Source organism: Styela clava, chromosome 11 (genome assembly GCF_964204865.1).
Source record: "Styela clava chromosome 11, kaStyClav1.hap1.2, whole genome shotgun sequence".
NCBI classification, from domain to species: domain Eukaryota; kingdom Metazoa; phylum Chordata; class Ascidiacea; order Stolidobranchia; family Styelidae; genus Styela; species Styela clava.
This window is the reverse complement of record NC_135260.1, coordinates 12,882,440-13,004,335: the sequence shown is the minus strand read 5'-3', so window position 1 is coordinate 13,004,335 and position 121,896 is coordinate 12,882,440. Positions and strand designations below refer to the sequence as shown.

Here is a 121,896-nt window from a genome sequence, read left to right as displayed (position 1 = left end):
CTCCAAAATATTAACAAAGCGTGTACCCAAACAACAATAATTTTTTAAAAATGAATAATTTTGAATCAGTTACTGTACGGTTGAGCAAATTTCTGTGGGCCCTATAGGATACGTTTTTTATGTGCCATGACCTTATCAAAAATTGCGCACCTTTTGGCGGTTCCGCTTTTGCATTAGCCGTGAAGATTGCCGTATCGGTAGTCTACAGCGACAGATTGCATACCTGTACTACTTTGTTTTAGGCTCCGTGTTCATTCGTTTAAGAATCGCTCTTTTGTTGAATGGTCAAGAGGCAGCCGAGATGCGCGGTCCGGGAGGCGCCATCACACTCGGCAGCGCTCTCAGGTGTTCGAGTACCTCAGCATTTCTGACTAGAATTTTTGGTCGACTACCGATTTATTCGAGTATCGAATCGTTCGACTGTTGAGGTATCATTTTATATATATACTATATAATTTTGTGGTAATTTGAAAATTACATTTGAAAATGACCCAGTTTGTATGTTGTGAATTCTTGATTGTTGTAGAAGTAGTTTGAATATTTCTATTTATCCATTGCGATATGCTTTGAAATATGAATTCATTTTAATACGATGAGCCATTGTACAAACCAAAAGTGAACGCATGATACGCATTCTTAATTATTGTTTTTTCCAGTAATGCCGCTTATTTTATCTGTTTTAAATATCACTTATTAGGCAACTCATTTTTGAGAGTACATATACAGAACCAACAGGTCGTGTTCCAATTATATGAACAAGCGCTATCGCCCAATTTTGTAAATTTTAAGGCTGTGGATTGTTACTTACATGAAAGGTGGGAATTTCAGAGAAAACACTTTACCCGCCTAAAATAGTTAACCGCAGCGTGGCCTCGAGTGAAATGCGTCTTTGTTTAGTCCTAATTCTATATGCCGTGTTTCCCCGCACGAAAATAAGACCTAGCTTGAATTTTAAGAATGATCTTAAAATATAAGCCCTCTCCTGTTAAAATAAGACCTAGTCAATAGCGCGAAATTTCTTTTGACCTATAGTCGATAGCAAGAAAATTCAGTTAAATGAAATCTTTATTGAAATTTATGAATCTAATGACTTGCAAGACATTCATTCCAGAAAGTGATAATATGGTTATTTTTGAATAATCTGTGCATAGCAATTTTAAAATAAAAACGTGTTATTTATAAATAAATGGATATCGGTTTTCATATTTTGTATACTTGAAAATCTAGTGATTCTCTACTTTGTAATTTTGTTTTTAATAAATGAAAATAAAAGGAATACCCCGAAAAAAAGTCATGGTGTCAATTTTTGAAAATAAATTGAAATAAAACCCTCTCTTATTCTCGGGGAAACACGGTATGTGTATGTTTTGACTAGAAATATCAAATCGTGGATTGGAAATCCAATCGAGTGCTGTCACAGTCCTTTGGGAAAAAATTTAAATTGAAACATTACTGTTATTGCCCTTCTCTTTGGAAGGTTGTGTACGTGTCATCATTATTATCATATGAATGCCCTTACCCAGTCACAAAATAGTTATTTATTTCACTTTTACTTGTGTAGGCATTCAATTTGATTAATCTGTTTTTAACTGGTTTTGAATATTTCGTCCATGTACCCCAAGAAATCTTTTAAACTATTTTATTGCTTGTAGTAACAGATATGTATCACATCATCGGAATATGTTCGCTGCAGCAGAAAAAAATTCAAATTTGTTGTTTTTCATTTCATTTCTATTCTTTTGGAAGTGTCACATTGATGGCATGAAAATATTGAGTCGGCAAAATAAACGTTTCTTCACAGACAATGCTTTCTATTGCGTTTGATTAAACGGGTTTAATCAACCATATTGACCTGTGGCTATTGCACCAGCAGCTTCCATTGAGCAGTCAGCATCGTAACTGCATCGATACAAAACATTCCGTTTGACATGAACGAGCGAAATTTGATCTAAGCGAGTTGGATGGAATCTTGAAAATAAGTGCGTTGCTTCAACAAATTGAAAGAATGTCGTATTTTTGATTTACATCAAAAATCCAATACACTCATTTCGAAGAAACTTGATCTATGTCGCAATATAAAAACCGTGCCGTGCAAAATCGTGCCAGGTTATGACCTCAAATTCAGCAGGCATACAGTTCTCGAATCTTTCATATAGCTTACCATATGTTGGTGAGCAATACAAATGACTTAAATCGTTAATATTCGGTATATTGTCATTGCTATTAGTAAACCGAAAAACATCATCGAATTCTAAAACCTGATTCAGTTTAAAGATTTGAATCACATACAAAACATTTTCCAATAGAATATTTCAATAGATTGAATGAATCACTGGGTACATTACACTCTACTTAAAATGGGCATGTTTGTGTAGGGTCGTTTGTTTAGGTGACCGTATATTTGAACCCATGTACATTTGAACCCATGCGTATATCCACGGGTTCAATCTATATGCGGGTGCTAAAACCCATGGGTTAGGGTTAGTATGGGTTTAACTATCCGGGAAACAAAAAAAATTCCATAGGTGCAATAGCATACAGGTGCAATTGTCATGGGTTCAAATGTACGTGGGTTCAAATGTAATGGAACCTTTGTTTAGAGTAATTTATTTGGTAGCTCGCAAATCATCACATTTTAAACGTATCCATTCCCTTTTTTCAATTCCTTCCAGGACCCAAATCATTTTTATGCACTCTACTCTACGCTTCGTTGGTTCTATTTCCCTATGTCATACCGCGGAAATGATGCGGTTTCTCGTTGGACTTTGGACCGTTCGACGAGCTATTCGACTATTGTAAGCTAATTTTCGTCATTGACAGAACGACTGATCAATTGACTGACAGCCTGACAGGGTAATATAACTACAATAACTTGTACTTATCTGCGTTATGATTTCAACTAAGCCTTAGCAACATGCGACGATTCATGTCATGTAGTAAAGCGAAATGTTGTTTTCCGAATTGCGTCACATACTCGCACAGCTGATTGAAGACAAAGCGTAGAGAATATCTCTCAGTCATTTGTTAGCATTACCCGAGGGGACGTAGACGAAGCCGGTTAGTCACGAGCTTGTTGATTTCAGTTCTTGCTGTGAAATCGTGTGCTTATTATTGATCAGAGCTTACTGAACTATACGCTTAAGGATATGTAATGAGATTTGTTGTCGAGAAATTCCAGGCTCCATGTCGATTTGCCAATTCCAAGCAGTTGGCACGATCAATATTGATTATGCTGCGGCGTTCTGCGTTTTTGTGCTTGGTCAGTAAACAAAAATAAAATGGTTTTACAGTTTTATGAGTTTGTATTGCAACATCAGCGCGAAAAAAGGATAGAAGTATTGCTGTTACTTGATATTTCGCGATATTTTGAAACGCAATAAACCAGTATAAAAAGTAGACTGAGGCTAAATGATAACATAGTTGCTTAAATAACAGTCTTGAAACGCTAAACAGGAAGAAGCTTTGACGTTGTTTATGGTGACACCTTACTTAATTTTCGTAATAATACTTATGAAAATATAGTATTGCGTAAGGAGGGTGAACGGCTTATTTATTAATTTGTCAGTCACAGTCAATTATTGAAGGCAAAAGGCGTTCGGTAGCTGTGGAAGACGGTGTTTGGGCTATCAGAGACAAAACAACTTTTCTTTGTCGCGTAATCACATTTTAGTATTTTCGCACGACTGGAGCTTTATAGTTTCATCATGATACGTATGGTATGTAGCTATCCATATATACCAGTATACCCTAGTTATCCGCCCCTGTGAGATAGAATTATGTTTTTGTATAATTTAATTTTATCATGTGACATAGATATTTGCGATCCATATTCCTGTAACCTTTCTATTCATTCCAGAATATTGTATTCGTAATTTCATAATTATCACAGTTGAAAAACATCAACATTAAAGATTGCCTGGGGCGCCTCGGAGGGTGTTACCAAGGATGGGAAAAATACACGATTTTTCAGTGGAACCTGATTTTAATTGTTAGCTATAAAAACATAAATTCTCAATGAGAACGGGGAATTCAAACCCAAAACAAACCAAGTTTGTGCCAAAACCAGCAACATGCGCGTTGACAAGTCAAAGCCATCAGACTGTGTCGTCGATCTCACTTACGAGAACATGGTGCAACACGAAGCTCGTTACGAAAGCCATGTCATCTTTTACCGGACAAATGCTTTTGTAAACCAAGCGATGCATGCAGATGGTCTTCTTTTAATGGGTAAATTATCTTGATTATTTAGCCTTGGCCGTGTGATGATTCACGCATTATTTCAGTGCCATTGTTAATTTCTGTAGTGCATGTATTGAGATCACGACCTTCTTGAGCTTAGCGGATCTCTCGGTGGTAAACACTGCAAAAATTCATTAGTCGTAATTTCAAGCGGAGGGTTTGACATTTCATTTCGGCTAGTTTTCGTTTATTCAAACAAAGATTTGCATTTCTTCGTGAGGTCCTAGTGCCATGCTAATGAGATGTATCCAAATTACGTTCTATCACGTTTCTATTGCAAACGTTTTGCTATTTTGATATTTTTCAATCAATATTTGAGTAACGCGTGTGGGCATGGCAGTGGTTCGCCTTATAATTAGACTATCGAATGAGACCCTTTTATTGTGCAAAAATACACCGCATTTCATTAGTACGCGATCACACATTCAAGTATATTAACAATATTTTAACAGGTGGTGTGACGCCGTCATCTGCTTCTAGACCGAAGACATGCGGATTAGCATTGGCAATGGTCGCTATATTTTGTTACTTTCCGGGCATTTCAATGGTAATATCAATTGGCAGGGTTGGTATCACAAACCAGACTGTAATTGGTATTATTTTTACTTCTGTGGCAGTAATTTTGACCGTTACATCTACGGTTTTATGTTTGCGTAGTCGATACCAAGCGAGAAAAATGCGTGAACCTGACAGAACAAATCCTCCCATAGATTTGAACTGTGTCAATACAGAGCAAAATAGTCATTTAAAGAAGTTATTATCGAGTCGGGAAGACTATTGCAGTGAAAAGAAAATCACCAATTCGCATCCTATCCCTAATGATGTATTATGCGAATGCGATAAGGTTGAACTCGCAAATCGGATTGCCAAGTCGTTCTCGCTCAGGCGATATTTTGCCAATTTAGAAACGGCGACAGGTCCTTTCGATTTTGATAAAGAGGCGATGGATAGGGCCACTGAACGCTGTATATGGGAGGGAAATCGCACCCTTCAGGAGCATACCTTTTCTCGGCCAACACTGCAAAAGGGAAATTCTTCGTCGATAGATTCAGCAATTGATGTCGGATATGACGATTATTCTATGAATGGCGTTACCGTTGTATGAGCCTCTATTGTGAAAACCCAGTTTTACATTTTTATTTAGTCTTGTCTGCTTTGATTCGCGCTTGAAATAAATTTAGCCCGCCTCGGGTTGTTGAAGCCCGTTGGTGGAATGAATGTATTAATAAGATGGATTGAATGAGAGAAAAAAAGACTTGCTCTGTAATATCTGTAAATACACTTGTTTTTATTTTTTATTAACTCTGTTTTATGACGATTTCCTATTTTGTATTGAAATTGGTATCATCAAGGTGTTATTGCGTCAACTCTGAATCATAACCCAGACGCATAAGTAGGACATTACAATGCTTGAATGAATCATACATCCCATAAACAATCAGCCATGACCAATATCGAAAGACAGTTGTTGACAGTGCGATCACGTCCCGATCGTCTGGAAATAATATGGACCAAACATGATATGTATGTTTATTATCATCCATTGTACAATATAGTATTTGCCATGCTAGATACAGGGTTATCAATATGACGCGCGTGTTTATCCCCACTGTGGATGCCTTTCATAAAATAATCATACCCAGGACATTTCTCATTACTGCAGCGTAAATTTTGTTTTTCGACATGTTGATTGTTGACAACATTATTTCGCCACGCTCCCAACTGTCTTCTTAATATTAATCTAACGACGTACTATGGAATTCCATTAACAAGCAATCAAATCAAATAAACATGTCCATTTGATAATTTTCAAATATCCCTTACATCTCAGTCGAAGGTTAGGAAAGCATTTGTGTGTCTGTCTCATGACTGTGTCTGACATATGTAAACGTTATTGATCGAACGTCTCGTGGGATCATCGAAAACCGAGCTTTGGCATTTTTTTAAACATAAGCGAGGAATAAACTTTGCTTTTTACACATCATAAAACTACTCGACGGTCTAAAGTAAACAAATCGCTGTCGCATTCTCCATTCTAGATCAGAACGGAGTACTTTTGAATTTTTGCAAATTGTATTGTGCATGATATCAAGTATCGACGAGTAGAAAATAACAGTTTATTTATGTGTCATACATGAACGCACAATAATAACAATGGGAAGTATGATAATTAAAATCCTTCCTGTGGCCCATTTCCAATTGTCCGTTTGTCAAAATTTGGCTCAATATGTTATATATATGAAATAACTCGACAAAGGCCTAGATTACGGCCGGCGAGTTTTCGTTACTTCAACACCGGTTTTACTTTTATTACAAATGTTACCAGTCTAATATTCTATTAAACTTATGACAAATGTATGTTTTGTTCCCAAGGTATCTTATGGATTATTTATGCCAGACTTCAAGCTGATTTTGTTTTTTTTTGTTCAGTGATGACTCGGCTCAATGTAGCATCACTTTATCTACATATTAACTCAATATTTTGTATGACGTGTACTTGGGTGGGCCTATTCAAAGATTTATATCATTCGGCTTGTTTTTAAAATTCGTGTCGCTCGTGTCACATTTTTCTGTTTTGCACGATTTTTTATTTTATACAGATTAATAGAACGAACCCTCTGGAAATATAATTTTGGAAGTTTTAGTTTATTTGCACAATATTTGTCTATTCTGTGAATACAAATCCCCCCCGCATAGAACACAAGCTAGTGGGTTCAACTCGTTTCAACAAAACACCCGATCATTATTTGCTAGATTCTAGCAGAATCATACACTTCGCAAAATTTGTATTATTGTTGTATTATTTTGGTATAGGTTGCATTCAAAAACTTCGCAAATTACTATAAAAATGGACTCGGGAAAAAGAGGACTCAGTGGGTTAATAGAACCCTTGATTACTGCCTCGTCCCAGTATGAAACATTAGATAAAAATCAAATAATTTGTTTCGTTGATTATATCTCGCATAGCCTTTTACTTGTACACCATTTAATCTTGAAACTGACGTACTTTCATTTACTTTTATGTTAGCCCAACAACTGGGGCGTTTGTCTAACTATTCCAGAAATCCGACCATGGATATAATTCCACGAAAATGTGGTTGTTCAGTATTATTTCGTACTTAATATTTTATCTGTGTGTTGCTTCGTTTTTTTTTTCTATTTCATTGTCTTGCAGTATCAGGTCTGTATATTTTTAGACGGTTATTGAGTTGTATAAAATAGCTCGTCTTACTAGAAATATTGTTAGCTTGTCGGACTAAGTTTTCAGTATAGTGCAATTTTAATGCTGCTTTTCTTTGCCTGTTGTTGCTATTATATTGTGACGGCTTGTTATCCCTACGCCTACACAGGGAACTGTAATTCTGCTTCACTTTTTCTTTTACATTGAAAAAAGTATTTTCTGCAAACCGACATCATTATTTGGAAATGAAATTGTAAGTTGGGGATGTCCAGATTGCATCTTGATAGGCACGATTGTACTCAGCCACTATACCAAACATTTGGTACTAACCGTGGGGTGATGATTTTGAAGTTAAAGAAATCATGACATCTCTTTGATAATCGAGCCGATTTTTTTACTATATGGGGGATTAGCTTTCGTTCCGGACGAGGCCCCAAACAAGCAGCCATTGATATGTAAGGAGATACATTTTTATATGGTATGAGTTAAATAATGAGTTAAAACGCATAAATTGTTTAGAACAATAATTCAAATATATTGTCACACCCAATTTAAACAAATTCAGTGAGAAATTTGCTGCTGGATTCTTTTCCCAACTACTTTTATCCAAATTTGCTTAAATGGAAGTGCTATCAATTCGATATAACGTCCATTTTAGTAAAAAATATGTAACCCAAAAGTGCCATGTCTTTTTTCAAATGTGGAAAGTTATCTTGGTTGAAATGTTTTTGGTATAATACGCCAAGATTCATTTCCAAATACTTTGCTGTCAAATCTTATTCTAGATTAGATTTAAACAAAATCAACTGATAGGCTGGAACCAAAACTCATTTAGCTTTTGTATCTCTTTTTTCTCTTAATAGTGAATATTTTCAAACTGCTTTCCAGGTGCCTAATCTGCAATTGCCCGTTCTAACAAATTCATTAGCGTCTGCTCCGTATTTTCATTTAAATGTTCGCTTCTCGGCAAGTGACATAGGCATAGCTAATAAATTGGACTCGAATACAAGCTTTGTTCCGCGGGCCGCACAATTTTCCCCTCGCGGGCCGCATTTGGCCCGCGGGCCGCACTTTGCACACCCCTGTGGTAGGACATTACGGCGCCCACTCTAACAACAACACTAGGAAATGGAAAATACAATTTATTTCGGCATTCTAAAAACTTAACACTCAATAAATGAACAAATCCTAACAGAGGAGAGATTGTTTGCTGAATAATGGAAGATCGATCCTGATATCACATCGCCTGGAAACATTTTCATTTAATCCAAATTCTCCATTTGTTTGTCTTTTTCCAGACAATTTTATATGGAGGTTGTGACTTTGTATCTTTGAACCAGCCACCTTCCCATCTTTTCTTGTCTGCCCCTTATTATTTATAAGTGTCAGTTGTCCGAAAAACTCCTTGGGTACTTCTGCTTGATAGACCAGGTTTAGTTTTCAATTCTTCTGTTATTTCTTCTAACAATGAACCAATGTTTTGTTGCTGTACCTGGGCATGTCCAAGCTCGCCCTCAACGCAGCTTTGAAATGCCTGACACTGCGTCAGCGAAACGCGGACTTTGGTACTTGCATCAGTACTCTATGTGAGCATCGCTGGTCTGCGAAATTGGAAAGCAAATTGGCAGAATAGTCCCATGTTAACCAAATTCTTATCATTACGCCATCTTAGTTGTATTAGAACGCTAAGGTTGCGAGTTGTCATGGAAAATACTTCGACCTTCACTGTCAAAAGCTTTCGAAATGTCCGGGCCTACCTGGGATGGTTTACCGCTTTTTCTGCAATAAACGCGTAACTTTCTTTTAGTTAAAGATTTATATCAATGGACGGACAGGCGGCATTATGCTGGGAAGCGTTTTAAAAACGAAGCCAAATGGGAAGGCGCCGAAATTAAAAAATTGTAGCCGGCATAAATGCGGCGTATTTGGAATTGAGTAAAAATGCGATGCACATTACACGCAAAATCTTGACTGCTTCTCATATTTATTGTGCTCGATTTGTATTTGTGCTTTGATTTGTACGGGTGAGTTGGGGTTACGAAAAAGCGTTCCCGTCTGCTCTGACTTGATGAACTGGTTACCTATTCACATAAGCGAACAAGATGGCGCGGTTAGCCATATGATTAAACCGCGTCGGGATTTCTCTCTGAACGCCGAAGGCTTGGCTACCCAATTACAGAATTAACCTTTCCATCGATTTTTTGGTATACTCCTGACACCCCTTGTCTATAATATAATAAAATCTCACACCAACTATCATACTGTCATATAGACTCCATATTATAGTTGGTGTAGGATTTTATGGCGACCTGTGATTAAGGATGCCAAGTATGAGTACTTACAAGTATTCGATTCTTATCCGATTCCTAATTTTTCTATTCCGATACTCGATTCCGAATCTCGATTCCTCGACATATATTACCGAATAAACCTACCCACCTAAGCAATATCATATGAAATCAAACAAGGGCACGATGTTCAAATTCTGGACGGACAAGAAGGCCAAAACTAAGTAGTATGGGTATCCAATCTGTCACAGCCACAGGAGACAAAATCGCACAAAAAGATCCTTCAGAACCCACAGAGATTTTCAAAATAAATAAACGTTAAAGCCTTCCAGCGAAATATATATATATATATATTATATATAGTGAAGTTTGCGGCGTCGTAGCAACTCAACATATCAGTGAAGCAGTTTATACATATATGTGAAGGAATTGCCACAAAACGTTACACATTGTTTGCAATCAAAGTTTTAAACTCGAGAATCGATTCCAGTGCATCGAAATCGATTCTAGTCGATTCCGCGAATAACCAATTCTGTAATCGAATCCGGACTCGATTCCGCCATTCCTACCTGTGATATAAAAAAATGGTGCTCCTGAAGTATGCGTACCAAGATGGCGGACACCGGAACGTAGTATGTGTACCAGGTCAGGGTTAGGCCATAATTTTAGGTACAAATACTACGGGAGTCACTTGGCTAGTCCCCGAACTCGTAATATAACTAAAATTGGAATAAAATTATGGCCTAACCCTAACCTGGTACAAAAGAAAGAGTCACCCTAAAGAACACTTCAGTGTTTACAAAAAAAACGCAAAGTACACGAAGAAGTTTGCTGCAAAAAAATGGGAGTTGCAATATTCCTGCATTTCTCAAAATTCTACTGCACACTGTTTGATTTTCTACCTTTCCATCAGTTTAAATTTGTGGAAAACTCAGAAAACAGAACAAAAATTTGACACATTTTCCATTTTTAAAAGATGCAAAAGACAAACTTCAAATGGCAGTGAATTGGACATTGAAAAATTTGTAAACAATATTGATTTACCTCTCAAGACTTTTCTTCGTTTGGATGCAAATTTTCACTATTCTCGGCACCATTTACATTTGATGCTAGCTTAGCAGATGAAAATATCAAATAAACTTTCAGAAATGCAATCTGACTCTATTGTAAAGGTATGATGCTGTTGGAGTTCCTGAATTCTCCTCTTATCTCTCAAGAAGAGATATATTAAGATCAAGGAATTTGCATGCTACATCCTAGCAATGTTTGGAAGCACATATATATAGACGTGAACAGCTGTTTTCATTTCTGAAGTTATCAAACATTCTCAACGAGTTGTATATAAAAATTTGGGATTTTTCGTAATAAATACAGTAAATTTCAATAATAGTGCAAGAAAGAAACTAGTTAACTAAATGCCGTCAGGTACTTCTGGTTGGCGTGGCATAACCATTTTCGCATTTGTCATTTCTAACCCCCATCGGACTACGTCATTCAAAAATTACGTCACAGTGACGAAATGAAGCCCGTTAAAGGATACGGATTGTCGTCTAATCCAGGGCTACTCAACTGGCGGACCGCGGTCCGAATCCGGGTCTTTCGAGTATTTGATTCGGACCGCACCTAATTCTTTATTTCATCATTAGACCCACTTTTAAAGTTTCATTTTATAAAATGACTTTTCTAAGTTTTTGAATATATACGAAAAGAACTATAACACCATAATAAACAATTTTGATTACCTAATAATCATTAGTCGGGCGAGGAAGTGCGCGTTTTAGGGATGCCGAAATTTAATTTTGAAAACACCGGACTCAATAAATTTGAATTTCTGTATGCGGATCTCCGGTAAAAATAGTTGAGCAACCCTGGAATCTAAAACGCGCAGATGAATTCAAGCAAGCTATTTCTCTCGTTTTCTCGTCGTAACGATCCCCGTATGAGAGAGATCGTCGGCGGAGAAGCTTTTCTATGGCAAGCTCTATGGCGTGGTTGTGACGTAATTTTTGGCTGGCGTAGTCAGATGGGAGTTAGGAAAGACATATGCAAAAATGTTTGTGCAACGCCAACTAAAAGTACTTACGGCGTTTAGCGGAATTAATATGTAAATGACATTTGAAACTTAAGAAAATAAACTTCATTCGGCTGTTTAATTATTTAATCACAATATATATGTCACAAGCTACACCTATCTAAAATATGCTTTAAGTATACATTATCAAAATATATATTTAAAGAACTGTTTGCGGCCCTTGGCACAATTCCCAAAATGCAATGTTGCCCTCGAAAACCCACGAGTTTTACACCCCTGTTATAGACCTCTAGATAATACAGATTTTGCAAATTCCAATGTAAATCAAAACAAATTTCTTTATCTTTATATTAATTTATTGCATGTGATAAAATTGTTACTACTGCAATTCTCTAGCTAAATAAAGAGTACAAAATCTACATTTCATAAGGCCTCGTCTTGAGACAAAAAACATATCAGACAGAAAATTGAGATTAAAAATTCACCATCGAAAATAACTTTTGAAATTTTGTTGACCTTAATATACAAGACTACTAGAAAATTTCTGTTCAAAGAAAAATTGTGTTTACTTAAATGTGTGAACTGAACCCTAATTTTAGGAGATATTTGGTATAAGTCAACCTTTTGTAGCATGATGGCTCAAATTAAATTCATGATTGCCAGACAACATAATTTTCAACTACTGGGCGTGATACAGTGGAAACAAACAAAAAGCTCAGCTTTTCTCAGCTAATTTTAATGTGATCCCCTCAACAACTTTCAAATATTCTGGGACTAGCAAACCATCAAATTGTCAATGTCCAGAATGATCAAAGGGCAGTGTCACCCGCACATAAATTTTGATTAAAATGTTTTCCAACTTAGGGAATGTGTCACATGAGGTGTAGTAAAGGACTCCACGAGTTTCATTTATGATTTAAGTTTGAAAAGTCAGCTAATTACGGTAATTATACATTTACACTGAAGGACAGATTTAATTTTTTATTCTCAAAGTTGTTCTAAATTTCTAGGAACTACAATCTCATCTCAAGCCATACACCCAATATATCTCATATATGTTTTTAGGTATAAAAAATCAAACGATGTAAAATCCTGATCAATCGAATATTATTAATACCAAAATAATAACCTCATTTGCTCAATAATTATGATTGCTTCGTTGCAAATATCTCAATGCAGAAAAATTTATTTTCTAAAAACACAATCCATACTATGTGAAGAAAATATTAACATTAATCATAGAAAAATGTGCTAATATGATACCTTATGAAAAAAGCAATACAAGTGCAAAATATTTGAAACAATAAAAGTAGAACAGTCAGAGTTCGCTCATGCATCGGTCCCAAAAATTTTAGAAAAAAATTGACAAGTGTCAGGTTATTGCATTCTATATAAGAACCGTCTTCTCCTGTATTACGTACAACTCGAACTAATCCAAAAGTTTCACAGATATTTAAGAATAAACTTCCTAATGGTTTTATCTCTGTTGGCTTGAACTTTGCATAACTCATGTTGACTTTTCCCAGTTCTGCATCATACCTGTCAAAATGAAGATCAGTATCAGGCAGGATGCTCAGTTTAATAAGAGAGCAATTTTATTCTCACAAACAATATTAAAGTTGACGAATACCGGTAATTAAAGTCGAGTAATGGATAATAAAAAGGTTTTTGTGTAAAAAAATTTGCTCTAATCAATACTGTACTCAATTTACCCGATAAATCTAAATAATAAAATGCACTGTAAACAGGAATTAGGGACCTATAACTACAATGAAAGGAAACCAAACACAATGAGTATAGCAGGAAACACCAGCCCAAGCAAAAGTGTTAATCTATAAAACATCCAACATAGCTTTGAATGCCAGCCTTTACCAAACTTGCTTACCTTGGTAATCTATGTCGAGGACAAGGTATGAATCCAAATATTTGCGGGACAGAATACAAGAAATTAAGAACTTGTGGAATGAAAAATAAAATCATGGTTTTACTGAAATGTCCAAGGATTCCAACAACTGCAAATGTCATCCCAGCAAAGTAGCAAAAAGTATCACCCACAAAAACTTTTGAAGGATACCTGCAAAATGAAATAATAAAACACCACTAAATGAAACATTGCTGTAATGATTCTATCACACGACATTTTTACTATTAATTTGATTCAATAACTAACTATTATGGGCACTGGTATTCTCATTTTCTCTTCTTCTATGGAATCTTTAATATATTTGTACAGTTTGAAATGAAAGACAAGTAATATGTCTAAACAGGCGATATATCTAACATATTGTTAAATATGAAAAAAAAAATTAGTTAAATATTGGATTATTTATTATCAAAGTTTGATATAATCTTCATTCAATTATTTCCAATTGCATAGAAAATAAGTGGCAACTTACCAATTGTAATATAGCAGTGCTAGTGTTGTGCCAAGGAAAGGCAGCATAAAATACAACGAGAACACATGGTTTGCTGCCACAACTCCATCAAGTTCAAGTAAATTATGAATGATTATGGAGATTGCAATAACCACAGACTGACCAGCTTCCAACCCATTTATACCACTTAATATATTGATTGCATTTGTACAGAACACTGCGAGCATCCCCATATAGACATAGTAGAGAAGACCTGATAAAAATGTAAACATCATTAACTCTCACTCTTTTTTTGTCTGGCAAGTAAATCTTAAAATGACGAGGACAATGGCAAGAAATTTTCACTATTCCGGTAATCACAGAGACCCACTTATTTCTGCAGATGTTTTAGCCGAAAAATAGTTTCAGTGTGAATATCGTAATATTGCTTTTTTAAATTTATTAATCAAATTTAGAAATAAATCTATATAATGAATTGAAAACTGATTCGTAACTATAATTCCATAATATAATTTCAATATATATATACTAGTTTTAAACATGAACAATGCCACATTTTATCGTATTTTTTGATAAAGCCCATTTAGTGTCACTCCTTGTGTTACACAGTTATTTAAATATAATAAAAAAATAGCATACTCAAATCAAGTTCTCTTCCTATTGCAAATCGAAGTGGTTTCGGCACAATAATGATAGTGTTGCCAATATTGGTGTAATAAACCATTAATAACGGCAATGATGCCATAGTAGGTAAAGTGAGTTTGTGTCGCCATTTCAAGTTCAATACATCATCTGCAAATCCAAGAAATACCATACAACAAATTGCAAGCAATGCTCCAATAAACTGGATGAAATCCCTGAAAAGAGCAAAAATATTAATACTACATGTCATCGAACTTCAGCCTTTTTTGAAAGACACACACAACACTTCTTAATGAGGTATGAGGTGAAAAATAAAAATTGACGCAAGTTTGTTCATGATAAGTGAATAAGGAGATAATTTTAAACAAAAGCAATGTTAAACGAAGTTATTAATTCAGTCATATTTCTATATGACGCTTAAGCACGCCTTTCACTTTGAACAAGGTCATACTGTACATATTCAAAAAATGACTGAATGCCAGATGTAGGCTACATGTTTAAAGAAGCAATTTACTGAAATATTAATACTGTTCTCTATTTAATATATATAAGAATTCACTTTACACCTGTTTACCTGATAAGGTCTCACGATCAACTAATAACGAATTCCTTTCGTGACAAACGAGCACAAATAAAACTAGGGTTCATGCGGAAAATTAAGCGAGCATGGAAAACTTTTGAGTAAGTTTCTTTGACAAAATTTTACAATTTCAGTTCAGTTTTTTAAAAAAAAAACTTGTTGTTAAGAGACCACTAATCATACAAGAATTATCATACCTGTGATTAAAATCCAGTTCAGATAAAGTTTTTGATTGATTCACGAAAGGAATTGGAATAAATAAGAACATAGTTATAAGAAATATAGCACCACAAATCACACCCAGTGCTTCAGGAACCTTTTCTTTTGAAGTTTTGTTCATATCACGTCCAAACAGGTTTGCATCGACGAATAAACTCATAAATGACGGAATGGCTTTGAGTGTCACAAGAAAGCAAACGACAGAATATGCTCCATTTATTATTAATGGATTCATTATTCAGTTTTTATACTGTATGACTGTATGGTAAAGATGATTAGATATTCACATGGCCTGTCAAATCAGAATGCAACAACCCATTAACAATTAGTATTACTGTGTTAGCATGTTGATTATGAATCAATCTGTACAATTCAGTGCACAAGCAGGTATAACTTTCTTTTCCCAAGAAGGTACCGTACGTTACGGTATGTTACTGTAACGGTACTATCACACAGCCATATTCCAGTACCGGTATTCTATCTCTGGTCTGTACCCTACCTACCGTAGCATAGGTCCTACTAAAAACGGCCGCCTCGATCACGCAATACCTTACTCAGAGCCGTCTGGAGTCGAATTGTCTTTGGTGACAGTTGTGCCAGCAATTTGCATGCACATACAGACTGCCAGCTGGATCTAAATGGTACCTGTATACATCATTTTATTTGAAAAAAAAAATTTACAGCTGAAAAGTCGACAATAACGTACAGTGATTAGTGAATGGCCAAACTTACCGGTACCTATAGCGACACGCAATTTATTCCAGCGACGTGGAGAATGTTCAATCGAATATACGAAACAAACCACAATGCGGCAATGTTGTGTGGTGTTGGGCAAAGCCCACGGTACTAATCATAATCAAATGAAGTTCTGAAGTTTATACCGGTATTGGCAGGCTACGGTATTGAATACGACAATCCCAATAAGTAAGCTTTATTACTATATAATATAATCCTTTTTGGACTCAACTTTGTTTTCATACATAATTTTTTTTTATTTGTGATTATTCATCTTGGGGTCATTGATTGCCCATCATTTCTACATGGGTGTGGAGTTTGCAGCCTTGAGCAATTTTTTCACGGCGTGATATTTGTATTAGTGTTTTTCGTCAAATCTGTGCATCATAATGGCGCATAACCCGAACCCTAACCTGGTACACATACTATGTTCAGGTTGTGCGCCATCTCAGGCACATACTACGGAAGCCCCAAATTTACCCGGAAATAAAATCAATAATTTTTAGGTATTTGTTGGAAAAAATCGTACCGAAAATATTTTCAGGCGACCCAGCTTTGGGTCGCGACCCATAGATAAGAAAACACTATTGAAACATACGCGTGAAATAAGGAGTACTATTTCGAAATACACCCGCTGTTGTTGCAATTTAACAATACAAGCCTGCTAATGCAGTCGGCAGTGGTTCAAGTGGATTGCGCACAGTTTGTGCGCAAATATACACCCGGTGGAGAACAGTCAATTATTTGTTAGCAAGGATTGCTAGGCAGCGGGATTATCACAACGATGCAGTGAAAGATAATACTATCACGAGAACACGAATGATAAAATTGCTAAATTTTATAGTATATCCCTGGGAAAGAATGTAATTCATGTTTATGTTCCATGTCAATGCTTTTCAAATTACCAAAGACTCTCAACACGTTTGCTTCTTCTCTTCTATAAAAATACATAGATATTATATATTTCCATCTGTTTGTTCGTGCTCCCAGACAGCCGATCCGTGGCCTCCAAGGAGGTCGGAGTCCCTCTTCAAGAAACGCTGTCACAAACTAAGAAGAGGCGACTGTGCGTTGAAAAACTATGTCAGATGAGCGTCATATTATCGAATATCAAGTAAAGAAATAGTGCAATGGGAAAAAACATATAAGGCGTAACTTTCAGTAATATGCTATCAAATATTCTTATTGTAGCATATATATTTAAAAACCTTTCGTCACGCCAACCGCAGTCCAAAACTTTTTGTCTCAAAATTATGTCGTACATAACAACAGAATAAGTGGTATGCGACAAGCAAATGGTTGGGAACCACTGATATGATGAAATGAATGATTATCCAAAAATTGCGAAAATGTTATTGTTCCAAGCGATACTTGTACTGTCGCTAGCAAGACCTTAGTAGAGGGGTCGATGAAGTAAACATTTATTAAAATGGACACGTCATTATACAAAAAGCAACGTCATAATGCAAAATATAGTATGTCATAGTACTTTTTAATGGCGTAAGTAGACGATGGCGAAACCATCATAATTGCGAATGTGTCTCATCCTTGCGGAATCGAAATCGCTTTTCTCATCAACTACTGGACCAATTTTTTTTGTTACTTTTTAAATGAAAATAATAAAAAAAATCGTGACAATGGTAAAATATTAATGCTATAAAGGAGGCGATTCTGCTGATATACAATCATCGTTGTCAAGATACGATGAAAAGGAAGGATTATTTTTATGAATATTTGATGACCGCGTTTAAATTTCAACTTTTTTGTAATACTTTTCTAAGGAATTCAATAACGAGTTTTGAGACGTCGGTTACACCTCAACATACCTGCATATTTTCCAGCAGTTCTGAGTATTATTACGCTGTACCATTTAACTTGGGGACATGGCGGATAAAGCTGACAAGAAAGATGGAGTAGCTAAAATATGGGATACTTTTCTGTCCACAACTTCAGGTTTGTTGAAATAATGTGTTCGCATTTATCACTCTACTGTTTGTGTTTCCACTGTTTCTGTCAATATGTCATCGGCATGTATTATCACCATGCTCATCTGCTTGATTAGACAGTATCTAATTGTATTCACTCATTTCTCAGCTCACAGTTTGAGCCACGTACCAATAGCAGCGGGATTCGGAGGCCGCATGTACTGGTACGTACTCTTTCTTGGAGTGTTGGCTGTCGCTTGCTATCAGATATCTCTCCTGGTTTCGGATTACCTGGACTATCCAGTACTTATGAATATCAGGTATACAATATATATATATATCCGTACTTTATATTCTGTAACATTCTGTTGTATTCTATCAGATATAGCTTTAAAAAATCTTAGTTTAACGTTTAGCTGAGCGACATATATATATGCCTGTTTTTGCATTGCATTTAGGGTTGTGAATGAACCTAATTTGGTATTTCCATCTGTCACCGTATGCAACCAGAATCGTCTTATGTCATCGAAAGTTAAGAACACAAGATTTCAAGACATCCCTGACATAGACAAAGTAAGGCTGAGTTTGAAATACGGTTAACAATTTGTCAGTTCTTGCAATGGGTGTATATTTAGGCACAATAAAAGTAAATATATATATATTTATATATTTTCTGGGCTTCAATGCCTTGCTAATTCAATTCTTTTTGAGATTATTTGGTCACACGATATTGAATATATATAAAGTGAAATGGCTAGCATTCGACGCGAGCAATCGACGTAAATTATACTTGAATGTTCATATCGAAAATCATATATATATATCAAACTTGGTAATCTGGGATTTCATAACAAATTTTATTGCCACTGTATTTTAGGTATTTCGTTAGTTTGATGTCACTGTGTCAAACTAATTTCGAAATACTGGGCTAAAAAATCGAACCTGGGAATGACCTAAAGTGCAGTATGTGTTTGTATAATTTGGGCAATATTTTTAATAGAACGCTGAAAGACGTTGAAGCTTTGCTTAATACAAGTAGTAGCCTACTCACTACCCTACCTTACTCTTAGTGGTCAATGTTAATGTAGGTCTACATGCTACTATATACTGACATAAATCACATACACCAATATATTACTTGGCAGGCTTTCTGTGCGTGTAGATACGTGGGTGGTTTGTCCGCTCAGTCCGATGGAAAAAGCAGAAGAAAAAGAAGCACTGCTGAATCATGCGTTGATGTCCAGGAATCGGGAATCGAGTAGGAAAAACTATATTTAACACTTGTACTTAAAATATTTGTAAATAAGGGTTTTATACTAAGCATTGTCATGGTAACCCACGGTCATTACTCTATAGAATTTTTTTAATGTTTGAAACCAATGGATCTTACCCCGATCAGTTATTTCCTTGTTTTTTTCCTAACGATGACCTACCATCCAAGTGGCCCACAACGACGTAACAATTGCAGTTGGTGAAGTTGCTCAGACACTTGTCTTGGACACTTCTTACGCTCAGACAGATATTAAACAGTTGCAAAATCAACTAATCTAATTGTGATTATGATCGAAAATTAGTTCCTAAGAAGATGCGATGGACTAGGTCAAAATTAGCTGTCTGTACCTGTAAGCGACAGGTCGTTGAATATTTTAATAGAAACTGATGATTTTGAAAATGTAAACGAGGTCTTAAGCGCCAACTCTCCAAAACACTCCTAAAATAAGTATATATCAAAAGTTTTGCAATAGTAATGTATAGGGGAAATTTTCCTGGGGTCAAGGGTCGGGGAAACATCCTTGACGTACAGCAGTTGCCGTAAAAAGGTAATAAAATTAAGAATACGTTCATGCAATCTACTTTCATATTCGATAGTATTTAGATTGAATTCAGCCATAATTTAACAATAATTCACCGCGTAGGCTACTATCTGATTTCGATACTTGCAAAATCTCATAAATATCGCCTGTTCTTTTTCACTATAATAATTTGAAAATATTTAAAAACTATATATATATTTACAGCTGGTCACGAATTCACCAGCTGAATAAGAAAACATACATCGAAAGATTTCAAAAGGAGTATGATGATATGCGAAAAGAAATGCCTGATCACAGTGAACATGAAGTATTGGATAAGCTCCATGCACGGTAGATTTAATTCATATTATATCAGAAGAAGCATGAAATACCGACCAACTGTGATAACAGCATTTCTTATGAGTCAACGTATCCCAATCGGGCAAGAATTTAGTCGTCCCTGTGGAGGGAATTTGCTGTGGTATTACTAATATACTTTAGTCATTTATTATTACTCTATAATACTTACTTATGCACACGTTATAAACTACTTGTACAAAAGCGGGAGTGCAACTTGTTCATAACACTAGCTAAGGATTCAGTGAAGATTGAATAAATAAAGTAGTCTTTATGTACAGTGAGGGAGGAATAAGAGGTTCCGAAGTAGGCGAAAAGAGGAATTTAACGAAAAAGACTGGGAACCACTGGCATAAATAGACCTAATACGTAATAACTTTTGTTGAGATTATTACGCGTCCAATAATTGATATTTATATATATATATATATATAGCCAAAATCGACATTTTGCATATCGCCATTGGAAACGCTCGCAACGGTGTTGCTTATTATTGCGCCTGGCGTTAAAATTTTATTAGTTTTTAATGTCCTGCGATATGATTGTCTAACTCTAATACCTTACAGTCGCGGGGTGATTCACCAGAATGTTGGTGACCATACCGGAATTCTCTTAACCGGCTTGGACTGCTAACTGCGAGAGAAGAGGTCCTAATACGTTTTTATAATAAAGCTGCCTTATCGAACTCTTGACCTCCAAGTTATATTTGAAGATCTTCCTTTGACATATCACTATCGTATCTGCCAATCGTCTGCTCATTTTGGGATCTGAAATTGAGATTCGGAATTAAAACAGATTACTAATACGTTTTACAACGAGTTTGTCCACGTTTTTAAAGTTCTTCCATTATTTGTAGTCTTTTAGAACCAATGAAAAAAAGAGTGAAAAGGAGTCACGTTATGGACACAACGCCTCCAAATTCTGGATGGATTGATTACAGCAAGGTGTTTATATATTGGATTATTAGAACTTTTAAAAGTCCTGATTAGATTTATCGCTTTCAGTATTTAGGGTTTTATCTGTGTTAGCGTGAGAATGTAGAAATATAAAAGATTTAAAAGCCATTAAATATTAGTACTTCGACGTACTTTTTTACATATCTATATGTTTTTCGAGTGCACAATCATATATATGGGATTATAGCAGAAACATGTCGCGACTTTATGGAGGTAAATTCCAGTGAAATGAAAAATCGACTTCGTTGGATATATTTTTTTGTTTATCTTTGCAGAAATATCATCATCCTCGCAAATTTACGGCTGGTATAGCGAGGAATACGATTGTCTTTTTTTTAAACGTTTCAAACTATTTAACTTGCTTCTCATTATAGATTATGGGCTTTATAAATTAAACTAATGGACCTGAGGCAATGAATACGCTATATAGCTGTGGTGTGGTCCATTATATGTTTTTGCAATACTTCAATTTTTACAATTTTTTTTCATTTATGGTACAGGTCAAAGGAGTAAATGACTGGTGGGGATTACTGAACTCAACATCGGCCGATAACTTGGCTTTGATAGGACGTTTAGTTCGGGCAACAGCAAATGAAACTAAACATCTTGGACATCAACCTGAAGATTTTATTGTCCAATGTAGTTTTGATAATAGTCCATGCTCTTACAGGTATCAAACGAACTCTACCGAATTGAGCTCTTTGAATGGCTTATTAATAGCACTGATTTGCTAATTAATCAACTAGTTAATTAGTTATTTAATAGTCAATAATTTTGCCGATCGCACACTGCCAAAGTTGATTAACCCATTCGATTCTGTGGGTTATGGTAAAAACACTTCCGTAATCGTTCCATATATTTTTTGTGTACACGTCTGCAGCCTATATTTTCGGTTATGTAAGCAACTGCCCTTTTTGACCACTTTATTCCGAAATGAATAAAACAGGTTCATACTATATACATTCTGTATTTGAGTTGTTCGTTTACTTTACAGGGATTTTCGAATGTTCCAGCATAAGAGATATGGGAATTGCTTTACATTCAATCATGGTACATTGGGTGATCAATTGAGATTTACAAGTCGTTCAGGAACTTCATATGGATTGAAGATGACCCTTTTTATTGACCAAGAAGAGTACATTGGCCTCCTAACACCAGTTAGTATACAACCGTTTCATTCATACTAATATGTTTGAACTCATTTAGGACTTTTTTATTGGACAAACCAACAGAATATTGCTGAAAACGCGAATACGCCACGGCTACGTGATATACCAAGTTTCATATACAAACCATATATATATGAAATGCGTTTCCTGTTCGCCGTTCTAAACATGAGTATATTTCTTGCAGGAGGCAGGCGTACGTACTATAGTTCATCGTCCGTTCACTGTACCTTTTCCGGAAGATGATGGATTCGATTGTAGACCTGGAACATCGACTACATTTGGCATAAGACAGGTAGTATTTCTCTATTTTTTATTTCAGAAAAATTGAGCGCCCTACGTTGCTTTCCTTTGTCAGACGATTACAATCTTGTATTTTTGGCCTGAATATGCATACCTATTGCACATTTTGATATTTTGCAAGGCATATTGAAGTAACAACTTTCAAGTCTGAAACTCTTGTCTGTTATTTATTTTTTAAAAGGTAGCGTCTAGGTCTCTAGGATAACCTATACTTAAATTGGAATATGTTTTCAAAAATCTTTAAGTTATATGTAATGCCACACAAACTGCTGTTTCTTACTAGCACCTGCGATGCACTCAATCGGGTGCATTTTATTTTTTGATTCCAATGTCGGCATAACTTATCAAAGCTTTAACTTTAGATCTGTAATTGACATCAATCATATTCTGTTTTGATCCCTTCAAATGAATGAATACTGTATATTCACATTCTCCATACATCATGTATACAACACTGAACAACAGCATATATATATATATTCCACATTTATACTTGTACACAGCCTACGAAATAATCCACTGTACGGTGATATACTGAGAATATCTAAATATTTAAAACTAATCTACAGCATGAAATTCATCGCACTAAACTACCTTACGGAGGAGAAGATTGTACCGACGGCATTTATGAAGATCGTCCAGTCTACGATGGAGCTTATTCTTTTTTGGTACGCACACTACCTTGCCGTGACACGTTTCTTTATTTCGTTATCTCATTGTTCTTGTATTTTATAGGCATGTACTAAATCCTGCATCCAACGTGAACTCTTGAGAAATTGTGGATGTGTTGATGATATCAACACTATTCTGACGGATGTTAAAATTTGCGACATTATGATTGAAAGCGAATGTATGTCAGATTCATAGAACTATAGAACTTGATTTTCGCTTTTTTATACTATTCAAAACAGTAACTTCAAATAAAGCATATATATTTTACATAACTATGAATGCTAAATAACGCCATTACTGCCATCAAAATGAGTTACAACTATCCTGCATGTAAATGGAGCTAGAAGAGTCAGAATTACTCACCGAATACTGGGTTATGTTTGCTTTCATTGCGGGACGTTAGGTTTGAGATTCAATCTCATAAATCTGATGTAAAGAGTTGTATCTTGTTGTATGCAACCATTAAACCCTATGATTTCATTTTAATTTCAGCTAACTGCGTCAATTCGGTGTATAAAAGATTCGAAAATGATGACTTGAAATGTATCTGTAATCAACTGTGCAAGTAAGAAAGCAATCACGTAACAGGCGTCTTTACCTACTTCCTTGTCTTTATACTCCACTATTGTTTTATTGCTTTAGCGAAACATACTACTCCAGTCAATACAGTGCAACTTTGTGGCCGTCCGATCAACATGAAGGTTACCTCTTTGCCGACATAGCAACAAAAAGCTCTAAAGTAGCTTCCGTATTGAAAGAAGCTCATAAGACGCCGTGAGTATTATTGCTTGAAGACTCGCGTCAGTCAGCTTTTGCTGGTGGGTAATGCACAACTATAAATCTATATGAAGTGAGATTTCTTTAAACAAATTTCATTAAAAAATAGGCTTGATTATGGCAGAATATTGAATCAGACGGTGGCGCCATGAAACCAGTACTCAATTTCAAATTTTTAGCATGAATTTCTTTTGTGAGTTATAAAAATTGTGTTTGAACGGTTGTCAATTAAATATTGTTTATTTTTGTATTGTTTGATTAGGAAAAATGTTGTTCGGGTGAACATCAATTACATGGAATTGAACAAAGAAATATTTACCGAAGTGGAGAAATACGGAGTAAGTATTCATCGTAAACACGTTTTACAATGGCTTGTGCTTAATGCAGTGACAAGGGATCAGTGCAATATTCAGGAAATTTCATAACGGATTTTATATTTAAAGATATCAAAATTATCAACAAAAAATTCTTCATCGGCTTTTTCAAATCAACCCGTTTTTTTATTTAGGTTATGTCATCGAGTAAAGTCCAGTTTTTATATGAAGTTCTATACATTTAATTGACTATTTGATAATTTAGTGAACACAAGAATTTTTCTTATTTGTCAAACTGAGTTTAAATAGTCGTCCTCTGATACTAATATGGCCATTGTGATATTAGCATTTGAACTGATTTCAGAATAATTAAGTAATTTTGTAATTTTAAATCGTACAAACAGTCTGCAAATTTGTTTTAGTATTTTATTTTCGATTTTAGATTTGGGATCTTCTGAGTAGTTTGGGAGGTTCCATGGGTTTGTATGTCGGAATGTCTGTCGTAACATTTGTGGAATTTTTTGGAGTGTTGTTCTTTATGTTGACGTACTGCTTGACAGCCTTAGCGCGAAAGGATAGGGGAATGTAAGTATATTATAAACGAATAAATTCGGTATTAAAATGTCATAATAGTATGAACTTTAAACCGATATTGTTGCTTATATTCAGTACCCTTGTGAGGTCGATATCTCACGCAAGAGGAAAAGATGGTTACGAAAACATGAACAATCCCGGAGATCTGATAAAAATGCGGTAAGTTGTAGTACAAAAGTACAAAACATATTCAAAGTCAAGTTTACCATTTCCAATCAGTAAAATTCAATCACAAAATTATGGGAAAAAATTAAACACAATGTTTTACTGGGAAAGGGAAGCCGTCGGGAACCAAATCTGGTTATTGTAGCGTTATCTAATTTCCTAATATCTTAATAAAATTTACTATCTCGAGGTTTTGATTTTCGGAGTATTAGTATCGGAGTTATCAACGGTGAGTTAGCTTTCGCAAACCTTTCAAGTAGCTCAACCACTAGGTGGCCGGGGTGTTCTCCGCCTCAGCTGGATTACTTGAAGAAAAAATGCTCGAGTTATTAACTAATAGTGCCCAATATCATTGAAGACGGTATAAAATCTTATATTATTTATCTACAACGGTATGGAATTTGACATATCACATATTCTGGTCTAAAGTTTACTGACACCCTTGACTTCTTTGCCCGAAGTTACAAATAGCGCCCTTGAATTGTTAGTGATCAACTTTTACTTGAATAGCATAATCCTGGTCATTAATACAAAAACAAATATTTTTGTCTCGAAATATATTTATTGCGAACGGATGCCACATACCGACGTCTACCTCCTCGAATTGAATTGGGCAATAGGCCATTGAAACGACATCGCATTGCTGGTCGAAACTTCGAAAGTTATTCATTTCATGACAAGAACTAAGATACAATATAATATCGAGAATATCGGTCAGAGACCGAAGACTTATCGATCGAAAGTTTTTACTCCATAGCGACACCGTGTGTCCCATCCCTAATTAATTGATAACTCGCTAATTATGCAACCAAATTCATCCAAAATCAATAGGCTTCTAACCTCGCTTTCGTGAGATATCGTCGGTATCTAACAGACAAACAAACAAACAGACAAAAGCCTAACAACATACTTACCGATCAAGATCGATAAGTAATAACCAAATGCCACATCTCTATTTCCAATTGCAGAGCAAGGCCTCTCAGGGCCGTTGATCTACTGTCAATGAAACGTCAATGCCGATCAACTAGTGTTGGATCATCTGAAAAAAATCTGCCAGCATATGAAAACGAGGGTTGGGATACCAGATACGGAACGGATAATGACTTCAGTCTTAGTGACGAAAAAATGTAAAATGACATGAAAAGAGATTTTTTTGCTTATTATTATTTCTCTATCTTTCACTCACTTGTTGCATCTTCTAATTTTAGTCCTAATCACAGTAGTCACATTTCAATATTATCAAATTTCACTTTTGATCTTTTATTCTCTTGAATGTGAAAGAATATAACATACAGATGATTTCTCTAAAATTGATTACTGACAAAAACAATGCAGATATGGTGGAGTAGCTCAAATTTACGTCTGTGGCTTGGATAAGTATTCAAGAATTTGCAATTCTACGTTGTTATTCAAAGATATTTCAAAAAAATATTCCTAGTACTCCCACTTTAGCTAAAATGTTCATTAAAAAGCAGAAATACATGACCATAACAGGTATGACATTGGATTTGTCCACAACCTTGACCTCCAAAAAATTCTTCCTATACTTTACTATGGCAGCATTTTGTATTCATATTTTGAGAGTATTTTGGAGAGTTGGCGCTCTCTTATAAACTGGTGTACATGTTCAAAATCATTATTTTTATTAAAAGTGATTAACCGCGTGCCACTTGCAGGTACAGACAGCCAATTTTTAGCCAACTCTATCGCAGTATTTGCAGGGCCAATTTTTGATTATTGCAACTAAACTAAAGCTCCCCGAAAAACATAATAACAATTAACTTTAAATTTAATTTACAACTTCTTTCCGAAAACACAACTGAAAGCTGGCAAACAACACACAAAACAATGAGTACGAGGCAATGTTTACAACTTTACAACGATGCTTGAATATCTGTCTGAGCGCCCGCATAAATTCCAGTTGTTACGACATTATTGACTTATTGCTGATTGGCCATTGCTACGGAAATAAACAAGGAAATCGAGTCTTTGGAAAACATCCATTTTGTCACACTTTTCGAATTAGATGATATTTTTTGTTTACTGAAATGGGTAGGCGCTTATATTCCAAAAATGTGAATGAAACACAAAAAATACCCGCGACAAAGTCATATATATATACTATATAGCCTAGTCGAATGTTTAGTATAAGCGCAGAACCAGCGTAACATAATTGCACCCACTCGAATTTGAGCTATTGGAGCTCTGATATTCGGCCCGGCGGTGTGGCGCATCGTGCTAACTCGCCGACGCACCTCTGATTACCCTGCGCGGGTTCGCAGGCGCGCATCCCGTAGAGATAAATATGCGCGAGAGTATTGCTGGACTCTTCCTCGCCGTAGATTGGTTCACGGCGCTGGTCGGTTACGACTTCCTCTACCATCAAGTCCTGCACCTGAAACAAATAACTGGCTAACTGATCCTATATATTATTTATAAATAATCAGTGAAACATGTATTTTTCATCTGTGGTGCATATATTTTCAACGTCTGATTGTATATATATTATTGGTGACGTACTATTGTAATTTATTGGTTATAAAGGGTGTGTGCAAGAATAAAGGAATTGAGGATGTTTTTTCATAGGATTCTTTGAGAACAAAAACGGAAGAATAAAATCCCTCAACTTTGATCATATCACACTATCTACACTTTGGTCAACAAGTAATCTCCACAACAATAGCTTACATAAACATGAAGTGCATGCTTACAATAAGAGGTAGAAAACCACATCAAATTAAAATCACCAACACAAAATTAAAAATTTAAAGGAGAGAACCCAATAAACCTTTCCCCGAGCATCGACTTCCTTGTTTACTTCGTGACTTGGCCAATCAGCAAGATGCAAAAAGTGACGTAACAATGATTTCTTTTCGCATCCGCTCAGACGCTTTTCTCACGCTTTTCTTCGCACAGAAATATTTGAAATAAATAAAAGTAATAGCTTTCTGGAAAAAAATTTCATCTTTAACCAGTAAAAATTTCGAAGCAATCGGTCCAGTAATGAAAAAGAAAAGCGGTTTTTTAGATTTTCCACTAGATGTCCAAAAATTGTCAAAGAACAACAACAACAACAAGACCAACATAATATTGAAACGATCGTTATGTCCACTACGTGTCAAAAAATTAGTGTAGAAATAGCTGTGATAGATTGGGCTAAAATTCTTTACCGGTACTTTTAAAAAACAGATTGTTGTATGCGATGAATCGTAATGATGGTTTGAAACACATACCCCATTTTACAGGCGCCAACTCGCAAAAGCACTATTAAAATAGCCATTAAAATTTTGCAATGGTGAAGTATAAGAATTTTTCAGGGGTCAAAGGTCGGGGAAAGGTCCATATAGTTCGACTGCTTGCCAAGTTACAATAATCGGTATCTATAATAAGAATAAGATTTACATATTTATCCCGGGGGAGAGGAAAGCCGATAAAACGGCTTATCCATATGGCGAACCACGGCCTCTCGTCCGGTTACCATTCCAAGTCGGGTATGGGATTAGTTATATTGTTTGTTTCCGGAAGCATGGACTTGGTGGTGGAGGAAGCCGTAACCGACCAGCGGTTACGTGAACCACCCAACGACGGCGAGGAGTCCAGCAATCCTCTCGCACATAACCATCCGTGCATGGGATTCGAACCTGCGAACCCACGCAGAGTAATTGGGGGTGCGGTGGCGAGCGTATTCCTAACGCTTAGCCCGTTGAGCCAACCGCCGCGCCTTGCAGGAAATAGGCTATATCATGCTGTTTACAACCCTCATCAGGATATATCATTGCTCAGGCAGAAAACAAAAGTCATACACGTGTAATAAGAAAGCATGATAATACAATTGTCAGAATGTGAACAGATATTCATAATGTATTCTTATTGCCACATTGTTCATTAATTTTCTATACGGATGAGATTTTGTTTTGTTGAATAAAAGAATAACAAACTATATATGTCCACGACTATTCGATTTTGTGGCGTACGGTCATAAAAAAGAGATTACAGCAATAATAAAACCATTTCTGGCGACTGAAACATTCCCTTCCCAAGCTTGGAATCATTTGATTTGAACGCCAGTGACGTAGGCATGTTTTCAAACTGCGACGAATGACTTTTGTTATTAGTTCTGATTGTTGCCAAGTTTTTGTCCAGACGAGGTATGAAAACTGTCTGATTGTTGTAGTAGGTTCAGAAGTTAGTTTATTTTAACATCGGGATCTGATTAGGCACACTAATATACGGTAGGCACTGAACTTCCGTACGTTAACAGTATGAAATTGGTTTGAGGGTCGTGAGAGGGAAAAGAGTAGACTATTTTGACGTTCTGGCGTTACAGCTTTCAGGCTACTGCTGTACTATGCACTTCTCCACTTTGCTAATTGTTGTGTAATAATAAGAATGACAGCTATGCTTAACTAACTAGGCCTACATAGATGTTGCAGATATTAGGACGGTTTCTGTGGTTGTTGTCATACCGGTATAATTACGGAATTTCAGTAATTTAGAGTAATTTAAATGCATATTTATATTTCTGTATTTTGGATTATTAAATGTCTGAATACTTGTAGGTCTACCAAGAATTGTGTTTTCTCAAGTATTGTCAACTGGTCAAAGCGTAGTAGTATATATTTACGGTCAAAGCAATGAACTAATGAATTTATGTACAACTGCAAAAGATAACACTACACGTCAGCACGTAATCCAACATCCAAGGACTGAATGATCAGCTTCACAAGTTGAAGCAGTGTGCATGACATGATGCCAAACTTTCGTACCGTCAGACTAGTTCGAGGTAGAGGAGGATATGGATTTACACTGTCTGGACAGGTAAATACAGAAATATTGAAATACAACTTGCAGACTTGGGAACTTAAATATGCACTGATCTGAATCTGAATATATAGATATAAATTACAATTGTATGATTTCACACCCGTACTTTGAACACGAACATGCCATAAACTGACGATTGTACATATCGTCATTGTGCCGTGCCTCTTTGTCTTGTGTATTGTACTAGAGTGTTATTTGTTTATTGCTATAATACAGCAGTCTTAAACTGCAGTTATACTAGTTCGGGGTGCATGCCGCACATCCGTGTCTTAGGCCGGTATGGTTGTGAATATGTATCCCGTCTCTGTTACACTGTCTAATTATTATTCAGATATTGTTACATTTTTGAGGCAAATATACATACATACATATCTACATTATGGTCACGTAAACCACAAAGAATGTCGGAATGTAATATCATTTTGTGTAATTTAAATTTAAAGAAGAAAATATACAGTGATGATAATGCAGTAATGATAAGTTTCTAAGAATGCACAACCTCCTTCAATTTCAAATATCGAAACTATTTATGTTTTACATACAAGATACCGATAAATGATAAGCATATATACAATGTAATTGGAATTTTAAAATGAAAATCATTTCCTAGAATGCATCCTTACAACAAAAAGGAGTTTGTACAAGTTGATGCACTTATAGAATATCACTTTATTAATAGTATTGATATCAGTGGTAATATAAATACCTTTATTATTTGGAAGACATTTCTTCTTGTTACATGGTTACATGCTCGTCATATTGATAAATGCCTTTGTTTCATTAGGCTCCCTGTTGTATAAGTTGGATTGCAGAAGAAAGTTCGGCAGAAGATGTTGGAATCAGAAAGGGAGATTATATTGTTGCTGTTAATGGACACAATGTATATGATGCCAGCCATGAACATGTTGTTAAACTTATAGGTATAATATTAAATTTTGTTTTATGTAGATATTGGTCTGTGCTGAACAATTCGCTATTTCAAATATAGTTACTATACTGTTGTTTTCTTGTCTATTTCTTTAGTTCTGTTTATCATAGGGTAGGTTAAGATCAGAATAAGATTGGGTGGTAATCTGATCAAATAAAACAGATCAGAAAATAGAGTAGGGCCTACTTCCTCAATATATTTTGTGGGAAAATTTTTGAATCTGCAGTATAGTATTGTATACTATTACCGGTAATTATTCCACATTTGGGGGATGAAAAATCATTATTGAGTTTACTGAATGAAAGCATCTTAAAATTTGTATGTTTGCACTCCCAGATATCTTACAAAAAAATTACTATTTCAGGAATGTCAACTGATGCTCTTAGTCTTGAAATACAAGAAAGTAAATCTACAGATTTGTCTTCATCTGATGATGAAAACTTGAGAGCTGCAGCAGCACAATTTGCATCCGAACCTCATATTAACAAAAGGCGAATCATGGCCAAACCTCCACATTCTGGTCAGTCCAGATCAACAGAACTTTCTTACTATGATTTTAATAGAACTGAACAGGTGCTGAGTGAATTAAAGTCTGGTGCTTTATTTCAAAGTGTGTTATCTGCTATTGATGCTAATTCATATGACGTCGATTCATCTACCTCAAGCAAATCGAGCCACGGATCGAGGACAAAATCAAAGCACTCGAGTAGAAACAGAGAATCAAATATGAACATGTCTAATGTGCCAAATGCTAAATTGCATTCTAATTCTAATTCAATGCAACGTGCCAAATTTAAAGATTCACGTCCTTCACATAAACGAAATTTATCGATGCCAATTGAAAATGTTAATTTTCAAGCTAATTATAGTGCCAACTCTTCAAATAATGTTTTTGTACAATCTATTGTCGCGTATCTTGGAACTGTGGAAATGATGATATTGCATCATGAAGATATACCCAACTCTAGTCTAGCAGCCATTGAAAGTTGTGTTCAACAGCTTAGAAGAGAACAACATATTCACCAAAGAGTGTTGTTAAAGGTATGATTCCAACTTCATTATGTGTCGGATTATGTAATTTTTGACGGTTATTATTTCCAGATGGGAAAACATTCCTTGGAATGAATACCAGACGTTTTTGACAATAATTTCCTTTTTGTATATTAGGAAGGAAATTGCGGTTTTTATAGTTTCCTTTACTGAACATTTGTTCTCTTTTTCAGGTTATGCAAACGTCTGTGAAATTATACAGCGCAGATGCAGATATTATCGCAGTGTATGATGGGCACCATATCTGTTACTCTTCTGCTTGTCCTGAAGACAATCGATTCTTCTGTATCGTAACATTGCATGTAAGATTTATTATAGCTTGTTTCATTTTTATTTCATTTGAAATTTCACTTGTGGTATTAGAAGGTTTATATAAAGGGTGACCCAAGAAACATAACCCATCAATTTCTTAATTATGCTTTTGAAATTGGAGAAAATAATCTAACATTTGAACTTATGTTTGTGTATGAATATAAAGTTTCAGTAATCTGGAACGCTTCTCATGAAAGTTATGTTCTTGTTAGAATATGTTTCTGGATTCTGTTTGTTTGGGTCACCCTGTATTTTGTATAATTTGTTTGGTGGTTGGACATTTTGACAACCATTGTATTGTTGTTATGATTGCCTTCAAGGGGGTGGTTTTTTGTTCAATGTATCCTTAGTGCAGGATGTTCAAATATAGTTGCATGTGAGAGTGATTTAATTCTGATGTTTCCTGATTGTCGTTTAAATTGTTCTGTTTTGGGATCAAATAAGGTTTCAAAATTTTCGTTACCTGTATATAAGTGAGGTTCGTATGTCTCTTTTAAATTTCACTTTCATAAACATTCATATCTTTAATTTTTATTATTAATATTGCACTACAAAATTGCTTTTTTGGTTTTTGACCCATAATTAGTGGGGCCTGAATGTCCCTTCTTTAATATTCAAGACACTACATCTAGAAGTTATTTATACTCACGCTTTCAGCTTGGGGCATTTAAATCTGTTCCCTTTAAATCCTTGTGTAATTATTTGATTATTTGGAATGTAAATAAGTTATATATGTTTACCTATTATAGCAAGGTTATTCCAAGGATAGATTTGCTTCTCAGACTTCTTAATTACCAGTGAGTGCTTCTCAAGTGAGATTTAAGTGCTTGCTTAAGTAACTTCATACCATGTGTTTTACATTGTCGCTGAAGAAGTTTGTTTACCAAACATGAGCCACTCATGAAGTAGGGATGTTATTCAATATAGAGTTTAAATAGAAGCTTGAGTATTCAGTGGTTGGTATATTTATTCTAGGTGTTCCTAAAACTGGTTAATATTGGAAAAATTAAAAATAAGTGTAGCAAATCAATTCAAAACATTTGAAAATTATAATGTTTTAATTAAAGTTTTTTCATAAATACCCTACCGTAAGTAAGTTTGTATACAGTCAGGCAATGTCTCACAGCCAACCATAAATTGTTACTAAATTCAAAACATTTAATAATGTATGGTATTTTGAAGTTTTTTAAAATTTTCAAATAGGCTTTTCCGAATAAGTTTCTATACAAGCAGGCAATTTCGCATGTCCTACCCGAATATTCTACAATTTGTGTTAAATTGAAAATTTTCCAATTATCTATTGACCTGTGTCAGAGATGAAAATATGATGTCAAAAATTTTTCTACTAATTATTTTATCTGTTTAAAAGTTTTTGACTGAAGTATATAGTCTGCCTGGCACCAGTAATGATGTTCTTGCTAATGAACATTTATGGCACTAAGCACTCTTCTCAAAATTTAATCAGTCACGGACGTTTTAAGTGGTATCGTTAATTTTAATTGCCCTGTAATTAAGATTCAATTCTGGAATTCTAGTTTTTACTTGACGTTTTTATTTTTGTTATTTTTTTTTTATCGTACGTGACACGCAACTCGATTTTTGCTTTCTCGGAAATCAGATTTCATTTTTTTGTGAATTTCGTAGAAAAGTAATGAGGAATTTCAAACGTCACCATCATATTGCTTCTTTGAAGATTGTTTAATACTTCTAATATCTCTCTTCAAGTTTTGCCACTTATTTTTACGAAAATAATTGAAGTGAATAAAATTTCAATTTTTTCATATTTTTATTTTAACAGAGAAACAATCAAGTTCGTTGTCATCAGTTTATGGTTGATCCAGACATTTGTTCTCATCGAAATCATTTGGAAAAAGCGAAAAGGTGAAATATTTTATAAAGTAAATGAATTTATTGAACATAAATAACCATTAATTAAATTGTTCTTTATTAATTTTCTTGCATTTTTTCATCAGCAACCATTTAGTACAGGGTGACATTATTAATAAAACACAACTCAGGTCATTTGGAACATATTTTAGACATAACTTTTTTGCAGTCATCCTAGATTGCTGTAACTTTTAGTAACTTTACAATCATACACAAACAGAAGTTCAAGTGCTCCAATGTTAAATATATTTCCACGTTTTCATAGGAGTAATTATGAAGTTTATAAATTCTGTTTTTTTATTCACCCTGGCCCTGTTATATATAACACATCACTTACTCTCGCCAATTGCATCACAGCATGTTTGTTAGTCTCCATTAGGCCACACAAAAGAATTAGGATATAATATAATTTTCATTTGTGTAACCTACAGGCTTGCAATATTAAAATATATATAAATATTGTGAAATCTTTATTCCAGCAAAAGTATATTTATCACCAAAGATATAAATATAACATTTTATAAGGGTATTCATGAGTAAGTCCCCTGTTTAAATTAGGTAAAAGTACTTTGGTGTGCTTGGTGCAATTAATGGTGGTAATATAAAGGTGTATTATAATGAAGTATTATACTCTGATTAAAATAAAGCAAACCAGGTTAAGATGTATTAAAAACTTCATAACAAAATTTCGAAATGGTGATAGGACAGGCCTTCATGAGGTCTTATAATAGTTAATGGCTCTTCCGGTTGTAACTTATTTCGAAAAGCTGCAGCTGGATTGCTTACATTGTGATTCAATATAGTCTTTGTGTATTTGCTCCGCAAGTTCAACTCATATTCGAATGGTAATAATCCCTAATTACATGACATGCTTCACTTAGTTTGAGCGGTAATTTCAAATCAATTACTTTTATCTGGTTGTTATGAAACGTCACCACATATAATTTGAATAGAATAATTTAAAACGGTTGTAGGTATTTATTGAGTTGGATATATATGTAGAGGTTTTATTTTGTCGCTGTCAGGTTAGTTCGAGGGTGGTCAACGTTTTTTGCAAGTGCTGCATTCTGAAAATCTTTTGTTTCAAAGGGCCCTGTTAAGAAAAGTACTTATAACTATATCATATAGTTAGTTACCTTCAGATTTAATGGTGGCTGACATTACTGAACTGGGAATAAAAAACAAACAGTAATGTTATTTCAACAATTGGTAGATATCTGAAAATCAAACTGACCGTATGTAGTTGTGAGAAATTTTCACAACCCTCTCCAAGAGCAGGGGGCGCACAAACAGCTTCAGTGGGCCGAAGATGATGATTTGAAAATTCTGTTATATATTCATACCAGAATTGTTGTTTGCATCTTAGTCTAAAAATGTTGCCATTAGAGATTGTGCTACCACATAAATATTGTGTTAGAGGTTTATGTGGGATTCGGCAGACTTTCGACCTTTCAGTATACAATGGAATGAGGGAAGGAAGCCCACCTGCAAATTATAGTTTCAATTGCGAAGGTTTCAGGAAGTAATGCAAGCAATTCACAATGAGTTAGTCGTGGTGCATTCTTGTGGGGGTGTCTGACTGGCGAATGACAAATTTTATTATTTTATTGCACCTGCATAATCTGTTGTCTTCAAGACTGCATTGGATTTTTTTGATTTGATTGATACGGTTTATAGAAATTATATATTTTTTTTCGAAATTTAAATTAGGTTTTAAAAATAGCATTTTATATTTCATAAATGTCAATTTTTTTAAGAAATCTCCTTATAAAGTAGTCTTATGTGCCATCTCGTTTAATAGACTATATAATTCTTATTGATTAATAATATATAATAATTGATTTTTAGAATATCAACGTATTAAGTTATAAACGTCTTATTCAGATAGACATCCATCAATGTAAAATGCTTGTTTGAAATAGATAAACAGAACTTATGTAGGTTCAGGATGGTTTTCACGTTTTATGGTAAGCTGAAGGGAAATTGATAGAGGTTTAAGCATTTAGAAGTCGGGAATTCTGATTTGGTCTACAAAATATAAATGGCTTTTAGTTCATATAAAATATACATACAGCTTACCCTGTATGGAAATATATCTGCAGTTTGGTCATTTCAAATTTATGTTTTTTTTTAATCTGTGTACTGTCTTTTTCACTTCAAATGCCCAAAAAATAATCTCAGGTTGACCACTTTTGGCATCTCTGATTTCAGATAGTTTTTTGTGGCACACATAGATGATTAGATGATATAATATTTTGCAGTCTACTACCTCCTGCTTCGCTGGTAAATGTAATTTGTAATTTTATGACAATCATCGTAAAACCCTCTGTATTGCCTCAAGGCCTTTTTGTGTAGAGTTACACTAGATTATGTTGATTGTTGTGTAACGATATTGAGTGATATCCACTTTTAAAATAATTGTATTGTTAATAAAATTTTAATGTCATTCAAATCTTATTTTGTATATTGAGCATATTAATAATAAACTCTGAATTCACCAAAATTTTTTTCAAACTTGAATGTTTTATGTTTTGAATTATTGCAACTATACTATACATTACAATCTGAAATGAACAAAAATAAATGAATATTGGATACATTCGAAATTGATTTTTGGTATCTTCAATAAGGTCAAATATTTATTTTTAAAATATATTATTTGAAATTTGAAAGGATAGTTTTTTTTTATTGCGAGCGTTTGGCATCTGATTGTTATTATTACCAGATAAACCTTCGGAAAAAGAAATACTCCAATCAGTATTGAAATAAAATTGAGTAACTGCAAATATCACTGCATCAAATCAGTAGAAATCGAAATAATTGCCAAAGTAATTAACAGCATTTTAATAGTCTGTAATTGTATTATGGGCAACATCATTTAATCTCTAAGCAATTTTAATAAATCTGTCACCGCCCATGTTTATAGATACATTTCATATCAAACCATCGTAAATGTTATAATTACAAAATAAAAGCAGCCGAAATGTTCAAATTTAAAAACGATTTTCGGTGTAAAAGAAATAATAAGTAAGCTGATAACAGAATCTGGATTTGTACTTTGAAAGTGGCCTCATCTTTTTTAAAATATTCCATCTTTAGTTGATCATTGCATACAATATCATGTTGTAATAATGTTGTCATACTAGATTTTTATTGTCACCACATAGATTTATAGCCAGTTATTTCAACTGTGGCAGAGTGGCAATTTTTGCTTCTATGGCAATGTTTGGAATTGGCCATTGTCCATTATGTTTTTATTTTTCAAATCAAATTGTTTAGACTTCATTGGTATGACTATTCGCTTCCCATAAAAAAGTTTACAATAAGTTTCTGGTTTTGTTTACAATGTTATTAAAATACTACGAAGTATCTAATCTATTTCTGATTATCATTTCTTAGATAAGATCAATATAGGTGAAATCAGTAGATAAATATTTCATCTCTATTTATTTCATCCATATTTGAGAAATTGCCCCAATGTTACATTAATAATCTTTCAACTTTGCCTCACCCAAAAAATGGTCAATTTAAACCACATTAGGAAACTTTTGTTTGTATTTTGTAGAATCGTTGACGCTAATCACAATCAAGTTCAAGTTTTTTATGGTTGGTTTTTATCTTTTACTTTTTTTTATATGATCCTAGATCAATGGAACGATGATAAATCGATGGTAATGCTCGAAATAGTCATGATCCTTGTGAATGAGTCTTTGATTACTGAAGAATTTTTAACATAATAGCTCGGCAAACAAATAATCTTTGCGAGCTTGAAGTTATCTTTTTCTCTTTCACAGTTTGGTGCGAACCTCTTGATTGCCATCAGAGTGCAGTTTACTTTTCATTGGCTTTTTAGTTTCACTTAGATTAGGAAGTCACACACAACCTTGTTTTAATTAAGGTACATAACATAGCGTTAGCTTGACTTTACAATGAAAGAAATTAATGAGCTTCTTTATTTTTGTGATGCCAGTTTGTATCATGTTTTATGATCAAATGTCTGTTTTTCAGAAGTAGAAAACGTGAATTAGTAATGCTTGTTTGTCATTAATAAAATTGTATATGTCAGTGTCAGTCATATACAGAAATATGATGGATGACAAAATAGAAACTTAGTTTTAGATTTTTAAAGAAATGTGATGTAAAAAACAATCATTTTCATAATTTTTTTTTAATTGCAACAGCATATGTTACTTGGGTGGAACATGTCTTTTCGACAATTAATATATTTTATATAAACTTGGGTTGATTTGATTCTCCATGTTACAGTGTCAGACTCAGAAGTGAATTGAAGTCTATTTTTTTTTCTACCATTATCAGATATTATGTACTTGATATGACAAGTTTGCAGTCTGATACATACCGTCTATCTAATTATCCTGTTTCAAATGTTTCAAAGCATTCTGGAATAGGTTCAACTGCTTGGCTATATACATCCCTGGCTTATATTTTTATCATACTGTGATAATTGTTTGCTTTTTTGTCAACCCATCCTATGCCATCATTGTTTTGCAAATGAAAAATTGAGCTGACAAGATCACCGGCTAAGAAAAGTCATTGCCTATGTCCATTACTCATCATTTATAGGAAAGATTTAAAATGATGTAATACAATATGTTTTTGAAAGCTTTGTGAGTGTTTCTGATTCATAAATTATATTTAGGGGAATTATCTCAACGCAATTTTGATATCGTTGCTTAATCCTCGATTTGTAACGTTACAATGAGGGAAGCGGGAGAAATAGGCGTCTTATTACAAGAGTGTTAAGTTACAAAATAACAAATCTAACCTGAGTCATTTATCATACTATATATTGGTGTCCTGCCATGGCGTCTTTCTTCTGAGATGCACTATTTTGTTAATGTTTTTTGGATGAAAAAGGCAGAGATCTCTCTGGTGCTTTTGTTAAGTGCAAAATACATGTTGTGTAATAGACTTTGTCATTAAAATCTCTTTAAATTTCCTTGGTACATACGATATATTTATTAGATATTTATAAATTCAAGGATATGTACAGTATTTTATTATGAGGTCTTATAGAACTGCAATATTGATTTTTGAGTTTTCAAGCAAAGTGAATATTTTTTTAAATGCGATTCGATTGTCAGGTATTTTGATGAATGCAATAATTTCCTTATACATTAGAGTCTACAGCCTACTATCAAATGTAAATCCCGCAAATTACTGTTACTATTAATAATAAAACTTTTATTTGTACTTCATCTACTTATTTATGCGACTTTATCTACTATTTTCTTCATTTGTGAATTAGGTCTTGCAACCTTAACAAAAGCGAAATCAGATAAAATGAACATGCCCATATCTGGATTTGAATCAATTTGTTAAATTTAAAGTCCAAAATACAACGAGACAGTTACAAATTAGTAGATAACAGGCCTACAGTAACACTTGTATTTTTTTCAACTTCAGGTAATGAGTACCCACAGTGAAGTTTGGCCTCCTAAAAACTGAAATTAATTTTATGAATTATTTTTCACTTTGGTGATATTCTAAAATTCTCTGTAACACCAACCTCAGTTCTCAGTATATTAACTTTCTAGTTGCTATCGAATTTCTGAAATAATATGCACAAATTAGGGACTAATGGCTGCTTTAAGTTATTTGAGAGTAAATGTCCCTAATTCTGTAATTACACTCTTTCAGAGTGCCGAAATCTAACCCGCTGCCACTTTGATATACTTGCGACTGAAGTAACCACGTTTCAGTGACAATACCTTGTTTTTTTTGTTATTTAATAAGAGAGGATGTAAAATCAGTTGCTATTGGGTGTTTTTCACCCGATTTTTTAGTTTATTCTAGATTAAAAAAACCTTGGTTTCCTATTCATATTGTTTGTCGTTTTAATACCTATCATATGTGTAATGTAGATAAATTGAAAATTAGAAATTCAGTTATCCTTGTTCAGTGCTTGATCGACAATAATACTTTACAGTCAGTGAAAACAGTGACTCAAAAATACTTCCAATCTGGGTTCAGTGACATTGAAGGATGTGGTAATTGTCTGGCTAGGGATCAAATCATAATCCATAAAAATAAACAATTGGATTCAGGTAATTGTTATCTACAGCTTATCGGAGAGGATATGAAAATTTATTGCAGTAATAAATTCGAAGATGTAAAAATTTAGGAGAAATTGTTGTTCGTTGGCCTGTTTTTCTGTACTTGGAAGAATGGAAGGTTTATAGTAACGAAGAATAGAGGGTTTAGTTTTGTCAGATATGAGGCCACCGTCATTCAAATTTAGATTTAGTAATTAGGAAGACTAGAAAATATTTTTTTGGAATCTTGATAATAGAAAAGGCTTTTTTTGTAAAGCTTATAGAATTTTTTTTTTATTGAAGACAAATTTCAATTCAAATTTAAAACTGTTATTAGGTAATATAGATTGTTAGCCATATTATAGGATCTGTTATTGCGTATAGAATTATTTGATATTTTAAAAATTGCAGTGCCTTGAGTCAAAAACAGTTGCAACTAAATATGATAAAGGGTGAAAGATCTATGTTTTTGCGCCAAAATTGAATAACATTTATCAGTAGCAGATATTTGAATTTATATACATACAAACATATTTTGCACTCAAAAAAGAAAATGATGTTGTACTAATATTATTCAGGTGTTGAAATTGTTTTTGATTCCCTTTTATTTTCAGAGTCATTTCTCAGAAAATATTTAAGAAAAATAAGTTGTTAACAATTGGGTATGATAAGGATACTTATAAAGGAATGAGTTACAGTGTTTGTACCATAATGAAAAATTGTTTGAGTGGGGAATGGGTACTCCTGCAGTGTGTGTACCAGGTTAGGGTTAGGCCATAATTTTATTCCGATTTTTTTTTATTTTAGTTCTATTACAAGTTCGGGGACTGTCTGTGTTAGCCAAATGAATATACCCATGAATATGCCCATAGGTTTCAGTCCTTTTACACAACTTGATGTAAAGTAGGCAAACCAAGTTACCTCCATATTGGTACACACACTTCTGGAGCGCCAGAAATGGATATCTCTGATTTTCAACTCATATCAAATAGGTACCGTAGTTCTTTACATTTTTTTACTCCACTATAGCATATGCTTGAATATAAGTAAATGAATTTGAGTTGAATTTCTAAATACACATCAATAATTTCATTTATTAAGAGGGATGCCACACACTCCTAATATTGTCCGTATCCCTTCATAATATCAATGATAATGTAATTTTGTTTCATTCTTAGGTTAAGCATTCTCTAATTTTATTTAACAGTATTATTAATCAATAAGCTTAATAGTGAAAATTCTGTAGTCTTTTGAGGTACTAACTTTCCATCATGCAGTTTGACAGAACATAGCATTAAATTTGAGGACTTTTTGACTTTATATTTGATGAAACAGATTTTCTTCATTCCTAGGTTAAGCATTTTCTAATTTTATTTAACAGTATTATTAATCAATAAACCTAATAGTGAAAATTCTGTAGTGTTTTGAGGTACTAACTTTTCACTATGCAGTTTGAGAGAACGTAGCATTAAATTTGAGGACTTTTTGTCTTTATGTTTGATGAACAGGAAAAGGAAGAAACTATGCCTCTAGCGATGTTATTAAAACCATATCATCAAATCATTTGTTTAATTATAGTCTCACAACTACTTGATCAGAGCTGAGGATCGATAATTACTACGATATTCTGAGAATATGGAAGGATTTGTCCAATTAGCCATGCTATTTTTTGAGGTTTTCGTCCTGTTAGTTAGGACATTTATCCTATTGTTATTTAGCTGTAATACTCTATTCATTTTAACATTATTGACGAGCAGAGGATAGTTAAGACTGATGGAATTTGGATTCTTCAGTATGTTGTTGTTCTGTATTTAGAGTAGACATCCAGGCATGTCTATTAATATTACCAAGGGACATATTAATTTAATCAGTGATGTGTAACTTGCCTTCTTTATTCGTAAAGCAAATAAAATCACGTTGTCAATAGTCAGATTTATCATGTATGCTTTAGAAAGTTTAGAAAGTGAATAGGACGATCTTCTTGATCATGATAAAATTTGAATTTATTGTATAATCAAATAGTATGAACTATTGTACACTGAATCAATGTTGAAAAAAGAACTTCAGTATACTTCTGCCTCACAGTTTTCGCAAAAAAGTGCGCTAATAGTGAACACTGGTATGGACTATTGTACACTGAATTAATGTTGAAGAAGGGGCTGTCTTGATTTATTAAAAACCTACATATAGATTATTTCGATATGTTATATGTTGCTGACTTATCACCACCAAAGTTCGCAACAGTTTAATGTATGTTATATTCAAACCATTTTACTATTAAGATAACGCAAGTTTTTGTAGAGGCCTTTTTATGTTGGGGAGAGTGCCTATAAGTCTTTTCGGGTGCTCATGAAGTGTGTGTACCAAGATAGCGCACAACCTGATAACCCTAATCTGCTACACATACTATGTTCAGGTTGTGCGCAGTTCAGGTTGGCATGTGATCTTGGTGCACATACTTGGGAGCACCTTTTTTCTGCAATTAAAACTTCAATAGATCTATTCTTCCAACTTAATTAACGCCATATTGGGTATTCATTTTTATATTTGAATTATTGTTTATTAATAACGGATAAATATAAATCTGTTTCGGCAGAGCAATGATTTTGGTTATTAAAATAGGGAGATTGCTGATAAATATAGATTGTTTGTTTATTAATACCCAATACCACTTTGAATATTATGGTTGATAGTTTCCTATTGTATCTATTGTAATTTAAGCTTTCCTACTTGACAGCACATTGTTATTTATTATGCCATTAAAACGTCAATGCAATGCCAAAAACAGGAAATTGGGGCTTTTCTCAGCGCTGTGTGAATACTGTAGATAGAGTTTAGCTTATCCATAGATTCATTATAGTAAGGCATGGAATAGATAGTTAATGAAGAGGAATTAATTCAGTAAGGTTGGTTATCAGAGCAATATCCAGTTTTTGTAATTTTTACTGGTAATAATAGTTGATTTTACCTGCTTTTTTTATTTGTTTGAATACAAATTGATTGGGTACTCAAAACATCCCTTAATTTGCATATAACAAGTGTCGTTCTGGCTTTAATACAGGATGATCTACAACAAACAGTACCCATAAATTTCCTTATTATTTTTACGAAAGTAATAATTTATTTAGCACTTGAATTTTTGTTTGTGTGTGATTGCACCCAATAGTTTCAGTGATCTAAGATGCTTTACAAAGAAGTGATATTCTCTATAGAATATGTTTCAAATGACATGGATTCCGTTTTTTTGGTGTCACCCTGTAAAATTAAAAACTTCCGGCCACCACCTATTGGTTATTAATTGAAGAGAGAAGGAGCAAATTCATGTTTTTTTGTATGCGTCTTAATTTTGTAAAGTTGTTGTTCTTTTGTTTAAACGGTTTACCTTGAATCTCAACTAACTTTATTTTCTCCTAGGAATACATAAATTTTGACAATACATTACCCGAGTAAACTGACTGGTCACATGCAATGTACTTTTGTATAATTTGATACAAAATTGAACAAATAAATTAAATTCTGATGTTTGATTTTCTGAATTTTATATTTATAATTGAATGTGGAAAACATAAAAACAGTAAAAAAAAATTTGGAGGTAAAATTTTTTTTTTAGATAATGTAGATAATTAAATAATAGACTAGCACAGGTAGATGTACCATAGGATCATTTTTTGTCCATGGTCTCTAGAATTCATTGATTTGATATATCTTTAACCAAGCATGGACTAAGAAAAAATTGTGTTAAAGGCACTCAACATAATTGTCTAACATGAGTATGCTATATATTTACTGTTGAATAACAGTTAATACACATCAATTTTTTATGTGGATAGTCGAAATGTGTTGGATTGTGAGATACTTACAGATTATTTGAAACGATAGTTGGCTTAGCTTTTAGAAAGTAATTTACATTAACCTAAATTATAAATTAAAACTCCACATTATAATATTATCAAAGAATGTTGTTTCTCTAAAAGTAATTTTATTAGCAATTAGCAATTTTTAATATTTCTCATGTCGGACTAAAAGGGAAGGATTTTACAAATTCATTCTTTCATGTCATTAATTGTCTAAAACATTCTTATAATTTTTTTTCAATTGCTTACATTACGTAAAGGTCTGACGTCTGGAGTGAGTATTTATCTTGTTATATCTTTGTTGACGATAAGCGATAGCAGATAATTATTATGATATTATGTAGTTCCAACTTATTTTTAACCCGGCTTATCGTGGTTTGTAATCTCTACTTTTATTATACACGGCCAAGTGTGTATCATGGAATTATATTACAAAAATTCGATAAATCATATATATATAACTATAATATTATTCCAATTGTATAAAGCATGGTCCAATGTTAATTAAGTTTGTCAACTTCGTAAATGTATGGTCCAGGCTTGATCAAACACTTGACTGTATAGAGATTTTATCAGGTAATTTTCTGCATATTAGGTTTCGATCTTTGTTCTTTCGAAGAAAATTTCGCTTTTCCTATTGCAAAATATTATCAGCCATTTTTATTTTGAAAATTATCAATAGACTAAAATATATGTGAAAGTTATTTCGTCTTTTTTGTTTCACAAATTATGACCAAACTTATTAATAAATATATGAAATTATCTGAAAAAATAATTTATCTTCACTTTGATATGTTAAATTAAAATCAAATATATTTGATAGCCCTCAAAGCACTTAACCTTCTTTATAAAAGGTCGCCACTTATGAATACAGTATGTCTGAATGATTATTAATTACATTCATCTGTCAGATTGCGATATTTTCAAACAAATTCTATTTTGAAAAAAGCTCTTTATTCCCAATAAGTTGTTTTGAATTTGATTCACGAGAGCTACTCCTTTTTCTGATATTGTAATAATATACCAGTCAATATTTATTATTTTAATCACTTACCCCTCATCTGAATGTCATACTAAGTTGTTAACACATTATCTAATCAATCACATCACTTATCACGAAACTTGTGTTTTGATGTTTGCTAAATGTTGACATGTTTGTATTGAGAAGCTGTTGAATTGGTTCTCCCGAAGTATGTGAACCAAGATGGCGGACACCGGAATGCAGTATGTGTACCAGGTTGGGGTTAGACCATAATTTCAAGTACAGATCCTACTATCTAGGCCCTGAACTCGTTATAGAAATAAAAAAAGGAAAATTGGAATAAAATTATGACTAAACCCTATCCTGGGACACATATTACGTTCCGGTGTTAGGCAACTTGGTTCACGTACATAGGGACTACCCAAAAAAAGCAGTTTGGGATAATACCGTGGTTTTACACTGTTTTTTCGCCAGTATGGTGAGTTTCCATTCGAATATGACAGTCTCTATTATATTGATACATGTATATTGTTCAGATATTATTATTCATTATTTTCAACACTGGATCATTTTGTTTTGCCAGTATTAGGTTTGCTTATTGCTTTTATATATATTTATAGTTTATTCAATTCAGACGATAAAAGACACACAGGGATTTCATAAGCCCCTAGAATGTTTCATTGGGGATTTTCTACACCAAAAATACCACTGGTACCTAGAAATAGTTTTCATAGTACGGGGGGTCAGTTTAGATTTAAATTGACTTTTACCTAAAAATGATTAGCCTACTGCAGTGAAAAACCGTCCAAAACCACCAAAAGCCTTGCAAATCAAATGCAAAAATCGCTAAAAATCTTGCGAAAACAGTAAAAAACCACCAAAAATCTTGTTAATCAAAAACTTGCTTTGTATTTATTTATTGTGCTGAAGATCGATGATTATCAGTAAAAACTTGATTGAAGCCTTGTTTGGAGTGAAGCGTGTCATGGGAAAAAAATACAAAAAAGGTTGAGAATATCGAGAAAATAACAACCAAACAAACGGTACATTATTCTATATTGTGTTATTGATTTAGTTCAAGAGCTCTGTTGGTTATTCTATATATGTGATCAAGTCGACATATCTATTTGCATACTCTTCTCTTCATCGGAATTTTATTTTAGGAAATGAAATTCTAAATTTTGATTACTGATACCCGATCCCATCTTATATAATTTAATTTCTTGTTTGTTAGACATTACCACAGATATGTAGACACTAGACATGCCAATTTGATATAGTATTAATATAGTCTTGCCAATAGTAAGGTGAATTTGATAGATTGAGATGCTATTGGCATTGATGAAAAGACATTGTTATTTTGTAAAGTAAAGATGGAAATATGGTAAATATTGAGGACATTTGAATATCATTGACAAAGGTGAACACTAGTTTTGAATATATTTAAAGTTTAGATATACAATAAAATTTTTAAGCATATTTAGAAACTACTTTTTGCTGCCGTTAGATAATTAAATTGTTAGTTTGCGATTTCGCAATTGAACATGAAAATCACCAACAATTTCACTGAATAATATATTTGACATTCTCATGATGAAGTATTACCAAATTACTTTAAAATTACACGAGACAGATTTTGTCTATCTTAAAATAGTAAGTACTATTTATTAGAAATTGAATGTTTTTGTACTATTAAATACAAATATACTTATATATACACATTCGTATACATGATCTTATTATGACGTCGGCCATAACTTCCATCGACAGATATAACTTATTTGGTAAGTTTAAAGACTTGAAGAATGGTACATGGAATCGGGATGTTATCATAATAGAATATCAAGGTTTAAGTATTAGCAACAGACACATTCTATGTATCCTTAATCCTTCATTAATAAGATTAAGAATTAAGATTTAAACCAAAATGTGCAAATAGCTGTTTATATCGTTTATATCACTGGGAGGCATTTTAAATATTGTGAGTGTAATTAAATTAATCTCCTATTGGTGATTAAGGTGATTAATTTTATCATGTATGGGATTGGGATAATGTATACCTAACTTGCTCTTTTTATCTCTATCCCATACTTGGTTAAGCATGACTTGATTTCACTCTGCTAATCTCTAATCTAAACAATAGTATCCTGCTAAGCCTTTCATGTCTCTCTTTGCTTAGAGCTTAATTGAAAGTGTGAAAAAATTAAGGTGGATACTTTTTCAACGAATTCAAAGTTTGTTTTCACTTAGTGGAAAGACATGTAACAGAAGTTATTAAACTTATTTATGGCATACTTGAACAACATGCCTTGGAGGATTAGTTAGTTATGTATAGAATCACTGGTATTCATAGTTACCGTAATACTAATCTAGAGGGAATTTATGATACCAAAAGTTTGGCAGTTATAGAATTGTTTTTTCAGTTTCAACTTTATTTCCACCTCGTCAACCAGAGTGTAATGTGCTTAGGAAGATGCTTATTCTTTTAAAAATATAACTTCCTTACATAGTCAGTGTCTGTTTGTTCGAAGCCTTGTTTGAAGGGAAGAAAACCACTCATAGAAATATTAGCAGACTCAAAAAGAGAAACGATTTGGATGGAGTGTGTGATAGGATGTTAAAGAAATAAGGGACCATGCAAAAATTACTATCTCAGAATTTATTCAATATGAGTTATTGAGTCAAAAATTGAAAAATAGAAACGGTTTGAATATAGTGTGTGATAAGAATTGAAATAAAAAAAAAGGGTATGTAAAAATGACCATCTCAAAATTTATTTACTATGAGTTATTGAGGTTATTTTAACATGTAAGTATCCACAATGAATAAAAAAGGCCAAATTAATGGTTGTATGTTGCAAAAGGGTAGTCTAGTCTTACAAAATCCTTTATATAAGTGTCATTAGTAGAATTACTGTGGTATGCTTAATTTAATCTCATCCTCTCTAATTTCCTGTATTAGTTGCTTTGCTAGTTATCAAGTTACTTAACTTGATATGGTAATAGTAAATTTAAATCAATTTTTTGTGTATTTTTTCATCAGATTTGTATTCTTTCCATGCTCAAATAATTCAACATATTATATGAATATAACACGGAGTTAAAATTCCTCAAAATTTAGAAAAAAACTTTGAAGCTGAGGATATTCAAAATTCATGTGTTCTTAAATTTATATTAAAGTTACTGTTTCTTTTTTGGTAACAAATTTAGCTTCCAAAGGTAAAACTTTAACTTAATAATGATTTTATGGCTGAATAAAAATCCATTCAAAATATTGAAATCATAGAATCTAATAGGAATAATTTTTTGATAAAAAAAGTTTATATATTTTTTTTAAATCGGTGTTATTACCGTAATAATCATATCATTTATCATTTATTTTCTTACTCAATCTTCTATAATCCCTCTGTTACATTCATCTTGGTATTTAAATAACAACTGGCAGTTAATTGACCACATACAGTTCTATAATTCATTATCCTGAAGAAAACTAGTTACATATTACATATTTAAAATGTTTATTATTTTGTAATAATAGGATTAAGTAGGATTATGTAGCATATTGTGTGGGCGTTGCCATTTTCTAGTTTTTTGTTCCAATGTTGATTTGTTATTGTAGAAAGGTTTTGAACGCTCTTAAATGAAGATTATATATGATGATTATTGTATAATTATAATATAGTGGCAACAGGCAACTAACAAAGTATAGTTGAAAATTATTTTCTGTTTACATTTGTGGTAGCTTGCGCATATTTAATTTCGGGCTAAAATTTGGTGGTTTTTTCATCTTTTGAAGAGGGATTGTGAACTTGACTAAAAATCCTATTTTTTTATAAAATGAGATTAAAAAAATATTTGTGATTCATTTTAAATTGGAAATTTTTTTACGATTTATATTATGGTTATCCCCAGTTTAAAATTGGTCATACTCGGTTCAATATAAATTAACAGTTTTAGTATGGCAATGGGGCTTTTACAATCAGTCTGTGCCGCAAACGTTAGTCTCAAGGGTGATGATGCATGCATTCTTAATCTGTGGGAAATTATCACGGAATCAGTGACGTCATTTCTGTATGTATAATACAATAATCTCTTGATAATATTTATATATACATGGTTAAGTTCGGCCAAAGATGAATTTTGCTACTGCATAGTAATAAGTTTGATCTAATCCCATTGAGTGTTATATAATTGTATTGAAATTAAACATCTTCACAGGTAGAGTTATGGTAAAATGCTTAAGAAATACAAAATTTGCTGTGTTGTGATAAACAAAATTTTTTTTATGCTATTTGAAAACATGATAAATAGTGTATCCAATGAGTGACAGTCTCAGTAGATGACTCGAGTCTGCGATGCTTGTTTGTTAGGCTAAAATTTATACCTGAATATAATTGATTTATTGTTTGTGATGAGATTTTAATGGAACTAATATTTGTGGTTTAATATTATGTAACAAATTTTTTGTAAATGTATTTTTTTCCTTTCGTGAATCTTTTTATAATTATATTTCACTTCAAGATTTTTTTTTAAAAATCAGATGAATTTTGTTGTTTTCAAGACATTTTGTGTTTATCGTCTCGTCAAGTCTATTATTTCGTCTGGTAGAAATTTTCCCAAGGAATAGTGTTTCATTTTCGTGTAGATTTCCTGTAGTGTATACCAGTAGAATGAATCTTATTTTCCCGTTTTTTCTCTCTCAATTTAGTAACCTTTAGTTTACCCTTTATTTTGGTACCATCTAAGTCTATTTACGGTTACTCGCTTTCTGCTTGTGGCCTTAAGGGAAGCTCAAATACCACAAAGCCGCGATCATATTATTAATCCCGGATGTCCATACTTATAATTATCAGAATTTCTCAGCAGTCTTCGCTTTTGCTACAGAAATTATAGCCCTGATTAGGCGACGTGTAGGAATTTAAGAAATAGCAATAACAAATAATATTATACTATAGACATTGGTGTAATATGTGAATCTGAAAATAAATTTTATTTTTTCTGAAAATTTATCTATTTAGAATTTAGATACATATTATACTTAGCAGGAATTTTGTTATTTTGGGAAAAAATTAATCAAAACAAAATTAAAACTACCATATATTGAAAAGATTGCTAATTTTTAATTTTCTCGTCTGAATGCAAAATTTTATAATATTGGATGTTGGATTATATGAACCGAATTAGACATGTAGTAAATCATGTTTTCGGTTCAAAATTACGGTAAGTGCTCAAATGGAGCAAAATTATAAATATGATTTATATTAACCAAAGTTATAAAATATCTTTCATCAACTTTGTAGCTTTGATCTTATTTATATTTATAATTATATTTGAAATCATTATAATATTTATAATGGGGATATGGCGGGCGTAAATTATGTACACGTAGTAGAAAAAAGTGAAATAGAAAACTATGATTTGTGATTTATTTTACGATATCGCCATCATGTATTAATTTATCTGTAACATCATCTGTACATGGAAATATCATGTTATATTATTTTTGAATCACGTTATTCTATGTTACCTTTTTGCTTCATACGCAAAATGATATGCAACACTTTATAGTTTTTGAGAGATTGGAAACACATACGATATTCTTTTTAAAAAAAGTATTTCTCTTTTTGATCCAATATTCAAGCTGATTTAATTTTTATTTTATTAGCAAGATATTGAATAGCCTCGGTTAGTGTTTACTTTTAAATGCATGTTAAATTTTGGCGTGAAATCTGTCTGTACATTACAAGTACACCATGTAATGGGTGTGTTTCCGTGTTGTTAGCATACATACACCAATATAAAGCTTCCACTAATAGTCAGAAGGTCAGATAAAGTAAGCTGTGAGATGTTTCTGAATGCAGCAGTGTTAGAGATTTTTAAAATTTTACGTTTCATATAGATAACAGTATGATAATTTGTATAATAATTTCGTAACATGATGAATAATGGGTTCTCCCGATCCCGAAGTATGTGAACCATGATGGCAGACACCGGAACAAAGTATGTGTACCAGGTTAGGGTTAGGTCATAATTTTATTCCAATTTTCCTTATTTTAGTTCTATTATGAGTTCGGGTATTAGCCAAGTGACTCCTGTAGTCTTTGTACCTGAAATTATGGCCTAACCCTCCCCTGGTTCCGATGTCCACCATCTTGGTTCACATACTTCGTGAGCACCGAATAATGTATGTGATTTAAGCAGATTTTTTTGCTTTTCAGAAATCTGACTTTGGTCAAACAGAATGGTACAGAAATACTTTTGTGTTAGTGAGCAATAACTATTGCATAGTAGCCTATAGTTTATTATGACATGAGGAAGGTAGGAGGCATTGGATTCGGACTCCGGTGCAATCTACAATGTCGACCCAGTTAAGTCTTACCGAAGTCTTACAACTTTGTCCCGTTTTAGATAGTTCTTGTAGATAAGAATATAGTTTCTACCCAGTTGCATATTCATTTCCTTGATAAAATGTTTAATACCTTTGCCTATTTTTACAGTAGTGCTGACGCATAATATTTTCATTGTTCAACTTACTATTACAAGCCCTAACCTAAACTGTGCCCCTTTCTTTTATTGTGTGCATCACTTTAGATTTGGTATTCAATGTTCTATGGACACTGAAACTGGTAATTGTATAGAGTTTCCACGGTCACCGAGAATCATACTCAAGATGGTGGAGGCTTTGTTTAATACGCAGGAAGATAAATCTGTCTCCGGATCTGAAGCGTCACAGAATAATTTGATTCATACTGATGAAAATAGCGAAATAATCACAACTGCGGACAGTGGGATTGGTAAGTCGATATATTTTATTAATAAGCATTCATTAAAATTTTATTTAATAATTTTTCTCATAAATTGGACTGTGCATGCTATACCAATGTGGGTGCATTTGTTTTACTGGTAAGCAATTGTAGTACATTAGAAAAATATGCTATGTGGACATTAGCTTTAGGTTAAGATGCACTGGCAGGGATGGCCAAAACCGAATAATTTTCCTATTTTAAATACATTCTGAAATAATATTTTTAAATATGAATATTGAATATGTTTTAAATTGAACTGTCTTCAACAAAGAAATTGGCAGAAATCATGTGCATTGAAAAAACTGAATTTATTTTCGACAATTTTTTGTATATAAAAAAAAAGTTGGACTTGAATTATGTCTGCATGTCGTCTCGTGTTAAATCTTGTGCACACCAATGCCACTATCTCACTGGAGGAGCCATGAATTTGACAAGTAATGCCGAACCTGAAAGATTCCAAGCTTTCAAAAATATATCAAGCTTCCAACATACCAGTAGCTGACTGTACAGGCCTTTATTTGGAGTGAAAGGCACGTAAAACGTTACAGAATGTCTCAAATTTGTCATATTTGTCATCTCATGCCCCGTAGTTGCAAATTTGCATATATCAAATTCTGACTTGTTTCGATTTGTAACATACATGTGACATTGTTTAATTTGAGTCATTGAGGGATATTGATTCATTTTTTTTCCATTTTAGCATTATTGCTAATACCCGAATTGTATCATCTAAATATCAATCAATCATATGTTAATCATTGTTCTCATTAACGTTTTCAATTCTAATGTCATGGTATTCAACTTCACTGAATTTTGTAATTTGAATAATTTGTATGTTGATCACTTAGCATGTCCAATTTTTCACAGTAGTATACTAATGTGATTCCGCTAATGATGAAACAGGGTAACAATTTGCTGATCATAAATTTCAAACGTCCTATTTTGTCATCCATCTGTTGGAATACGCAGTGTTATGGTAGAAGTCCCTAAACTTCAAGTCAAATCGTGGGTCACCAAGGTCTCAAGTCCAAAAGCGAATCACTCCCATTGGTGGCTACTTGAATACAAGTCCGAGTCAATATATTTACATGAGTCACTTTGAGTCTTTGATAAATGGGGACTTGAGGTGAGTCTCTAAGCATCTCAATACCGGAAGAAGACACGAAAATTTTGCCACAAATTGATAATTCTTTCATCAGACGTCAGATTTTAGTAATTTTACTGTAATTATCTAATATACAGAAATTTTATGATAAATGTTGTAAAAAGAAATGTAAATTGTAAACATGGCAGGTACAGGTCAAACTGAATTTTTAAGCAAGCACTTTTCTGATTACCTTGAGTTTCACGTTCAGTTTTACTTATTTTTTTCAGCTAATTAGTAGGTTTTACTGCAATTATTTATCCTATTTGTTTTCATAAATATCAATTTTAAGAGGCTAGAACTAGACATCGACAACGAATACGCTTGCATTTTAATTAAAAATCCAATTCCTTCATCTTCGATAAAATATAACCAATGAGAATTCGAATCAAAAAGACTTAACAAAGGGTCAACATGTCATGATTGTGTTTCCTGTCTTTCAGTTGATTTATCCAATGGATTTTAAATAATCACTACACGATTTAATTGCTCGCTTCTCATATTGCTCAATTTCCTGCCATCTTTTGTTACTGACGATGAGCGTTTCATCATGTTGCATGTCCTGGTTTTGTTTTATTGTAGTGATAAACACAACGAATTCAGTTAGAGGGATTTATCAGTATTTGTATAGGGTTTTCGATAGTACCTTCTCATATTTTTTTGAGTAGGTATTTTATTCAGGCAGTATTCTTTGTTAGATGGAGTATCTAATTTAGGTGTGAAATTATGATTCGAAATTCATAAGTGTTAAATATATTACAACTTACAAGATTTTATTTGGTATTAGAAAGGTATTAACAAAAGATTATTTAATAGAATGTGGGGTATCAACAGGTCTGCCATAATGACTCGCATCCTGCGATTTGGAAAAAATTGCAATGTATTGATAAATGGTGTTAAAATGTTGAAGCATTGTCGATAATAAACTTATAACATGGTGAAGATAGTGGTATTATTTTCATGCCACACCATTTTGCTAAGAATGATGTATTGTATTTGGTACATATTCTTAGAAAAATTAGAAAAATCGATGGAAGGCTAGCAGCAGAAATAAATTTAAATTGATTGAGATAACCAGAGCTAAACGAAATCTCATATTTTTAGCTCAAAATTGTATTTATGATTCATACAGGATGATCTGAAAAACAGAACCCAGGTCCTTGGGAAATATACTCCAGAGAAAACATAACTTTTATGCAAATCGTCCCAGATTTAAACTTTAGGGTATAATCATTTACAAGCACAAATTCTATCGTTCAAGTGTTCGAAAAAGTTTCTTTATTTTCATAGAAGTAATTGCAAAATTTAAATGGATCACCCTGTACGTAAATATTTAGAAATATTTTATTTTTACATTTTTTTGCATTTGTGCTTTGTATAGTAGTATCCTAGCTGAGAAATAAGTTTTTATAATCATAACAGATGGGATTAATGGTCCAGCAGTGAGATCACAGAATCCAATTCAACAGTTTCTCGGTAAATCAAAGAAAAAGGAGGTGAGTCATTATTTACATGTTCCGTTCTCTAAACTGTGAGAATATTATGTTAGTATTTGTTGAAATTGTGGAAATTATATAGATGTGGCCAGTTTTATCGCATATCTTGGAGAATTCTTGTTAATGAATACTGTAATATCATCCAAGACAAGACCACTGTCGCTTATTTCTTGCTTAAGAACGGCTACATTATACACGAAGAATAAAAATGACAGAACCTAAGTCATTTGGAACGTATTCTAGAGGGATAATAACTTTTGTACAAAGCGTGCTAGTTTATTAAAACTTTTGGGGGCAATCAAACACAAATAGGAATTCGAGAGTTAAATAAATTTCTCAATTTTTGTACTAGCAATCAAGAAATTTATGGTTTCTGGTTTTCTGTCACCCCCTATATTGGTGCTACTCAGACTTTTTGAACCTATAAATATGTAATGTGACTTTAAATTTGTGGGGAGAAAATGTAATAATTTTGTTACAAAATGAGAAATTATATCTATATTTGTAGTATTCGTTTGGTTTCTTTACATTTGGGTTGTGTTATTTTTCAGACTTCGAGCAAGTTGAGCCAGCAGAATCTCAAAAAACATGATATGAAAAGCAGTAACGGTGCTACACCACAAGTCGATAGATACATGGCGGCTACTGCTGGTTTACCACCGCCAATGAATAAGCTGGGAATCGGGAAATATAAAAATGGTGGTAAGATCATTTTCTGCCATTGATATTTAAAAAAATTTTAATTTTAAATTGAAATTTGCTATGAGAATGATTTACAAATTTATACACGGCCGAGTATGGGTTAATGATGGAACATGCCACAGAAAAAGGATCCATGTAGAGCCGGTTATCAGCTGCTTATCGGTGCATGTAGTATTTGGATTATGTTTTATGTGAGTGCCCAAAACCATAAGAAAGATAAGTAAAATCAATGGCATTTTTGAGTAATACAATTGAAAATGAGTCTTGATTGTTTTTCTGTTGCCTTCTGGCAAATAGTGTGAATGGGTCATATAGCCTACTGCTGTTGTATGTACAATTGTACTGGCATTGCCCTGTTCCTATTGAACCCAAAGAATTTCATTTCACAGGAATGCACCTTTCTAAAGTATCTTTTCTGGTGCAATGGTGATGTACTGTTATTGCTTGCGCTACAAATTTAATACTGCTAGTTGGCAGTATTGAGTAGCTTATTTTTACTTTACGCATTCGCAAATCAACTTCATTTCCAAAAATTCTCAAAGTTGCATTGAATTTCCCATAATTAAAACGTCATTAACTATTCATGGGAGTTTTTCCAACATAAATGAAAGCATACTTCAATAGAAGTATCCACATTACTTCGGCCATACATATTCCATTGATAAATCAATTCAGAATTATATTTTATTAACTGATCGAACTTGTTCTTGGTATAAAACGGGAACAATTTTTGTAATGATTGACTTAAGAAAGCAATCCCCTTCATTCTTTATTCATTAGTTTATAATCTTTCGCACGTTTCCTTGCCACGAGTGATTTTTACCTGCGATTGTACCTTGCGTAATGTCACAACGTTAGGTTTCTCGTGTCCAGCGTTTTACATATATCAAATATCGCCCTAGGTAGTCAGTGTCGTCATGATAGTTATTTTAGTTTTCTTTCTCCTAAAAGAGATTTAAAATAATTTGATTGTGTGTAGAAATATTACTAATATTAGAAGCTTTGCATATTGAGAGAAATTTTAGGAAGTTCCGATTTAAATTAGGTTTAATTGGGATAAGGGTAATGATGCCAAAATGAACCTAAATTGAATGAATCAAATTTTATATGGCTGTAGTGATTTTTAAAAGTTTGTAATTTTTTTTGTGTAATTCATCATCATGTTGTAAAATAGACTCAGTTTATTTTCTAAATTTTTTTTTTTTTGCTCAGATAATTTTTTTTTATAGAAATTCTAGAATACTACATTATTTGAATAAGGCGAATATTTTGAAGGAAGTCGATAATTTTTTTTTAAATAATAAAAATGGAGAATTTTGGACAACTAAATTGATTGAATAAGGGCTTGCTTACCTATGTAGCTATGTCTATCAATTTTTAATCAATCAGTGGGTTATGTTACAAAAATTGATTGAAAATTGGGTAATTTTGTGCGTTTTGTGTATCTAAATGTACTCAGTCTAAATTCTATTTCTATCTAAGTAACAAGTGTGGGTAGGGTTAAAAAAAGATTTTTAGAGCGAATTACCATCATTCAAATTAAAAATGATTTGTTTCATTGTGCTTTTTTTTTAGCTTTTAGAAAATTTTAAAATCTTCAATTATTATAGCTGGTACTCTTCCGTTGCAAAGAAGTTCGATATCAGCAGGAAGTGGGAGCCACCTTGGTTCTCAAACACACGAAGTGAGACAAAGTAAAAGAGGAAGAAAGGTAACTTTATATTTGATTTATCATTCTAATCGTTTCTCATTAAATTTTTAACAATTCTTATTCAAAAGTAATAACGAAAAAAACACTCCTCAAAACGGTTTTAGGCTTTTTTCACCAAAAAATTTCAATAAAATTTACAGTAGTTCCAAAATCAAAATTAATTTTTTTAATTTTCTAAAATCGTTTTTTTCGAGTTTCAGCCTTTTGGTTTACTAATTTACATTTGTATAACTTTAGTCTGACCAAAAAATTTTTATTTTTTATTATAAGACCCAACTATTAGTTAGTTTAATAACGATTAGGAATTGATCGATTTTTGTTCATGATATCATTTTTACTGACACATGTCATGTACTGTATATCAAAATCTAAGCATTACCAGCTGGCAAATAAATTTGAAGCCTATTGAACTTACTTGTTGAACCACCATTTTGAAATTATCATACATTTTTAATATTTTTTTTTTTAATTTGTCAAGATATCACAAGTGCTGACTCATATTTTTTATCTCATATTTCATACTGGCACTGTTGGAATGTTTTAGGTCTTTTAATATTTTCGATATTTTCATAAATATTGAAATGCCCATATTTCTATAATATACATCCTATACGTTATACGGGTACACAATTCAAAAAATACATTACGAAATCGAAGGACAAATTTTTAAATTACAAAGAGACTTTATAAACACAGTAGGTTTATACTTACATAGGCTACCTAACTCTTGTTCTATTAAATAGTATAAGATAATTTATTTTGAATTTTGCCATGGTACAAGAATAATACAATACACAGAACAAGCACACGGGACGTAAATTTAAGAATGTTCCTAAAACTACAAACAAGACATGAATGTACATCGCCAAACTCACTCTGTTAAATAGAATAAAAGTGGAAAACACGATTACATGTTCACTAATTGGGGCTTTAAGATTGTGATAATGCATTCATATAATAAAACAACATAATAAGATACTTTCTATCCGAGCTTTGTGATAATAGATACCGGTGACATACATGCAGGTGCAATAATAAGGTAATTGGTAGTTATAATAGACTATGAAAGTCAACAACAAAATATATTTTGTCGAGGTGTTGTATTCATGTTGTTGGTATTTGGACATTGACGTAAAAGATTCTAAATTTGATATTCTTGAAATACAAATGTGAGAATTTTTCTATTTATGTCATGTATACAATGAAAACATAAACGGGTATATATTTCTGTATCACGGTTCGACTTTAATTAATTAGCGAGAGCTTCATGTGATGTAGTAAGACATTGAAAGAAATTTGGTTTTAACGGATCTAGGGCTTAGACTTAGAAATGTTAAAGTTCAAAAACGTAGATACTGGTGGATTGTTTATTGGTTCGATTTTCTTTATGCAAACTCATAATTTGGAATTCTGTTATAAAATGATATTTCTGAGCGAATTGAGTAAAATATCAGTTTGGAATAAGCAAAATTTCCAATCAGATATGTTCTTGCTTCCTTTTTACCGGTACAGCTGACGAATAGATAATCAGACTTAATGAATACATTGTCAAATTGATATATTTGTGTTAGTTTCATTGCATTATATAAATGGTTTTTATTTTTGGTAATATCGTCATTACGTGACTTAAATACCGTACGTTATACTAAACGAGAGTCATTGCCGATGTTCCGTTGCTCATTTCTCTGTACGAGTACTTCCATCTTTGCAATGACATTATACGTCGTTTTTCCCTTCATGCAAATCATCGATGATGCACAGCATACTTTGTGGTATGCGCTGAGCTAAAAGGAAATGACGGCACGATATCCTCAAAATTGGTTACCTCGCTGAACGTGTGATCACTTTTATTTTGTTAGTTATTTATTTGCAACGCGTAGCAAGCAATTTGCTTTGTCACCTGTTTGTTTGCGAGTAATTATATGTGTTATAATATATCGCGGAAGTTGTTTGCTGTACCAGCGTCCAATAATACAGATCGTGTATATTTGTCAAATGATATGTTTTTTGCATATCGGGCCACTGCTGTATACCTGACTTTAGTGAAACACCAGAAAGCTTGTATTTTATAACCAGGGACTATCCTGGATAAATTTTCTGAATATCAAGGAATTATGCTGGATGAAATTTCGAATAAGTTTCTGAATATCGAATATATACGGCTATGCTAAATAAACTACTGTAGGTCGTGTTCACCAATTAGAATGTAATCGTAAAAATTTTCTTTTTGTTAAAAAGAATAAATTAAGATAGGTGCTATGTTATTTAGTTTACTACAGTACATTTCTACAGTAATTAGAAGATAATAAATGAGTCCGAACATCAGATGGTAGCTACATATAATAGCGTATTTTTAATTCAAAATGTTTTCAATTATTTCTCAAAATAAGAGTTATATAGATTGAAATATATAGTGTTACAGTCATATCATCTTATAGTTTATAAACGAGTGATTTATATTTGAAGAGCATATCAAATGGGGAAAAAGGTAAATTATAAATAATATTATATAAATAAATCCTTGCATTACAATGTATTCAGACTTACCTTAATAGGTAATTGATGTTGACAGGAAATCGTTAACAATATATTTATATATATATATAACGAGAATGGCGAATTGGCTTGGCGGCGTAGCGCATTGTGCTGAGTGTGAGGAATACTCGTACCTCTGATTACCCTGCGTGGGTTCGCAGGTTTGGATCCTGTGATTATTATGGGGATAATTATTTGCAAGAGGATTGCTGGACTCGTCGTCGTCGTAGGGTGGTTCACGTATCCGCTGATCAATTATGGCTTTCTCCACCATCAAGCCCATGCATTTGAAACAAATAAGTAGCTCGAAAATTCCATACATGACATGGACTGGTAACTGGATGAAATGCCAGAGTTCGCCAAATGATCAAGCCATCTTATTGGCTTCCTTCCCCCCAAGATCAATATGTGAATTGTATTCTATTTTAGGGTTCATGATAACATACAGGATATGTAGTTATATAAAACCTGATCTACCACAAGATAATATATGCTTTGATATTTTGGATGATTGGCCGTCATTGTCATTATTAAGTATGTTAGCAGGGTTGAATTTTTAGTGCAATCAGAGTTATGCGCATAAGAGTAATTTTTTTTTTAGTTTTAAACTCGGCATATACGGTATGTCAAATTCTCTACCTCATACTTATTTTCCGGATCATATTCACCTAATTGAACTGTTTCAAATTTCAAGTGAATAGCTAATTGCCGGTTTATAGTCCACCATCATGAGTTTATATACGGTAGTCTCTGTAGCTCTTACGATTTCAGTGGTCAACATAATTTTCCCCCAATGAGTCTCCCTTTTTTTTGAGAAGACCTTGCTTTGAGCAAGTTTCCTCGTCCGGTGAAGTGAGTTATTTCCGATGTGAAATCATGGCGTAATAAAAGCGATACAATTTGAAATATGACATTCATCATGGTCATGTTGCGCATTTGGTTCTTATAAAGTAAAATGAAATTGTGTTTCGATACAAACCAAAAAATTTAGAATATTTAGCCATCAGGATATGTTCAGCATGAATGGGAATTCAATGTTTGGTTTACCAAATTAGTTAAGATTTTTAACATAGAAGATACATGATGAATATTTGATTTATTTAGCATCTGTGTGATAAATAATCTCAATATGTACATCATGTGAAACTGTATCAATAAGCATTCTTTCAGTACAAAATAAAGCAATAGGAAATAGCCCATAATAATCTTTGCACCCCTTTTCATTTAAAGCCGTGTTCATGTCGATTGCAATACAACTACTGGTAGTTTATTATATTGTGAAAAATAATAGGTTTTTTAAGCTTTACATAATGTACAATCCAACACAATTATCGATTTAGACATAATGAGTAAATTTGAAATATAGTAGCCAGGATTAGTAGCCTAATCTTAGTTTTTTTAATTGACTCTATTTAATGAAATCGGGCAAGAATTTTTTCAAATTTTATAATTTTTGTTATGTTTGAATTCTCGGTTCCAGTTACAAATTTGTACTCATTAATAACTTCCTGGCGTTATCATTAGCGTAATATGAGTTGATATTAAATAAGCAATATCCAATATACTTGGAATAATCAATCATTTAAACCATTTAACAGCGACCATGCAGTGGGTTAGTACTCTTATCGAGTCAAAATACTCTGGGATGGACTGTTTACTAAGAACCGCTTCTCAACAATCAATGACTAAATGAAAAAATTTTGACCAATATACGATTTTTCAGTAAAAAAATGTAACGTCTACCTTATTGTCTATGTTTCAGCCGTGTCGTAATTGTGCACGTTTTATTTCGCCGCGCTTCACCTTCTACTAGCTATAAATAGATTTTTAAATTGATCTAACTTGGCTGGTTCCATTTTTCTTGTTTCTCGTCTTCACTATTTTTACTTATCGGTATATTACATTGTCGCTTTACTATCACGTTTCTTATGTATAAGATCATTCTATCTTTCAGGGCAATAAAAGTGGAGACGGATTGTTTTTTCGAGTACCAAAACGTTCATCAAGCAGACAACTCAGATTAAACATGAAGAATGTAATGAGCAAGTCTTCAGAGGTGAGTTAATCTACTATGAATGGTTTGGATTTGTATCCATGGACCTAATAATCCTATTATTCTAAATTATAATTTATTATTTTATAAATTATTTTAATATTATGAGTATTCTTAATATAATTAGCCTAATATAAAGTATATATTCTTAATATAATAGGTGTGACACACAAAAACGGAACATAGCAAGTCATTTAGAACATATTGCCGGATGAAAACAGGAGGGGCCATTTTTTAAATTTCATCTTTTCCAATATTTTGGGGATATTTTGAACCATGCTCTACAATATTGGTGGTCTTGAAATCCTGAATTTCTTAATACTAAAAATATTAGCTGGACTCAGGACTATAATATTTCGTAGAAGTTAAGAAAACTATAAGTTCCATTATGATGGACAGGGACATCAGAAATAAAATGTCTGAAACTTACATCCCTAAGAATTTGTTCAGTGCAACTTAGGCCTAAGTCACCTTGTTTTACATTTCAGAAGTTGTTGAAAACAGAATGGGCCAAAGACCTTTATGGGGTAAAAAAACAGAAAGGAAGTTCCAAAAAATATTGATTACAAAGATATTCTCACCCACATTGAAATAACCAGAGCTCATGTCTTTACTAAGTGTTAATAATATCTAGAAATTCAGAAATAATGAAATTCAAAATTGTTTTTTGCATTTTTCTCAAAACTTAAAATTGTGACTTAGGTCTGTTCTGTTCTCATCCGGCGATATTATAGAAAGATTATAACCTTCAAACAAGGCGTCTCAGATTACATTTGATCATACACAAACAGAAGTTCAAGTGTATTTTTCATTGCGTAGAATTCATTATTTATAGCTCGTTTTCTTGTTTACCCTGTATATCATGTAATTATGTTTCATGTATCATTAGATAAATTATTTTTAAAAATCAGCATTTTCAAATTTGACTACAGTAAATATTCTCAATGATAATATTTTTATATTTAATCCCAAAATAGGTAGGGTTTTTATATTTATCATTTTGTGTTTGTTACAAATATTATTTGCATATTAAATGTATGTAAATTTGTAAAGGAAATAATTAGACTTTTTTTTTTCTAACAGAGCATTCCGCTTTCTGAAACTGGTGAGTGTTTTCTGCTGTTTTTTTGGATTATTTGTCTGAACAATTTATTGTTAGTTTTCAATTGCCAATCGGCAATCTGTTTGTACTGCAATTCGAGAAAATGTTGAAATTTTGAAGAAATTTTATTAGAAATAAATACAAAAAATGAATGCTTTATAACGCTGGTTTTTCCAATCAAAGTATTTCAATAAATATTTAAAGCGGTTTAAAAATTGAAAATATTTATTGGATTGAAGCCCTCAAACTGTTGCTTGCTCTTAAAAGAATAATTAGTATAGTTCTTTTTTTTCTTTATTTTTAAATTCACATTGAATTTCAAGGTAATCTGAGTGGAGCTTCTAGCATTGAGAGTCTCAACAGTAACGCTAGCTTGCCTAGTTGCTTCAATGGACTTGGGTCAGTGTTGCATAATACGGAAGGTGGAGGAAGAGTAGCTAACTGGGCAATTTCGTTTGATCGTATGTTAGATGACAAAATGGGATTGAAATATTTTACGGTGAGTTTTGTTATAGGTATAACACTAACTTATTATATCTTATTAATCAATCGTTTTTTTTTCAAATTTTATTTTATAGCAAAACAAGGATATATGCACAAAATTTTTCATGTAATCTGTAAATTTCGTGATATTTAATATTTTAGAAATATTTTTCTGATCAGAATGAACGTGTGAGAAAAAATTATGTCATGAGGACTTTCTATAATAGTATTCTTCCAAATTTTTTTATAACAGATGGCTGCTTTTTAAACTGGATGTGAAATCCTTGGTATTTGTTTCTCATTTGATTAGTGTTTTTGCCCAACTTTACGGTTCTTTGGAATAAAACAGGAAATTGTAAATTTTGCTTATATTTTACAGGAATTTCTGAGGAAAGAATTCTCTCAAGAGAACATTTTATTTTGGTTAGAGTGCGAAAAGTTGCAGAAATTAGCACCAGACGACGAACACACTTTAAAAGAAGCTTCAGGGAACATTTATCATAGGTATTGATTAGTTTCGACAGTTATGGTTCTCGTACTCAAGTTATATGTCTTTAGGAAGTCACGTTTGGTTAAGATTTGACTCACTGCCCGAAATTATTATGGGGTCAGTTGCATTTGCATAACACTTTGAAACCAATTAGAGTATTTAATAATTAATAAAAGTTACGAAAATATGGTAGTTTCCATATTGAATTATTGAAAAAAATATGATATCATCACTGTTATTATGCAGTAAATTGATTGAGATTTCTTCATACATTACAAGCAGAATTATGTGCATGGAAAAAGACATTTTCGACTGAGTTTCACATAAATCATAATTTCCGTGCAAATAAAGTAAACTTTACTGGAAGTTCAGCGATTCATAATAGTTGTATTAAACTCTCATCATGTATACTACCTTGATATTTTTATCTCAAATTTTCAAGGTCAAAACAAATCAATATATCTATCTTATCAATTCTTGGCTTATATAACACAGGAGTTATCTCTATTACATTTACCTTACATGGGAAAATATGTGGATTGTTATCCATTACAAAATATTCTCATGACTCCCTTGTCTGTCTTTTATATTTATTTTTTATTCTGTGGGCAGTTTGAATATAAATGGGGATTTTTTGAATTCTTTTTAAATGAATATAGTTTTTAGTTTTCCTTGTAATGCATGATTGAAACCATCATTCATGTATGACCATGGTTTAAATTCCCTAAAATTGTCTCATGAACTTTTCGTTTTATCAAATTTGCGTATTTAATATATTTGGTATATTTCATTCTGTTTTGATGTTTTTTTTGATGGAATATGCCTCAGTCTACTTAGTTATGAAAAAGCCATTTATGATAGAATGCATCTTAAGCAAAATTAGAATTACTCCATAAAACTGTATTAATCAGAATTAAGCAGTTGGATGTATATCTTGTCAGATTGTTATGAATCTCAAACGTTTTAGGTTTTTGTCTCCGCAAGCCACCTCTCCAGTGAATATCGATAGCAAGGGACAAAGACTTTCAGAAGAAGCTATCTCAAAACCTCCTCATCCTAATATGTTTGACCAACAGCAAAATCAGGTTAGAATTGGGACGGTTATTTATTCTCAACGTTTATTTTTCAAATATTTTTTGACGAGTTTTTTTGGTTCTGCAGCATGGCCACATAAATTATTAAGGGTTTCACGACAAAAGGCTGATTGTTGAAATTTTAAGAAAATTGAATTTGAAAATATTACAAAGAAATAGGTGCTCTTTATGCTGGTATCCATTTATAGTTTGAAGCCATAGTCACCAAAGTATTTCAATAATATTTGAAAATCAAAAATATACGTTTTCCCTTATTTTCTCGAAAGAGCTTTTTCAGGTGTCACAATTTCACCCTCCTTATGACATATATTATGACAAAATCATGATTACTTCCAAACACCATTAAATTTACTGAATTTTTCAAAATTCTTTCTCCGATTAAAAATTACCTTTCAAATGGTAGATCTATGCTCCCAACCTGTATTATAGACTTTAAATCAAATTGGAACGTAATTTGGTATTACTTTGTGAAATTATTTATCCATAGATTTCATCACCTACAATGCCAAAGTCGAATTAAATATCTTGTTAAATCTATTTTTTCACTCTGTCACATGATAACAATTCTTTTCTCTCTTATTCAGATCTATAAATTGATGAAACTTGATAGTTACAGCAGGTTTTTGAAGTCATCTCTTTATAGACAATGTATCATGTGTGATATTGAAGGATTGCCTCTGCCTCTCGAACCAGAAGCTAAGGAGACTTCGGTAAGAGACTAAATTAGAAATTTGTATTTCATCAATGCGTAACATTAATGGCTGCTTTTGCTTTTATAAACCTTTACAGAGAAATTGATAAAAATTTACATTTATTTTTATTCAACATATTTTGTGTTCCGTAAAAAACAATCTAAAATCATTTATTTCCATTGTATTGTTTGTTTGTTATTGACATTATTTTCATAATGTTGATGGGTATCGAACTCTATTGTTAGCGAATTTGCATATTATATTACACAGTGACTGAACGGCTGTTTCAAAGGAAATGGCTACCAGGGTGTACAGAGGTCGGAATCGTGAAAAAATTGTGATATCATATTTATATATATTTATAAACGGATCTCTTAATTCTATGTTTGAATTAAAGTAGACCATGGAAATATGTGAAATATGTCTTTCATAACCTCGTCCTAAATTGAAATTATGATGAAAATTGTTTATCAGAACATCCTTCTCTCATACATTCTATGCTTTTATTCATCTCAGTAGCTCTTGAAATTTTAGTGGTCTCTCACAATTTCCTTCAAAAATAAAATCAACATCCCCAATTTCTCAATAAGTACCTGTGACCTTGCTTTAAACAAATTTCTGTAAATAATTAATTATTGTACCTGTCAGTCAAATAACTTTAGCCCAATATGAGTTAGATTCAACAGTTTTACAATCTTTATTATTTTACTTTTATAATAAATGTTTAATGACATCGAGTCAATTAACCTCAGCCTAATAGGAGTTAAATTCAACAGTTTCGTGGCCTTTTTTGTTTTATTTTTATATTAAATATTTAATGACATCATGTATACTTACTAAAAATTTTGCTTTGCTGTCAAAAAATTTGAACCTTCTATGTGGTGTTATTAGTACCTATTTGTAATAGATTATCTGAAACTATGGTACTCAGTAAAAATCGTGAAGGTTGAGTTTATCACATGAGAATGGATATGCGTCAGTTACTACGACGTATTTTCTATTGTTATCAGAACCCAGCGAGACTGAATTTTTTTTTATTAAAAATCTGATTAGCAGCTAATGGGTTGAGTCATTGTTCACTGTAGGGAATTTTATCTCGGATGTGATTAGTCATTCTAATTACTGTGATAAGATGCACTTTGAACCATTTTTTTTTTCAATGTTATTGGGGATATGGTAAATGATGATTGTGTTTGCGATATATAGAGTTGATATTAATCGCAATAGAATCAAGTTGTTCATATGTGCCAAGTCCTAGCCTTCATTATAATTGCTCAATAATGTCAATTCTTTTTATTTACAGAATGAAACACATATCGAAAGCAGACATAGTTTTTCATTGAAACGTAAGTATAAACAGAGATTCTTCTTATTTGTTTGTGAGTGGTGTTTGATTAATAACCCATAGACAGAGGTGGGAATCAAAATTTAGGAATAGGTTCCCTCACCAACAACAGGTTCTCTTATTTCAGAAAATTTAAAAAAAGTTTGTCGCAGCGTAGTTTAACATGGCACGATTTACTTAAATCTAATACATAACATTCAAAATGCCAAATATATAGCTAGTTGTCAGCTGTATGGTTTGCATAATTTATTACATAACTTTTGAGACATCAAATGTAGTCAGCTGCGGTGTTTATTCCAATATTTTGATATTCCGAATACATTCTGAGAAAATTGGCTTCCCTTTTCAATTTCACCAACACCGATAAAGTTTGTTTGTAATAATAAAGTATTTGAATTATTTTGTCCAAATTATTTGATTAAGTAAAATCTGTATAGGCCTAGTAATTGGAATTGCTGACTGAAATCTCCGATGTTTTTCAGATCGAAGATTTTTCCAAAGATCGAACAAGAGTCAGAAAAGCCAAGGCAGCAATGATTCTATTCACAGGGTAATTTTTTATTTTCTAAAAATTCATTTATGTGCTATTTTCCAAGTAATAAGCCCTTATACGCACTAAACCCATTATTCACTTTATATTATGACTGACGCTGTTTCAATGTACTTCCTCAATGAATTCATAGGAATTTATTACAATATCATTTCATCATTCAACCATCAGTCGCTTATGTAACCTACCTGCGTGAATTCAGTTCATAGAATTTACTGTTAAGCTTAATATTGAATAGTGCAAATGCAAAATTGAAAATTTTGCTCCAATTCCCCTGATGACTGGAATTCCTCGTTGCTGGATAAGCACTCAGTATTTTGTTATTCAAACAAGAGTTTCCTAATATCGTCGCAGCAATTTTGGGGGATTTGAGACTATCGCATTTTAGAAGTTCTAACAGCCAAACCTAAGGCGTCCTAACTTTCTAACCTTATTACATATTGTATTCAGGATTCGTCAGATTCAGAATCTGGATTCCTAGAACTGGCAAGCACGACTCGTGGTGAGGATCTCTCTACGATGCAACAAGTTGGCGTCGATGCGTCTTTGATTTGTCGATTGGTTTTATGGGACGGTTCATCCACTGTCTTATATGCCGAAGCCGGGAAAGCCACAATTCGGGAAGCTCTCACAGCTTTGTGCGAAAGACGAGGCGTCCCTCTTTCCGCCGTAGACATCTACTATCAGAATGAAGATAGAGCACTAGCTCTCGATCAAGATATCTCTGTGTTAGGTAAGAGAATTGAGATTGTAAAATGTATTGCTTTATTGATATTCTCCTGTAATAAATAAATCATTGTTTTGTACCTATTAATATAAAAATAGGTCTCCGATGTGATATCAATTGTACTATCTTAATGTTCGCAGGTTAATATTTTGAGTTTGAGTTATTTCACCTTAAGCCTGCCACCTCACCCATGGTGTAATAAATTAGTTAGGCAATGCCAAACCATAAAGATTCTGGTCTTTCTGTAGCACCATAAGTAGCAGTCACTGCTTATTGTTTGTAGCGAAAGGCATATAAACGAAATTAAAAAAAAAACCATCAAGCATACCGTAATTTATTTTGAAATAAAGCATTCCAACAAATTTTTGTCATATGTTTGAGGAGTGAATATGCAGCTGATGCGCTCTTTTTGCGAATTTCATTAGGAAATTATAGATTTTTCTAATTTGTTATTTTACCATAAACAAGCATACCAAGTGATTCAATGTGTTTGCTATTGTTTAGGTTCCTGAAAATCGTGTAGTTCATCAGGATTTGTAACAAAATATGGACTGTACCAATCAATATTTTATAATGTTAGGAAATATGATATCACCTACCCTGTTCACTAGGTACACTCCCATATGGTACTCATTTCCAAATTCAATCTCAAGTTCCCAAAACAGTGAGCTTGCTTTATTTCCAACATAATTTATTTATAACTATCGGCAGTATTGTTTATTTTTACTCTGACATTAAAAACCCAAAGTGGTTTTGGACTGTGCAATGACAGCGATTTTCTATTTCGATAGAAACACTTTGAAATACGAGGTTTGTTTTTGTAACCTCGTCACTTCGATAACTATGGGATACTGACATTTTGACCGAGGGGCCTCGCTGTTAGCAGTAATAACAATATCTGATTCCAAATTTTCAGTAGTTTCGTATTCAGCATTATTAATAAAGCATTCAATATTTTATTAACGAAGATATAAAGAAGAACTGTGACAGATTCACCATTAAGACAAATTTAGAAAAAAAAATTGCATTTTCATTTCAAGTTACCATATCAGGAAATATGATGTATGGTATTGTTCTTGTATCAAAACGTCGATTTTACAGTCAGCACATTTCTGGTCAAATAGGTGTAGAATAGAATCATAGAATAGATTTTCCTCTCAGCAGTCACATCATGATTTTAAATGAGGAAAATCAATTTGCAAATTTTCAGGGTTGGTTATATCCGTACATGAACTTTTCACATTCTCAATTAAACAATAATAGATTTATTGAGACAATAGGACAGATTCTTATCATATTCAAAATATGTTAGGGGAATTTGAATATGACTTCAATTTTTCAGTATATCTTACTATTTATTTTTTACAGCGGGTCAAGAAGTTCGTGTCGAGCGTAGAACATTGTTCAGATTGGATATGTTGCCGATAGGAAGATCTGTCGGCGTGAAAGCAAAACCTACAAAAGCGATAGAAGAAGTATTAAAACCTGTCGTATCAAAATATGGATTAGAATTTGATGATCTACAAACTACCCTTGTAAGTTTTATAATATTTTCTAACAAGAAATGAAAACCAAAACATCCAAATTTACATTATCTAGTCTTATATAGATTTATGTATAAAATAAACTGGGACTTGCAAATTTTGTTTTTCATTCCATGAGCTTTTTGAATAAATGCTGCATTTAAAATTTTTTAATAATAAAATCATATCGGTTTTCAGAGTGGCGAATCTTCTTTACTAGACATTTCCCAATCGGTGAATATTCTCGATGGATTAAGAGTTTGTATTGATCATATCAACAGTAAATCAGGTATAATATCGAACATGTTCTAGTTTAAATTCTTATCTGTTATGTTATTGTATTCTCAAACTTGGAAAATTGCCAATATGGAATCTCATAGAAAAACTGAAAATTTCTCACTGTAGTACAGAGGGAAGTTCTGAAATTTTTTATTGCCAAGTTAGACTGTATTAACTAGCTATTAAGCTACGAAAAATTGCCATGTATCAAATGTATGATACCAAAATTTTTTTTTTACATTACGCCTCTGTATGGGTACATACTATGCCTTTGAAACTTGTAGTTGGTTTTTGATTGGAGAAACATGATTGTCTTAATGACTATTTATGTTAAAATTATGATTTGCACCAAATTTCATTGGTTAGATGTAGTCAAATAGCAGTTTTACTGCATAATCCATTATTGTAGAGAATGAGTTTTGAAGATAATTATGAAATACCAAACAGTTGTCCATTTATGTGGAATCATCTCTTGCTGTTATCTGAATTTCTTGAATTTTTGCTTTTCCAATTGAAATCTCTTATGTTTTTTTTTTAAATTATTTTATATTTAAAATTTTGAATTGTCTGATTTTCAGGTTCAGCTATCGAAAGCAAAGACAAAACATCTAAAAAGATGCGAAATAATCAAAAGATGAAAAACAATATGCCTGCCATTAGTGATACAGAGGGTAAGAAGCACAAGCTTTTGACAATTGACGAAATATTATTCATGACTCAGAATAACATAAGCAAGGAAGTTATGAGTATGCGTGGATAAACTGGTTCTCGATGATTTTCTATAATTTTTTCATCAAATGATATTTTTTAAACTTTTATTTGTGGTAAACATTTCCAAATTCTGAGCTGAGTTTATATAAAAAGGCGTTGAGTATCATTAAATCCAATTTCTTTTTGAACTAAATTGCTTTAAAACTCTATAATGAGTCCCTGTTATAATTTTGGTACCATTGTCTGTGAAATGACCATAACGGCACAGATATGTTATTTCATATTTCTTATTGTTATTTCAGAATTGATCAACATCATGTCAGCATCACAGAACAGCAAGATGCACGATCAGCGCGGACTTCTGTCTGAAATGAATTTAGAGTTGCCAGATTTTCTGAAAACGCCTGTTCCTTCACCATCCAAGACGCCTATTCCAGTTTCTGTCAATTCAAACAATAACAACCATCAGAAAGAAGATTTGGATCTCGTACTTCACACAAACTCAAATGGTTACCCTCTCGATGTACCTAAGCCAAAAGGGGGCAAATTATCCCCCAATCCAGTCAGTACCGGTAATGCAAAAGCGAGAATACAAAAATTAAAATGTCTGGGAGATGGTAAGCAATCTATTATGGATACACCTGGGGATACAAGGCATATGAGACGCAAGACACCTAGTTTGGACACAGACGTTTCTAACGTAGAGGCTTATGAAACAGACTCTATATCCGCACTTGATGACGATCCGTATGTCATAACCAAATGGATGCAATCTGTATCTTATACACCTAAATATCCATATGCCCCCGATCTTGATACAACAGTAACAGACTCTACTACTTCTACTGATAACGGAGTTTTAGATTCTGTTTTTGAGTCCGAGTTACAATTGGAGCAAACGTCTTCATCGATGATTCATCAGTCCGTTATACACGATCATCGGTACACAAAAAGAAAAATTAAGGTTCGTGAGTGAACTCACATTGCGCTTTTGCACAATATAAATTGCACAAATGTAGAACACGTTGATTTGCAACCTCGAACTGCTGCACGTCACTACTTTGCACGAATTAAAAAGAATATTCTTCAAAAAATAGAAAACGGTGTTGTGAAGTTAGTCTTGCAACTCAGGATGGGTCTATGTAATGACACAAAAGTCTAACAGATATACTTCAAGCGCTTACGCTATTGCATGCTATACATTGACCTCTAGAAGTGAACGCTTTAGAAACCTGTAACAATAATGACATAGCCTTTTTGAAATTGTAAAACCATTATTCCCAAAATGTTTATACATAATCTATTTGCACCCAATCGTAATATACTATGTAACAACCTTTTCAGTTTGTCTCTTTTATAACGGTAATCGAAATATCTAATTATACTGATGTTTTAAAAGTAGACACCAACGATGACTTAAATTTGTAGAATACAGCATGATTTAGTATCTAATCTTAGCATTCTGCATGTGATGGTTGTGTTGAAGTTCTGTAGTTGCTTTACACATGCATGAAATAGAATTATAGACTATTCTGGTAGTTTTTGGTCATCAAATTCACTGATTCACACATATAAAAAAATGGTAGAGCAATGTATCATATTCTTAGTGTCAAATAAATAAATTGCAATAGGATTCCTGGAATATTTAATATAATGAACTTCATTTACATATAATTTTCTATTATGAATTGGCTGGAATGAATTATTGTGGGCGAAGCTACCTAATACCAGTCATTTTTATACACAATGCAACTTTCGATATAGATTGAATAGAATTATTTTGGTTTCACATACATTAGTTTCTTGTGGATTCATGAACATTTTATTTCAGGGTATTGTTGTTTGAATTGCAAATCTGTGGGATTTCATCTCGAAAGATAAAGACAGACTCTGCTCTAATGCTTTCATAATGGTGGTAGATTCGTATTCTATCTTGCTTCCATTTTCGCTACGACTCTATCTGTTAACATGGGATGTCAGATGAAATGGTCAAAACAAACATGTTTTAATGCCCTTATAATGGTTGTAGATTTGTATACTTTCTTGTGCTTTCGTCTGCTCTCTCTCTCTGACCCTTTCTGTTATCTTATGTTCACATGTTTTGGAATTTTATTTTCAAAATTTGTTCAATTTCTAAAACTTTGTTTACTGTCCAGTAGTGCTTTTCCCATTAAATTTTTATTTTTCTTAAATTCACCAAACTTTACAATTCAAAAAAATGACATTCACCTAATTTTGATGCGAAATGGATTAGTTCAAATTATTAAAAGTAAAAGAAATTTCATGTGAAATCATGAAAAACTACACTATTTTTATGTGGATATCCGGTATAAATATATATACAGATATATATTTATTTTTCAAAGTTGAATGTAGTTTCCTCCTTGGAGGTAACCAAGTTAAATTTTTTACAATCATTGTTAGTTTCCTCATTGCAACGTTTTTGCATATGATGAGAGAGAAGGGTGTATGACTAACTATACCTTAAATCCTGGTGATATCATCCCCTTTTTTTTCTATTGCTACTACTATATTTCCTGCTATTGCAATTCTTTATATTTTTATATTGCATTTTTTTTCTTGGATAATAATTTTTTTTAATAATATTAACAATGTGCATTGATCAAGTTTGTTGCTACTTTTCTTATTAATAAATGCAGTCATAGTCCTTGTTTTCTTTCGAACAAATTTTAACTATTAATCATGTTCAAAAAGTTGGCTTATGTCTATCGTAAATTTTTCTTATAAATACATGACAATAAATATATAGACTTTGTGGAAAAAAGGTTTTTGGCAATAAATAATGTTTTAAATAAAATTATTGGTTCTAAGCATTTTTTTTTTTTTTTTATGAAAAACAAATTCGTAAAGTTTTTACTTAACTTTGTTAGGATTTAAAGATTCTCGTTTGTACTTTAGTAATAACTGAAGTTTTGGTTGATAGGCATTTATTTTTGGTTGACCAATTAGTATGTGCTGTACTTGATATGACCCAAGTTTTCTCTGAATGTATATCTCTACAATACACAATGTCTTACACACCATACACAAATAAAGCAAGATACAGACATTAGTTCGATAAAGAAACAATCACGATATTCATTATATCATTATTCTGTTTTATATATGCTTTCAGTACTTTTTATAAACTATCCTTGGCCATATATATTTCTTGCATAGATTTTATTGAGAAGCTATTATGTGTGTATATATATATAAATGTTAATGTTCCTCGCTTTGACTTCAATGTGTATAGGCTTATGTCTGTCAAAGCATGTGTTGTCCCATTTTATAAATATGAAGAGTAATGCACCGATCGGGCACCCCTGTGGTGGTCTATCCAACGAAAACCGCTTTGGGTTTTTCAATGTACTTTGCTGTTATCTGCTGGTCATACTTTTTACGTCAAGTTGAAACTTGTCAATTTTTTTTTTCCTTGAGCGATAATGAAGCTTTCGGTTTGGGTAAAACCCAATTAAAGATTACGTTTTCTACTTTGAATTTACTACATTGTGGATTGCACTTTTTGTGGAAGATTTCTTAGCTGCTTTGATGCTCTGTCCTATTGTTTTGTTTTTTTATTTTTACTTTCTATTAAAAGTAATCAACTTCAAATGATTTTTGTTTTGTAAATTTTGACTTTGGAAAAGCTGGTTGGTTATCCGTTCGTAAGATCTCCAAATAACACATCCGAAGATTGTGAAAAGCAGTTCTGACTACTAATTAGTTGAACTGTCAATCAGGATGCGTGTTCGCAGAGGCTCAGGTTAGCATGGAATTTTCATTGTTCGTAAGATCAGCCTTCAAATAAATAACACATCCGTGGATTGTGAAAAGCAGTTTTGACAACTATTTAGTTGAACTGTCGAATCAGGATGAGGTATATTCGCAGAGGCTTAGGATAGCACGGGATTTTATGTTAATCCCGGGGCAGAGGGGATGAGGAGACTGTACAATCATATGGTGTATCACGCCCCCTCATTTGGTTACCAGTCCATGTCGGGCATGGGTTTAGTCAGATATTTGTTTCAGATGGACTTGGTGGTAGATGTCCTGTGCTACTGTGAACCGCGTTGAGTAATTCTACCACACTTAATTGTCGCCGGTATTCGAATCCGTCAAGGCTATTCCTAAGGCTTAGCACGGTGCGCCCAACTCCGCCGCGCCTGTTCGTAGTGTTGGCTTTATGAGGCAACCTAGACTATTTATGTATATGGCTATTAAGCACCCATCGGTTTTATTCTTGACATAAAATAGTTGTGTTCTGGTAAGCATGTGTACGATATATGAGGCTATCTTCGTTCGTTTTTGAGCTTGAACTTTTCGATACCAACGAAATGGCTAATAATTTAGTAAACGCTCGAGGGCGACATAGAAACATTTATAAAACACGTCTCTGCTTCATATTGAATACCTGACATAGGATTAATCCTTTATAATTAGTTAACTAACCTCCAACTATATCCGTATCGTGAATAAATTCAAAGAGAGCAATGCTCAAATGTATGGACAAGAAAATTGCGAATTCGTACCGGTTCCGTATGGCCTGAGAACACCAAATTGGCGCGAATGCAATAAGGAAGTGTCTCCGTTTATTTGAAATGAAACAGCAAAATTAGGTAAAATACGACACTGGAGGAAATATGCTCAACAGCCTTCTTCTGTCCAAAAGTACTGAAAATTTCAAATCGACTGGGCCAATATTTGTGGAGAAAACGGTTTTCTCAATAGCAACTGGAAAATCTCTGACAAAAACAATATTAATTTAACAAAGTGATCATTATGTACTCACCATGCAATGCAATCATTATGATCATTATGTACATTAATTTTAAGATTGCTTCCATCGATTGTTGATCAAAATAACAGCTAGAGCGCTAGACTTTCTCTGTCACATTGTCGCTCATTGGGATAGTTTGCAATAACATGATTTCGAAATGGAGAAGGATCGAAGATTTGGATTGAGAAAATAAGCTTACTTATCACTTGAAATCTTAATTCAAACATTTGAAATATGAAACTAAATTTATACATAACACATGATAATTTGCATTTTCGACAAACTGGTAACATGAACTCGTATTTCTTTTAAACTGGAAGATTTTGAACATAATAAAGATAAAAGTCTTCCATCTTAAAGTAAAAAAAATTTCAAATTCATTAGTTACGAAGAAAAGCGATTTCCTGGCAACAACAAGAAAGGCCACGTCAGCAATAATTTATAAAGATGCACTTTCTATATTTCTACATTTCTATATATATATATATACACTCCGTGTAAAATATTAAAGTTTTCTTATGATTCTGTTATGAAGAGGGGTCAAAGGTTTGGATTGAGAACATGAGCTTAATGATAATTTGAATCATATTCATTTTTGGAAATTGAAAATATTGATGTAAATTTATACATAACATAGGACCAAAGCTTTTTCAAATAAAAGAAACGATTATTGAAAAATAAACTATCAGTAACAATAATTACAATTCAGCGACCTGACGAAGAAATAGGTAGCCTATAGATTATGACATTATACTGATTTGTATTTCCATATTTTGGCAAACTAGTAACATGCCCTCAGCTTTTAATTGACTTGGGTAGTGCAAAGACAAAACTTTGAAAACAGTCATATCATATGATATAAACGATATATATATGTTTTTGTTCCCTTGTATTAATGCTAGTGTAACACATGTCACATGCATTGCCACGGGATAAAATAGCAAGCTGATCACACTTTTTAAAACTGCTATTTCAAAGCTTCTGTTGTTGGACTCGAAGTGGATCTATGGATCGTTTTGTTATTATGTTGTTGTACTTGTTGATATTTTTTTTCTTGTTGTAACCATTCGAAAAAAATCGTTTTCCTCATTAACTACTGAATCAATTGCTTGAAAAGAAATTTTCAGTTGGTAAAGGTTGGTATATCAATATTACAGTATTCTAGAATCTAGATCAGGGGTAGGCAAATTACGGCCCGCGGGCCAAATCCGGCCCGTTGGGTACTTCAATTTGGCCCGCCCGATGCTGCCACACCCAAGGTAAAACCAAATTTTGATGCTTCAGCTAAAAATTAGCTCAAGGAATTTGTTGAGATTGCAACTTAGTTTTAGCACGAGGCTTATTGTTTTCCTCTTTTGTAACACTGTAAATCTTTTTCATCAAATTTAACTTTAACGTCACACTGACATGGCCCGCCAGTTTAGGTGGGCAAAATTTTTGGCCCGCGGTGCAACTTTGCCCACCCCTGATCTAGATAAAGTGGTTGGCTTGGACCGATGCGATATTTCTTTTTGCGATTCCAACAAATTTCTTAGTGTGCTAATCGCTAGCTAGACCTTTTTTTTTAAATGGCTCCTCGGGTCTCTGGGGGCCACGGAACGGTTTTCTGGGCTACAAACGAAAGCATTTAATATGAATTTCATCAAATCATGCAGCATCAAGTACTCTCGTTATAGTACCATATTTTGGATGGATGTTTTTTCTGTATATATAACTATACCATCACACTATTGTCGGAGAAGTTTAATCTATTATTATAATAGGCGAAGCGCAAGGTAGTGCTCGGGGAAATGTCCTTATCTGCGTGTTCGCACTCCCGTATTATTTAGCACTCGTTAAAAGAGTGTAACATCGATCTGCACTCCATCAGAGGTCAATAAGCACACAATGTATTGTAATGCCAAATGTTCGTATATTGTAAAGTTGCACAATCAAATTGAATCCAAACAGATATATAGAACCACGTGACAAATTGCTCGATACATAGAATATTGTTTGGGCTTGTCGCTCGTCCCGATAAATCATTACCAGGCAAATAAGACACTGATCTATTCATTGAATTCACATACCGGTACTATTAATACAGAGGGGTTAAATAAGATTAAAATCCATGGTTACAATCCACATTCGCTACAGTAGAATTTTAAAAACTCCCCCACATCTTATAATTACATAACAAAATATTGATCATAGGTAAATATGGAGGTGGGCGTTCGGCCCCCGTGTTTGTCATAATTGCCCCCGTGTTTGTCATAAGAGATTCAACACACATTGATTGATTGTTTGACTTTCATAATTCACATGCTTTAACTACGAATAACCCGACAATATTTGTCCGCAAACATACATTGTACGACGAATTACAATGCGCATGACTTCAATTGGATTTTGATAAAACTTTATAAATAAACAAGCAAGCGATTCTAAAATATATGGACACAAAATGGTACAGGTATGCAATCTGTCACCGTAGCCTGTCGGTACCGTATCGCACCTAAAGAGCAGATTTGAACTTACGCGAAAGTGAAACGGCCACAAGGAGCGCAATTTTTAATTTTAATGACGTCACCGCACACACAATTTTTGGAATAAAATGACCTTCTAGCGAAAAATACATTTTTTAACTTCTGAAAATTGAAAGCAATTGGTCAGGTAGTTTAATGAAAACAGCGGTTTTCCGTAACAATGATAACTTGAATGAGAACATGAAAAAATAACTCAAACAAAAACATAATAACAAAACGGCGTATATGTCCAATAAAAAGAAAAGGAGGCATTTCCTTGCCACTGGACACTATACCTTGCACGATCGCGATTGTGTTGATATTGAAATATCAACGAATTATTATTATCAACTTCCATTATCTGAACATAACCGGGTGGGAGCACAACTGTAGAAAAAATTATAGAGAAGAGACGCTGTCGGCTTTAATTTATAATGACGGATTGTGTCGGAAGACTATCTCGCTTTTCAAGCGAGCAACTTCGACGTCATAACTTTATAATTCATCTATGGATTCCCATTTTGTAAAAGCATATTTGTTACGAGGGGGCCCCCGAAGTATGCGAACCAAGATGGCGGACATCGGAATGTAATATGTGTACTAGGTTAGGGTTAGGCCATAATTTTAGGTATAAATACTACGGGAGGCTCTTGGCTAGTCTTCGAACTGATAATAGGACTAAAATAAGGAAAATTGGAAAAAAATTATCTAACCCTAACCTGTTACCCATATTACGTTCCGATGTCCGCCATCTTGGTTCGCATACTTCGGGAGCACCGTTACGAGTGTACGTATCAGAAGGATTCTGCGGCAAAAATGTAGGATATTAACGGTTTTGAGATCAAGCTGATGTCATAGCCTTTTTTAACACTCTGCTTCATTCCAGTTAATAAAAATTGCTCCTATACAAGGACCACCGGCAGGATTATATTGAGGCAACCGCAGCAAGCAATCTCGGATCAAAAATATCAAATGAAAATTCTTATAGTTCGTTTGTGGGTATGCAGCCACTTGTGCACCGTTATTGCAAATTGGGTTGATATGATTATGTTTACTTCAGGCGTAGTTTCACATCTTATGTGGGATCAAGTTTTGATCAAGCTCGCCGTTGTTTGTGAAAGAAACCGAGGTATCAGCAAAGGCCAATAAAAAAAACGGAATGAATCAAGCTCGCCGTTATTTATGATACTGATCAGAACTATGCGGTCAAAATGTACATTCAATTCAGTTTTGGACCCAAATCCGAACCTATGTTGACAAGATTTCGACTCTAGCGCTGTCGCAAAATTCAGCCCTGGTAAACCTTTCTTTGTTTTAAATGAAAAACTCACAATGTTTGTAAATTTGATTCTGTTACTAATATTCTGTCAGCATAACGTCAGTCTCGCCAACATTCGAAATATGCCGCTGTGAAACTACAATCAAAAGTGAAACGCATTTCGACCGCTAAGCAATAAACATTGCTCAACCAAAAGCAGTTCTATCTACCGCTCGACCACTGTACTTATACAACCAATTTACTTTGTATATAATCCGTAATCCAATGATATGTGATTTTCACTTTTGAGTGAAGTTGAGTGTTTTCACTAGTGCTGGAAACAAACAATGTAAGCTTCAATATTTTATTTATAACGGATTTTGATCAAATCCTTAGTATCAACGCGAAAGGAATGCAAATTACTGACGAAATGGGAGAATTTCGATGCGGAAACGTTACCGCATTCATTTCGACTTCTATCTTGGTTATCCCTTTAGGGCATATGCATATATGTAGCTATATTTAGAGTTGCGTAAGTTATTTTCCGGAAACCCGAATCAAGACCAAGGATTGTTTTTCTTATTTATGTTAACATATATGAATACACAATGGATTTTTACCATTACGGCTTGGTGAAGTCGCAACGGCGTACCAAAATGAAGAGCGACACGAGTTTTATAAAGTTTCACAACGCCGTATTGAAGATTATTTCTATGATTATATGTTGCTCGATCGAAACTGCTGTCGATAGTTATCATGTAATCATAACCTAATTTACCAAATCTTCTAAATATAGTATACAAGCCAATTCGGAGCTTATCGGGGATTCCCTTCTGTGTGACATCGCAATGAACTGGCTTTGAAACATGATTTTGACAACTTGTTACAAGGATTGGTATATGATATATTGCTAAATACATCATTGACAGATGTAACTTTATATTATTTACACTAAAGATAGACTAAAATAGTATGTTCAATATTTACACTATATATTACATATATTCCCCGAATAAAACGAATCTATCTATCGGGAAATTTCATTACGTATGAGTGGTGTTCATTTATACATTTACACAACCTGAGTTACACTTATCAATTGCATTTGTAAAGAACTAATTTTTCGGTCTGTCGGAAATTAAATTTCAATCAACCCAAAAAATAAACAAGTTATTACTGACATAAAAAGATTTTAATGAGAGTGAATGTAAACCAGAAGCGTGAATTTCACCAATTAACGATTTGAGTTTGCTTGTAGAAAAATTGTGGGAATTTGGATCCAGGGAGGTCTTCCTTTTTAGATAGGCCCGAACTCAAGTAAGTATCAGAAAAAGATTAATCTATTTTAGGCGTTCATTATAATTCTTGGATTGTGACAAATGTGTATTCAGATATCGTTATTTTTTATTATTTTGTACTCAACCCGGCATCAGTCTTCTGAATCACTGCATAACAACTAATTTTAAGAAGAATTAGGCATAAAAATATTGTGCGTACCAGCTACTGCCCGGAATAAGCTCGTCATTGTCAAATAATATACAGTCATATAAAACAAAATCGTTTATGGAGCATGATTTTATCAATCCAATCTATTTTGAAACATGTCCTCAGTTCGTGTCCTAAGAATCTCCCGATGAGAAATCGCACCTTCATGAACAGAATGAATCATATACCGATATGTTTACATTTCCGGACCACATATCACAAAGTTTGTGCGGACATAATTTTGAAAGAGCGGTTCTGAAAATATTAAAACCACGAAAAAATGATGAGTATTGTCTTTTTAAACAACGAAAACCTTGCATACACACACGATGTATTTAAATGTGTTACTACCGTGACCTACCCTGAAAACAGGGCGTAGCATGAATTTTGTAAATGATTTTAATATAAGCCCTCCCCTTAAAATAAGACCTAGTAATATAGAAAACATTTTTTTGACGTAGTCGATAACAAGAAATTTTTCCTACTCGTTTTAAATGATTAATAATCTATGTCTAGCAGTGATTTTAAATAGAGACGTGATATTTACAAGTAAATGGATATCGGTTTTCATATCGTCAGGCTAATAACCGAATTGCGTAAGTCATTTTTGGCGACTTTGAGTTTTTTTTTTTATAAAATAGGTATTCATGTAATGCTGCGCACCTGTCTGTTAACTCAGATTTTATTTTAAGAATTCCGAAACCCATAAAATTGGAGATTTTGTATGACATGCATTTTTTGCGTTTGTTTCGTCATAATGAATTAGCATTGTTACCGTATGACTATTGTGACGTCACAAAGGCAAAATAACCCGTGAAGTATTTTCGAGTTTTTGCATCTCAGATTCTAGCTTAGCGCTTACAAATTTGAATTTATATCTTAGTATAGGAAGGGGTGCACTTGTGATATTCACTGTCCGAGTCCAATTCACTTTCGTTGGCTTTTATATTGGGTACATTGCTGTTTTATTCTTTCTATTTAATCTTAGTCTTATTTCGGTGGGTGTGCAGAGCGTGTTATATATATTGATAAAATATATTTTTTTGAACATAAAAAATGATGTAATTGAAACAGATCAGCTATTTTGGGGATTAGACATTGTAGATACTGAGAATTACATTCGTTTTTGGCATGTTTGATTTTCAGGACTGGTGCATATAGTCAAGTTGCAAAATTGCGTATGTCCCCAAGTCATAGACACATTTCTGCCCAAGTCACAGTGCGCCATTATGACGTCACATATTTGCGTCATACAAATTAACTTAAATCCGGCTACGATCAAAAAATTGAACCATGGCAAATTATTGACTCCCAATGGCATAACATTATCATTAGGAAGTTTTTTACGTTTTTTCTCAAACTGCTAAAATGACTTACGCGATTCGGTTATTAGCATGACGATATGTTGTATATTTAAATAAAAGACATTCCCCCAAAATAAGCCTTAGTGTTATTTTTGAAACACGGTAGCTGTTTTACAATTTATTGCGGAGCTATTTTTAATACAATTAAAAAAGAGTCATATTTGCCTCCCATTGCAATAAATTCAAGCGTTGTGTGAAAAAAATCTGAAATAGTAAAGAATTAAAATTTATGCCGATACCAAATTAAAACCAATATCTTTTAAGACGAGTATTTCTTACGTAATGTAAACGTGATTCCGGATTAATCGTTAAGTAATCATGTTGCGTTGAAAGCATGATAATTCGTGTTATTTTTTCATCAATTTAATTTGCATGTCGATTAAAATGGTTCCACCCAAATTCGTATAGTAAAACATTAAAGTAAACGTGTATCATAGTCATGTTTAATTGCCAGTGCACTGTCTACGTTTGGTCAAAATGAAAATGATCATTCTATGTAAATTTTAGATAAGAACGATTAAATTTGACGTTGCTGAAATAATGGGGTAAATCGTGCATAGTCTGGTCTGTCTAGAATTTGTGGTTTTTCTTCCGAGCACGCGTGTGCAGTTAAGGTTTGACGAGAGTTGTAGAATGTGATTATGAGCATTCGAACCATATTTTTTAGAATTATCTAAATATTTACCCTTTATTTAGGTATGTCAAATATAAGTAAATATAAGCCTCATCTAAAAATGCTTCGTAATCTAAAATTACTGATAAGCATTGCAAACGACCACACGCTGGGAGGTATTTGTAGCGTTTCGTTGATGGTAGAAAAAGTCAATACTGATTGGTATGTTGGGGCTCACATTTCGTCAGAACAGTCACAACTGAACATAGGAAGCTCAACATTTGTAAAACGCATCATCTGCAAACTTGTAAAATTCGTCATATTATTAAACCAATGTTGTATATATACATTAATATTAAAAGTAATAACATAATATCGCCTACGTAGTAGTAGTCCTACGCCCAATACATTACACACCCGCTATTAGGTAGGATAATCGTAATTGGTAGGGGTTAAGCCTGCACAAGGCAGTTCGAAATCACAGCGTCGAAATCTATGGCGTGTTATTTATGACGTTTTCACCACATATTACTAATTCCGGTCTAAATTCGGATTTCGCAAAGATCATTTTATTTGATAAAAATGTAAGTAGGAATTCGTTAGGTCGTTTCAATTTTAGGTCTCCAATGTAACAATGCAACGTTATTCTAAAAATAATTTTGCTTTTCGTGGGGTTTGTTGATGTCTCGTGAATCGAACGTGATGTTATCTGAACGTGTGTTTATACTGGCGCACCAGTTATGCAGCGTGGTTACGCAGCGTCTATACTTAGTTATGATGTTTAATTAAGTATCGTATGGAAGTATCTTTCACGAAATAGTACGAACGTACGTAATGAGTATCATAAACCATATATGCTAAACAATAAATATGCCTTATACGATTCTAAAAATTGGTGGGAAATCTGAATAGTCGATCTTTGATATTGCTAGTCCATCCACCATATCATTTTATTTTAATTCAAGCTACGAATTGAAATCAAATCCACAAAATGCAGAGTGCTATTTATCAAAATGACTCTTCGAGATACACAGGATGGACCAAAAAAGCAGAACCCATAAATTTCCTAATGACGTCTTCGTAAATGAAGAAAATTTAGGTAATACTGGAACTTCTGTTTGTGTATAATTGTATGTTTCAGTAAGCTAGGACGCCTTGTACAAAAGTTATGTTCTCTTTAGAATATATTTCAAATGACATGGGTACAGTTTTATGAGTCCCATGTGTATAGAAACGGGGTGAAAAAAACAATCATTGTGATTTAACTAAATTTTAAAGTGTAAATTATGCATACTCATTTTACATCTCGGTTATTTAATTTTATCTATCATGAGTTTTTGTATACATGAAAATAGACAGAGAATACTGGGCGTTTATATTTATAGCGTATATAACAATACATAAAACACTTGACCCGCAAGGTATATTTTAAAAATCTATTAATAGAATCGCATACTCGGCTCAAATTAACAATAATTTTATGCGATATCATATGATATCACAATGAAGAAGCAAAGATACCGGTATTATTTGTATCACAGTATCTTTTAAATCTACTGATGTATGATGTATTACCATTTATCTGTGTTTATGTATTTTGCATCGCTAAAGTATTATGGACTCCCCGCGTTTGAAAGACACTGACACGTGGTATTTGAAGCAACAAATTATTTTAATTATTATAGGTACTTGTATTTTCATTTCTATGAAAAAGACAAACGCTAAATTGTAAGAGCAATTTACAATCTGGATGAGAGTTCCAACGACAGACAAATGAAATTGTTTTTACAAAGAATGTGTTATCATATTGTTAATGTACAATCTTAATAAACGTGTTTTATTACGTTGTTTTGATATAATAATGCAATTTCCGTGTGAATGGGAAATTACACGGATGGTATACTTTCATAAGTAAAGTGACGTCAAGCAACAGGTCATTGTCTCTAAATTATGACTCAAAAGTTTGCAGTGGGATGCTATATGGTGGCAAGATCGTAGCCAGCCCAATTTTTTTGAGGGGGGGGGGGGGGGGGGGGGGGGGTCAGGAACATCAAGAGTCAGTGAAATACCAGAATGAGAGAGAAACATCCCAAACTTTTCGAGATTTTATTTTAATGTTATCTTCTTACTATTCGCTGTTTGAATAAGATTGTTTTCACGGAAAAGCTCGCTATTATACCTACTATTTCGCGGTAATATATTATGTTATTCTCATTTTTTTCGTTTACTTAACGTAATACGCATTTCAAAAAATATCTATATTCATAAAAGTATGGCTTAACTGCCTTTTTTTGAGAATACTTTTTACCAATTATAAAAACTACTTCGATGTAATTTTTAATATCGATTTACACATATTGTTATAAATAATTTTTTTTTATCCGAGAGTGTTTCTTTCTTCTGGCATTGGGACGTGATCCTCACGTTTGGAAGAATGACACTCGGCACTATAATCGGAATCGTTTTCCACATCTCGCTTCCAGTATGAACGTATTGGATTTGTAAAAGACTAAAATTGTTTTCAAAACCATTTGTATGGTTTGAACTAAGACAAAACGACTGCAGATGTTGAAGCCGATATAAAAGCAACCGATGACGTAAATGTTGCTTTGGATCCGACGAATTCATTCCTATACAGAAAAACGTAACGTTATTCCGTACCATATGAACTATGCTTCCAGGAAAGATAAATGTTCAGGCGCAAATCTGGTTCAATTCAAATCAGTAACCCGAATCTCGAATTAACCTGATCAACCCGGTTCAAACAAGTCGAATCCGGTATAAATGAAGTCTTGATTTGAACTTCTAAATTAGTTGCGCCTATACGATGTAAATTCGCGGATGGATGTTTATCAATATGTTCCAGTTCGTTACATGATACTTCAGCGTACACACAATACCACAAATAATACAATATACTTGAAAATTATTGGAAAATTTTATTAGCAAAATATTTCGCAAGAAAAGCATTACAACTCACAAGCAAAGTGTGACAAGATGGACGGCTTTTATCGGCTCCATTATTAACGCCTCGTCACACTGAATAAGACAAACAATAAAAAAAAATACTAACAGATTAAAATGAACTTAATATTAAGCTGAAGAAGGTATAAATAAGTTATAAATATAGAAATAAAAAGAAGGCCACGGATTTAAAGGCAACAGGGTAAAAAGATTATATTGTGCATATGGCGCTGGGCCATTTATCAATTGAAACACAGCAGCACAAATTCAACAGACCATAAATTCGTATACAAATGCAGTTCGATTTTCGATTGTGCATCTTATATACTATTCTGAGTGTCTTTTCTCAAGTTCATTGACTAGCGTATCCTCCATACATTGAAGTTGAAAGGTGATGTTGTGTAGTAGTCGATACAGTAGTAAAACTAGCACTTAGATTGTCATTGTATTGTGTACTCGCTGTTGCCATATTGTCATAAGTATAAGTCGGAGATGCTGTGGACAACGCATCGTATTGGATATCATCGAAAAAGTTTGCGGAAGGGGACGCAATTGACTTTTCATTTGAAGAAATCCATTGCAAAGGCGATGTTGCCGATGTAGGAGAGCTTGACGACGACAGAAGAGTAGATGCCGAAGGAAGTATCGATTCGTGCTGGGGTGATGACATCCATTCTGAAGATGTGTTATCTGCTGATTGGTTTTCTAAATTGAAACAAATATAAAATTTAGTACGTAGGTAGAGGACGGGATACACCATACCATATTTGTACACGGAATCAATTTTTGGAAAGATTTGTCGCGTTTCTTTTAGTTTACGACCCAAATATTGAACAATTATGATTGGCGTACATAAAGAATATATATTTGATTACATTTCTGGTTTCATTTGATGGCAGATGCTGAACACAGGCAAATAGCAAATAATATACGGCGGATATAATAAATGATAGACTGTTAAACAAAGATGTCATGTACAATGGCATTTGGGAATATTCAATTCGTTTGTGATGGATTTTTCCCTAACGGAAGCGAGAATGCAAATTGGTTTCCAAAAATGGTCAACCATCTGTCCGCGCTTAGGAATTATACCCCATGTTTTAAATCGGGATAACTTCAATATTGAAGTGAATATACTACATATTTTTACAAGCACTATATTTTTAGTATTGTCACTTCCAGTATCCTAACGTTTCATTTTTATCATGAAATATAGCAAAGGAAATAGGCCAAATATAGTTGGAATCCCCCATGCATACAAAACAATTTGATTAATCAGTTTTAAAAAGCACCACTCCGATACCAAGGCTTACTATCGTTACCTATAAACAAAAACGTGCATATTCATAATATTATTGAGTTATGTTTTTGAACCAAATGTCGCTTATCAGCTTTAAATAAGCTCTACCATGCATTTTTTGAACTGTATGTTCAATGATAAGCAATGCCTTTACTAGAAAAGGTAAATGACCTCAATAAACAAACATACAAACCTGTTATAAATTGACCCGTCGGATCGCAACCTTCAATATATTCGCTTTGGTGAGGGGAAAGTCCACCTTGTGCTACGCCATTCAGCATCTGTTGGTTGCCAGACTGGTCGATCATAAATGTGGTCGGTTGACACATCTGAAAAGTGAAAGAAATCTAGAAATCCGTATAAAGGATTTTGGTTTTTAATCTACACCAAAAATCTTTTGAACTGAGTGAAGAAATTGCATATTTCCGACAATGCTGTCACCATTCCATTTAGAAACTAGAAAGCGAAATTAATCATTTTTTTTTGCTCAGTATGTTCCAAGGATGAAGATGACAACAATTAAACGTACTCATAGATGATTTTGTGTAAATAAACATAAATTTAATTGTGACGAAGAAGAAAACTGATTTTATAAAAATATCAAAAAATTTATTGGCGGACGTTGTGAAACAAAGCCGGATTTTTTTTTATTCATTTGATTTCGAAATTACTCCAAACTTACCCCGGCAATCTGGTTTTCCAATGAAGAAATCTTGTTAGGCGTTTGTTGATATTCTAAAAACAAAAAACAACAAATAATTAGTAAATCAATTTCGCTTATATATATGTATTCATGGAAATACCCAAAGTAATCACAAAAATCATGTTAGCATAAGCAGGGTTTTTTGAGGCATTGACGTCAAGGGTTCGGGATGATATACTGGATTTTGAATACCCTGATACGCAAAAAGAAATTAGGATGGAATCTTTTTTAAAATTTATTTCATTACGCACAGCTGAGTTACAATGCGTGTATTTGCCCCTTCTTTTGATTAAAAATGTGGCAACCGTGATTTTGAGTTTCCAGTCCATAGTAATTACTAATTAACCGGTTTCTTAGGAATGAAGCTATAAACCAGGACATAACCGCTTTGTATAATCAAGAATACTTAATAGTTGTGCGTTGTTGGTATTGCGGATACCGAGTAATATAGCTTTACATTTAAATCTGGTGGAACGTTAAACCAAATTCAATATTAGACTTCGGATACCTTGGACCATGGGGGTTTGCAAATATACATTTTATGTTTGTCAAATATTGTTCTATGGTCGTACGAAGAATCAGGCGAAAAGAATACAAAACAGATTTACTTTGCAGCCTCGAAGGAATGTGGACTTGCCTCCTTATACATTATAATGTATTAGTGATTGAAATTTAACGAACTTTATTATATAATGCACATTTCAAACGTCTTTTTGACGAATTGACGCAGTTATTTCTTGGTTACATGTAACGATACTTTCTAAATATTTATTTTACACCATCAAATCTCCCGGAAATAATTTACTTTAATGATCCGTGTATAAATGGCAACAATTTGCTGTAATATCCCTTCCCCGATTCGTATTTTGCAAATTAAATGCGTGATTTGATATTGTATGTCCGTTATGCAAACAGCAATAACATCGAAATTATGCTTTCAAAAATGAATGCATTTGAAGTCGTACCTTTGAAACTCAAATTGATTTCAGACATCATTGTGGTCGGTAAATTAGAGACGGCTTGATGAGAGGTTCTTAGTATCTCAGTCGGTCTGTCTTCAGAAACTCGAACCGCCCCTGACGCCAATATTGCGTCCACAGGGTTGATGAGTCGTTCTTCTCTAAACATATTGGGTGTAGGGTATGACGGACAATTGGAAAACTGATTTGGGGCTTGGTAACTTTCAATTACTGCGGAGGCCGATGCCACAGCTTGGGCTATCGTGTCTGACCCACGATTTGGTGATGACATACTGTGAATTCCAACGGCTTGGACAGAGGAAAACGAAGTTGGTGAGGAGACCATTGGGGTGTAAGAAGAAGTTGATATCACTCCTGGTGACATCGGTCCCATATTTGTGCTTTGGTAATAAGAAATTTCATTTTGCCCAGAAATTTCATTTTTTGGATTGGAATGCTGATATACTTGTAATGGACTAGAACACACAGGTAATGTTTGCATTCCACGCATGTTCTGACAACCTGAAAAGTGTGTCTGTTGTGATATTTCAGGTACGGATTGAGAGTGCTGCATTTGAGACATGACTGAGATATCATATGAAGGTTGGAAATCGTGGCTCACTTCAATTTGTGGTGGTAATAACCCACGTGTAGTGATATCTGGGTTGCTCTGCGTCGTCCAACGCCTGGGTGAAACAGAAAAATGGTCAGGGCTTCTGAATGCAATAGTGTCTCCGTTTTCTGATTCGGGGTATAGAAAATTATTATTGTAGTTGCATGTCTGATATTCGCCAGGCAGGTAGGGAGATTCATTCCAAGTCGAAAACGGCATTGAATTTGGTTGCATATGCACTGGGAGGTGATATTGTTCAAAACATTCCCCTTTTTGCTGTTGTTGTTTGATATTCGATTTTCTTTCTTTGTGATTTCGTATCCTGATATGTCCTTTGAAAGTAAAATCAAGTAGAATTCTTAGTATGATGACTGATAATTACAACAGTTAAAAGAAGGTGTTAGTGCAAATGTGCTTGTACATTACACTTATGTTGCACAATGCCCATTAAAATATATACTTACTTCGTTTATTATTGGTCACATAAGATGTTGGTTCCATCTTAAAAACTCGACATGCGTCATCTCCTCTTTTTTTCGCCAAGTTTCGTTCTTCGTGAACATCTGGTAATGAATGTAAAGCACAGCGGAAGGTTGCTTTCAGTTGCTTCGGATGTGTGTTTTTATTGCAGGCACCTGAAATAAACAATCCATTCACGTATTATTAACACAGAATTATCTTGTTTTTATATTATCTCGTTTTACACCCTAACAAAAGCTGCTGTATATCTTTTGTAGATTATTTGTTAAAGCGAAAGAGCTTGTTTTGCGTCAAACGCTTGGGATAATCAGTATTTTGTTTGTATCTTAAGAGCTGAAAAACACCTTTGATAAACTTCGTTTAACATTTTTGTTTCACATATGACGTTTATAGAAATCAATGCTGTTTACATACTTCTCAAACAATAATATTAATCGGCGGGGCGTCAAAACTGGTATTTTATTACATCCGTTTATTCGTAAATATTGAATTTTCTGATTTTGAACAACTAACAATTGGGCAAATGTATGCTTGGTCCGGTTTCTGGCGGTGATATTAGAGGTCGCTGAATTTTTTCAAAAATTAAAGATAAGAATTCAAAGACGAATAAGTTCACTGCAAATTACCAGATGGAAACGCTGACAAAACGTTGTAGTCTACTATGACAAAACATTTTAGATTAAGGCTCGATAATGTAGATTGATGTTACTGTCTCATTCAGAGCATGGTAAATTGTGACCCGGTAGGCTATGTTTCGGCCAATACTCTATTAGCTTTAAAGGCAATTGGCTAGTGTCTATAGCCTTGCGAATTTTGAATAAACATTCCTTATTTAAAAACAGATAAACTTAAGAAATTGAGCCTTTTAAGCATCATCAACTACCTGTATGTTCTGCCCAGTCACGGAAAAGAGCTCCATCGCAGTTTTGATCCCACCCATGTAGTGCTGCATGTTTCCATGGTATACGAAATATTTTTTTCTCCTCATCTAACCAAACTAATCCGGGGTATCTTGGATTTCCAATACGACTTTTAAGCCAGTCCTTCATTCTGAAAAATGAAAGGAGATTCAGTTTGATGTAGGACAGAATTCAATTTAAATCTAAAGCAAGACATAATTTATATTAAGTAACATTTGAAATAGTTCAATTTCTAGTTTCTTGTTGAAATGGTTTATAGAGACTTAAATTTCGCTTTCATTCAAAAAATTTAGCATTACAAATTTCAAATTACATTTTTTTCAAATCTATCCGTATAGTTTTGTGTGAAAAAATATTCTCATTTATGATTTCAATGTAATTTTACGCATTGTTGAGATCATTGCATGTAGTTGAACGTTTCATGTTGCAACATAAGATATTTTGAACGTTTTCGGACCAATGAACGGAATAAGAGACAGATCGTAACTAAGTTTTCAAACAATATGGCGTCGAGCGTTTCAAACGATGGTAACAAATTTGTAGACAAAATTTATTTAAATTATGTGTGTAAAATATTGGTAAGTATGAAATTTAAAACTAAAATATTTACTTTAATGATTTCAAGTGAATTTTGATGAATAACCATTCTCGTAATTTTCACAAGACGGTTTTTACACGAAAAATATTTTGTGGTGAAAGAACCTAAACAAAATGAACGACATATCTATCAGGAAGAACCATATTTGAACCTAAGCCGGGATTAAGTCATTTGGTCAACACTTAAACTAGTGTGTATGCTAGTGGTAAGAACTGTATATATGTGCATCTCCTGAAGAAACTAGTTAGATTTTTACAACGAAAACACAGCATAAATCATAAAAAAATTATATCCAAAGTAAATACCTCAGACGCCTTCCCTCTGGGACAACTTCTTCAACGTAAGGATGATTCGTTCGTCCAATCGTCATCTTGTTGAATTTTTCTTCGACAGGATCCAGGACAAATTATTTCATATGATCAAGTATTTTCAAGCTCAATAACTATACTTCACTTAGAAATTTGTTAATTTGCTTAACTGTAGATTAAGAAATATTAGAATATCATTTAGATTGTTATTGCAAAGGTATGTGTATTTTTAACTGATATACTCCTTTCAACAAAACTTTTGAGGTATAGTTATTATACCTTTTGTAAGACTAATTGTCTAACTGATGTAAAATTTGATACACATTATATACCCTGGATATCATTGCTATTGGGTGATATTATTACAGTAATTCTCATTTCTTGCTATTTTAATAAAGTAGTTCATACTGAATACGAGTTCTTACTACCCAACTGGATCCGTTACTTTTTGACAAAAATGAGACCGAGAGAGCTTTAAATATACGATGGTTTTGAGAAAAAAATCGAGCTATGGATAAAAATGCATTAAAGATTGTTGGATAAAAAGGGAGATGTAAAAATAGTTTTCGTCTCTATTTTTACGCTGTTGATTATATTTCATTCTCTTTTTAGTGAAAACTTTGCTATATTTAGTAATATATAGCCTACGGTGCTAGCGCTTTCTCCTTCAGTCCAAAACGAGAGAGTTGACTGATTTGGATTTGGAACGCCGACCTTATTATGCATGGAATTCTCTCGTTATATATTCGAACAGAGACTGGTTATGAAAACTACAATAAATTATGGTTTACACGTTCACGCAAAAATATCTCTTATGGATAACGAATTGAGTTAGCCGTTTTGAAATAAGGCCGCAACTATCAGAGAATACGGGTCACGATCCAGACAGAGATTGCCACTAAAAACTACAGTTTTTTGCTTTCAACAATCAGTCAGAATGCATTAATTACCAAACCTGAATTACCGATATGCGCTGGTGATAGAAGAATTCTACGCCTCAAAAAACCCATGATATGATTACATCATGCGTATTGGAAAATTCCATAGACTGTGTTTCAATTCCAATTCGCATTTCATTACTTTTCTTTCAACAAATTTTATTGAGAAAATATTACGGTGCAAAAAGTATAAAAATTGAGAAGTTATTCCGGGGGTGTATCCCCGTCCCCCCAAAATTACTTCATCCCCGGATATGTCCTAACTGAGGTGCATTTCTTCCGTGCTGATGTAACCCCAGGAAAATACTCGGCTATCGTATTACCCATCTCCCCCGTCGTTCCCTAGAATTTCACGTATGAGTGATTTTTTATAAAGACGCAACAAATTCCTTTTTGCGTCAGTCACGTGCTTCTTCTTGTCACTTAACGCTGTATGCATGAAAAAGACAAAGGGGCATGACATGCATTTAGAGGCTGTTCGAAGAACACCGGACTTGCTAAATGAACCGATTTCCAAAATAGTCTACAAATTTTAATCCGAATATACTGGGACAATAAAAGTCACTGACATGTATGACCACTAAACATACGGATTTGAAAAAAGGCGTTTGTACAGTATACACTTCAGTTTTCACGGCAAATAAATAAGTGGTACACGATTGCGTACTCGACCACTTTTGAAATGCTGCATTCTGAGAACTCGCTTAGCTTTGCGGTAACTGTAACGTCCTTTTCTTATTTTTGGCCAGCATTTCTTGCGCTTTCATTGTAAACAGAAAATAAAAAATGAATTAGCCTTTAATTTTGAGTTTGGCATCCGGTCCGGTAGTTTTTACCTCTGTCTAGCAGGCACAATTCATTGCCAGAATTCACCAGTTGGAATAACTCGACCGACGATATATTGTATATATTGTTACCGGTACATTTTCTTCTATTTTATGTTATGCAAGTTACCCATGGGTTTAAATTACACTCTCGTCAGGCTTCAGTAAGTTCATATTCAGGATTGTGCTTGATTATATCGTATAGGATGTATTTGAGTTGCATGGAATTGCTTTTACATTTGTTTCCAGGTTTTATATACTTCCTGTGCGCGTTACCAATATTTAATTTGACAAGAATTTGATGGTATAGACCTGTTACTATTAATTATCATCACAGGCATTTTAAATATGCGTATCTGGGTATACGAAAAATAAATTACATTTATGGGCGGTCCCATTTGTGACCTAAACCGTACTTGCATAGTGTTAAAATAAGTATGTTTGTGTACAATACTCATCCAAGAATGTAACTTGTTATTGTTTTTCTCAGTGTCAGTTCCAACGCCGGTAAAAATATAATGCTACATGAAAAGCAAATCAAAAACAAGTTTTTTTTTTTATAAAGAAACGTTATTAAACGAATTCCATTGATTTTTATCATTCCTGAACGTCATTTTGCTGTGTACGGACAACGATGCAATAGAGATTATGTATTTCAAAGTTACGAAAATACTTAACAGGTCCTTTAATTGTTCGCGATACCAACAAAAACGACACTAAAGATAACTTAAGCTTTGTGAAACGGCATAATTTCTGTTAATAGATCTGCCAATCGCGGTTACGTAGTCTATTTTGAATGACAAAAATTCCCCGTATCGATGGAGAGGAGAAAGACTACGCAGCGTGTTCAGGGCCAGGCGAGAGAATCGCCTCGGGCGATTCGGATGACTAACTCTCAATGACGTCAGAAGATGCTTTCCTGAAGTTGTCCTCAGATGAGGCGAACTAAATTGACATTATTTAGAAAAACATACTACAAATTTGCCAAAAGCTTAATGCAGAAATTCCTCAAATACTTTAGTTATGCTGCGGATAACAGTTGAATAATGGATGACAAATGGGAGGACTTGTACTTGCTTGAGTCAGTATAATAAAATACATGTAAATTCTACAGTTTTTTTCTCGAGGTGCTCGCGAGGAAGCGCGATCACTAATTATGAGTTCACGGTATTTTTAGAAAATAATGAAACACAAAATTATTTTAATCATTGAAAATACGTTCAAATCGGCGTTACGGTGATGTAGGCCGTACGTCACGCCGAATGCCATAAATCGCTAGTGTTTACGTTACATAGCTTAACTTACTACGTTGGAAAAAACAAATGCCTGCGTAAGTATCGCAAGAAAACATGTTGTGTTTCAAAAAAGAGAAATGATCTATTCAAAATAGGACAAATATTATCACTTTCAACACGGAATGTAGATTAACACAGATTAATACTGAATGTAGATATTACGGTATAATGTATCGAAAGTTCTTTTTAGTCTCTCAGCTAACGATATTTATGCAGAATTTTGCGGCAAAAAGTCGTTATATTTATTTATGTTCAATTTTATTTTAGTCAATATAATTTCAAAATTTTTCCAATTAGATGAATTATTTTTTGAAAATTGAGTTGAAAACAACACCAAAATGACGAATTATGAAATTAGTCAATACCCATATATATGTGTTGTTATAATATTAGAATATTTTAAAACTAACCCATATGCTACTAAAAATTAAAGTGAAGGCAAAAAAAGTAGATGTCCGTTTTTGTAACAAAACTCATATTTCATTATTACATCAACATCATAAAAAAATCAAAAAAGGAAATTTTTAACTTCTAGTCTGGTTTCCTATCGATATTGCGTGAAATCGAAATAAACATTCTTAGAAGTGAAATAAAAATCTTATTTGCATTTATTTTCATAAATACTGTTGCCTCTTTGTGTGATGGAGGCGAGGGTTACTAGTAAATCTGCCTAACTGAAAATAAAAGTACATACAGAAAAAAAATATGAATGCAAATTATAACGTATAGAATTTTTATTCTATTTTGCTAACAATGAGGGTATAGCATCACAGAGAAAGCAAAACACTATTTTATTTCCACACACACCATATTAGACAATAACAAACAAAACGATTCTTAACTTTTCCCGACCCGTTTTTGATGCGAAAAAACTCAGTGGCACGTTGTCGTCTTATGTATACAGAAACGTTTAAGAATAGATTTGAAAACGAAACATACGAAACGATTTTTGAAAATATAGTATTTAATTAAGACCACAATAGCAATAATATGCAGCGTTACATATTATTGACAGTTAGGGAGAGTATGAGTGTGGTCCTCAATCGCCATTCACAAGGCTATTAATTACACTACCCTTACGACGATATATTTTGATAAACACCAAAATTATATAATTTTTCTAGAGACTCAGTCATATACTCGCTTTACAAATAAAACGGGCCTGGTTTATTAGCTATATGACTACTATTTTATGACACACTGAGGATGTTCTCATACATGGTACTAACATATGCTTTAAACGACATGAAAATAGACAAATAGAGAAACGCGTGGTTGAAGTTAGGCACAGTATCTTGTAAGTTCACCTCCATGAATGGGATGCTTGTAATATTCATGCCGAAGTTATTTTCAAGTTTCAAATCGACTTGTTACAACATTAAATTGCATATAAAAAAGTAGAAAAACATTAGAGGCGGATTGCCAAAAGGTAACGGGATTTTCATTTCAATGCCCTTACACTTATGTATGATTGTTTAGTTTAAAGATGGTTCATCCGAGTAATCTTACAGAATTGTGAAACCGGAAAGTCCATTTCGAAGATTTTAAAACTTGTAATTTTCAAAATTTTATTAGTTTTTCATCGTAATATTTTTGAGGGAAATATTATTTTGCTGCCAGATAAAAACTTTTGCAGTGGAACTTTCTTAAATCGGAAATTGCAAAAAGGTATGCGTTGTGGTGACACTATCTGCTATGCCCCATTAAATAAACCCCCGACACTGCAAATGGGAACCCCCGATGCTGAAGCTGAAACAAAAATAGAATTAACCAAATCAAAAGGGTGTGCAAACTCGTTGCAGTTAAAAATTATCAGATTTTGAAATTGAAATCGAATGCGAACATATTGTATTTACCAAATAAAGCCACTGTGAAACTGGTAACGTTACCCACTTGACACTTAGTTAGGGTCGAATAATTTCCAAATTTTTCTCAACACCAGGATTTGAAATTTTCAAAAATTTTTATTCTAAGATTTCTTATTAATAATACAGATAAATTTTTTTGCGAATTTTTATAATTTTATTTTTTCGCAGACGATATTTCGCTTTTTTGTCTTATTAATGGTCAGCTTATTATATTTATCTCGATAGCACTAAAATTTTTAATTTGTTTTTCATTTTATTTTCCTTATACCAAGTTATATTCAATTCTACATGTTCCAAAAGGTATATAGTTGGTTTGCCATATAGAATGTTTCGTTATAATACATTCATTGTTACCTATAAACAAAAGATAACGAATGAACTCGCTCGAAACGTTTGAAGAATGTATACACTAAAGAACAACGAACATCCGATTTGAAAAATATGGGTATTTTGCATCAGATTGAGTTACATTCTCAAATAAAATCCCCACATACTGCACAATCTTTGTTTTACTGCAAGCGGGGTGATTTTTTGAGTTTAGCACCGATTGTACCTACACTGGTTTTATTTAACAAACGAAGAATACCACCGTAATTTGGTCGCATTTCACCGACATGTCATTTCGACATATCCAGTTCTTGGCTAGAAGTTTCAATTGTCTTATGGAACGCAGTGACCACAGACATTGACCGTACCCCAGTATAACAATATGATGAAGTTTTTGTCGATTTTCAAATTTAATGATTTTCATTACTCAAGAACGTGAACATGTATAAATTACGAATAAAAGCAATGTCAGTAAACTAAAAAATCGTTTCCATTTACCTGAAAAAATGATAAATGTGTTGCCCCAACTGTAAAATATGTTTGGAATATACTTTTACTTACTCGTAACACGCAATGTGTTTATTAAATTACAACCTTCGACTATCAACATTTTATATACATTTTTACATTCAATTTTCACACTCGATATCCAGAGATTGTAAATATATTTGTTACGTAAAAAACGTGAGCCATAAATTTCGCCTAGAAGCGATTAATATCATATCTTACGCAACAGTCGGTAAATTATATAAGTGTCAATCGGTAAGTGTTCACTCAAGGCGAACAGACACTAAAATGCAAAATTTTGGCAAAACCATTCGATGAAAAATCCCACAAAGATTTTAAAGAGCAATTATAAACAAAACTGACGAATTGAATCAATTATATATAAAAACATGAAAGCCCATTGGAAATAAATCAATATTATGCTGTTTGAATGTTATTTCTCCTAGCCGAAACTTCACTTAGCCAGTTTTAACCTTATACATTGCTTTTGTTAGCGCCTAGATCACGTATTGAATAAATATTTCTCTTCATCTTATTATTATATCAACCAATTATCTTAAGGTTAAAAGTATTTTATACACACATGTGTAACTTACAATGCTTATAGTGATAGAAAACGTTAGATAATATCACAAGACAATATTCCTTTTTGCATTTCGTGATAATGTTGCAAAATTACGTATCCTACGTTTACATTTTTGTGTCCAATCACGAGACCTCACGAGTGGGCCTGACCAAATTGCAGACATTATAAAAGTATATGAGCTTACCAGTCTATAACAAGACAATATTTTACTCTTTAATAGGAATCAACACTTCCCCGATCCTTCGAACTCGTTAAATAAAGCAAACAGAAATAAAATCTGAGCCGTGTTCATTGTCATCCAAGAAAATCCATTAATTCTGAATTTTTGTTTGTCTGGCTATGGTAATTTGACCTTGCAGTGAGTTATAGCAAGTTATCGACATTGAAAACCGAGTCCGAGGTATTTCTAAAACGGAAAATTGAGTAATCTAAATTATAAACTACCCGGGCTATCAAAAAATATACTTGGTAAGTATATGCGAACTTTGAGTCACAATTCCACTTTGCATTTAAAAATTCATTTTCGAATTGCTCTTATTATACAAATCGTTATATTTACAGGGGTGGGTAAAGTTTTCGGACCAAGGGCCAAATATTATGCCCATCTAGATTGTCGGGCCACGCAAGTGTTACGTAAAAAGTTACATTTTATGGACAATATTTACAGTGTTACAAAAGAAAACGTGGAAAATAATAAGCCTCGTGCCAGAACTAAATTTAATCGGAACTCAACAAATTCCTTGAGCTATTTTTCGGCTTAAACCTCAAAATCTGGTTTTAGTCCGGTTATGGCAGCAGCAGGCGGGCCAGATTGAATTACCCAACGGGCCGGATTTAGCCCGCGGGCCCTAGTTTGCCCACGTCAGCGTTATAATCACGCTCAAAAATATTATTTTTTTGTCTACCAAAACGTAGCTAACACGAGCTTTTGTTGTTAGAAATCTAGATATTGAATCTTATTATTGTCGGTGAAAAGGTCAATACTTCAACGCGTGATTTTTTAAAAACCACAAAGAATATGAAAGATAAATGATTATAAATGATAGACGCAGGTGCGAATATTTTTATGATGCGGTGCATTTATGACAGTAGGGAAGCGGATATGAGTGGGTTTGAGCATTTCGTGATAGTTTATGAAGGTATTGCAGATGCGTTTGCCATCGGTAGTTGACTCCTGGAGTTACAAAGTCGACGCGTTGGTCTAGCGCCAAATTTACCCATATTTGCATCGCAGGTATATTAAGGTCTAAGGTTCAAATCTCATAAACTCACATCATCGAGAGTGAAATAAATATGGTTGATGTGCCAAGCGAAATGATTTCGGTCCGTACACAATACAGTAGTAGCTCATTAGCTAGATGTGAGGGGGTGGAATGGGAGACTGAAATGAAAAGTGCTACATCACTAGATGTTTTTTTTTTGTATTTTTACTAACATTTTACATATCAGTGATTTCTTACATATTTCTACAAAATTAAAGCGCACGTTTCGGATTCTGTTTTTAAAATGCAGTTGAAATCCATATTTTATACCTAAAAAGCTTGATCGAATTGCGCATAGTTACGATTTTAAACACCTCTTTCGTTTATAGATCTGAAACTTAAGTAGGCTTTGCCACAACATAGAAAACAAAATATGCGCAAAGCCTTTTATTGAGAATTTTTCTTAATTGGCGAACTTTTATAACTATTTTACCTATTTCAATTGAATTTTGACCTTCGACTCCCGGAAGATAGTATATACGCTATGCGGTATGTCTGCGTAGCTTTGTTATAAATTATTTTTATATCAGTGTCGTGACTGGGTTCATTTTAACATTTATTTAAGAGTTGACAAAATTCAATATTCAAACATATTTAATTTTATGAGGGTCTGGAGAAAATTTATTATTAAATCATAATTCACTGGTCGGGATTTCAGGCCCATAAAACAATGCAAAGTCAGTTGGTTTAAAAAACATCATGCAGTCAGTTGTGATGCAGTACTACAGTCGTGGTACCATTGCGAGAAAAAGAAATGACTATTTGTTTTTTTAATCGCAAACACTTTTCGCAAGAAAACTTTTGAAATGTATATTTCATGCCTACTGTATATTACTCGAGTGTAATTAAAAGCATATAAAAAACTTTAAGCCTGTCAATGTGATGCGATTTTCGATTGCAAAAAAAAACACAAAAAAAACTTCCTTTTGGCCCTTTAAATCCATCCATCAGATATAAAAGCTCAATCGATATGTTCATGGCCTGCTTCGAATACCTACCGACTAAAACTAACAATTTGAGACGCGCACCCGAGATATCCCGACAACAAGCATGGTTTCACCAGCGCGTCAGGGCTGTAAAATCGAATGTCGAAATTATATAGCATTTGGTAAAATACTCGCTGTGACTAGGTGAGGAGACATGAATATTATTTTTCATCCAGATTCATAAGCAATCGAAAAATCAGTCTTTTATGTGATGTATTGAGTGAACATACACAGAAAGATTATTATTCAAAGGTAAAGGTATCTTATGTCATCCGTGGTACCGTGGTCATACGTGGCATGTGCCAACGACACTCACTATTGATGTCTCATACTCAGTAGAATGAGTGAGTCATAGAGTGCATGCTGCATGAGATAAAGTAATAAAATCCTCAACATACTCACGCTGCTGAATATTGCTCAATTCCGCTTGTTCCTTTATTCCTTGGTAAAACAAATCGAATAATAATTCATTTCCGGGCCAACACTTAATTGGACAAACAAGATTAGGATACCATCTATACTATACGAATACTACTCGATAACAGATGTACATTCTGTTAACATCATCAAATATAGCTCTGACACGAAATGCAAAACATCACAAATGATACACGGAACCATCAGAAATCACATTATAACTGAGAACACATGAGAACGAATTATTTACACTGTGAACACGTATGTCAATATGACATCGGGGATTTTTGAAGGCACTGGAACCTCGACTCCTACAATACAATCTTGTTCAGTTGCTGCTTACGTCAAACATCTATTTCGAGGGCAAATTCAAACATTCGAATTCTACGAACTAGGCATTGAAATATCTAAGCATAATGCTAAGATAAATATAACAATCTTTTCTAGCTAATCACGATAAGGCTTCGTCCAGCCTACAGATTGGTAAACATTTGTTTATACTTAAGCACACAACTGATAAAGTGCAAAAATTTGCAGTTTAATTAATAAACCGGAACTATAAAACTGATAATAAATTTAGTTTTCACTGAGAAAATAAAGAGCTGAAGTAGTTGGAAATCTATTGTCATCTGCTTTGTTTCAATATCTTATGGAATGAAAGTAATGCGTTTTTGCTTGCTCATCAATAGTGATCGTGTATGTTCATTCGTTGAATGCATGCGCGCCGTCTTCAGATATCATTCTTATCGTCTCGCATGGCGATATGTTGCTATATTTTGATCGGGTGCTTTTGCGTACCTCAATGGCTGAACATTTCAAAAAGAGAACAATTATAGAAAAGTTTACTGGTTCAAACTTGACTTCTGACAACTTTTGTCATCAATTAATAGCGACCCAACATATCTTGTTGCTGCGATAACTAGTCCTGTTTCAACCGAAATTTCGTCGGTCTTCACAAATAGACTCCATCCGATATATATTATTTGCAATAATAGAGATCTAGTTATTCTCTCGATAACTTCATTGTTAGCAATCCCAAAATTTCAGTCTTTTTTTCGTTAAATAAGTATGTAAATAATACCTAAATTTTGTTGTTATTGGACAGATTATATTTTTCAGGTTTTGAAGCTACCTATTACAACAAGCTCCGTTTCTGAGACAAATGAATAATTTCAACCACGTATTTATTCTGAATCCGTCGTCAAGTAAACTCTTGCGTTGTTCAAATGTATCTGAAATAAGCGCAGAGTGACTCACACAATAAACATCTTTGTTTCAGTCGTGTCTACATATGGATTTGCATAATTAGTAACTTAATGTTTTCTTGAACTCATTTTGATGAAACAAATAAAAATATTTGAAATACTCCGTGTAATATTTCACTCACTACAGTCTTCTGTTAGACTTTGGGGTATGTCGTGAGCTTACACAATGTTAGCATTGTGAATTGCAAATTTTAGACTTGATTACTGATATGCCTATTCATTGATCACTTAATATGTTGAATCCAAGAGACACCGTATCTTCTTATAGAAAAAAATACCGTATCTTTCCAGTTAGTTGTTGATCGTCAGATTATACCTATGTTGTCATTGCAAGTTTAAGATCTTGCATAAAAGTTACGTGCCCATCAAATCTAGGGCGTTGATCAAATTGCAGTAGCTCCTTGCGTAGACTGGCGTACAGAGCCTTGTTCACGTAATTTTTAAAGCTTATACTTAATCGATACATCAAAAATTTCTTTATACCACCGAAAAATGAAGTATACTTATATAAATCGATAAATTAAGATATATAGAAATGCAATTTTGAAATTTTGCATAAATATTACATGTAATTCTTCAAACAAGAAAGTTTTTTTTAATTCGACTTTGGGATAAGTTTTATGATCTATTTTAATTTCCGTCGGGTAATGACTTATTTTACTAAATATGAATCGTTTTGCTGAAATGTCATTGTTGTGTTGATTAGTATTACTATTGGAAAAATTGCGCTTTTTACTGCAACTAACTTACCAATCGATTCTAAAATTTCAGAAAGTGATTACTTTTATTGTTTAATATTTTTTCAGAGTCTTAAGAGACATGATATTTCACCCAAAATGTTGTTGTGTTATATTAATTATACTGGAACACTTTTTTATTTGGTTATAATTGTACGCCACCGATCTTTTAAGCAAACTCGGTGCTCAAAGGTTATCGTACTGTTACCGATGAGTTACCTCCCTGTCCACATATTTGCCTTTCTCTCTTGTTTATATTCGAGATTCAAAATTGTTGGTACTGCATGTTGACCAAATGGTACCACAGTTGGTAACATATACAATACCTATATATAAACCGGTAAATATAGCTATGAACCGTCTCATATATATCTTCAAGTGTCAGCATACATTCAACTAATAATATATATATATATGATAAAACGACCAATTGAAGGATTCAACACTTGCAAACACTCTCGGCAATGGACGATCAAATAAATGACGACACTCCGTGTGTACTCAGATATAATATCTGTTCTTTTTTTAAACCCTATACCATCAGTTTCTACCTCTTAAATAAGCGTGTCATATAAATGAAGACAAATTTGATCACCATATGGAAAGCTAAAATAAGCGCGTGTGACGTCATAGTAAATAAAACCGATTTATTCCAATATTTGCACAAGGTTGAAATAATCTTTATATATATGTGCATTTTAATGCCTGCGATAATAATTAAACAAAGTATTCATAATTTGAGTAAGTGAAGTATGTGAAACAATAGGAAAATAAAAGGTTGAGATGCAAAGTTGTGTGTCTGATCTTTATGACGTTCAAAATTGTAAATAATCAAAATCCGGAAGATGAGATATTATGCTTATCGTATTGAACTGTTGTTCTTATTGGAAATAAGCTTGCCAGAAAGAGATCACTGGAGCTCTATGGGGATTCAGAAATGAAATCGAAATTATGCTTCTGCTTCTGTAAGTTTCAGTATAGGTCACGAGATGGCAAATTGCTATCAGGTAGAAAATTCGAAAACTGGTATACCTATACTTATGGTATATATATCACATTGTTTCCATATTTTTCACGATAAAAAAGACAGAGCAATGATAACATCGTTGCTATCTTTGTAAAGTACATTTTTGTTTACTATTTAACATATGATTTACAGGTCATTCGCCCGCCCACCGCTGATGAATTTGCTTTGCAAATTTGCATTTCACTCTACAATAAAATGTGGTGTACGTGCAATTGACCACGAAATATGCATGAAACAAATACGTGGCATGTGAGCATACACACATATCGCTGTTCATACAGCATTTTTAGGCTAAATGGCACAATATCTGATGCTTGTCAACGAGGGGCCATGCAAAAGAACAAGGAATAGCTAACACCTGCGAGAAAATCATTCCGTGAACAAACTGAATATCAGGCGTGCATGACGCAACGTGGGTAATGGCTGGCTGATATAGTTTTGTGTGATAATTGATCTTTTACTCAGGTTTAAATTCATAAGCTACATTTATTTAATCTCCGCAAAGCAATCATATTGAAGACGTCTGAAGTAGTGACAAATAATACTAAAGTGCAGGCAAAATGAAGCCTAATTGCTTTAAACGATTTCAATGTTTGGGAATGTAGGTATATTATGTGGCTGTATAATATTAAATGGTTGATCGTGTTATCTGCTGACAAGGGGTGAATTCATAACAATAAAATTGAACACTCCATAACTAAGCAAAGCGCAAACAGATAATTCAGTGTTATTCATTACACACTCTTATCAAGGTTTCGTGATTGGTTGTCGACGTGGAGTGCTCCATTCATCGTTGCTTGGTGTATAGCAAGTGTGGTCCGTGGAAATAGATTTTATCAAAAATTTTTCATGCTGTAAGAAATTTTTTTCAAAGAATCATACAATCAAATTACCCAATGATCCATTACAAACCTAAAGTCTGGAATTTTTCTAAAAAAATTCTTCAATAACAACAATCTTGTGTGATTAAAATATCTGAGGGTTCAATCGTTTCGAAATACAACGTCGGTAAATCTACATTCGAAGCTCTTCTTCTGCTGCATTGTATATGCTTATCTATATCCCTTGCCCGATGGTATACAATTTAGCAACCCCACAAGTGTTTACTTACTTGACAAAATTTTGATAACACGTATTAAAATTTGAGGGGTAAAGTTTGTCTGGCTGTTATTTTCTTTTCTTATTTATACTTTATTCATTTTTCTCATCTCATTGACTTAATATCATAATGTGTGCTACTTTACACCGTATACGCGTGGGCCACGAACCATGATGACCCATATCAGTCGGACATGCTGACTGAACCACACAAAATGATGATCAACCATTTACTGATAAATTATTTCCTGTTTCAACTTAAATTCATGATATTGTTGTTAGTATATCATTGTCTATATTTGTATTGTGATAACTTCCATGGGTTTGGGGCCACTTAAAATTCCACAAACTAGTTTAACGTCATTATTTCAGGCATTCCAAAATCACGCAAAAGTCAGATTACAGTTTACGTGAAGTCCCTCAGCAACAACATTTCAAACAAGAGTTTCGACATGGGAAATTCCGGCCTAGAACATAATTTGGTATGGTATTTCAAAGATATTCGACATATCTCATTGGTGACCTAAAAAACTAATATATCTTACTACAACGGTAATCATATATGAACGTCATGCGTTTAGAATTGTAAACATTTCAAAAAGAAAAATACCAATAGACCAAAATTTCGATTACTTTTTGTATTTGTTTTCAATAGGTTCTATGCTGAATAAGCCGTGAATGTTATTGTTTGTCTTCTTTATAGTTACGGCATTTTTTCAGGAAAGCTGGTCGTATGGTCTTACAGTTTCATGTCAAATTACTAATTGTTAATGCAGTTCATATATTATTTGAAGCAATTGTGCATGAATTAATACGTTGTTAATAATATTTTGAGTGTTTGATTTTGTAAAATAAATTCAATTAAAATTTGAAATGAATGTATGTACCCGTATGGTTTTTCATAGACCTTCAATAATTTTAGGGGCAGACATATTTATAATTACAAACAGATTGCAAAGACAAAAATCTGAATAGAATCTGTATTTCATTATATATTTCCTAAGTTATTATTTAAAAAAGGTGCTATAACCGGTTTTACCCTCTACATATTATGGTTAGATACTTAAACCTGGATACTAGGAACACGAAAAATATATTTAAACTTCGTATAAATTGGCACTTTACTACGTACGCTAAATACGTACTCAGGGTGGATTCCGAATGCCTGTCAAAAAGTACCCACCACGCATTACGTAAGACGCTGGGTAAAAATATGCCGGTATATATAAGCACAGTGCAGATGCATGGCAAGTTCTAATCGCTCGACCGCGGCGGAGGTTTAACTTCTGACGATATGAATTCCAGACATAGACTACTATAAATATACCCACGCGGGAATTAATAATCGCTGCTCATATGACAAACCTCCTAACCGAGCGGTTCCCAAACTTTTTGTTCCTGAAGCCCCAAATTATCAGAAAAGAAGCTCACGGCGCACTTACACCAAAAAATGCTGTGATCGTTAATGTTTATTTTTCATGGATTTTAAAGTTTGTAAACATGTAGGCCTAAGGACTAAAGGCAGAAGATCAACTCTGCCTGATTTTACTTAGGAATGCTGAAAAAAATACTCACGTTCGCTAAACTCGGAAGATAAATAAACTGCAGATCGTAAAATTGCAGCTAGTGTCTATCTCTATTGTTAGGTAACAATAGAGGCAGACACTACGTAACAGAAAGTAAACATCATAGAAAGGTAAAATGAATTTATTGATTCATATACACAGCATTAAAAAAGCAAACCGTAAAAAATTTTTTAAAAATATGTAATCATATTTAACACTGTTAATTTGCGCAACCTTTGGGAACCGCTGCCTTAACCAATAACCTTAACCGACAGATAGTCTATGTCGTGTACTGAATAATGAATGGAAATAGGAATAAGCATACGCCTTGAGATAGTTCGAGACATAATAAACGCACACGGACGAACCAGATTTATTGGACATGGAATCGTATCGCTAAGTTGTCGTAGGAAATCTATTTTAAATACTTATCGCCAGACGGTTATTTCATTCATTTTCCCACTTTCACTCAGTCCTGAGGTCCCTATATTTCACTGCGGCGAAACACATCATATGACATTCAGTAAAATTCTCCCAATACTTTTGGCATCGCCGATTGTCATATTCATTTGACCACCGTAAATGAAAACGTAAATTTACCAATGTAAAACTGCTTTTGAACAAAACTGCCCATCTCTATCCATAACATCTTACAAGGATCAAACATTAAACACACATAGGCTGATCAATTTTATGAAGAAGCACAGTGTAAAGCAATTAGACAATAAAGCAGACATTTCGGAATGCGGATGCAGGCAAATTTACCATTAAAAACAGAGTCCTTATTTGGACATGAAAATCATGATTACGGCAATACGCACTGTAAATTAAAAAAATGGCCGAGGATCAGTTTATTAATAAGTGCTTATTTTTATAACATCAATTGTCAGTTTGTATTTCAGTAAGCGGGATGCTTTCATTTTCTTCATGTTTCAGTGAATGACGACGTGGTCCCCTCAATGACGATACTTTCAAACTGTCTTCTTCGGCTGAATCCGATGATGCAACTGAACAAAAGTTAGACAATGCATAAGCCGGCGTAGAAGGGTGGGAAATGTGTATTTCGAGTACATACCTATTGAAGGTGCAATTCTACGAATAGAATTTCGTGGCTTGCCAACAGAAATAATGATGTGTAGATTTTATGTAACAGTTCTAATACCGAAAGGGTAGTCAAGTTGAAAAGTATTTCTATGACCTGACTCAAACATATTTACAATTCAAACTCAGGAATGACCACAATATTGAATCGAAGCCTACGTACATATTTCGAAGACGAAATTCTGACTTACAATGGTGATAATCGAATTTAAATCTATTTCTGGCGGGAGGTCATATAACAATATTTGAATTAGTTTTCTCAATTAGACAATAAGATAGTCTTTCACACGCAAGTTCAAGTTTGTGCGTTTAAAATTGGGTTTTCTTGCAGTTGGGAGTTGTAGTCAAGATTTTTTTTTGTTTATCTCGTAGTTGGGATATGGAGCCATAATTTTTGTCAAACAAAGCAAACATCCCAGCCTGAGTGCTGATTTAGAAAGCTCGGAGTTGGGTGTAAATTTTTCTCGACCGCGCAGCCCTGCTCATGTCATAGCAAAAAAATGACCCCGGTATTTGGGGCAGGTCAGTCTGCAATTCTGGATCCCTAAGTGAAAACTTTGGGTAACCCAAACTGGAATAAAAAAACGGGCTGGCATACAATATTCTAGAATCTAGTTAATACAAGTATAGATGAACTGCGCCACCGAGTGTTAATTGGCGACAACAGTAAACTGCAAGTCTGGCGTCATCGCCATATCGCAATTTATAGTGAAAATACAAAAATAAAAAGTCACCTGCTTTTTGTAGTAACTTCGGTCCGGAAAGTCCGATGGCAGCCGCACCAAGCGGTGCAGTGATAAGAATAGATAAGACAGCTATTGTGAGAACCTATAGGAAAACAATAACAATTTATTATTATAGGATTCGATTGAAAGAATGTGACTAATTTCAGTTTAATAACTAAAATAGGCTCATTGAGATTTATTCGAATTTACGGGATTTCCAGCAAACTCAAAATAGCGTTAAGTCGCAAATCACGAGGCATGTAACATGACATAACACCTACAAATACAACCAAATATTAAGTATGCATGTGACACTATTGATGACTTCAAAGATCTCGATGGTGAAACTCACTTGTCTAGCGTATTCTTCAATTTCGGATGACACGGATAACTTCCTGGCAGTGTCCAGTGCAACTGGGCCGATCGCAGCCTGTTAAAAGGGAATAAGAATCTGTACAATTGTCCGTATGACCCGTGGCCATGGGTCTAATATTTGCGAGAGGATATCTATGATCCTCGTCATGGTAGGGAGTGTACGTCACCGATAGTAGGATACAGCTTCCTCTGCCATTATAGTCGAATAACTGGTTACTACCGTGTTTCCCCAAAAATAAGACCTAGCCTGAATTTTAAAAATGATCTTAATAAGCCATCCCCTTAAAATAAGACATAGTCGATAAAAACGTGTTATTTTCAAGTAAATGGATATCGGTTTTCATATTTTGTATATTTAAAAATCTCGTAATTCTCTACTTTGTAATTTTTTTTTGATAAATGAAAATAACCCCCCCAAAATAAGCCCTAGTGTTATTTTTCGAAAGAAAATCGAAACACGGTATTTCAATACCCGGCATGGGCTGGTAGAAGTCGCAACGGCCGTCGTTCGCTATATGAATAGATAGATAGATAGACAGTTTTATAGACCCTGCTGTATCTGGAATAAATATGAAACATCTATGCTGTGTACATCCAAAGAATACATATTTTTGTCTCGCACTCAAATTTAATGCCGAATTTATTTACATCAAAAATCATAAAATATGCCTCAATTTACTCTAAAAACGCCGATTGAATGCTCTTAGTTAATAAGTTATTCAAATCATTGCGCCATATAAACTGTCAGACGAAGTTCCAACACGTACGAAGTGTAATGATATTTGTTGTTTACTTTAGATTGCGTATTGAATTTAGGACTATACTGGGACATTGCGTTAAGGAGAAAAGCAATAATTCAAAATACCCCCCGCCTAGAATAGAACAAAATACCCAAGATGGAATATTACAAGAACTGAGGTTCAGTACGCAGATATGAGTCAGCTACGATTGGTGATCCTCGTCCCCCGCGTCTACACCAATGTACCACATGAGGTGCTCGGAAGATGTATTACTAATATATATATAGATGAGGTTAGGTAAGTTGGGACAGGATAGTAATTTCATATTTGTCCCGGGGGCGAGGAAAGCCGATAAGCCTAATCATGTGGCGTAGCCTCTCGTCTGGCTACAATACATGTCGGGTATTGGAATAGTGAATCAGGTATTTGTTTCAGATGCATGAACTTAATGCCATAACCGGCCAGAGGTTACATGAACCACCCTACGGCGATGGGGAGCCCATCCTTTCGCACATAATTATTTCTCATGGGATTCATACCTACGAACCCGAGCGGTGGAATCATAGGTGCGATGGCGAGCATATTCCTAACGGTTAGCATGATGCAAAAGAATTTTGCGAATACAGTATGTAAAAGCGTTCCAACGTATTGGGTGAATGATTTCATAAACAACCGCAGTGAGTCATCTATCTAAAGTCTATATCGCTCTAAACGTTTCCATCCATTGTGGTTAGATTGTGACATATATACAGATGATATGGTTACACTTATGAAACGAACTCATTATTCAAGTTCTTGAATAAATAGGCTGTATGACATCGGTAATTTGGTTTCTCCAAACCAAGATTAAAACAGCACATAGGTAATGTAATGAGAAAAATGTAAAAAAAAATTCCGAAAATTCTTTTCTTGGTATTCATAGGAACAACAATGAGGAGAGCGATAGTAATACGCTCTCCGACGCACCTCTGATTACCTTGCGTGGCTACGAATCAATCCTATGATAACAAGAGTAATTATGTGGAGAGAATTGCTGGACTGCAAACTTGCTAAACTAATCCCACACCCGACATAGTCTTGGTAACCGGACAAGAGGCCCTTTCGACGTGTTGTCGGCTTTTCCATCGCCCGGAATAAATTATATCCTATCCTTTTTAATACATCTTACGACTCGTTTATATCACCCGGCGGTTGGCGCATGCAGCCTAGGTGCGTCATATACTAGGTGACTCATTGCTAGACTCTTCACTGCAATGGGGTGGTTCACATAAACGCTAGTGAGCTACGGCTTACTCCACTTTTCAGTCCATGCATCTAAAACAAAACAGCTGACCAACTAATCCCATACTCGCTATGGACTGGTAACTGGACAAGAGGCTGTGATATGCCATACGATTGAGCCGTGTTATCTTCCACGACGAATATTAATATCCTATCATATTCGGTAGCTTTTCTTACGTGTACCTACAGATTGTATAATTACTTGTAAATATTAATTATTTACCTGAACTGTTGCTTTGGGCAACCACGACAAGCATATGAATACCTTCTCTTTCAGAGTGAAACCGGCAGCAGATACGGCTGTAAATGATCCCACAGTTCTAGTCAACAGACCAATGAATAGTACAGCTAGACCCAATCCTGTATAATCGAAAGATTTGAAGTTTTACTTCTGTCACAGAACCGCTGTATATATTTGAGTTCTGAGCAACAAGGAAAATAAACATTCCACTTTTAAACAGGGTTGAAAACAATTTCGATGACAGCGACGGGATGGTGTAAATTTTGACTCCGAATCCATTTTCAACTCCCAAGAAATTCAAATTTGGATAACTTTTGCATAAGGAAGCTATCTTTAATAAACTGTTGAAAATGCCATTTTTTGAGTTTCAGTAGAAAAGCTGAATTTGATAACACTATTAAAAGCCTGAAATTCTGACTTAGAGAAATTCAAAATTCTCCTACATGCAATTTGAAAATACGACTTGGCAATGAAAACATGACAAATCCTGATCCCAAATCCCTAGCATACAAGAAACATTACCACGAGGAAGTGTGTCCAGGATTATGGAATTTCAAAATCTTAATAACATTGATATCCATATCAATGTACAATTTAACATGCAATCATCAAATGCTATTAGTACAAAAGCTGTCACCGAAGTCAACAGCCATTATTGTTAAAAAAGCACAAACCATGATTAATCAAACTGGACCTACCTACCGTACTAGAATCTAATGCCTCAATAGAAATTTCAGCTCCAATTAACCCAAACATCACTGGCTCAAACATGTCCCAAAGAATGCCGACATATTCCGATACTTTTTCCTAAAATTGGATGTAAACAATAGCGGGAAAAGCTCAAGAGACAAAGAAAATAACAAAGTAGGAAAGGCAATAGCAAATATATAATGTGATCTGGTGTACGGCTCTTCAGACTGGGAGATCCAACCCACAAAATGGCTCAAAGGGGGGTCATAGTTAAATCTTTTTCGACACGAATATATGTTAAAACAAAATATCAATAAAATTTAAAAGATTTGGAACCAGTATTGAGACCCACCATCACCGAAATAGAGCCAAGATTCCATCTTTTGTGCGAGAATATAAGACCGCCTAGTATTATTTCTAGGAGTACGTACTCTTAGAAGTACAAGATGCCTGAACTTGAAGTAATCATGATTCAATTGCATTCTGTGATTTAAATTTAGGATAGATGTAGACAATATAGGATAAAATTGTTATATTATTACCAGAGTAGAAAGTGGATAAGCCTCTTGTCTGGTTACCAGACTTTGAGAAAATCAGGATATTTACACTTCCGTAACTGAAATACTTGGTGAATATTTATTCAAACTATGATCAAATATCAACTTAAAAGCCCATATTCTTGGTAATTATTTTTTGAAATTCCAATATTTATTTCAACAACTCTTTTGTCTGGAAACCATATAATTTGTTGCTCCTTTAACAAAAGAGCAAAATATGGATACGCTTCACTAAGTTGGGATTTAACATCAGCAGTGAAGGCCACACCTTGGCTTAGATGCTCCTGGTTAACTTTCACTCAAAAAATGTGAATCACTGAATTAAATTGGGATTCATGCTTGTTCAGTAGACATTAACATTACCTTGTCACTTTTCCATGAAATTGCAGCAACAAATGAGAGAACAATAGCAGCTAATGCGCCAGCACCGGGAAATTTGACTTGTCTTGATCCAAAAAGTACAAAGATTCCAAAACTGATCACCAACAATACTCGATCTCTTACTGTATGAGTCTACAAAAGGAAAAGTTTATCTATTGAAAATATCACCATATAGAAGAATGCTTATCAGACTGGTTATATTACCTAACTGCCTAGTTTTATTTAGGCGCTGCAGAAGTGTGTGTACCAATATGGAGGTAGCTAATTTTGTTCCCCTACTTTGCATCAAGTTGTGTATGGGGACGAAAGCCGAGCAGGGGGCATATTCACTTGGCTAACACAGACAGTCCCTAAACTTGTAATAGAACTAAAATGAGGAAAATCGGAATAAAATTATGGACTAACCCTAACCTGGTACACACACTACAGGAGTACCCTCATTTAAATATGAGGCGTTGTTCTAGAATTATCAGTAGTAAGTAAAAAGCAATGGCAACATTTAGAGTTCTGCCTGGAGCTTGGTGAGGTCGACAAGACTATGCAATATGTCTTGAGTTATAATTTAATTACATATATACTAGATGCTAAAATAAAGTGTTTATGCAAATGTATTTGAAGTAGTCAGTAAAAATCGCCACATATTCAACCAGTTTTATACAGCGCTTATGCCTTCCTCTATGAACAAGGCACTGTACAAGCATACACTAATATCTAATGACGTGTGGAAACTATTTTTAAAGGTTAAAATCCTTCATTATTTTTAATTGATCCCTGGGTGATGCGGTGAGCATGGGATATGAAACAGTGAGTGTAACCTGTGAAGCTAACAAAGGTAAAATTGTCCAAATTATTGTTATCTCACATTATTTTTAGCAGGTAGAAACCACAATATTAATCCAATAAGAATACCAACAACAATTCCCACAATCATTTCAACAGGTCCACGAAGAATTGTCCAAACGAGATCCCCTGTGGATAAATAATACTATGATTAGTCAAACTTAATGAGGATACAAATACAAAGAATCAGGGCTGTGGCATGTTCTTATTAATATATTGGAGTTCGGGCCAGAATCGTGTTTCTGTACTGCCAGCCAAGAATCTGTAGTCGAAATTTCATACTACTAATAGCGACAATCGATGTCAAATTTCAGCCAGAAACTATAAATACATGAGGATTCTTAACAGACAATATAGGTAGGCTTTAATACACTATAGTTTTCTGAGGTTAAAATTGATTTTCTCAGGGTTGGGAGCTGGAGTGAGAGTAAAAATGTACTCAATCAAGACCACCCTGAATTATCCAATATGGTTGAAGAAACATAATGTGCATTTAACAAAACTATTCAAACTTGGAAAATGATTATGGAATGATACCTGCTTCCTGGCCATTTGTTACAGGTATACTGGTTGCCTCCATCTTTGAAATCATATCTGTTGTTAATGGTGCTGAAATAATACAATGTTATGACTTTAAATAAAATTTACAAACACAATAGTCGCTAGGAATGCACATGCGCTTAAGTCACATCTGTACGTGGTGTGGAACTGTAAAATGGGAAAATGCGAACAGCAAATGGGGAAACCAACCCAAGCTATCGCCTTAAAATTATTTGCAAAAAATTATTATTTCCAGTCTAACTACAAATAATAGTGAGCAAATTAATTGAAAAAATCAATATAAGACTGTACACTATGGTGTTGGGACTTAAGTACTGCCGATACTAAGTGTTACCTAATGCCATTCATTACCGATAGTGGGGCCATAGCGTAAATCAGAGAACATATCTACGTGGTATTTCACCCTTGCTTAGATTACTTATCATCTACTTTACCTGATGCCAGTGTTGATGCTATGATGGTTTCATTCAGAGATATTGATTCAGTATTAGGAGAGGTGGAAGCTGTAAAAATGTTTAAATAACCAATGATTGATTACATATTTGTAAACCAACTAGACGCATGTGCGCATTGGAACAACCTGAAATGTTGAATAGTAGTTAACTCAGGGTTTCTAACTTCTTCAGGGCTGTGAGCCTCTGAAGTCTGGAAAAATTCATGATAGAAGAAAGCTTAGTAAACTCAAGTATCCCAAGAGTTTCCGTAGAAGAGTTAGACTTCTTTTATCACCATTGAGAGTCTGATATCCCGGTTTCTGACACTGGAGATTTCAAAAATATAGGGTTGTGAATTGTGATAAGCATTATTATTGTTTAATAAATGATCGGTGTAGCCAATATGTTTGCAGACCAACAGAGCCCTTCACAGACTCATTTGACCATGCGGCCTCGTGGTGGTGAAACACTGAATTAGCTATTCCCACACTCTGTCCCACCATAAAGTAGGTTCACAATGAATATGTTATTGAAATGTGGCAGTGACTTTTCTCTCACGGGCAGATAAAACATATCATACTAATCCTGTTTCATTGACATTGTACAATGTGCTAAATATGAACCTTGTGAAAAAGCAATCCCAAGTACAACACTGAATCCACTGATTGCTAAAACATCATCGAAGCTTGATGCTGCAATGACAAGTGTTGGAATTCCTGAAATAAACAAAACATTGGTAAAAGAATTATCTTGTCTACAATATAACTCTTGCTGATGACATCTGAGCTGATTGTACATCAGGATAAGATCACATGGCAATCCACGGTCTCTCGTCCAGTTACCAGTCCATGTCAAGTATGGGAATAGTTAAAGCCAGTTATTCAAATCAGATGCTGGAAGAAGCTGTGAACCACCCTATGACGACAAGGAGTCCAGCAATCTTGCCCGCACATAATCATCTCCCTTTAAATTCAAACCTACAAGGGGTAATCAGAGGTGCGATGGCAAGCATATTCCTCACACTCAACATGATGTTCAAACTATCCTTCCTAAACTTTCTTCATTTCAGATATCACACACAAATATTTGTTATACTAAATCATAAAGAGGGGAAGGAGTATTTCATTTCAAATAATATTTTAAAATATCTTCATAGTCAGATTTGATAAAATTTGAATGATGGTTCAAATTTAGAATTTGACAGGAAAATTCTGACAAAAATTAATTTCTTCAAAGCTATAAAATGTCCTACTTCATTTGCATTTTCAGAATTTTTTGAACTGCGCTAAATAAGTTTTAGTTAAATAATATTGAAACAATGCACACCTTGATCTGTTCCATATCCCTGTTCTTGGAGTGAAAGCAAAGAGGGTACAATAACAGCAGGTGTGACAGCAGCAAGAACAAATCTGTCAAAATGGAAACCAATCATAGAATTTTTTATGCAAAGCCTATATGCTCTAAACAAGGCCCTGCATAAGCAAGATATTCAACACAATGTGAGAATATATTGTTTTTGGAAAAAACAAAATAGTTTCAGTTTGTCACACCCCGAGTGTGGTGGTGTGTATGAGATTTGAACCCAAGTGTATCCTGCTATGCTGTGAACAGTTATTGGAAAAAAATGACGCTGTGCAAAAAAAAATTCCGAGTCAGCTTACGAATGATCACTTGCAAACTTGGAGCTGCTAAAAGTTAAGATGGCAGAGCCCTCAGTGTCACCATAATTTTATGTTTTGGCCAATTGCAATAAACAGTTGCACGCCCATGGTATATACTTTTATGGCTGGATCTGAGGTAAAATAGTACTCACCCAAGCATAAATCCCCATTCCCAAGGAAACCCAAGAATAAATCTACATGTAATTGCGCATGTAGCAGTTTCAATTAAACAAGGTAATGCTGTCAATCTGATACAAGCTCCTTTCATCTTCTTTAAAGCCTAAATGAAGAAAGGATTTGCTTAAATTTGATGGCTTCCAAGGCGGTTCATTAGCTGCTATATTTGCCATCGCTCATTTCTCACCTTAACGGGGAAGTTCACTTGCCCCAGGTTATCATGAACCCCTCCATCAACCAAGCGATGCACCTCAATGTTTAGGTGATAGTATCCCTCACCGATCTTGGGACTGATGAACAAACAAAAAGCCCAATGCTGTAATATCGTTTCCTCCCCCCTTGGGTAAACACAAAAAAATCTTCTCGCTAGATTACACATAGATACAGGACAGTTATGACTTCCTTGTTGATTGTGCCATTGCATTGGAAATATTGGCTGGATACTTTTAAAACAGACGTAGCGTAGCTTAGAAAAATACATTTTATGATTTCATTAAAGGAAGACTACAGATCATTAAAGGAAGACTACAGAGTCAAAAAAGGCAAGTGAAAGAATCTTTTTGAAATCACGATGCAAATAATACACTAGCCTATACAATCAGACAAAGATCTCACTGAAGCATCCAATTCCAGTCCAGCTTTGACAAGAATTATTGACAGTGCGATGGATCTCAAAGCAGATGACCAATTTGGGTCAATATATTTGGCAACATTTATTCCTGGTATATTCCGCAGACAAAATCCAGCAATAAGCATGCCTGAAAATATGCACAAATCAATATACCAGAGCAACACACCAAACACATTAGCAGGACACACTGGATGCGGAACACACTGGATGATATTCAGCTTTAGCTGTCATTCATATCCATGCAAAGATGATAATTCGGTAGCTTTTCCAAGGACTTCGGAAGTATGTGAATCCAGATGACGGACACCAGAACATAGTATGTGTACCATTTGAGGGTTGGGCCATAATTTTATTCCAATTTTTCGTTTTATCACGAATTCGGGGACTAGCCAATTGACTCCTGTGGTATTTGTACTTGAAATTATGGCCTAACCCTAACCTGGTACACATACTACGTGCAGGTGTCTGCCATATTGGTTCACATACTTCGAGAGTACCTTTTCCTATACATGATTTGGACGGCAACCGAATGACAAGCTGCAGTTCACCATATTATCCAGCATACTTGTCCATTTCCCCACCCAGTATGAATATAAAATATCCTACTACCAATGAAATTTCTCATTTATTAAAGACTCTGTGGGCGAAGTAGTTGGACCATCATACGTAACTACCCCTATGCCCCTCACAGTGTGATAAATTGAGTAGGAAATGCAGAACCAGAACGATTTCGGCCTTTCCAAAATGAAGTATCCATTTACATATCAATGGCTGCTTATGCAGAGCCTTGTTCAGAGAGAAAGACATACAAAAATACAGGTTGAACATGATAGATCTATTTCAGAATACTAACCTAAAATTAATTTTCGCAAGTTTACTTCAAATATGTTTTGAATCAAATACTCCAGACATCTGCTAAATAATTTCCTAATAAATTCAATGAAATAAAAAAATACCTAAGAGAGGAGGCAAAGGGGGAAGGTGTGGAATCTGAATGATTGAAACAAGGAAACCCCCAACAACACAGGCATCTATAACAGCAATCAATCCAAAAATATTAGTCCCAGGAAGGCAATCATCTCCAAGTATTGACCACGGAACAGCCCAGGATAACAAGAGAAGAAGCACTGAAAATGAAGAAAGATTGGTGATAATAAAAGACAGGGGGATGACATAAAATATGGGTGGTTGATTGAGTTAAAAATGCGATTTAAAAGAAATTGTATTATATGTTGGAAAAATTTGCTTTTCAGATTGTTAAAAATATACATAACATGAAAATACTGTACTACTGAAATGCTGATCGCATTACTACTTAGGCGACAAAGATACTGTTGGGGTAACGTAACAATGTATTTTTTAATATTAGAGGGTTCAAGACAGAAAGGCGAATCAAATCTAAAAAAATTACAAACAAATAAGTGCTTTTTACGATGATATTCACAAAATTCAGCAAAGTATTTCAATAGAAAATCAGAGAAGTTAATAACAGCTTTTTTGAGATTTGGCCCTTTTGGATTGAAGCCCACAAATTGATGGTCCAATAACATGCTGGGTATCTTGTACATCTGTTTGAAATGTGAATATTGTTTATTAATTGAGATCAATCTAAATCTTGTGCTTTTATTATATAATCCATATCCAAAAATAAACGAGACTTTGATCTGTTGAATGGGTATCCAGATAAGAATAGCATATAAACTCATATAGACCACAACATGCCAAATTGAGTTTATTTTATATTGTTAATATACATGACTTCTGTGAATGTTGAAATTATACTTACGGTGGTCTCATAAATGGCGAACTCACCATTGGTAGAAAACCTTTCAACTGTCCCATGGGGCGGACAGACAAATGCATATTTAATCTTCTGGCATACAGGTGCGTCAGGACCTGGCTTTAACACATTCTTTACCAGGCAATTTTCGGGGCAAGAGCTCTTTGGGTCATCCATCAGTACAAAAAATCAACTCCTGTTTATTGTTGTCAACTAGAACCCCACTACAAGCAATATGATTGCTAGAAACACTTCTTCGTGTTATGGGCACAACCCTCACAATACTGCAATACACCCAAACTAATCAGTATCAATTATCCCTATTGAAATCTAAGAACTAATTATAACATTGAAACAACAAAAGCAATTCAGTTACTTAAAAAGCATTTATTGTTAAATAATCTGCGAAATTCAATCTAAATGAAACCATCAACTGTCCATATTATACTGTCAAGTTTGCATGTCCAAGAAAGTCGGTTACTTCTTCATCACTAATTTTCCCATCTCATACATGTACGAGAAGGATGCAAGTATGCATGCGCCATAGAGAACATAGTTCATGACAACATCATTTTTTCCACTGAGATGTACTGGAACTCCTTGACGTAACTTCTTCAAGTGGTATTCTTGCTTTTGTGCAAGCTGTGGCCAACCTCGTACAAATTCTTCTCGGGTTCTTGCAACATTTCCTTGAGGCTTTACGGAACTCATTTCCCCAGCATTTCTCACTTGATTCAGTATAGGTCTGATGACACGAAGGAGCTTCATGGTCTTCAGATGCAAACTTAAGACTTATGAGAACTTTCATCAAATTATTTATAATGCATCGTCCATTTTAATCATTGTAAATTAATTATTGTTATTCACATATTTCAAATCATAAAAATCACAAAATAAAAAAGAGAGTTAGTACTCCGAATACTAAAATAATTATAACTGACACGCCACTAGTTGGCAAAAGAGAATAAATGGACGCACAAATTTGGGGTTTAACGTCCCAACTGCTTAAAGGATGCCAAGCAAAATTGTGAAGCGAAATAGCCCAAATTTTTAGTTTTTTAAAAATAAAAGTCGGTTTCGCATTGAGCACTATAGCCCATTTGGCATGGGAAATGGCGGGTCTAGTATAGTTTAGCACCATATGCACTTCTAGTTGGCCTGGCTCAACAATTTTTGCATATGTCAATCCTAACCCCCACCTGACAACGTCACCGAAAAATTACGTCATTTGGACGTCACAGTGGCGTAATAAGACCCACCAAAGTATGCGGATGGTCGTCCAATACGCGCATACGATCACCCGAAATCGAGCAAGCTATTTCTCTCGTTTTTTCGTCACAACGATCACCATAGGAGAGAGATCGTCGGCGTTAGCGAGTTCGTTATCGGCGCCGCAGATGCCATTTCGGGCGATTGTAATTATACTTTGGCAAGCCATATGACGTGATGGTGACGTCGTAGTGACGTAATTTTTGTATGGCATAGTCAGGTGGGGGTTGGGAATAACATATGCAAAATTCGTTATGCTACACCCACTGAAAGTACTTGTGGTACTAAACTATACTAGACCCGAAAATGGCTCTGTATTGGCTTAGTTGAAAATTGACACTCCAAATGAAACAGACTTCCAAAATTAATTTGAAATGTGGACTGTATTTTCACACCACATTTTAGATAGATTTATTTGGTGCTATTTGAGCAGTTACGCATTTACTTCCCTAGATGATTGATTCCTATACACAGCTTTTAAAGAAACAATAAAACATTTGCCGGTATCGTATAATAAATAAATACTATATGTAAAATATTCAATCGTATTTTAGATATGTTCAACACAATTCTGGTAATTTTCGCGGCGCTTATTTTTTTAAATGGATCCACAATGTGGATTGTTCAATAAGTAAATAATGCATTAATTCTGTAATTGAATATAAATAAAGACATCTTGTGTACCAGAAGTGATGAAATATTTCCATTCCATATAATCCAGGGAGTTCCAATAATACATTTGTTGATTTCGTAATACAAATTACATAGTTTATTTTTGATTATTTAGCATGAAAAACCAGTGTGGCGGTGTGGCTCAACGGGCTAAGCCTTAGGAATACGCTCGCCACCGCACCTCTAATTACTCTGCGTGGGTTCGCAGGTTCGAATCCCATGCAGGGATGGTTATGTGCGAGAGGATTGCTGGACTCCTCGCCGTCGTTGGGTGGTTCACGTAACCGCTGGTCGGTTGAAGTTACCGGTATTACATATCATGGCAAGTTCTTTTATATACCGGTAACAAAATTCCTTCCTCACTTTTTCTATATTTCTACTCATTATAGCCTAAGTGAGTTCCTAATTTTCAAAATAACATTATTTATACTTACCAGGTTATGATTTTGAAATATTACAGCATTACTGCATTACGCTTCAACCAAATTTTATATCTTGCTGTACAAAATAACAGTTTTCGCCACGCTTTTAGCACCCTTTAGGAACCGCTGGTCTAACCCTATTACTGCCGTTCTGTTGGCTAGCATGCAAGTGAAATGTCAGAATGTGTAATTAATTACAGAATTAAAATACCGGTACCGGTACCGTACTAAAATAGGCATAAAATACGGTACCGTATCGGTACTTGGTTATCGACGCGACCGCTTTCGATCCATATGATTGGAAATGTGCTATGCATATCCTAAAAGCCAAAATATCCATACTCTGACTAACCAAACGGGAGTTTTGATGTGCCCTTGACTTTGACCAAAGTGACTATAGGCACTTTGACTTTGACGACAACATTCAGTCATTCCGGAGTTAACTCTGTAATTTAGGAGTGGATTATTCGGATAACCGAGAAGTATTTTTTCATCTTATATCCATTGCTTATATCCGAATATTATTGCGACGGGTAACGGGAGTGAACTTCACTACCACATCACGAAATAAATGGAGTTCGCTTACTAAAGTTAGGTTGGAATTATAATATAAGCATAGCTGTTAACGATTTCGGTTGAAAAGATTTGAAGTGGTTGATGTGTGAGGATGGCTGGATGGGGGATGGAGATTTTGGTGACGCCTATTTTTCGCTGTCGCTGTTTTTGACATTGGGATTTGGGCAAATTGTATCGAAAATGAATTGAATGGGGGCGTGTGTTAGTTCGAGACTGGCCGCAATCAGGCTTTGCCGGTGGTGGATGGTCTCGGTCCTATCCTCTATTCGGAATATGTTTGTGTCCTTGCGAGGATGCCGCGCAGCTACAAAAGATGAGAACTGCCCCTCAAGCACAATTTTCATGCAAATACTTTCTTTTATTAAAGGAATGCCGGCGCACGATCAGAATGCCGTTTCCGTTCTTACAGCGGTCAGTCTTGAAATGTGAGCTGCTTGGGACATAACCTCGCGCATTGTCGGAATAACCAGCAACACATTGAAAATACCGATGACCATAGCCCTTTGCCCGCAGAACAAGTAGAGGCGGCGAAGCAGCAGATGAGGATCACGGGCTAACGGTGGTGGTGGTGTAGAAAAATGGG

The 121,896-nt window shown here is 33.8% G+C and overlaps 6 protein-coding genes across 8 annotated transcripts; 3 read left to right on the top strand and 3 right to left on the bottom strand.

Moving 5' to 3' along the window:
• The first annotated feature begins 3,845 nt into the window (after positions 1-3,845).
• Positions 3,846-7,650, top strand: LOC120347306 (uncharacterized). Its single transcript, XM_039417219.2, has 2 exons — positions 3,846-4,227; positions 4,692-7,650. The coding sequence occupies exons 1-2, from the start codon at positions 4,071-4,073 to the stop codon at positions 5,342-5,344; spliced, it is 810 nt and encodes a 269-aa protein (XP_039273153.2). The 5' UTR covers positions 3,846-4,070; the 3' UTR covers positions 5,345-7,650.
• A 4,424-nt stretch (positions 7,651-12,074) lies between these two features.
• On the bottom strand, positions 12,075-16,268 carry LOC120347739 (UDP-N-acetylglucosamine--dolichyl-phosphate N-acetylglucosaminephosphotransferase-like). Its single transcript, XM_039417810.2, has 5 exons — positions 15,535-16,268; positions 14,755-14,972; positions 14,137-14,368; positions 13,626-13,814; positions 12,075-13,279 (listed from the first exon to the last, which is right to left on the bottom strand). The coding sequence occupies exons 1-5, from the start codon at positions 15,789-15,791 to the stop codon at positions 12,973-12,975; spliced, it is 1,203 nt and encodes a 400-aa protein (XP_039273744.2). The 5' UTR covers positions 15,792-16,268; the 3' UTR covers positions 12,075-12,972.
• Positions 16,269-18,100: 1,832 nt separating this feature from the next.
• On the top strand, positions 18,101-26,605 carry LOC120347511 (epithelial sodium channel subunit beta-like). Its single transcript, XM_039417529.2, has 17 exons — positions 18,101-18,244; positions 18,386-18,536; positions 18,675-18,789; positions 19,362-19,474; positions 20,235-20,360; positions 21,223-21,310; positions 21,823-21,992; positions 22,317-22,479; positions 22,676-22,783; positions 23,361-23,459; positions 23,527-23,641; positions 23,956-24,028; positions 24,106-24,237; positions 24,503-24,578; positions 24,997-25,139; positions 25,224-25,307; positions 26,282-26,605. The coding sequence occupies exons 1-17, from the start codon at positions 18,175-18,177 to the stop codon at positions 26,442-26,444; spliced, it is 1,989 nt and encodes a 662-aa protein (XP_039273463.2). The 5' UTR covers positions 18,101-18,174; the 3' UTR covers positions 26,445-26,605.
• A 3,248-nt stretch (positions 26,606-29,853) lies between these two features.
• LOC120348121 (regulator of G-protein signaling 12-like) lies at positions 29,854-74,263 on the top strand. Its single transcript, XM_039418243.2, has 23 exons — positions 29,854-30,131; positions 30,922-31,057; positions 31,430-32,106; positions 32,289-32,417; positions 34,226-34,308; positions 51,797-51,999; positions 54,578-54,651; positions 55,203-55,353; positions 56,964-57,064; positions 61,554-61,655; positions 62,736-62,757; positions 63,078-63,253; positions 63,617-63,741; positions 64,695-64,812; positions 65,406-65,531; positions 66,817-66,859; positions 67,341-67,408; positions 67,859-68,141; positions 69,504-69,670; positions 69,857-69,947; positions 70,516-70,608; positions 70,951-71,612; positions 72,480-74,263. Exons 1-23 carry the CDS (start codon positions 30,060-30,062, stop codon positions 72,492-72,494), a joined length of 3,717 nt encoding a protein of 1,238 aa, XP_039274177.2. The 5' UTR covers positions 29,854-30,059; the 3' UTR covers positions 72,495-74,263.
• Positions 74,264-85,571: 11,308 nt separating this feature from the next.
• On the bottom strand, positions 85,572-91,682 carry LOC120348053 (uncharacterized). Its single transcript, XM_039418163.2, has 7 exons — positions 91,495-91,682; positions 90,555-90,721; positions 89,656-89,826; positions 88,585-89,523; positions 87,599-87,651; positions 87,110-87,245; positions 85,572-86,321 (listed from the first exon to the last, which is right to left on the bottom strand). The coding sequence occupies exons 1-7, from the start codon at positions 91,557-91,559 to the stop codon at positions 85,969-85,971; spliced, it is 1,884 nt and encodes a 627-aa protein (XP_039274097.2). The 5' UTR covers positions 91,560-91,682; the 3' UTR covers positions 85,572-85,968.
• A 15,189-nt stretch (positions 91,683-106,871) lies between these two features.
• Positions 106,872-118,855, bottom strand: LOC120347628 (sodium/hydrogen exchanger 9B2-like). 3 transcript variants are annotated; one of them, XM_039417673.2, is made up of 15 exons: positions 118,407-118,855; positions 117,551-117,721; positions 116,579-116,721; positions 115,939-116,066; positions 115,452-115,534; positions 114,749-114,841; positions 114,126-114,194; positions 113,668-113,739; positions 113,153-113,259; positions 112,273-112,422; positions 111,361-111,469; positions 110,645-110,781; positions 108,378-108,455; positions 108,035-108,128; positions 106,872-107,206 (listed from the first exon to the last, which is right to left on the bottom strand). In XM_039417673.2, exons 1-15 carry the CDS (start codon positions 118,549-118,551, stop codon positions 107,079-107,081), a joined length of 1,707 nt encoding a protein of 568 aa, XP_039273607.2. In that variant the 5' UTR covers positions 118,552-118,855; the 3' UTR covers positions 106,872-107,078. The 3 variants fall into 3 exon arrangements, with proteins under 3 accessions (XP_039273607.2, XP_039273609.2, XP_077973958.1); XM_039417675.2 differs by having other exon boundaries at positions 118,381-118,546; XM_078117832.1 differs by lacking the exons at positions 116,579-116,721; positions 117,551-117,721; positions 118,407-118,855 and adding an exon at positions 116,151-116,465.
• Positions 118,856-121,896: the final 3,041 nt, after the last annotated feature.

Bases quoted from the DNA above. Each gene is read 5' to 3' on its own strand.
- LOC120348121 (XM_039418243.2), top strand. From the start codon at position 30,060: ATGATGCCAAACTTTCGTACCGTCAGACTAGTTCGAGGTAGAGGAGGA. The intron at 30,132-30,921 runs GTAAATACAGAA...TTGTTTCATTAG, and splicing joins GATTTACACTGTCTGGACAG to GCTCCCTGTTGTATAAGTTG. The intron at 55,354-56,963 runs GTAAGATCATTT...CAATTATTATAG, and splicing joins CGGGAAATATAAAAATGGTG to CTGGTACTCTTCCGTTGCAA.
- LOC120347739 (XM_039417810.2), bottom strand. From the start codon at position 15,791: ATGAATCCATTAATAATAAATGGAGCATATTCTGTCGTTTGCTTTCTT. The intron at 14,369-14,754 runs GTATGCTATTTT...CATTTTTATCAG, and splicing joins AGGAAGAGAACTTGATTTGA to GTCTTCTCTACTATGTCTAT. The intron at 13,815-14,136 runs GTAAGTTGCCAC...TTCATTTTGCAG, and splicing joins GCACTGCTATATTACAATTG to GTATCCTTCAAAAGTTTTTG.
- LOC120347511 (XM_039417529.2), top strand. From the start codon at position 18,175: ATGGCGGATAAAGCTGACAAGAAAGATGGAGTAGCTAAAATATGGGAT. The intron at 18,537-18,674 runs GTATACAATATA...CATTGCATTTAG, and splicing joins CCAGTACTTATGAATATCAG to GGTTGTGAATGAACCTAATT. The intron at 24,579-24,996 runs GTAAGTATTCAT...TTTCGATTTTAG, and splicing joins CCGAAGTGGAGAAATACGGA to ATTTGGGATCTTCTGAGTAG.
- LOC120347628 (XM_039417673.2), bottom strand. From the start codon at position 118,551: ATGGATGACCCAAAGAGCTCTTGCCCCGAAAATTGCCTGGTAAAGAAT. The intron at 111,470-112,272 runs GTAATGTTAATG...ATCCAATTTTAG, and splicing joins TTTCATGGAAAAGTGACAAG to GAAAAAGTATCGGAATATGT. The intron at 110,782-111,360 runs GTAGGTCCAGTT...TCGATTATACAG, and splicing joins ATTAGATTCTAGTACGGTAG to GATTGGGTCTAGCTGTACTA.
- LOC120348053 (XM_039418163.2), bottom strand. From the start codon at position 91,559: ATGACGATTGGACGAACGAATCATCCTTACGTTGAAGAAGTTGTCCCA. The intron at 89,827-90,554 runs GTAGTTGATGAT...TGTTTATTTCAG, and splicing joins TGACTGGGCAGAACATACAG to GTGCCTGCAATAAAAACACA. The intron at 89,524-89,655 runs GTAAGTATATAT...TTACTTTCAAAG, and splicing joins TGTGACCAATAATAAACGAA to GACATATCAGGATACGAAAT.
- LOC120347306 (XM_039417219.2), top strand. From the start codon at position 4,071: ATGCGCGTTGACAAGTCAAAGCCATCAGACTGTGTCGTCGATCTCACT. The intron at 4,228-4,691 runs GTAAATTATCTT...ATATTTTAACAG, and splicing joins AGATGGTCTTCTTTTAATGG to GTGGTGTGACGCCGTCATCT.